We start from the raw sequence: 144,179 nt of genomic DNA, 5'->3' as shown, positions 1-144,179 counted from the left end.
AAACCAGGAGTGTCAAAATGTCATAACTAGGGTGGCCAATCCCGGGATCGGGATCAGCGGGATCCCGGGATTTGGCCCCTAAAATGCCGGGATTTCAATCCCGGGATTGGAGTTTCCAATCCCGGGATTTCGGGATTAGACTGCCGGGCAGCGTCTGAGCTAGTGCTCAGACGCTGCCCGGCTTCTCCCGTCCCGGGCAGTGTGGCTCTGCGCAGCGTGACGACGTCAGAGGTCACGCTGCGCAGGCCACATAACAGCAGCCGCATCCTGCGTGCACCGCGGCCGCGCTGACCTCCTGCCGCCTTCATGATACCGCCCACCCACCCAACCAGGCTGCCTGTTTGCCATCGCCTCTTCCCGGAACCCCATACCAGCGCCGGACGCCCGCCCAACAGCAGCCTAATCCTTGTGTGCACCGCGGCCGCGCTGACCTCCTGCCGCCTCCATGATACCGCCCACCAACCCAGGCTGCCTGCTTGCCTGGCATCGCCTCTTCTCGGAACCCCATACCAGCGCCAGACGCCCGCCCACCCACCCAGGCTGTATTTTACTGCCTAAACCCCCAGCTCCATCGCCCACCCGCCCGGCCGCACCGCAACTGTAAGTAAATATTAGGGCGGGCGGGGCGGGTTTTTGTATAAAGGAAGCCAATCCCGGGATCCCGGGAATCCCGGGATTGGGCATTTTTCAATCCCGAATTCCGGGATTGAAAAAATGACCCGGGATTGGCTTCCCTAGTCATAACTGTGTCAATTGCCAATTCCTATGTACAGGGGTGAAATTTACTAATCCTGTTGACGGCACTTCCTATAATATCCGACACCATCTGAACTGTGACAGCCGCTATGTCATTTATGTCATTCTTTGCTCATGCAATATGATATATGTGGGCAAAACCATACGTCTTCTGAAGGAATGCATTGCTGCACATCGATCATCAATTAAAAAAGCCTACACTACCATTAACTGTAACACTCCGCCGGTAGCTAAACACTTTGCTACTGTAAGGCATACCATACGAGACTTCCGGTTCATGTCTATTGATCAAGTCCCTCCTCTGAGACGAGGTGGAGACCGTAATAAGTTACTATTACAGCGTGAATGCCAATGGATTAATCGTCTCAAAAGTGTTACTCCAGTGGGACTTAATGAATACCAATCTTTACATTGCTTTATTTAATATCGTGGTATCCAGCAATTTTTAATTGTTAATTAGTGTTGTTACCCTTACATTACTGCCTAGAAATAATTCACGCGGACACCTTATCTAAAAATAAGACTCAGACAACCATGGCATAAGTTTAAAATGGTCAAGTTATTTATTTAGGTGGTATGACCCTTGTTAGTCTATCAAAGGGATGGCCAAGACAGCACTTGAGACCAGCACCAGTCAGAGGTGTATGCCAATGGCAGCGACAGCATCGCTCCAATCTAACAAACACACCCCTTACGTAAGGTACAGCCTGCACCGTGACGGCTCCCCGCCCCCTCTAAGGTAGGGCGCGGACACCTCAAGGAAGTGCCCACCGTCCCCGCTCAGTTCGGGACTCGCCCATCGTCCTGGCAAGGGGGGGTAATACCGCACGGTGACCACCTGACACCTCACCCGACTGCTGGTCGAGAGCGCCTTCTCGCCGATTTTTTAAACTAAAATTTAATTTACCGAATTGTTTGGACAGCCCGAAGGCAATGAGCACCAGAGAGAAGAAGGAAAAAGAAGGGATGGGAGGGTGGGGATCCGGATTCCAAGAGGAAGTTCCTACCCCAGAGCTGGACCCTATATACCCCGCTTAAGCTACCTCCCCTCTTGGTGCCGATTGGCCCAGCTGCACCACATGCTAACCTGCCTGTGAATCATAGACTGCTCTGTGCTGCATTGCGATCTGCATTTAACCCCCAAATCCCCGGGCTCTTAACTGCACTCTGGCCTATGCTGCCCTCGTTTTGCCTAAGGCGCCCAAGGGATTATGTTGGTTGCCTTGTGTTGTTACCCTTACATTACTGCCTAGAAATAATTCACGCGGACACCTTATCTAAAAATAAGACTCAGACAACCATGGCATAAGTTTAAAATGGTCAAGTTATTTATTTAGGTGGTATGACCCTTGTTAGTCTATCAAAGGGATGGCCAAGAAAGCACTTGAGACCAGCACCAGTCAGAGGTGTATGCCAATGGCAGCGACTGCATCGCTCCGATCTAACAAACACACCCCTTACGTAAGGTACAGCCTGCACCGTGACGGCTCCCCGCCCCCTCTAAGGTAGGGCGCGGACACCTCAAGGAAGTGCCCACCGTCCCCGCTCAGTTCGGGACTCGCCCACCATCCTGGCAAGGGGGGGTAATACCGCACGGTGACCACCTGACACCTCACCCGACTGCTGGTCGAGAGCGCCTTCTCGCCACTGCCGAGGTTCCCAAGACATAACACAAGGTCGCCCGGGACCAGGCCCGCCACCCCTCAAACTAGACCTACATGCCTGCCCTAATGCTGAGTTATACAAGAAAAGATGTCATCCAGGAAAACCTCCATGTCCGCGTCTGACAGGTGAACACCGTCGGACCTGAACAGATGGGCCGCCTCCCTGACTATTGTGGGGTGCCGTACTGCTCTACCCCCCATGGCGTGTACCCTGCGGGAAACAGCGTGGTTAACCTTCCGCCTTGCCCTATCCATGGCAACTGCATTCCTGCAGCCCCGCCACTGAAGACGGGGGACAATGTCGGACCACACTATCAGCACACCTGGCCAAAGGGCCGCAATGCGCTCTAGGTCCGCAGTTATGCTGCAAATGAGGGAGAGCCCCATATTTTTAACCAGGTCATTGCCCCCTAGGTGTATTATCAGTGTGTCGGGGCGCCCTGAGCTGCGGGCCTTGGTAACCAGGAGGTTATAAAGCCCACTCCACTGAAGTCCCCTAACCCCGAACCACTGGACTGAGTCGGCTCGTAGGAGGCCTGAAGCCTTGGTGGCCATGGGATGCCTGACCGCCCAAAAAATATAGGAGTGACCCACGACCCAAACTATCCCCCGAGGTGGTGAGGAAAGGGAAGGGGCTGAAAAAGAAGAAACCTAACGTTAACATCTATATAAATTATACTGTAACACAACCAGAATGCAAGATACAGCCCAAGTGAAGGTGAAAAACTTAAAAAACCTCCGGTGAACTTTGGTGACAGCCGAATTGAATTAGTTCTACCTCGAAGGAAAAAGTAAAAAATTTACTCCACACCGTCGATTCCAGAACGCTAGCCGTTCCAGAACCGATTGTAAACTTACGTTTTTGGGCTGGCGCAACAGGCGCATACTACAACTTATCTACCTTATCTATCTTATCTAATCTTACATATTTTTTATAAGCCGAGGACTTCCACCTCCTAACCCTCTGTATGGCAGAAGGTGGGAGCCCCGCCGCCGCTGCGCTTGTTGCAGCCCCTATGCGAAAAGAGTGTGTCCCGTAGTCTTGCGCCCGCAGGCCCAAGTCGGTTAAGCACCGCCGAAATACAGCCCCGAACTGAAATCGGGTGAGGGGCACGCCATCTGCGTGAACCGGCCTGCGGGACACATAGTCCCTGCTTAACGCTACGGGACAAATGGCTTGGTCCACACTGGCTCGCAGGGTGGCCCAACTGCCCCTCCCCAACTGGTCGGTTTTGGATCTTTGAATCCTACACATAACATGGTCCTCATGGAGAACCACATCCTCTGACCGCAGACCCGACTGGGCCTTTTTACTAGCAGCTACTAATTCTCCGATCCTGAATGCCCCAAAGAAAGCAAATGAAAAGGCAACCTTCAGCAGCGCCGCCTCGAAAGCGCTATCAGCCACTTTTTCCAGACAGGCCACTAACTCCCCCAGCATGCGCTCATCTATCGGCCGACGAGTGTCAGGAGGCACTGGCCGCTGCTTTGCCCAGCCCCTTAAAGCTTTTGCCAAAATAAATGACCCTGTGGGATCGCGCTCCCCTCTCAGACGGGCGTGGAAAGCGATACCTGCCAAAGCCGCCGCCATAGCCGACTTTGACCTGCCCCTTATGTAATGGTCCCAGACAAATGCGAGCAACCGGTCCTCGACTGACTTACCGCAAATGTCCGGTGCCGACTGAAACTCCTCCCAGTCCCTCCAGGCCGCCGTGTAAGCCCTGCGGGTGGAGGGCGCCAGTGACAGCAGTGCCAAACCCGTCATGCCGATTCTATGATCTGCCATACAAGATTTGGACACCTAAGCCCCATGGGTGACGCTTCAGGAGCCAGCTCCCGAAACTTTGCGAACTGAAACCTAGACAGTGCGTCAGCTATGGTGTTTTCTATGCCGGGGACATGCCTAGCTCGGAAATGAATGTTGTTCCTCAGGCAATGGAGCACGAGGTAACGTAGTAGCCTAAGTGCCTCCGGGGAAGACGCCCTCTGATTGTTGATGGCGTGAACCACCCCCAGGTTGTCGCACCAGAACACTATGTTCCGATTCGCCAATCGTGTGGCCCATAACAGTACCGATATTATAATGGGAAACAGCTCCAACAGTAAAAGATTGACCGTGAAACCCCTGTCAATCCATGACTGCGGCCACCGCGAAACACACCAATCACCTTGGAAATAAGCCCCGAATCCTGTGGAGCCGGCAGCGTCTGTGAAGAGCTGCAGCTCCTTGCTGGATTCTGGGTCTGTGGGCCATATCAGTTCTCTATTGAATTGCCCCAGAAATGCAGACCACACTTTCAGGTCGTCCCGCATTTCACGCGACAGCCTGACCGTGTGGTGTGGGTCCCGTACCCCCGCCGTGGCCCTCTCAAGCTTCCGGCAGAAGACCCTACCCATGGGAATGATGCGGCAGGCAAAATTAAAGGATCCCAGCAGGGACTGCAATAGTCGCAGCTGTATCCTCTTCCTTTGTAAGCACTCAGCTATTAACCCCTGGAGCTTTGTCACCTTATCTTCAGGGAGGCGGCAGCACCCCGCAGCCGAGTCTATTTCAATACCTAAGTAAGATAGGACCCTGGTGGGGCCTTCAGTCTTGTCTGCAGCTATGGGGACCCCCAACTCCGCCAGCAGGGAAACCGCCCGGGACAATATATTTTCGCAAGTGCTGTCGTCTCCTGGTCCCACAAAGAGAAAATCATCCAGGTAATGGGCTACGCCCGCACATCCAGTACTGCTCTGGATGCACCAGTGCAGAAACGTACTGAATTTCTCAAAGTAGGAGAAGGAGACAGAACAGCCCATCGGTAGGCACTTGTCAATGTAAGAGCCCCCATCTAACCTGAAACCCATGAACCTGAAGGAACTGGGATGCAAGGGGAGGAGCCTAAACGCGGACTCGATGTCCAGTTTGGCCATAAGGGCTCCCTGGCCAAAACCCCGGACTATGTCAAGCACCTCGTCAAATAGTTGGTATTGCACACTACAGAACTCGTCTGGGATGGCGTCATTTATTGACGCGCCGTGCGGGTGTGACAGGTGCTGTATCAACCTGTATTTTCCCGGGGTCTTCTTAGGGACCACCCCGAGGGGGGAAAAACACATGTCCGGTAGGGGGTCCCCCTGGAAGGGGCCCGCCATCCTGCCCAGGGCCACCTCAGCCTGAACCTTCTGGCGGACCACATCGGGGAAATCCCTGGCGGACTTGAGATTCCTGATGGAGGAAACTCTGACTCCGTCAGGGATAGGGAGGGGGAAACCGAAACTAAAACCATCTAATAAAAACTGTGCGTCTGCTCTGTTGGGGTATCCCCTTAAACTGCGGGCCAGGGCTTCTACCACAATTGGGGACGGGGCCTTACTTTCCGCCAGTGCCGGCGTCCCCCTGGTCACCGCCCTTGCCTGCTGACCTGCAAGATTTGGAAGGGTGCCCCCCCCCCCCCCGCAGTTACTGCATTCGTGACGGAAGCGGCACTTGGCGCCTCTGTCACATTTGCCCTCATTAAATGCAAAGCACTTCCCTTTGCCGCCGGCTCTGGAACCGGGTTTCGTCGCTGGAAATGGCTTCCTGCCTGAGCTATCTGAGCTATGCTGCCCCTTCCCGATGACCTCGAGCCATATCTCCACGTGCTTACAGCCCATGGGCATGACCCTGGACCCAGCATGGGCGAGGCGGAATTTCTCATCGTAATTCCGCCACGCCTGACCCTTATAGTCCATGAACGTCTCGTTCACCAGAAACAGGTAGCGCAAGACGTTCCCGTGTTCACCCGGCCGTGTGCTTAGGTAACATGAGGAGAATATCAGGAAACCTTTAAGCCAATTGTGGAAGCCTTTAAAGGCCGCCTCACTACCGCTCCCTGCCTTCTTGGCTGCCTCAAAATCCTTTTTCATGTCGACAGTTAGCGTGAAAAAGTCGACAAACTTTCCCCTCTTGATTTTGTCTTTTACCCCCTTACGCAAGCCCCGAGACACGGCGGTATTGGTGCAATGGACCATATCGCCTGCCGGGGGAACTATTTCCTGCTCCGCCTCCTTCCTAGCCCGCTTAGTGCCCCCCACCTTTTTCGCTACCGCGCGCGCAACCATTTTTGCAAACTTGCGCGGGCGCTTGGGGGACCCAGACTCATCACTGCTAGCCGACGAGTGGGAGGAGGAGGACGCACACTCAGAAGTATCATCATGCTCACCGTCTCCTAAAGCCTCGCCTTGAACCACGGGGTCTACCCGCGGCGTGGCCACCGGCCTTGCGGAAGTAGATGCTTCTGGCCTGGACGTGGAAGCCGTGGTCTCGATCCGCAGGGCAGCGGGTGCTGGACCCTTGGCTGGTGCTGGAGCCGCCACTGGTGTTGCTGGTCGAGATTCAGGAGCCCTCCTGGACCGCTCTGTGTCTTCCTCTTGAGACGACCCTCCGAACACGACACTCGCCCCACCGACTGAGGATACCTCGGGAGATAGAGGGGCAGCGTTAGGACCATATCCTGAACCCGTCACCCTCCCTGATCCCCCTGCTGTTGTACCAGAGCTCCCCGGGCCCCCAGTCACATAAACCTGGTTGACCTGTTGAGCCTGGGTGTACATGCTGGGGTGTGTATAGCCCACCCCTTGAAACGGCTGCTGTTGCCCACCCGGGACCTGGGTGTTTGGTGCACTCGCACCCTGCCATGCCCCACCGAAATACCCCCCGTGAAACCCCCCAGCAGGCCCAGCTGTTTGGGGGAAGTAAGGGAAAGGGGCCGGCTGGGTCCCCGCGTAGGGCCCATACTGTGTGTTAGGCATGGGATACCCCGAGTACCCCCCTGCATTTGGGGCTGAAAACACCCACTGCTGCTGCTGCTGCAAGGGGGGGTGCATATAGGCCTGCTGGCCCGCCCCGAACCCGGCGTGGCCAAAACCCTGTGGTCCCCCCTGCCCAGCCGGAGCCCCGGCGAAACCCTGAGGGGCCGTATGGAAGGGCTGCTGGCCCTGATGCCATTGCTGCTGCGGGGCCTGCCAATCCTGAAAGGGAGCGGCACCGCCATCTACCCGGCCGCCGACGGAAGCGCCCCCACGGCCACCGACCCAGCCTAAGGGGAGGAGCGGCCCCCTCACCGGGGCCATGATGTTTGCCAGGGAGGCCAGAGCCGCCTGACCTGCGCCGCGCTGACCCCCTGTGTTCACCTGCAGAGGGCTCCATGTGGGGCCCCCGGTTATGACCTGTAGCGGGCTACCCTGCCCCTGCGCCAATGGGGCACTGGTCCTGGGGGGCACCCCCCCATCCCCCCCACTGCGCGAAGCCCCGCTGGCACTCACCCCGCTGCCTGATGCGCGCGGGGTGACATTTACAGCATCCCCAGCCTGCCCTGGCGTGAGTACGCCAGTAGATGGCGCCAAAGTGCTGTCCCCAGCAGCGCTGCTCGCTGCTGGGTGCCCTGTGTGTGCGGAGGAAGCTGCCTGCTCCCCGCTCACAGCAGAGCCCTGCTGAGCCGGGGAGCCGCTTCTGGGTGTGGGGGAACCCTGTCCCCCTGTGACAGACATTGCAGGAGCCGGCGCGCGCACCCGCGATGACGCGGTCGCGGACGTCCTGCTACCTCCCCTCCCGCCGCCGCGCGCTGGCACTGTGAACGATTACGCTGTTTTTTTTCTCTCCATTTCAGCCCAGCTTGCATACACCCGGATGTTTTACGGGTTGCCATAACAACCTCCCGACTCACGCACTTCCGCCTGAGCACGGCGTCTGTTCAGTGCGATACTGTTGCCATGGTGATTGTGCGCCAGCAGCGTGTCTGTTCCTGATGACGTGGCTGGCGGGAGATCGGCGTGGACAGGTGAGTAGGTTCAGCATGCTAATTATTAAAGGTATATATGGGGTTGCCAGAGCACTGTGTATCCATGCCCATGATGAAGGTGCATGTCAGAGGCCGCCACCGTGCAGCCGCTTCCCCGTCCTCCGGGGTGCACGGCGGGTGGTCCTCTGACTATCGGGACGTTGCTCGGCAACGCCCCGAGCATCGGCAACGTCCCGAGCGTCGGTGACGTCACGCCCGGCGTCCGAGCCTCGGGGCGTTGCTTAGCTACCACGTCCCGCTGCCGCCCGGCGTCTGTCCTCTCCGCGTCATCACGGCGCGTCCCTTACAGTGTGCTGTGCACACACTCTCTCATAAATTGCCACTGCTCAGCCAGTATTACGCTGGTTATAGTATCGTGTAGGCACCCTGTGGTGTCTCTCCCGTTCCCCAGCTCAATACCGCAGTTTCTTCCCTGCATCCTATCCGTGGGCTCTCCAGACCTTAGACCCACATTGCTCTCCCTGCCTCTGGTCGGTGGATCCTGCAGCTCAGAGGACCTGTGCAGTTTTTCCTGACTTCCGGCTTTCTGCAGCTTCCTCGGGAGCATCCCTGCTATATGCCTTGCGCCCCGGAGTGGTATCGTTACTCACTCCTTATTATTATTTTCCTGCTGTACCGTGGTTTATTATTTTTGTTGTTGTTAGTTCTAGCTTACTTACTTTAGGGGTTATCAGGGCATCCCGTTCATTACCATCATCCGTCTCCCTGTCACCTGTCTCGGCCACCGGGGTCATCCAGTCAGTTCTCCCCTTGTCCACCTTGTTCCTCCAACGGTACGTTGTCGCCACCACCTAAGACGCTTTGGAGGGCACCGGAGTTGTACAGGCTTAACCCGTGCTTCAAACGTGGCTGCCGTGCGAGAAGATCTAGGGCCTCTGCACCTGCCGGTGGACGTACAGGGTGGCAACGGAGTTAGGGGCTGAGACAGTTTTCTCCCTACCGGTGCTGATCATCTCCACCTCCTGGTCAGGCACTTATCCTCGCTATTACCCAGTGGGCCTCCAGGGCTATCTCTCTTCACTACCCTATCGGTCCCGCTGTGGCCCATGTCGACCGGTGATGATTACCAGCTAGGACCCATTTACCTTCAAAGTTACCGGGTCTCCTAGCACGTCTGAGCCGTGTCGACACCTCCACCTTGGGTTCCCGGCACCTCGTGCCTAACAGTATAACCAGCCAATAGTTTGGTGGGCCCATTCACCACTGCAGTGAACGGTCCATATTCCCGTACTTGCCATTTTTGGGTTTCCCATACCGCTATTTTTTCATTTATTATTGCTTGGTCGTCATGGATCCCAATGCGGCCCAAGCTCTGGCCAATCAGGTTTCGCTCCTGACCAAACAGTTACAGGATTTATCGATTAAGGTAGAGACCAGATTCTCAGCTCAGCCACCAGGGGCTTCTCATCAGGAACCCAAGGTTAACTTCCCTGATAGGTTTTCAGGTCATAGGCCCCATTTCATAAATTTTAGAGAGAGTTGTAGGTTATTTTTTCAGTTAAAACCACACTCCTCAGGTTCCGAGCAACAGAGAGTGGGTCTTGTGATTTCCCTTCTCCAGGGTGACCCCCAGTCTTGGGCCTTTAGTCTGGCTCCAGACGACCCTGCTCTCCGCTCGGTAGATGCCTTTTTTCAGGCATTGGGAGTCCTTTACGACGATCCTGACAGATCAGCCTCCGCTGAGGCTTATCTTAGAGCCCTTAAACAGGGTCATCTTTCTGCCGAAGAGTACAGCGCCAAGTTTAGACGTTATGCCGCCGACTCTGGGTGGAATGATCCAGCCTTACGGAGTCAGTTTCGCCTAGGTCTGGCGGATAACGTTAAGGATGGTTTGGTACAGTATCCCTCTCCTTCCTCTTTGGATAAATTAATCCTTCTAGCCATACGTATCGATCGGAGAATTAGAGAGAGGCGGTTCGAAAAAGAGGCTCAAGCCTTACCCAGTTTTGAGCTCCCAGAGGAGGCTCCCCCAGACCTGGGTGAACCTATGCAGCTTGGGGCTACCAGGTTATTTTCTAGGCTGACTCCCAAGGAGAAGGTCCGACGACGTTCCCTGGGGCTATGTATGTACTGCGGATCTAAGGATCATATCCTAAACAAATGTCCGCTGTTACAGGGAAACGGCAGAGCCCAGAAGTAATGGGGAGTATCTTCTCGGGCCTTTCATTGTTTTCCCCATCTGATTCGTTGTTTATCCCTATTAGTTTCCGTTCCTGGGAGGGTAAGGCGTTAGTGGATTCTGGCGCCGCAGCCAATTTTTTGGATAGTAAAATTGTTATTGATATGGGATTACCGCTGCAACCGTTGACGTCCCAGCTCACCGTTTGCGGTTTAGACGGTAATACCCTGCTCGGTGGAGCAATCACTCATTTTGTTGAATTATCGGATTTCCGAGTTGGACTCTCCCATTCGGAGAGCATAAAGTTTTTTGTTCTTCAGTGTCCCATTACACCAATTGTGCTTGGCCTTCCCTGGCTTAAAAGACACAATCCGGTCTTTGATTGGCGGTCTGGGGAATTGATACGGTGGGGTAAGGAGTGCTTTGAGCATTGTATCAGTTTTCCAGCTCTTCTCACCACTTCCATTCCTGCTGGGTTACCTGCCCAGTATGCAGAATTCACAGATGTTTTTTCTAAAAAGGAGGCGGACTGTCTTCCTCCGCATCGCCCGTATGACTGCGCTATTAATTTGTTACCCGACTCTAAATTACCCAAGGGTAGATTGTACTCTTTGTCTTTGCCTGAAGAGAAGGCTATGCAGGAGTACGTGGAGGAGAGTCTAAAAAAAGGCTTCATCAGAGCCTCTAAATCTCCAGTTGGAGCAGGGGTTTTTTTTGTTAAAAAAAAAGATGGGACCTTACGTCCCTGCATTGATTTTCGTCAGTTAAATGATATTACGGTAAAAAATTCCTATCCGTTGCCGTTGATTTCTGTTCTTTTTGATCAATTGCGTGCAGCTGTGGTTTTTTCGAAAATTGATTTACGCGGAGCTTATAATCTCATCCGCATTAAGGCGGGAGATGAGTGGAAGACGGCGTTCAACACTCACTCAGGCCACTATGAGTATTTAGTCATGCCGTTCGGCCTTGCCAACGCACCCGCCGTGTTCCAGGACCTCATTAATGATGTCCTCAGGGACTTTTTAGGCATTTTTGTTGTGGTGTATCTTGACGACATCTTAATTTATTCTTCTTCTTTGGATCATCATCGTCAGCATGTCAGGGCTGTGCTTCAGCAGCTTAGGGAGAATAATCTGTTTGCCAAACTCGAGAAATGTGACTTCGAGGTAGATTCCATTTCTTTCCTTGGTTACATTATCTCTCCCAAGGGTTTCGCCATGGATCCTGCCAAGCTTAAGGCCATTCAGGAGTGGGTGCAACCTTCGAATTTGAAGGCGGTTCAAAGGTTTTTGGGCTTTGCGAACTACTACAGGAGGTTTATTTCGCACTTCTCGGATATTGTCGCCCCTATTGTTGCCCTCACCAGGAAGGGAGCCGATCCTGCATCTTGGCCTGGTTCTGCCATTGAGGCTTTTAAAGAGCTCAAACGGGCATTTTCTTCTGCTCTCATCCTTCAACACCCCGATCCCGAATTCCCTTTTATCCTCGAGGTAGACGCATCAGAGATTGGCGTAGGTGCGGTCCTTTCCCAAATGGACAAACTTGATGGCTTGCTGCATCCTTGTGCGTTCTACTCTAGGAAATTCTCTGAGGCCGAATCCAACTATGATGTTGGCAATAGGGAATTGCTGGCCATCAAATGTGCCTTAGAGGAGTGGAGGCATTGGTTGGAGGGGGCCAAATATCAGGTCACGATTTTTACAGATCATAAAAATTTGGCATATTTACGTTCAGCCAAGAGGTTGAATTCGAGGCAGGCTAGGTGGGCTCTGTTTTTTGCCAGGTTTAATTTTTTAATTACTTATCGACCTGGGGCAAAAAACGTTTTAGCGGACGCCTTGTCCAGGAGTTTCGCGGCCATGCAAGATCCAGTGTCTCGTCCCGATCCTATTATTCCACCTTCATGCATTCTGGCTGGACTCACTCAAGGACTACTGGATTCGGTGCTGTTGGCCCAATGTTCGGCTCCTGCCACCACTCCGGAGGGTAAATTATTTATTCCCCAGAAGCTCCGTGAAAGGGTCTTTTCAGAATTTCATTCATGTAAATCCGCCGGCCATCCGGGGGTTTCTAAGACACTTTCCTTAATGTCATGTGCTGTCTGGTGGCCAGAGATGAGAAGAGAGGTGGAGCAGTTAGTGTCCAGATGTAACACATGTGCTCAGAACAAATCTTCTCGCCTTTCCCCCATAGGGCAGCTAGTTCCGTTACCTGTGCCTGATAAACCGTGGACGCACATCTCCATGGATTTTGTTACGGACTTACCACCATCGTCTGGTCTTAATACCATATGGGTTGTGGTTGACAGATTTAGCAAAATGGCACATTTTGTACCCCTCAAGGGCTTACCCTCGGCTAAGACGTTAGCCTCCTTATTCATCACCCATATCTTTCGTGCTCATGGGCTGCCCTCCGACATTGTTTCGGACAGAGGTGTCCAGTTCGTTGCCAGTTTTTGGAAAACGGTGTGTGTAGCCCTGCAAGTTAAACTTAGTCCATCGACTGCTTTTCACCCACAGTCGAATGGTCAGACGGAACGGGTTAACCAATCCTTGGAACAATTCCTACGATGTTACGTTTCCAAAACCCAAAGGGACTGGGTTGAGAATTTGCCTTTTGCGGAGTTTTCTTATAATAATGCTTGGCATGCCGCCACCAGAAAGTCTCCGTTTTTCTGCAATTACGGTTTCCACCCTAGAGCGAATTCCTTCTTTCCCACGTATGCCAAAGTGGGTAATTCTAGGTGGGTGGCTTCTAAGAGAAAGATTTGGCGCATGGTTCGGGGAGCGCTCCTCTCTGCTGCCATGTCAGCCAAACACTTCTCTGACCGCCACAGGAGACCGTGCCTGTTCAAGGTTGGAGACTGGGTCTGGCTTTCTACCAAGAATATCAAGCTCCGGCAGTTCTCACGCAAATTGGGCCCACGTTTCATCGGTCCCTACAGGATTATCAAAAAGGTTAACCCGGTCGCATTTAAATTGGGGCTGCCCCGCTCTCTCAGGATTTATAACACCTTCCATTGCTCTCTCTTCAAACCTGCTCTCCAGCCAGTTATTCGCAGGCCAGTGCCCATCTTACGTCGTGGCCAAAAGGAGTATGTGGTTGATTCCATTCTGGATTCCAAGACTTCCAGAGGGAGGATCTTCTTTTTAGTGCATTGGAGGGGTTTTGGACCTGAAGAGAGGTCTTGGGTCGCTGATCAGGATCTCCATGCTCCTTCACTTAAAAGGAGGTTTTTTCAGTCTTTTCCTGACAAGCCCGGATTTAGAGGTCGGTTGACCTCTCCTCAAGGGGGGGTACTGTCAGAGGCCGCCACCGTGCAGCCGCTTCCCCGTCCTCCGGGGTGCACGGCGGGCGGTCCTCTGACTATCGGGACGTTGCTCGGCAACGCCCCGAGCGTCGGCAACGTCCCGAGCGTCGGTGACGTCACGCCCGGCGTCCGAGCCTCGGGGCGTTGCTTAGCTACCACGTCCCGCTGCCGCCCGGCGTCTGTCCTCTCCGCGTCATCACGGCGCGTCCCTTACAGTGTGCTGTGCGCACACTCTCTCATAAATTGCCACTGCTCAGCCAGTATTACGCTGGTTATAGTATCGTGTAGGCACCCTGTGGTGTCTCTCCCGTTCCCCAGCTCAATACCGCAGTTTCTTCCCTGCATCCTATCCGTGGGCTCTCCAGACCTTAGACCCACATTGCTCTCCCTGCCTCTGGTCGGTGGATCCTGCAGCTCAGAGGACCTGTGCAGTTTTTCCTGACTTCCGGCTTTCTGCAGCTTCCTCGGGAGCATCCCTGCTATATGCCTTGCGCCCCGGAGTGGTATCGTTACTCACTCCTTATTATTATTTTCCTGCTGTACCGTGGTTTATTATTTTTGTTGTTGTTAGTTCTAGCTTACTTACTTTAGGGGTTATCAGGGCATCCCGTTCATTACCATCATCCGTCTCCCTGTCACCTGTCTCGGCCACCGGGGTCATCCAGTCAGTTCTCCCCTTGTCCACCTTGTTCCTCCAACGGTACGTTGTCGCCACCACCTAAGACGCTTTGGAGGGCACCGGAGTTGTACAGGCTTAACCCGTGCTTCAAACGTGGCTGCCGTGCGAGAAGATCTAGGGCCTCTGCACCTGCCGGTGGACGTACAGGGTGGCAACGGAGTTAGGGGCTGAGACAGTTTTCTCCCTACCGGTGCTGATCATCTCCACCTCCTGGTCAGGCACTTATCCTCGCTATTACCCAGTGGGCCTCCAGGGCTATCTCTCTTCACTACCCTATCGGTCCCGCTGTGGCCCATGTCGACCGGTGATGATTACCAGCTAGGACCCATTTACCTTCAAAGTTACCGGGTCTCCTAGCACGTCTGAGCCGTGTCGACACCTCCACCTTGGGTTCCCGGCACCTCGTGCCTAACAGTGCATCTCTGAGCACCGAAACAGCTGTCAGCGGGACTGTATGCGGGACCTGATGGGTGGAATACTCTTACTTACCATGATGCTAAGTACACCCTCTCTTTTTTCATGACTTTTTGTGTCTGTTTTATGCACTTTATTATGCCATTAATATGCACTCCCCAACTGAATTTGTAAGTGTGCAGCCTAGTCTCAAGACCTCTCTCTCTCTCTCTCTCTATATATATATATATATATATATATATATATATATATATATATATACAGTATATAATTTGTACTGTTTGGTGCGCTTTGTTTTCGTGCATCTATAAGGTTGGTGGGCCCAATTAAAATTCCATCTTGCACCAACTTTAATTTCTGCCACTGTCATGTGACAATGTTTTATAGATGTGCTACAGTATAATCAGCTGTGTGTTTGTGCCACTGCTTTGTCACTTAGTAATCAGCCACCTCACTTCAGCTTTTGACCAATATTGGTTAAAACAATATTGTGAGCTAAGTAGTCAAAAGTTACTGGAACTGACTGGAAATTAGTTATGAATGTTAATAATAATTTTTTGTAAATTTTTGGCAAACCCAAAGACAGACAACAAATCCAAATCAGCCAAATCCAAATTCATCAAAAGTGATCTGTCTCGCACTAATCTTAGCAAGGAATAGCAGTTTTCACACAACTGATACTTTATCACTTCTATCTTTTTATTTCTTTGATGGCCTGGGGGTGTGTTGGCTGTTCTGGTTTGGGTGTGCCCTGCGTCTAAGACATGAACCCCAGCACTCAAGGGACCTGCCCGATAGAGATGACCTGGACGTTGTTGGGCAGATCCATATCTTTGGACAAATTTATTCTAACAACCTCTTACAGATATTTAATTGTATAATATGCTGCAATGTTACATAGTATGGATTGCAAACTGCACCTGCATCAGTTTTTTGTGTAGTACTTTCAGCATTTTAATTTCAAATGTTGACAAGGACTTAACAGAGAATTATGGACCAGGAAAAATCAGGCAAAGAACATTACATTTATAGTTGAAACTTAGAGAACATTTTGTCCAGGATAAGTATGAAAGCCAAGCTTTCTTTGAGAAAAAGTAGACTTACATCCAAATCAAAATGATATTTTCTATTAACACAGTTTCATAGATAATCGCTTTCACTTGCACCTGTTTTTGCTAATTATTTGGGAGTGGACTATTTTGTGTCTGATGATATGGAAGGCTTCTGGTTGCGCCAGCTGTGGTTATCTGAACTGATTGCAAGACAAATGTACAGCATGGCCTGTACGCTCTATGTGTGTTTCACAATGATTCTCAAAATGAAAGGATGCACTTGACACCTGCAGGGTATTTATTTGAAGAGATGCTCAAACACTTGATTCATCATTGTTGTACACCTGTTCTCTCTCTCTCCTAATCACACTAAACACAGATTGCTCAGGGTTGTGTCTTGTACAGTCTTGTAAGCAAGCATACCTTGGCAGAAGTCGCTCTCATTTACTCATTAAAGAAGTCTTGCTTCAATGACTTTCACATCACACCCACACATACCAAGTCAAGAAATGAACAATTCAGATACACAATGTATGCTAAATCCAGATCATTCCCAGTGCAATAGAGCATGAGTTTAGTCAGTAATTTAGCAATCTATTAAATGAGGGACTGCATGGTGAAACTTATCTTGCATCACTGTAAATGTTTCTGCCACTATATTTCATATATATATATGGAATGTAAGCAATTTTCCCATTAAGTCAGAGTTTTCTATCAGGAAGGCAGCTTATGCTTGCTATAATAGCATAGCCACTGTAATGCTGCCCATACACGTTGCTATGCGGGCTGTCCCGATGTGTGCTTTGAGGTGTGCGCTCCCGCGGCACCTCATCGCACAGTACGAAAAGTATGTGCTTGCACATACTTTTTGTACTTAGGTTTCACCACATTGCATCGCATTGCATGCACAACGTGTGCACAGGCAATGCACCGCAATATGATCCGTGCTAGTACAGCACGGAAAGCACGCCCTCATAGCAGCGTGTAAGGGCTGCTTAAGGGTCTCAAATGAAAACTTAAAGGGGGAAACTTACCAATACAATTCTATCCCAGGGTTGCCTACCTTCAGGGATAAAATGCTCTTTTCCTGGACTTCCCTGGTAATGTGTGAGTGCCATCACCTGTTGGGAGCTAGGTAATTGATAAGAAAGGTGTTTCACCACAGGTTACCAGGGAAGTCCAGGAACAGAGTCTTCATATGATGGGAAAAGACTGGTGCATACACCATAGTGAATGAACTAACTGCATGTACAGATGGAGTGCATTTCATCTTTGCAGGGGCTAGCAATTCCAATGCCAGCCCCCACCAGTTGCCAGCCACCACCAGGGGGCGCGTGCATGAGACGCTCGCACGTCCGTGGTGACAGCGCTCCCTGCTGCTGCCACCATCGATGGACCCCATCACTGCCCCAAACACCCCCCCCCCCCACACCCTCCCTAACCCTGCCTGGCTCCCTAAAGTGGAGACAGGCAGGGTCCGGCCGCCGAGAGCCTGGGACCCACGTGCGCATGAGACGCACACGTGTCCCAGTCTGATGGAGTCCCTCTCCACCGACTTTCGCCAGCGGGGACGTTCTGGCGAGAGCTGAGCAAGAATGAGAGGAGCTCCATTTGTATGTAACAGCCCTGCTCATAGCAAAGAGCAATGCATCCCTGGAATAGCTGTAGCTACACAGTACATTTCCTGTACAGGACAAAACAGCATGTTCTACTGTATGGGGCACATGCCTCAGTGGCTTGTTTTTTTTAAAGGAAATTTGTGGTATATCCTCCTAAAAACAGTATAAACAAGGAATACAATTTGTATTTTCTACATCTTCTACCATTTGGAATATAAAACAGACAACTAATATATAGCAGAAGTAAAACAAAAAAAATATATGCAGTATTACTAGTGAATTAGATTAGTCAGATTTGTGAACTATGATTTTCTTTGTAAATGGTGGTCATACTTGTCACTAAAGCCACAGGTATTCTTACATGTAACTACAGAAGTCCCAGCACCAATTTGTACTTAATTAAAATGATTACATCTGGGGTCTGAATGACACAACTATGGAGACAGTAGTCAGTGTTAAGCAAAAAAGAGTTTTGCTTGTAGAATTCACTGGAGTGAAACAATCTTTATGGGCATAGGCGAATCTAGGGGGTGGTCCAGGGGTGCCCATTAGCCCATTTTGTAGCTAAGGGATGGGGCTTTCCAATGAGCCCAGCCACGTGTATCTAGCCCCCTGGAAACCGGAGATACTGCCAGGCAAAGCTGGAACGTTTTCCCTATAGGATAACATGGGACCCGCTAATTCTGACCCCCACCTAGTTCAACGGCTGCCAGTTCCCCCTTCGGCATCACTGAAGCTCAAGGTTGATCTCAGTCGAACCCAAATCGCTGGGCCTTCAATCTGATACCAGGCTGGATCCATATGGGTTATGTAATTTCATGACTGTTTATATTCTTTGAGGGCAGATTTCTCTGGAACCAAACAGCCCAGTTTCACGGGACCAAAATCATTCGAAGCCAACTCAAAAGTTCTTCAATATGATACTGGTCTCATGTAAATGGGTCAGTTGGTTCCGAAGATATAGCTGGTTGGCTAAAGGGGGGTAGGGAGAGGGGAGTAGTTGTCTCTCCCCCTCACACCAGAAAATGCAGGGACTAGGCTGGTGTGTAAGGGGTCAGCCTGGGAATGTCCCTGCATGATCCTGGGACCATATTCCCGGGTAAATCCCTGCATTTTCTGTTGTGAAAGGGGTATTATTTCAAACAGCCGTGACCTGCAGTGCTCTGAATACAGCCGGGCAGCCCCCTGCTCTCTGCCCAGCTGTCAATGACTGTCACCCCTGCAGCTTCCGCTCAGCACTTATGTGGCAAATATGTAATGGGCATTACGGTTTGTTATATAGTATGTAATGGGCATCATGATGTGTGGCACAATGTGTAATGGGCATTATGGTGTGTGTGGCCTTATGTGTAATTGGCATTACGGCTTGTGGCTTTATGCCTAATGGGTATTACGGAGTTTGCTAAAATGTGTAATGGGCATTACTGTGTATGGTCTAAAGTGTAATACCACACCCCTTTTTGTGATGCCACGCCTCCTTTACACAAGACCATGCCCCCTTTTGTGGCGCGGCTGCGCCGCGCATAGGTCCCCTTGCTGTTATGTCTAGATCTGGGACCATCCATTATCATAACTCTAGATTCGCCTATGTTTATGGGAACTTTAGGGACCCTACAACAGACAGGAGTCATGGACTTAGGTTGCACAATTGCTCACCATCGGTTGGATGATAAAAGAAGTGTGTAAACACAGCAAAATGCTTTTCCATAAAAGCCTCTCAGGGGTGTTCTATAGCTACTGAGCAATACTATAGTCTTCCTGGTATCTTTACAAAAGCCACTGGATTATTCAGCTACTATTTGCTGTGGTCTGTTTTGTTGAGTCACACTGAGCTTGAAATAGACAATACTCTACGTACTGTATGCCGGGGTTTCTCTCTCTAATCTTTGGTTAGAAAGTTAATTAATCCTAATTAAGTACACATTTTTGTTAAATAAATTTGTTTCCACACCCTTCCATTTTATAACATATTACACAATAAATCCTGCTATTCCACTTACGTAAACTTTAAGGTGTGTGACCTGTTCAACTACTTAGCGTGCATCCTACTGTCAAGTTTCGGAATGTAATCCCACTGTTATCATTTTCAATTCATCATTTCCTTTGCGTCACTCCTGACCACAAGTCTTATGCATTCTTGGAGATCTATTCACAAATATGACCCGGCTCCAACATCTCCATAGTAATGACAGACAAGCTGACATGCCCTGCCTTGAACATAATTAATAGCACTAGAAGTATTGACAGGCAACTACTGTATGCATGGCTGTCATCAGAAATTGTGGGGCCCAGGACTGACAAAATAGGCAGATCCCCTTCCCCCTTCTGGAATACCCAACAAGGCGTGTGAGACTTCCGTAGTCTGCAGCACTGGATGCACTACACCAACGCTACACATTGTTTCAAGGAAAATGTAAACATTGTTAATGACAAAGACTCCAGCAATTGTGGATTCTATCGCCAGGAGCAGCTCCAATGAGAGTTGCTCTATCTGTACACTGATTATTATACACAGGTCACACTGGTGTCACAAATGACAGACTCACAGAAATCACACACCTTATACACACTAATCACTATATACATGTGACACATTTCATACACACTGATCACTAAACACACATCTCACCAATATTACTTTAATGACTTTAAATGTTCTCCTAGCGAACTTTCAAGGGACAATTAACCTGTCATCATTTATGTGAGAGAATCTATTTAGTGATAGGTCACTGTATGTGTCAATCACGTATGACCTGAGGCAGGTAGCGGTTGCCCAGGCTTCTGCTTCCACAATGACAGTGAGTCACCAGTCTCACAACATGTGTTGAGCAGTAGACAATTGTGCTCATATTGCCTCTGGTGATGTACAGTACAGTGTGCCTCATTCTTTTATTGCTACCCTAGTTTATTATTAAATTATGTTTTCATGTTTTCCATGCTCACTATCCACTGTTGAATATAAAAATAGATGCCCTGTAAATATTTTTGACAGAGATGTAGGGTATTGATGATGGGATGTTGCCCATAGCATCTTATTAAATATACCCATAGTGTTTTCTAGATAAACAACTTTTAATATACTGCAGTGATGTCACTATTAACAAAACCAACCACCACCCTACTAACAAAACATTATTACTGTGAGGAGAGCTGTAGAGACGTCCTCAACTTAACGTGGACACATTATAAATCTGTGAGGCTGATATCTGCAATAAGGGAATTAGGGCGGGATGCTCTAACATCCGCGCCCGCACTTTGCCGCACATCGCTGACATAATTATCGCATGTGCTCTTACATATGCGATAATTATGGCAAAGGACAGCTCTTGCATTAAGAGCTGTGCTTTGGGGTGAGCCAACGATGCGCAGTGGGTCCCGGCAACTCCCCTCTCCCTCCCTTACCCGGCACTAGTGCTGCTGCGGGCTCTCCTCCTAATCCCTGCACTTGGAAGAGGATTTTTAGTGCAGAAAGGAGGAGGTCACAGGTCCAGGCAGCACAGCACTGTGCTGCCCGGACAAAGGTGAGGGGGTCGGCAGGTGTCTGTTCGGGGCGGTGGGGGTCGCGGTAGAAGCCCATAGGCTTTTATGGGGTAGACCCCCGTCGTGGTAACCCGGCGGGGGGACTTTAGAGCATCCCACAATGCGGTAAAAACCCCAATGACAAGAGAATTCCCGCCCTTAGTAATAATTGTGTTACAAAAAGGTTTGGTGACAGGCGATGGCTTGATATTGCTTTGTGCTTTTCCCTTGCCTCCCACCTAGAAGCGAGTTCTGAAGCCTCAGATTCCCAGCAGCACTTATCACCGGCAGCTGTATGGCTTACACTTCTCTAAAGGTATACATACTGTACTGATGATCAATGTAGAGATGTCAGTAGTCAGAATACTAATGCTGGAATCTCAAAAGAAGGAATGCCAACAGGGGTCTGGTAAGTATACTTACCTTCCCCCACCTTCCCCTAATCCTCCCTTAATGCCATCTAACTCTGATCATCCCCACTAGTGCCTAACCCTAGTAAACCACTGCCTAAACCTAACCCTACTTCCCCACAGCCTATCCCTAGAGCCTAAACCTATGCTCCACTCCTCCCTAGCGTAATGCTAATCCACCCCGCCCATTTACGATTGGGATGCTGGAAGTGGGGACACCACTATCGATATTATCAGTGATGTAATGCGAATAAGGAGCAATAAGAGGTAATAGGATGTAAATAAGTAGTATACTTACCTTCCCCCACCTTCCCCTAATCCTCCCTTAATGCCATCTAACTCTGATCATCCCCACTAGTGCCTAACCCTAGTAAACCACTGCCTAAACCTAACCCTACTTCCCCACAGCCTATCCCTAGAGCCTAAACCTATGCTCCACTCCTCCCTAGCGTAATGCTAATCCACCCCGCCCATTTACGATTGGGATGCTGGAAGTGGGGACACCACTATCGATATTATCAGTGATGTAATGCGAATAAGGAGCAATAAGAGGTAATAGGATGTAAATAAGTAAGGAAAAATATGGTGTGATAGAATGTAAATAAGCAGCAATGCAGTAAAATACTACTAGGTTTTGCAGGAACATTTTCACTTATATCCTCACAATGGCCCTTATTCTGATTGACGCGTACTTTCCCGCATACTTTCGGATCGCGTATTTACGGCGTCTGCGCATGCGTGGAGAACGCCACGCGCATGTGCCACGCCTTGACTCCGTACCTGTTCGGCCAAATCCCGTACAAAACTGGTCACCGCAATCATTCGGGAAATATGGGCGTATTATGGGCGTCATGCGGAATGACACATGGGCGTAGTTTCAAAGTGGGCAAAACGGGGCGGAAACATGGGCGGACACGGGGGAGTACACTTATGTTGGGGGGCGTGCATTCGGATAGCACTCCGAATGCACGCGAACAAAAAGGGAAGAAATGTGCGGTGTCCAAAAGGCCACTATTGCTTTGCGGACACCACTCGTTCCTGCGGGAGGCGAACGGACCGCCTAATGACTACAAGCATTAACACCTGAACCCAATAAAATCGACTCCTTTACTCATTACTCACTAATAGGACGCTTGTCAGTGCTTTAATTGAAACCATTGCACTTCAATTGCTGTAAGGGTTAATGTGTGCAATGCATGTGTTAGGCATGCTTGTAAGGATATATTGGAATCTAATTGATTCCAATTCCAAATAAGCATTTTTTTATGAGGATAGGTAATTGAATAAGTGGGTCATGTGATGTATTGCAGAATTGACATAATAGTGGGTTGTTTGGCGTAAATACTCCGCTTACGGGCGGTAGCACCGCTTGGCTCCCGTTCGGATGCGGTATTCCCGAGCATACTCTGTAATACTCTGTAATACCGTGCAGAATCGGAGTGTTTCTCCCGCACACGCATGGTTTGTATGTCGTCCGTAAACACGCCCTGTTCTTAAAGAGTGAGTCCGTCCGAATGCGGAGGACACGTGGGCGTTTCTACGGACGATGGCCGCACGCGGCAGAACACCGTGGCGTGCGGACCGCTCCGTAAGAATGCGGGAATATCCGCACCGATCAGAATAAGGGCCAATATGCTACTCGGTTTCATCTGTTCAAAATGATGGTTGTTCAGGAACATAACGAACACAACTGGGGGAACCAAATGGCATGTTGTGATGAGATCCTTTAAAATGTTCCTGCAGCCACTGTTCTGCTGACAAGCTCACAACTCTTAAGCTGGCCAAACATCTACAGATTTAGGAGGTCATTCTGGTTGACTTGCAAAACTGCAAAAATTGCAACTTTTCAAGTCAACCAAATGCCCCCTCATGAATGCCTGCCCACCAACCACACGCATGAGAATGGATGTTTTGCATAAACATCCATTCACAGTTGCGTGCATTGACGAAACCATTCGATGGTCACCAACCATGATTTCTTGACTTAGATATGTGGCGCCTTGGTACGGGTGGGCAGCTGACATCCTGGCACCAGGGCATTTGCGACTTATGATTAGATTAATCATTTTAGACTACCATGTAATTTAATGCAGAAACGCATAAAACCACGTATGTGCATATTTATGTAATATATGTGAGCATCTTTGTGAGAAGTATATATGTATATACATATATTCTTAATGTAATTTTCAAAATGTCACTAATTGAAGACTATGGTATTTATGGATTTCTTGTTATTAACCCCTTCCCGACATTTGACGTACATTTACGTCATGGTCGGGAAGTACTTCCCGACACATGGCGTAAATGTACGTCATGGCTTGTAACTGTCACCGCGTCTATAGACGCGGTGACAGTTTCAACATGTCTGCTGTCCCTGCAATGCCGCCCCCCCGTCGGCGATCGCTGTGATTGGCTGTTCAGTGTGAACAGCCATTCACAGCGTTTTCTGTGTCACCGGCGAATAACGTTCGCCGGTGACACGCGATCGGAGGTGATTGGTGCTGTAAAGTACAGCACCAATCACCGCGGGGTGTAAGGGTGACACTGGTGTCACCCCACCTCACCCCGCCCGCCCCCAAAGGCCGTGATTGGTTCGTCGGACCGACGGACCAATCACAGCCAAGGAGGGGGATTTAAACTAACGGTGACTGCACTGCAGACGCCATTCCGGTCTGGAATTGCGTGCAGTGCGGTCACCGTGCCTAGCTGTCGCAGTATACTGACCTGAACCGAGCAAAATACTTACCTGATCACTGCTTCATCACTGCTTGTAGTGTGCTGGATGCTTCCTGGATCCTGTTACTACTTGTGACTTCCTGTGTTGTGAACTTGTGCTGCTGCAGTGTAATAGCGTTAGATAGAGAGAGATAGATAGAGAGAGATAGAGAGAGATAGTGTCAGAGAGTGCTATATTTTGTGCTGCTGCAGTGTGATATAGTTATAGATAGAGAGATAGAGAGAGATAGAGAGAGAGAGATAGAGAGATAGTGACAGATTGTGCTATATATTTTTTATATAACTGACTGCTGCCCCCCCTTTTGTGCTGATCAGTATAAATTAACTGATCAGCAACTTTTTGGGGGCGCAGGTTTTTTTTTATATATATATATATATATATATATACCTGCTGCAGTGTCATAGAGTGATAGATAGTGAGAGATAGAGAGATAGAGAGATAGAGAGAGATAGTGACAGAGAGTGATAGAGACTGCTATATTTTGTGTCTGCTGCCCCCCTTTTGTGCACCCCCAGCAACTTTTTGGGGGTGCAGGGGTTATTTTTCATATATATAACTGTCAGTGCTGCTGCTGCAGTGTCATAGAGTGATAGATAGTGAGAGATAGAGAGATAGAGAGAGATAGTGACAGAGAGTGATAGAGAGTGCTAAATTTTGTGTCTGCTGCCCCTGCCTTTTGTGCTGATCACTATATCTGAGGTGATCAGCAACTTTTTGGGGGTGCAGAGGTTTTTTTTTTTTATATATACCTGTCAGTTGCTGCCAGTTGCACTGTCAGTTGCACCAAAGGTTGTGCACCTGCTGCCCCTCACTGGTAATCAGTGTCGCATCACTGATCACCTTTTTTTTTTGTGGGTGCTGTGGGGTCTTTTTTTAATTTTTTTTTTACACACACTGTGATTTTGTGGGTGTCCTGTGGCCACTGTGCGCTGATCAGTGACGTACATCACTGATCAGCTTTTTTGGCACAGGGTTGATCTATTTTTTTTTTTTTTTATCAAATTCCTGTTGCCTTTGAGCGCTGTTCAGTGACGGACGTTACTGACCAACATCTGTGCTCAATTTTTGGCGCAGGACCTTTTTTTTTTTTTTAACCCCTTCAATTTTTTTTTTTTTTAACCCCTTCAATTTTTTTTTTTTTTTAACCCCTTCAATTTTTTTTTTTTGTATAAAGTATTTTTTTTTTCTGCACTACATACACACTACACACTACATACCCCCCGGGTTGAAATAAAGTTTGTACCCCCCCCTACACTATACACGTGTTGAAACATTTCACTACCAGTAACACAAAAATAAAAATGGCATCCCAAATGTCATCCCAAATGTCATCCCAGTCATCCAGAAGAATTTATTCAGCGGAGGAGGCATATGCCATGCTTGCCTCTGACTCTGACACAGCCAGTGATGCAAGCGGGGAATTTGAAGGATTCGTCTTAAGCTCCTCTTCCTCCTCTGGTGATGAGGGACCCCCTCAAAGACGCCCCCGTAGAGCAGCTGAGACCCCCCCCCCCCAATAATTGATCTCGTATGGACCCCACCACCAGACAATTTTGAGCCCCAGGTTCCTGAGTTTTTGGCCATGCCAGGAATCCAATTTGATTCCACAGGTCTCAGAGAAATTGACTTTTTCAAATTATTTTTCTCTGATGATTTTATAAATTTAATGGTGGACCAAACTAATTTATATGCCCAGCAGTTTATTGCTCAAAACCCCACGTCATCATTTGCTAGGTGGACCCCTGTAGATGCAGTAGAGATGATGACGTTTTGGGGTCTGGTGTTTCATATGGGCATAGTAAAAAAGCCAGAAATTAGGCAATATTGGAGTACAGATGTTCTGTACAGCACCCCATTTTACCGTATGGCCATGCCCCGGGCTCGATTTGAGACGATCCTTAAATTTTTGCATTACAACGATAATGCACAGTGCCCACCCAGAGATGATCCCACCTTTGACCGGCTATTCAAAGTCAGGCCGGTCATTGATCATTTCAGTGCCAAATTTGAAGAGATGTACATCCCAGATAAATTCATTTGCATAGACGAGTCCCTTATACATTTTAAAGGAAGGGTTAAATTCCGCCAGTACCTTCCCAGTAAGAGGGCAAGGTATGGCATAAAAATGTATAAGCTGTGTGAAAGCACCTCAGGGTACACTCACAGGTTTAGGGTATATGAAGGGAAGGATTCAAGAATTGAACCGCCAGAATGCCCCCCCTCCCTCGTAGGTGTTAGTGGAAAAATTGTCTGGGATTTAGTGCACCCCTTCCTGGATAAAGGTTATCACCTCTATGTGGATAACTTTTACACTAGCATCCCCCTGTTTAAGGCCCTTGGTTCAAGAGGTACAGCAGCTTGCGGTACTGTGCGCAAGAACCAAATAGGCCTCCCAAAAACGCACATTGCCCAAGTAATGAGAAGGGGTGAAAGCAGGGGAATATGCACCGAAAATATGTTGTTGGTCAAATATAAGGACAAGAGGGATGTCCTTATACTGACAACAATTCACGGAGACAGTACCACCTCCGTCCCTGTACGAGGTACCAGTACCCACACCTCAAAACCTAATTGTATCCTGGATTACAATAGGTACATGGGCGGAGTGGATCTTTCAGATCAGGTACTGAAGCCGTACAGTGCCCTGCGGAAAACAAAAATCTGGTACAAGAAGCTGGCCGTGTATATCATCCAGATGTCACTGTATAACGCTTACGTGCTATTCCGTTCTACCGGCCAGAGGGGGACATTTATGCACTTTCAAGAGGAAGTCATAAAGGGCCTAATATTTGGGAACCAGCAGGCAGAGGGCCCCAGTACTTCTAGTACTGGCCCCCGTATTGTACCAGGGCAGCATTTTCCTGATGAAATCCCCTCCACTGGAAAAAAGGGCAGGACACAAAAAAGGTGCAAAGTTTGCTATAAAAAGGGAATAAGAAAGCAAACTATTTTCCAGTGTGACACTTGCCCCGACAAACCCGGCCTATGTATAAAGGAGTGTTTTAAATTATACCATACATCTATGGATTATTAGGTTCATAATTTCACCGTGCTTCGGGGGTCTTGCTAATGCCACATAGCACCCACCATTCATTCCACCAGAATCTGAGCCGCAAAATCCAAAAATCACTCCTTCCCTTCTGAGTCCTGCCATGCACCCAACTGGTATTTTTTGGTCACATGTGAGGCATTGCCGTACTCGGGAGAAATTGGGGCACAGATTTTGGGGTGCTTTTTCTCCTTCATACCTTCTGAAAATAAAAAATTTTGAGCCAGAACTGCATTTTTGTGTAAAAAAAATGTAATTTTTTCATTTTCACTGCCCAGTTGTATCAAAATTGGTGAAACCCCTGGGGGTTTGAAATGTACACTATACCCCTAGATGAATTCCCTGAGGGGTGTAGTTTGCAAAATGGGGTCACTTGTGGGGTGGTTCCACTGTATTGGTGCTTTGGGGGTCTTGCTAATGCGACATAGCACCCACCAACATTCCACCAGAATTTGTGCTGCAAAATCCAAATATCACTCCTTCCCTTCTGAGTCCTGCCACTTTTTGGTCACACATGAGGCATTGCCGTACTCGGGAGAAATTGGGGCACAGATTTTGGGGTGCTTTTTCTCCTTCATACCTTCTGAAAATGAAAAATTTTGAGCCAGAACTGCATTTTTGTGTAAAAAAATGTAATTTTTCATTTTCACTGCCCAGTTGTATCAAAATTGGTGAAACCCCTGGGGGTATGAAATGTACACTATACCCCTAGATGAATTCCCTGAGGGGTGTAGTTTGCAAAATGGGGTCACTTGTGGGGTGGTTCCACTGTATTGGTGCTTTGGGGGTCTTGCTAATGCGACATAGCACCCACCAACATTCCACCAGAATTTGTGCTGCAAAATCCAAATATCACTCCTTCCCTTCTGAGTCCTGACACTTTTTGGTCACACATGAGGCATTGCCGTACTCGGGAGAAATTGGGGCACAGATTTTGGGGTGCTTTTTCTCCTTCATACCTTCTGAAAATGAAAAATTTTGAGCCAGAACTGCATTTTTGTGTAAAAAAATTTAATTTTTCATTTTCACTGCCCAGTTGTATCAAAATTGGTGAAACCCCTGGGGGTTTGAAATGTACACTATACCCCTAGATGAATTCCCTGAGGGGTGTAGTTTGCAAAATGGGGTCACTTGTGGGGGGGTTCCACTGTATTGGTGCTTTGGGGGTCTTGCTAATGCGACATAGCACCCACCAACATTCCACCACCAAAAATCACTCCTTCCCTTCTGAGTCCTGCCATGCACCCAACTGGTATTTTTTGGTCACATATGAGGCATTGCCATACTCGGGAGAAATTTTGAGCCAGAACTGCATTTTTGTGTAAAAAATGTAATTTTGCATTTGCACAGCCCAGTTGTATCAAAATTGGTGAAACCCCTGGGGGTTTGAAATGTACACTATACCCCTAGATGAATTCCCTGAGGGGTGTAGTTTGCAAAATGGGGTCACTTGTGGGGGGGTTCCACTGTATTGGTGCTTGGGGGGTCTTGCTAATGCGACATAGCACCCACCAAAATTCCACCAGAATCTGAGCTGCAAAATCCAAAAATCACTCCTTCCCTTCTGAGTCCTGCCATGCACCCAAATGGTATTTTTTGGTCACATGTGAGGCATTGCCGTACTCGGGAGAAATTGGGGCACAGATTTTGGGGTGCTTTTTCTCCTTCATACCTTCTGAAAATGAAAAATTTTGAGCCAGAACTGCATTTTTGTGTAAAAAAATGTAATTTTTCATTTTCACTGCCCAGTTGTATCAAAATTGGTGAAACCCCTGGGGGTTTGAAATGTACACTATACCCCTAGATGAATTCCCTGAGGGGTGTAGTTTGCAAATTGGGGTCACTTGTGGGGGGGTTCCACTGTATTGGTGCTTTGGGGGTCTTGCTAATGCGACATAGCACCCACCAACATTCCACCACCAAAAATCACTCCTTCCCTTCTGAGTCCTGCCATGCACCCAACTGGTATTTTTTGGTCACATATGAGGCATTGCCATACTCGGGAGAAATTGGGGCACAGATTTTGGGGTGCTTTTTCTCCTTCATACCTTATGAAAATGAAAAATTTTGAGCCAGAACTGCATTTTTGTGTAAAAAAATGTAATTTTTCATTTTCACTGCCCAGTTGTATAAAAATTGGTGAAACCCCTGGGGGTTTGAAATGTACACTATACCCCTAGATGAATTCCCTGAGGGGTGTAGTTTGCAAAATGGGGTCACTTGTGGGGGGTTCCACTGTATTGGTGCTTGGGGGGTCTTGCTAATGCAACATAGCACCCACCAACATTCCACCAGAATCTGAGCTGCAAAATCCAAAAATCACTCCTTCCTTTCTGAGTCCTGCCATGCACCCAAATGGTATTTTTTGGTCACATGTGAGGCATTGCCGTACTCGGGAGAAATTGGGGCACAGATTTTGGGGTGCTTTTTCTCCTTCATACCTTCTGAAAATGAAAAATTTTGAGCCAGAACTGCATTTTTGTGTACAAAATTTAATTTTTAATTTTCACTGCCCAGTTGTACCACAATTGGTGAAACCCCTGGGGGTTTGAAATGTACACTATACCCCTAGATGAATTCCCTGAGGGGTGTAGTTTGCAAAATGGGGTCACTTGTGGGGGGGTTCCTAAATTTTAGCATCTTATGGTGCCTAGAAACCTACATGGTGCCTAAAAAATAATCTCATAAAAAGGAGGCTCCAAAATCAAGTAGGTGCTCCTTCTATTATGAAGCCTGTGGTTTGGTCAACGTGCACACTAGGGCCACATATAGGATATTTATGAAAACAAAAGAATTGGGGGAATCAATTTTTAGTCACATTTCTCTAGTAAAATGTACTGTGTTCCTTAGAAAAATGTATTAAAATTGCAAATCTGCAAAAAAAATGAAATTTTGAAATTTCACCTACACTTTGTTTTAATTCCTGTGAAACACCTAAAGGGTTAACAAACTTCCAAAATGCTGTTTTGAATACTGTGAGGGGTTCAGTTTTTGAAATGGTATCATTTATGGGGGTGTCTCACATACAAGTCCCTCAAAGTCACATCAGAACTGAACTGGTCCCTAAAAAAATCAGTGTTTGAAATTTTCTTGAAAATTTGAGAATTTGCTATTCATATTGTAAGCCTCCTAGTGTCCAAAAAAATTAAAAGGAAGTTGAAATAATGATGGAAACATAAAGTAGACATATGGTCTATGTTAGTTATTAACTATTTTGAGTGGTATGATTATTTGTCTCACAAGCAGAAAATTTAACATTTTGCAAATTGCTAAATTTTCCATTTTTTTACGACATTTTGGTATTTTTCACAAAAAAACACAGACTGTATCGACCCAAATTTACCACTAATTTGAAGTACAATGTGTCACGAAAAAACAATCTCAAAATCACTGGGATAAGTAAAAGCAAAAAAAAGTTATCCCCACTTAAGTGATACATGTCAGATTTGAAAAAAAGGGCTCTGTCAGGAACGCAAAAACTGGCTCTGTCAGGAAGAGGTTAAACTAAATAAACAATGAAAATAATAACAGCTAAAATAAACTTTAAAATACTATATATAAGATCATAATAATATGCGCAGCTCTATGCGCGTTACTATTTTATGTATGTATAAACCGTTTGTATGTTTTCTATATATTTTCTATATATATGTGTATTTTTCTTATATATACACATATATATATATATATATATATATATTATATAATTTTTTTTTTTATTATTATTTATTTCTTATGCTTATCATATAAATTGAATCAGTAAATCCTACTCTATTTACCGCCCGATATATAGATTAATTAATTGATATTATTATTAGTATTCTCTCTCTCTCTATTCATCCCTTATTACTTCAAATTATTGTATTTAAACTCATTAAATATACATCTAACATAATATATGATAATTCTTATTTGTTCCCGTAAACTTTTGATTTATATATATTTTAATTGTATCTATTTGCTCTCGCCTTAGTGTATACCAGTAACTATATATAATAATTTTCGTCTGGTTCCTTTCTATATTGATCTATTAACTGTGTTTATTATTATATATTTTTATTTTTATTTTTATTTTTATTATTTTTCATCTCTGATATGTGTATATTTATCTGCTTAGTCCAGAGGACACGCTGTATGCTATAGTTGTATATTTGTATTGGTAATTATCTCCTATATGCAGCTGTTACAATTGAGTGAATAATTGACCACTTATCTAATTAAGGATGGACCTATAAATATGTAGCATTAGCAATGGCTTAATCACAGCTTGAAAAAGTCTCCAGTGGCTTGGGAGACGAAACGCGTTGCCCCACTTCCGCCCCACTTCCGCCAGTTCATTCAGCAGACTTGTGACGGATTTCCGCCCTCATCTCCAGTCCCAGGACCCTCTGCCGTGACGATACCCGGCTGGAGGCGTTTTTGCCGTATCCATTCAAACACGCAGCCCGGCGCACAGCCGTCTACAGGAACCGGTCTCTGGCGTGCATCTACCCGACAGACCACCCGCAAAGCAGCCCGCTGAGGTGCACTATTTCTCAAAACGCAGTGAGTGTATCTGTACCCGCTATCCAAGCGCAATTTGCAAATCCCTGCTGCGTGGGTTTACTACTAACTGTGCCTGCTACGCTTTACTAACCTACAATACCTGCCTGCTTGTTTTGCCTACTAAGCACCTGCATGAACTCCTGTGCGTGTCAACTTACATGCTAATTCAGGTCTATTTGGCTCTAAACCTTGGCTGCTATAAGTACTTTCATTGTATCTACCTCAGAACGGCAATCTATTGAAGGGACATTTCTACCCTTATTTCTATACCACCCCCACATCCCCGCTGGGACGCCAGCCTACGGTGGTTTATGAAATTCACAAAGTCTGCTATTTTATTCTCATTATACTGGCCTAATACCAAGAATTTTACTATGTATTAATATATGCAATTGTGTCTATTATACTCCAATTTTAGTTTATTACCCACCTCAATCTCAGTATATTATTTGTGGTCTATGTTAAATGTCAGTTATATTCCAGTTTTAGTTTAATTACCCACCTCAATCTTAGTATATTATTTGTGGTCCTATGTGTATGTGTTTAGTGTTTATTATACTCCAATTTTAGTTTATTACCCACCTCATCTTTACATTTAATTTTATGTCTATATAAAGAATTTTTACATCCAATTTCAGTGTGTCCTCCACTCATTTTGCTTGGTGTGCTTTTATATATATATTTTTATTTGCAATATTACTATCATCACAGTTCTGATTGACAGCGCAGTGTGTTCTCTCTTTACATACAATTGTTGTGTGAAGGAAAAACAGTTTTTTCTTCCATTTTTTGAAGTCTGGCAGACTTCTCACTTCTGCAGCAGCCAATCAGAACACACCCTATTTTTTTCTAAATTCACTTACTAAGAGTTGTTTTCTTATCAATTATATATCTCCATCAATTAGCGCCGGGGCACCTAGGAGATTGGGTTGCTCCCTGTCTCTTAGTTACACAAACTTCTACAATTTTCTGCTTTTGCCTCTCCCCCAGGCTGCTAGTCTTGTATTTTTATTTATATTAAAACCATACAGGTTTTCTCTGCACACCAAGCAAAATGAGCGAATTTAAGAGTTATTATGATCGTAAATCCAGGCGAGAGCAATATTTGTCTTCCTTCAACCAGACTAACATACAGGCGGACATTCCACCCAGTGCTAATCCCAATATGAATAAATTATTTTATAACTTAGAAGATCTTCTTAAGGAAGAAATGAGAAACTGGTGGGATGGTATATCCCTCCAGAAATATATTGATGCTAAAATCATACCCAGAGGTCTGAGAGTTTTTAAGCATCTATCTATAAATGATAAACCAGAATTACTGGTTAAATGGAATGAAGCACTGGATGGATGTTCGCTTGCTTTGATGAAATTGCTGGTACAGTATAGAGAAGAACAGGTCTCTAATACCATCACTAAAATTGATAAAATTAAAGATGAGCTTATATCATTTAAGGATAACCCAGCATTCAAAGAAAGGGATGAACAGATAAATATCAGAGTGGAAAAATTTGAGAGAGAGCTACTTCAAAATAAAAAAAGAAAATGGGAAAGGGATCAAACGAATTATCGTCTAAATAGAATTAGGACGTATCATAAACAAAATATTACAAATAGCTATACTAATAGAGATCAGGACAATCCCAACAACAAAGAAAATGAGGGCTACTATAGAGCACGAAAACCATCTTATAAGTCCTCTAAATATAACTCAGGATATTCTCACTATAGATCTAATACAGATTATAGACCTAATACAGATTACCAGACACATAATAAACGGAAAAGATCTAGAAATTTCTCGCAACGTAGAGAACAATCTAACTATCATGTATCTGGACAAGATTACCAAACTAGAGGGGGTCCTAAATCTCCACCTCCTTTGATTAATCCCCATCCAAACACGTCAACTACAAATGACCAGGTTTTTCAATCAAAAGCCTGGTACGATCACAATCCCTACCAAAGTCTATCGATCCAAACTCCAAAAAGACAAAGAGACAGAGAGGAAATAGAGGAGGAAGAAAGAGAACTCAGAAAAGCAAGGTTGAAATAGAAACAGCTGGTATATTTAATTTAACCAATCACGAACTTTCAGATGACCAAAAAAGATTACTATGTAAGGGCCTAAATTTTGCTCCCACGAAGGAACCAAATATTTTTGATCTATTCCTAGATCTTAATAAATTCCTCAGAATCCTGTGCAGAAAACGCTATTTTGCTATCAAAGAACTCAGTAAAAATAAAAATAAAGATCATATTGGAACCAACCCCACTCCAATTCTTCTAGATCATAGTGATAGAGATAGTTTACAAACCCTGGAATCCCTATGGAATGAAAATAATACAGTGGAAATCGAACTATTCGATATTAATGCCCACTCTGAAAATCGTATGAAACCCGTATTCAAAAAGAAATCATCTTTTTTCCCAATTGAACAAAAAAGTCCAGCCATAACACTATTCTACAATAAAACAATGGATGACTTTAAGAAAATATGCACTCAATCAAATAAAGGTAGAAATAAATTTCCATACTGTGATAATTTGACCAAAAAAGAACGCTTGGCCATCAAACAATTTAAAGATGATACTTCGATAGTTATCAGACAAGCGGATAAGGGAGGGGGGGTTGTTCTGTTGGATAGACAATATTATGTTTCAGAAGCTCTGAAACAACTAAATGATGAAAATTACTATTTAAAACTCTCCACAGACCCAACCACCTCCTTCCTTGCCGAATTTAAATGTATGCTGGATGAGGCAGTACTGAAGGATGTGATATCTAAGGATGAACACTCCTTTCTTTTCTCCCACCATCCTATCACCCCTATATTTTATCACCTACCTAAAATTCACAAATGTTTACACTCACCTCCCGGTCGTCCCATTATTTCTGGTGTTGGTTCCCTCACATCTAATTTGTCACATTTTGTTGATTTTTATTTACAAAAATTTGTCACAGCACTCCCCTCACATATTAGAGACACCACCGATATTCTTAATAAAACACTTGATCTTAATTGGTCTGAGGACTGGGCATTCTTGACTTTAGATGTCCAGGCCCTCTATACCAATATCCCCCATTCCAGAGGTCTTGAGGCCGTCAGTTATTTTCTAGACACAGATATCAGTCTCTCTGTAGACAAAAAACAATTCATTCTAAATTCCATCTTATACATATTAAAACATAATTACTTTACTTTTGAAGACAAATTTTATTTACAACAGCTTGGAACGGCCATGGGGACCAGATTTGCACCCAGTTTTGCTAACCTCTATATGGGCCGCCTAGAGGAACAACTTATTTGGGGCGGTCCATATAGAGAGAATCTGGTCCTCTATGGTCGTTTCATAGACGACCTCTTCATCATCTGGAATGAGGGACCCACTAAAGCTTTAGAATTTGTTAATTTTTTGAACACTAACATTTTCAATTTAGTTTTTACTCACACTTTCAGTTCTGTCTCAGTTAACTTCTTAGATATCACATTCTCAGTACTTCAGAACAAACTTATCTCTACCAACTACATGAAACCAGTAGGCACAGGAAATTATCTTCATTTTAATAGTGGCCATCACAAGCCATGGATCACAAATATCCCTAAAAACCAGATCCTTAGGTTGAGAAGAAATTGCGCAACTGATCATGAATTTGAGATCCAATCAGAGATTATGCTCAATCACTTCAGGAGTAGGGGTTATCCAGATGAATTGTTAGATAAAGCCCTTAATGAATCCAAACAAATTCCTAGAACTAACCTTCTGGTCACAAAAAACAAAAATAAAAAACTCCCTCAATCAGTACCCCTAGAACCAGTAAAAGAATCTCCACTATTCACTTCAAAATACAATCTCAGATCCAACACCATTAAAAAGGTTATACAAAAAAACTTCGAAATTTTGAAATATGATAAAGTACTATCTAAATGTTTAAAAGAACCCAGAATAGTTTTCAAAAGAAACCAAAATCTTAGAGACCTCGTAGCACCCAGCATGCTACGGCAAGAATCTATAAGCCTTACAATGACCAATCCCTCGTGGCTACCAGCTAAACCCAATGGGAATTACAAATGTGGCAAAACCATCTGCCTCACATGCAAATTTATGAAAAACAAAAATTATACGATCACCTCTACACAAAATACCAAAGAGTACCCCATCAAACAATTCATGAATTGTGATACAAACTACTGTATATACATGTTGCAATGCCCATGTAATCTTCAATATATTGGCAGAACAACCCGTAGCCTAAAGAATCGCTTCAGAGAACATAGAACCAATATTATGAAAAAATTCCAATTTCACAGCGTATCACGCCATTTTGCAGAAGTTCACGATGGCAACCCTTCAAATATCATATTCACAGGTATTGAACATATTGTATCTACTAAAAGGGGAGGTGATAGATTTAAACGCTTATGTTTGGCTGAATCCTCTTGGATTTTTAAAATGGATACCCTTAGCCCTTTAGGTCTCAATGAAGCTTTAGATTTCTCTTGTCTGGACTAACTCTTTCTACAGATAGTGACTGACAGACCATATTATAAGTTGGGGTCCACCACTATTCATTGGTCCTGCCTTTCACTCCCTCATTTTCTAATAACTATTCTTATTACTCATGAATACAACTTGGGGTCATCTATGCGTGAACTATAACCTTATAAACATCTAATAACCTAATAGGATACACTGCTCAATCTTTCCTCTCTCTTTCCTCTCTTCATCTTAATATAAGACCACTGTGACGATCAGAATGACGGGCGACTACCCTAATTTAGGGTTTGCAGTCCTCCCTCCTTCTGATTTTCACAGGGCATTTGCGACTTATGATTAGATTAATCATTTTAGACTACCATGTAATTTAATGGAAAAACGCATAAAACCATGTATATATTTGTATTGGTAATTATCTCCTATATGCAGCTGTTACTATTGAGTGAATAATTGACCACTTATCTAATTAAGGATGGACCTATAAATATGTAGCATTAGCAATGGCTTAATCACAGCTTGAAAAAGTCTCCAGTGGCTTGGGAGACGAAACGCGTTGCCCCACTTCCGCCCCACTTCCGCCAGTTCATTTAGCAGACTTGTGACGGATTTCCGCCCTCATCTCCAGTCCCAGGACCCTCTGCCGTGACGATACCCGGCTGGAGGCGTTTTTGCCGTATCCATTCAAACACGCAGCCCGGGGCACAGCCGTCTACAGGAACCGGTCTCTGGCGTGCATCTACCCGACAGACCACCCGCAAAGCAGCCCGCTGAGGTGCACTATTTCTCAAAACGCAGTGAGTGTATCTGTACCCGCTATCCAAGCGCAATTTGCAAATCCCTGCTGCGTGGGTTTACTACTAACTGTGCCTGCTACGCTTTACTAACCTACAATACCTGCCTGCTTGTTTTGCCTACTAAGCACCTGCATGAACTCCTGTGCGTGTCAACTTACACGCTAATTCAGGTCTATTTGGCTCTAAACCTTGGCTGCTATAAGTACTTTCATTGTATCTACCTCAGAACGGCAATCTATTGAAGGGACATTTCTACCCTTATTTCTATACCACCCCCACATCCCCGCTGGGACGCCAGCCTACGGTGGTTTATGAAATTCACAAAGTCTGCTATTTTATTCTCATTATACTGGCCTAATACCAAGAATTTTACTATGTATTAATATATGCAATTGTGTCTATTATACTCCAATTTTAGTTTATTACCCACCTCAATCTCAGTATATTATTTGTGGTCTATGTTAAATGTCAGTTATATTCCAGTTTTAGTTTAATTACCCACCTCAATCTTAGTATATTATTTGTGGTCCTATGTGTATGTGTTTAGTGTTTATTATACTCCAATTTTAGTTTATTACCCACCTCATCTTTACATTTAATTTTATGTCTATATAAAGAATTTTTACATCCAATTTCAGTGTGTCCTCCACTCATTTTGCTTGGTGTGCTTTTATATATATATTTTTATTTGCAATATTACTATCATCACAGTTCTGATTGACAGCGCAGTGTGTTCTCTCTTTACATCCTGGCACCCTCGTCACATGTGAATTACCATGGGAACACCCAGTTTTTTCATGGGGACGCCGACTCAAGTCTGCGGTCCCATGCCCCCTGCCTGCCCTGCTCCGGGCCAAAGGGCCGGCGACTATAAAAGTCACCACGTCTGCTCGCACAAATGTCCACATGCGCAGTCCATCACCATCACTCACCGTTCATAATGATGAGATTAGAATGAACTTCTTATTGTCAGCAGTGGTGTAGCTAGGTGCCATGGAGCCCGGAGCAGGGGCATATTTCGCGCCCCCCCCCCCCCCCGGTAATTAATTGGGGGCGTGGCTAACATGGGTTGGCATGTTACATTTGAAAAGAAAAAAACGTAAAAAAAATCTAAATGGATGAAAGGGTCCATTCTTTTTTATTATGCAGAAATACAATAAAACAGTGAGGTGCAGTAACAAGAAATACAATAACAACAGTGAGGTAGTAGTATAAATGGGCTCAAAACAAAGTGTGAACAGTTGTTTATAACATTTTTTATAAAAAGCTAAATCACAAAGAACCCCATAAAAGCAAAATCTCCAAATCTTTCCAAAATACAGTAATATAATAAGTTATGAAAATCTCTACGTGTGTTGGCCCGTTAACATTAAATGCACTTAATCTTTTAAATATTATTTTCAAAATAAATTACTTTTTAAATAACTAAACTCCGAGTCTCCAGTCCCTTAAAACAGTGGTCAACACATGGATATACATATTTATGTCAACTTAATCTTTCTTGCTTTGGCAGCCGCAAATGTATCGATTATTGAGTCAAAGTTTATTGTTTCAGCAGTCTCATGTTCAATTGAGAGGATGCTTAAGTTGGATAAGCGGTCTTGTGCAGTGGTTGTTCGGAGATAGTTCTTTATAATTTTTAACTTGCTAAAAGAACGCTCACATGTAGCTACTGTAACAGGTAAGGTGAGAAATATACGAATGGCAGTAGTGATATTGTTGAACGAATCCTGGAGTTTGTGTTGATATATATTTTGAAGGAGCTGGAGTGGAGTTAAAGAGTGGAGATTTGGAAAAACAACCTTTCCATAGCTCTGGAACGCTTCTAGTTCACTTAACAGCTCTTCAGAATCAACATCCTCTTTATACTTCTCACAAAACTGTTGTGCCTTCTGTTTTAGCTCTTCTTTTGTCAGTGAAGCAATTTTGGCTCCATGTAAAAAAGCAAATGTCTTGGACACAGACTGCATACCTGAAAATCTCCAATCCAACTGGCTTAAAATGGCATCCATGATTTCGAGAATTGACCTTCTTAGAGACTCCCTTTCAGTAGGCTCTGGATCATCCTGTTGTTCTGATGAGGATTCATCAAAATGTTTTTTTCTTTTGTAGAGTCTTTTCTTCGAAAATGTGGCTGGCAGACCAGTTTGGTCACAGATCTTCTCTGCTTCAACCAGCCATCCATCAATGCTAGTTTCGTCACGCATTGCCTGTATTGAAGCGGTCAGTCCATGCAAGTGTGATGAGCACTCATCCACCGAAATATCCTGTCTTTGAACCACCTTATTTATCCTATCTATAGCATTCAATATTTTGTTCCACACCACCATCAGAACAATAAATTTAATGGATTTAATTTGTTTGGAAAGACCTCTTGCCTCTGATGTTGCTTCTGGAGAAAATGAATTGCTGTTTCGGATTTCCTCACAAGCAGCAATGATGCCCTTAAACTCCTTGCAAAGTGCATGTACAGCTTGGGCACGACTCGACCACCTTGTATTGCTCTGAGCCTTAACAGTGATGGATACATGCTCTTTAAGCAGACTCCATCTAGGAGGCGAGGAAGAAAAAAACACAAATAGCCTCTGCACTGTACAAAAAAAATCTGACATCATAGGTGAAACAGCCGCTGCATGTGTTCCAACCAGGTTTAATGTGTGAGCTGAGCAAGGAACAAAGGTAGCTAGGTTATTTATGTTTCTGATTCTTGCTTGCACACCCCTGTAGGCTCCTGCCATGTTGCTGCCATTGTCGTATCCCTGACCACGACAGTTCATGATGTCCAGCCCATCTTTTTCAATTTTTTTAAAAATTTCTCCTGCAAGGTCTTCCCCAGTCTTCGCAGTGGTGGCTATGAAATCTATAAAGCTTTCAATAATTTCACAGGTGCCATCTTCAGTACAGTGAACATAACGAATTATTTGAGACAGTTGGTCAGTGTGAGATATATCCGGCGTACTGTCAAATAGCACTGCATAGTATTTTGCTGTTTTAATTTTCTTCAGATTTGTGTTCCTCACTTCACTTCCAAGTAAGTTGATGAACTCATTTTGTATCTCAGGAGACAGATAACTGACTTGGTTCTTCTGATGTTTCTCTAAGTGAAATTTTACAATTGGCACATGCTTGGATATCCGCTTCACATAACTAAGAAAGTTACCATCTTTTCTGTGGCCACGCAAAGCTAAATTATTCTCTGCCAAATACATTATGGCATCAAGGATGACTCTCAGAAACTCTCTCCATTTTTGTGCTTCACTTGCAATAGATTTCTGCAAGTCACAATCAATTCCAGATGCTTTTGTAATCCGGTACTCCAACTCCCTCCATTTACATATATTTATTTTGTGTGTTGGGGAACATTCATGTTCCTTTATGCCCCTGGAAACATGGCTCCAGTCTTTGTATCCTGTCATGGAATTGGCCATCGCTGAAACTGACTGCAGGCCAACCTTGCCAAACAAAAGGCACGGGAAACAAAATATAGCATTTGTTTTTCCATATACAAGCCATGCCCTTTCCGACATTTCACCGTTGGCTGACTGTTTGGTAAACCAAGTGCTGCAAAATCCTCTCCCGCTATGCTTACTCTCATTCATAGCCACTAGACTTTTGTTCTGTTGTGGACCAATCTGGACCAAGATGTCACGCAACTTATTTGTAATCGGATTAGGCCATGTTGTTGGATCTTTTATATCAATAGATGGACTAATTGCAGCTAGAATGACTGTAAAGTCTACATTTTCAGAGATCGCTACATCATCAGTAGGAGCAGCCTGTATGGGGGATGCGGAAGCCTGATCAGTGACTAAGTGACCTTCCATGACCAAAGTGTGTTCAGAGATGGAAGCTGGCATGGTAGGTAGGCACACTTCACTTGCCACAATGTGCTCATCAGAGACAGATGTTTCATTGGCAGGCAAACTGGCTGTACTGGCAACAGCATGCTGTGAGGGGGCACCGCTGCTTGAAGCCTGGGCCATCACATCCTCACTCACTATAATATTTTCTATACCTTCACTATCCTGGTTGTCAGGAGGGTTCGCTTTTCTAAACCATTCATTCATTGAGCCAGACATCACTTTGTCTTGCTCTTTTCGTATTTTTGTTTTTTTCCTGTAATAAGAACCCGATTTTTTCTTTCCGGACATCTTTAGAATATCTGACATGATAAAAATAATAGATTACATACTAAACTAAACTAAATCTTAGTATTTTTTGATAGTGTCAAAATGGGGTTCGACACAGCAAACAGAGACAGTGGAACTTGGCCTTACTTACAAGAAAATATGACAGGCTACATTGGCTTTTGAAATGTTTTGACAGACTATATCCTGATGAAATGGCCACTGGGCCATGAAAAGTTGATGAAGACTTCGTCTCGTGTAATGTATCAATGCATAATTAAAAATAAAACAGCAATTGTTTATTACTAAACGTGGCATGCCGTCTATTTTTTGCCACGTGCAAAATAAGTATTGCCTATCTATCTATCTATCTATCTATCTATCTATCTATCTATCTATCTATCTATCTAGAAACACTTTATATCCGGTTTTCAAACAACCTTGAGAATAACTTGCACAGGTGCCCCCATGAACTAGAACAGTCGCAAAGCTGTGTACTATATATATATATATATATATATATATATATATATATATATATATATATATGTATATGGGATGGGGAACCTCTGGGCCTCCAGCTGTTGTTGAACTACACATCCCAGCATGCCCTGCAACAGTTTTAGCATGGCCCAATAGCAAAGCTCTTGCAGGACATGCTGGGATGTGCAGTTCAACAACTGTATATATAAACAAGAGCCATGATGAACGTGGCAACACCTGTCAGTTTAAAATGTGTATATATATATATATATATATATAACTACGAAGCAAATGCGGCACTAGGAGTCTGTGTAAATAATTGTATTTAGCACAAAAAGTGGGTCTCATAGTCCGACGTTTCGGGGTGTACAAACCCCTTCTTCAAGGTGTAATAGAGAGTGGAATAGAGAAAACACCACCTCCATTCGTGCTGCCGTGGCGTTGTCCAGGGAGTGGAAGCCGTCACTGCATGATTGGAGGTGGTGTTTTCTCTATTCCACACTTTATGGGATATAAGGTAAGCACAGAACCAAGTATATTTGTTATCACACTTTGAAGAAGGGTTTGTACACCCCGAAGCATTTGCTTCGTAGTTATGCTTCCTTTTTATGAATGCACATGAGCAGTTGCTAAGTAGTGGAGTGATGGACCGTCTGGTAAATTATATACACACACACAGGAGGCCTAGGGCTTATGGCAGGGCCCATAGGAATAAGGCGGCACTCCACGGATTTAGTATAAGTCCAAAAGGGTTTCTATGTAAAATTCAATTTTCACCTGGGCCTCAGTTGACAGACAAGCACTTAGTGTGTTTATTGAATTTTACATAAAAAACCTTTTGGACTTATACTAAATCTGTGGAGTGCCCCTTATTCCTATGGGCCCTGCCATAAGCCCCAGGTCTCCTGTCTGTTGCATAGTTTGAAGGAAGGGACCTCAGTTCTATCCATTCGTCCGGAGTGCGTGCATATATATATATATATATATATATATATATATATATATATATATAGTGGAGGAATATGTGGCACTCTCAATCTTTACAAATGAATACACTATCCAAGTGCAGTAAAAATTACTACTGCACTTGTATAGTGTATTAATTTGAAAAGACAGAGAGTGCCACATCTTCCTCCACTATATACAATCACTTGTGAAGGCACCTGGCACAGCATCAACAATCGTTTAATTTGGAGTGCCGGACACTTGCAAACTATACACATACAGATAGAGATGAATCGTCACTCCCTGTGATATACAGTCAATAGCATCGGGTGCCTACCGCAATAACAGGTGGATACAGATAGGGCAGCAGCATGACTCCAGAGGTCACTTTTAATAGTACATTATTAGCCACAACGCATAAGACTTATGTGTTGTGGCTAATAATGTACTATTAAAAGTTCCATGAAAAGACCTCTGGAGTTACGCTGCTGCCCTATCTGTATCCGGGAAACGGTCATCTATCAGAAAACACTTAGGTCGACAGTCATTAGGTTGACCCCTGAAGGTCGACTGGCCCCAAGGTCGACCTTACAGGCCAGTCGACCTAATGACTGTAGACCTAAGTGTGGTCTGACAGATGTACGGATTCCCTGTATCCATACATATATGTTGTTACCCAGTTTATTTTTCACGGTCTACTATTGTAAAGTGCAACGGAATCTGCTGCGCTGTATAAGACGCTGTAACGGAATCTGCTGCGCTGTATAAGACACTGTAACGGAATCTGCTGCGCTGTATAAGACACTGTAACGGAATCTGCTGCGCTATATAAGACACTGTAACGGAATCTGCTGCGCTATATAAGATGCTGTAACGGAAACTGCTGCGCTATATAAGACGCTGTAACGGAATCTGCTGCGCTATATAAGACACTGTAACGGAATCTGCTGCGCTGTATAAGACGCTGTAACGGAATCTGCTGCGCTATATAAGACGCTGTAACGGAATCTGCTGCTCTATATAAGTCGCTGTAACGGAATCTGCTGCGCTATATAAGACGCTGTAACGGAATCTGCTGCGCTATATAAGACGCTGTAACGGAATCTGCTGCGCTATATAAGACGCTGTAACGGAATCTGCTGCGCTATATAAGTTGCTGTAACGGAATCTGCTGCGCTATATAAGACGCTGTAACGGAATCTGCTGCGCTGTATAAGACGCTGTAACGGAATCTGCTGCGCTGTATAAGACACTGTAACGGAATCTGCTGCGCTGTATAAGACACTGTAACGGAATCTGCTGCGCTGTATAAGACGCTGTAACGGAATCTGCTGCGCTGTATAGGACACTGTAACGGAATCTGCTGCGCTGTATAAGACACTGTAACGGAATCTGCTGCGCTGTATAAGACACTGTAACGGAATCTGCTGCGCTAAGACACTGTAAAGGAAGCTGCTGCACTGTAAATAAAGAAAAATTAATAAAGATAGCTAAATATATATACAGCAGAAATAAAGATATATACAGCACAGCAGGCCAGGGCAGCAGCAGAAGCCAGAGATTCACTAACCCCCCACCCCACAACCACCCACCCCACCCCACCACAACCACCCACCCCCCCCCCCCACCCCCCCGGGCTCCACATATCCAACAAAACAACAAGTTTACTGTGTTTATTTTAATAACGTTTAGCTGTAAAAAAAAAATCTATCCACCTTAAATAATTGAATATCGCACGTGCGGCAGCCAGCAACACACCTTCTCCTCCAGGCTACAGCCAGCGCTTGGGAAGGCTGGTGATGACGCGCTGCTGTAGCCAGGGAGGAGGGAGGGGGTAGGAGTCGCTGGGAGGAGTGTGTGTGACATTGTTGTCACACACACACTAGTGCTGATACGCTGGCTGCCTGCGCTGCCAGGAAGCCAGACCGAGCAGCAGCAGCAGCAATGCACAGGCAGCCGTGGTGGTGACTGTCAGCCCGCCGCCCGGCCTCACCGCCCGTGACGCTTGGCGGCGGGGACCGGGCGAGCAGCCTGGGCAGGAGGGGAGGCAGGCGCCGGGCAGGGCAGCCGCAGGCGCTGCCCGCCCCGGGCGTACGCGTACCCGCCACAGTGCCACACTACTAGTAGCAGCAGGGACCATTTGCGGAGGGGGGGCGGGCCGGCGGCGCCAGCCAACCAATCGGCGCCCGGAGCAGGAGCTCCGGTGGCTCCGCCCTCCCTACGCCTCTGATTGTCAGATCTGGCTGGTTGGAACAAAAACCTGGTAATGTATCAGAGCAAATGACAGTTGACCATTTGCTTCAAAATGCTGGAAAACTGCCAAAAACTGTTACTCAGATATTACCAGGTTTTTGTTTCAACCAGACAGCTCTAACAACCATCTGGACAATATCATATTAAAATCAGTTGAATCATTTTTCAATTATGTACTAAAATGTGGAATAGTCATTTTGTTCATCTTTAAAACCTTTTATTATTTTGAGCCACTCTACAATTAAATAGAAACATTATAGTGCCAATCGGCAGCTATTTAAAAAAAAATCACAAAACATTCATAGCTTATATAACAAGCAGACTCTGCCATCTAGTGGTGAATGATGAAATAGGAACAAAAAATATTTTTTGAATGACAGCATCACATGAAAAAATAACAACATGATATAGATTAAACATTAACCCTTTGAGTGTCAAGTGAATTTGTCAAAATAGGTGTGAAAATTGCCGAATCGAACATTTTTAGTCATCATAATGACCAGTAATGTTTACCTTATATAGGAAATATAATCTTTTTTACACAACATTTTTTTAATTTTCATTTATATAACAAATGTGAGTGATGCTGGCATTTTTAGCGGATATTTTGAACATCGCTGACAGAGATGTTGGCACTCAAGGGGTTATAAATAAACCATAAAATCAGTAATATGCAATGTGTTTCATGGTGCTTGAATGCTTCCTCAGGCAGTGAATACATTTTTAAAGGACAATACAGATATTTTAAGGTAAAATCAGATTGGTTTAAAATATGGGTTAATTCTTCAGAATGGCACCTGTACTTGCATGTTGCAGGCTATAACTGATAATCTGTTATTAATCAAATTGTATTGCCCTCTAATTAAATTTCACTTTTATTATAAATTTATTACAGCACAATTATAAAATGATTCCTTTGCATTGCCTCCATTATAAATAAGAACACATAAAGTGCCAAAATAAAATAAAAAATAAGCTGCACAATAAACTGGACACATAGAAACATAGGTAGAATCTTACTAAAATGGGAGTTCTATTTCACATAGGATGATGCTATGGGCAACCAATCAGATACTATTCTATTATCTTCTAGAAGGTGCTAAATAACTAAGAAGTAGATTCTGATTGGTTATCCATAGCAACATCCCATGTGAAATAGAACTCCCATCTTAGTAAATTTCCCCCATAGCATTTGATGGCATATAATAATGAGTAGATGGGCCAAGTGGTCAATATCTGCCGTCAAATTCTATGTTTCTATGTATGTCCATCTTATTGTGCAGCAGTGACTGGAGTCTGAACCCCTGGGAAATTGTCTTATTAGGGCAATCGGGCAAGTTGCTGGGAGAAGTGATACATCTATTGCAACTCTATGGTTACTTTTCTTGAATCTGGTCACAGGCTTCTCTCCACACTCAGCCTCTTAATTCTAATGACAAGTAACAGAACCTAATGCCCTTAATGTTCATGAATGACATAAAGTGTAATCTATTAAACAAAATCAGGAGTCGAATGTCTAGTTCAATGGGAGAAGCTGTATTGGGTAATTTTATAATGCTGTTTTTCTTCACTCCACTATATGCTTTTCTGGTCATTAGTTGTTGCTGTCTTCCGTGCTTGGCCACCATTCCAGAATATTCTCCTCTTGATCTCAGTGCCTTCCTTTTTGTTACTAATTTACCAACTTTCTAGCACCTGATGTGCGGGCACATACTGTAGTCAGGATCCTGACAAGCTAGATCCCAACCATGAGTAGAGGGGTTAGGGTTACTTTTAGGGTTAGGGTTAGGCAGTAGGAGGCTTGTTATGAAAGATTGCAGTGGGGACAGTTAAGGTAGGGCTGCAGGAGGGGTGGGTTAGGACTCGGGATAGGTGTAGAATACTCACCGGGATCATCAGCATTCTGACCACACCAGTTCCGAAATCGGAATTCTTACTGCCAATATACTACCTGCTATTTTATACCCAACTTCATATGAGGGCCTAGTAGGGCTAAAGATAGGCAATATTTTTGATAGAGATATCTAAGATTAGAGTTCTATAGAAGATGGATATTTAATAGATCTCCCATCTTATTAAATAATTCCCTAACTGTTGTTTGCTTATTTCCAAAGTTTAGTACCTAGACCCCATTAACTACTGTGGGGGTGGAGCTATGACTAGGTAAGCCGCAATTGGCTGGCCATTGACATTTTCCATTGGCTAACCCATGGCAATCATTATGGTTAAATGGTCATACTGGAATCCTTGCTGAATCTAGCTGAGACAGATGACTCTGTAAAGGTCTTCCATCCTAGCTAGATAATTGGTGCCAACAGAGCCGGCCCTAGCCTAAATGATGCCCTAGGCAAGATTTTGGCTGGTGCCCCCTTGAACAAGTTCCACCTCTGACCCTGCTCCCCTTTTCCAGCACCATCAACCCTCATCATAACAGTCATCATTTTGGTGCTCCTACCCGCAATATTTTAAATAGAAACAGTGCACACATTCGGTGAGCAGCCCAAACAGGTGTGTGTTCTTGCTGGAAAAGGGCATGGCCACACAATAGTACCCCCAATTCATATTATGCCACACAGTAGTGCAACTTTATTCACATTATATCATGCAATGGTGTCCCTTATATACATCACACAGTAGTACCATTTTACCTTATATACATTACTCCTCACATTATTCACATTATACCCTTAGGAAAAAATCCTGAGAAAATATTGTATTTTAAGCACCTCCATGGCCACACTGCAACCCAGCACAAAGCAGTGTGTGCTAGGCAGAGGAGAAGAGCTGCAGCTGCTGCTGTCAATTAAGGGGAGGAGGCCCCGGGCCCCCACTGGGCCCTTCCATCAGACTTTGGCCTGGGTAATTTGTACCCCCTACCCCTTTCTCTCGACACCCCTGATAATACCACACAATAATGCCCCTTACACATGACACACATTACTAATGTCCTTATAAACATAATGCCCCTTACACATTATGCCAACCTTTATTAATGCCCTTCATACACATAATGACACACATAATGCCCATTACACTTATGTTGCACATTATTAATGCCCTTATACACATGACACACATAATGCCTGTTACACATATGTCGCACATTATTAATGCATTTATATATGACACACATAATGCCCCTTACACATATGCCGAACACTATTGCACAACCAACCCACCCGCAGACAGCACTTGCACAGCTGCTAACACTGTGACCTCTGCCTCTGCTTGGATACAGATGTTTCCTCATACATCATGCCTCAATAGGCCATGCAGCTCCTGGACAGTTCTGCTAACGTTGGGTGCCTTATTTGCTGAAAATTCATTTTATTTGCATTGTTATGTGACCATGGCACACAATGAGCTTCCGATGATTAAAATGATATGCGGCATGACTATATTCTGTGCGACTGTGGCTGTACCTGCATACGGAATGCTATGTTTCAGTGATTTCCATGAATACACTATTTCATATGCACATACAGCCTCACTCACACACAGAATATAGGCATGCTGCATATCATTTTAATCAGCAGAAGCTGCTGGTGCCCCTAGGCATTCCAAATGCCATAGGCAGTTGCCTAGTTTGCCTATGCTTAGGGCCGGTTCTGGGTGCCAACCTCATCCTCAGGCTCCACAAATGGCGATTCTGACAATTTCCTCAGGTCAGCTGTGATACTTTCCTGGGTGGGAGATGTATCAAACCTTCTAAAGAGGACTTGTAACATAGTAACATAGTAATTAAGGCTGAAAAAAGACGTTAGTCCATAGAGTTCAACCTATCTAACTTGTAACTACTGACTTGAATAAGTCATATCTATAGGATTCCCTTAGTGGCCGAAAATGCATCCAGTTTTGATTTAAATTCATTAACAGTAGTTGCTGTAATCACCCCCACCAGCAATGAGTGCCAGAATTTTACTGCTCTAATGGTGAAGAATCATCTTCTTAATTCAGTACGGAATTTCTTTTCCTCGAGCCTCAGTACATGCCTGCGTGTCCTAAGTATAGGCCTGTTAGTGAACAAATCATTTCCCAGTTCTATATGATTTCCAATCCTGTATTTGAACATACTAATCATATCACCTCTCAACCTCCGTTTCTCCAGTGAAAACATATTCAGCCTGGTTAACCTATCTTTGTATTCTAGTGATTCAAGACCTTTTACTAGCTTAGTCGAATTCATTTATGTCCTTTTTAAGGTGCGGTGCCCAGAACTGAACACAATATTCCAAGTGTGGTTTCACCAATGCCTTGTAAAAAAGCACTATCACATTGGCATTCCAATCCATTCCCCGTTTAATGCATGCCAGTGTCCAGTTTGCTTTTGCTGCTGCTGCACTTGAGCAGTGTGCACTATTACCTAATTTTTCATCTATGATGACCTCCAAGTCCTTCTCTACAGCAGAATTTCCTATAATAACTCAATTAAGCCTATAAGTAGCTTGTTTATTTTTGTTACCATAATTATTTACTTCACATTTTTCAATGTTAAACCGCATTTTCCACCTTTCCGCCTACTTTTCTACTTTATTTAAGTCACTTTGTAGTGTTTCCACATCCTCTCCTGAGTTAATTTCCTTAATCAATTTTGTGTCGACAAAGTGGGTCCCAATATTGAACCTAGCGGGACTCCACTTTGGACCTTACCCCAGCTGGAAAGTATGCCATTTACCACCACTCTCTGTCCCCGATTGTGCAACCAGTTTTTAATACAATTACACATTTTTATCTCCTAACCCTAAATTACCTAGTTTCATTAATAACCTTTTATGAGGCACTGTGTCAAAAGCTTTAGCGAAATCAAGCAGCATTACATCAACAGATTTCCCTAAGTCCAGCCCTCTACTGACTTCCTCATAGAAGCTAATTAAATTAGTCTGACATGATCTATTTTTGACGAACCAATGCTGAGCCTTACTTATCACTTTCTCCTGTTCTAAGAAATTTTGGATACTATCTCTAATTATTCCTTCTAATATTTTTTTCCACAATGGATTTAAGGCTGATCGGCCTATAATTTTCAGGGTTAGTTTTGCTACCTTTCTTCCAGATTGGTACTACATTAGCTATGCGCCAGTCCGTTGGTACCATCCCTGAGTTTATTGATTCCTCAAACATCAGATATAAGGGTAGTGCTATTACAGAATTCAATTCTTTTAGTATCCTATGGTGTATTTCATCTGGGCCAGGGGATTTGTTACTATTTAGGTTCTGTAATCTATTTTTGACTATTTCCTCACTCAAACATACAGTTTAGGAGCCATCAATAGCCGAGCATTTAATCTCTGGAAGATCTGAAGATTCTTCCCTTGTAAATACCGAAGCAAAAAATTAATTGAATAATTCCACTTTCTCTTTTCCTTCTATTACTAGAGTACGTTCAATCTCTAATTTAGCCATCTTGATTGTATTTTTACATTTCTTATTTCATTCTTTATATGCAGCAAATGATTTGGGTGTTCCATCTTGTTTAAATGTTTTGAATGCCCTCCTTTTTTTAGCTATTTCAAATTTGACTTTGCGGTTAAGCCACATAGGTTTCCTTATGACATTTGCTTTTTTATTTACCCTAGGAATAAATTTATCAGTGCCCTCCAGCAGTATTTATTTTTTAAGTTTTCCACCTTTTAGTAGTATCCATACCTCTTAATAATTCCTTCCAGTTTATATACTTTAAGGACTCCTCAAACTTACCAAAGTTTGCTTTTATGAAATTTAAGGACCTAGTTGCTCCAATATAATTGTTTGCTAAAATCTAAATAAAATGTGATCATATTGTGATCACTGTTCCCCAATGACTCCCTTATGGTTATGTTAGTAACAATGTCCCCGTTGTTGCTTATCAAGAGAACCAGGATATTGTTATTTCTGGTTGGACTTTCAATAAATTGATACGAATAGTGGTCATTTGTAATAAAACATTTCCCTTAACGGTACTAGTTGACCTATCCTTCAATTTATTTCTGGTTAGTTAAAGTCACCCATAATAATAATGTCCCCGAAACTGGCCGCTTGTGGTAAACTTGCCCAATAAACCTATCCTCTAGCTGAGCCATCTTCTATTAACCCCTTGAGTGGTATGGGCGGAAATTTTCCGGTCTCAGCTGCGCTGCCGCAGCGGGCTGTCCTGGAAAATTTCCGGGCATACCACTAATATACAATAGGTACAATAACAACCTTGCAGTTCCCCCAGTCCCCCCCCCCCCCATCACCTTTGCTCCAGAGATTGGTACGCCGGAGCTCCCCTGACCCACCTGCCAGTCAGCCGTCACTCATTTTACAGTGATGTCGGCGGCAGGCTCAGGTATGGTCGGCGCGGCTCGGGGAGACTCGGGAGTGCTCAGGGACCGAGTCTTCCCAAGCTGCCGCAAACATCTCCCAGCCTGCCGCCGACGTCACTGCTGAAAGTGACAGGCAGCCAGCTAAGGCAGTGGGGACAGCGGTGGTAGTGAAGCTCCAGGGTACCAACGCTGTAGCAGAGGTGAGGGAGGGGGGCTTCCAACTTCTTGTGGTGGGTTTTGCTGGTGCAGGACAAACCTGCCCTGGTAGGTTTGTCCTGCCCCAGCAGAACCCACCACTCAAGGAGTTAAGTACTACATGTTATAGTATGGGCAACTACTCCACCTGCTCCATGACTGAGCTGGCCTCTCAACTTTATAACATATACTGTATGCCCCCATGGTACCAGTTACAGATATGTCCCCACCGTGCTGTCAGTTGCACATACTGTATGCCCTCTCAGTGATGCTCAGTGCTGAGCGCTGCTGCCCCTGAGTCCTGCCACTGCAGCTGCCTGTGTGTGAGAGGGAAGAGCGCAGTGCACTCCTCTCCTTCCCCTCACTCCTGCATCCTGCTTCTACTGGCAGCTGATTTAAAATAGCAAGCAACTGACGGCCGCCCTTGGGGGTCGGCGCCATGGGGAACGTGCCTCGAGCCGGCCCTGATATGTCTGTTATATGCTAGGAAACCATTGTGCGAGGTAGACATGCAATTAGATAATTACAGTATTGAAATTTGTAGCACTTTTGCATAGCTTAAATATTTATTCTCTTGTACAGTACATTATGTTCTATTTACAACATGTCACTCTGACGTGAGTTATTACCAGCAGATGAGCAAAGAGGCAGATGGCTTTCCATAGCATCCTGCTAGCAGGGTAATGCCACAGGGTAGCTGGGTAATGCCAAAGCCGTGGGGAGACTTTTTATACAAGTCCCCCAGCCAAAGCATTTACCCCATGACCGGTCAGCCTCGGCAGGGATCCTGGGAAAGTGGTGACCCCCCAATGAAGGAGTTCCCCATCCAGAATTTACCTGCTAAGACTGAAGCACAGGGTTGTCCCTGTTGGCCGTTGGGCAGTGGGCATCAGGCTGATAAAGATATAAAATAACTAGCAAAATGGAGGTTCTTCACATAATTTTTGGAAAAAATAATGGTTCCATTAACCCCTTAAGTGGTGGGTTTCCCTGGGGCAGGACAAACCTACCAGGGCAGTAGGGGCCACTAGGGGTAATCAGGAGAGCACGGATGTTCAGGCATTCATGTGTTCGGGCACCCAAACACAGGATCGCTCGAGCACTTCCGAGTGGCCCCGAACTTCACCGATCTGTGAGGGGGAGAATCGGTGGCAGGGACAGCGGTTGGGACTAGTGTAACTTGTGCAGTGAGAATTAGATTTGCGTGAGTTATTTTGTTTCTGTGCAGGGGAAATACTGACTAATTTATTTTTACACTGCAATATAGATCTCACTTTGAAGTAAAACCCCACCCAAATCTAATTCTCTCTGCACATCTGTTATATCTGCCCCCTTTGCCTTGCACATGAGTGAACTAGAATAAGGGCCCATGTCACATTGGTTCTAAGAGTTTTCTCTGAGAAAGATTGGTACAATGCTCTGGACAACGGCTCTCTGCTAAGCCTGTGGAGCTAAGGGCTATTTCTCTTCATTATGCTTTTCTAAGGTCAATTCTTAAACATGAGGTATCTCAAATCTGAATAGTTACTTGGGTTGAAGTTATACCTTCTTTAACATGTGATAGGATAACTTGATCACTTCAACTGTCTAGGAAATTAATACCTGCTATACAATACCAGGAAATTTTTAACATATACTGTATCACAAGGCATATTTTTCACACCATCGACAATTTTTAGTAGGGATGATCAGTGTTGCTGATCTTTATCACTGTCTCTTTGGTTTCCCTTTGATAAGAGGCTTTTGGCTTAAGGTCAGGAAATATGCAATAGAACATATAGTAAACTATGTTCCGTTTGGGGATTCTGGGGCATTGTTTGGAATGCTTCCGGAAGGTCAGAGGGTGGAAAGAGGCTGCAAAAAAATGCTTAGGATAATTAGCACTTTTGCTAGGAAGGCAATACTGCAGATATGGATCGACAGGGCACCCCCAATGTTGCAACTTTTCCAAGACAAACTGATCCATGTCTCCACTATGGATTGAGTGCAATGTCTTCTGGAGAGGGAGAGATGCGCAGCAACGTTTTTTGCGGTATGGGAACGTTATATCTCTACATTACCCTTATTACTAAGGCAAAAAAAAGAAATAACTCCATGCTTCACACCATATGGTATGGTATGCTCTTCAGGAAATTTCAGGTGATCCTCCTGTAAATGCTTAGGCCTAAATCATTGACATGTGTCATGATTATGAATGTATTCCTCATTTTGTTATCTATTATGTCAGTAAAATATCTGGTATACTGCCTATAATGGATTGTATCTGAAATTGTGACGAGTATATTCTAATTGCCTGTTAACAAGAAATGTACAAGATTGTATTGAATAGTGTTTCACTAAAAAAACTTTATTTAAAAAAAAACTTTTCTGAAACAAAAAAAAACTTTTTGCCTATATTAGTTATGAGTTTCTCCTATACACAGTGTTATTCATTTACATAAAAATCAGTGTCAGACTGGGAGGGTAAGGGCCCACTGGTTTGTGACATAAAAAGTTTTCACCAGGCCCCGCCCACCTTAAAAAGTTAGTGGGTCATAAATCACTGGAGCCTACAAGATAATTTCTCTCCAATGACCAGAACCCCCGAATCCAACCTTCGGTTCTCCACAGGGCTACTCTGAGCCCTGTGGAATTCTATCCATTCACTAAGGGGATTATTTAGTAAAGGTTGTTTTTCATTGATTTTAGTAAAAACACACATTTACTAATAGGAAAATATTTAGAATAAATGTGTTTTAGCTCCGGAAATCCAACATTGAATTTAATCAGTTTTCAACTATTAGAATTTAAAAAACAACAATAGAACACCCCAGAATAAAAATGTAACACAGGATGCAAAGCAATTATTAGCACGCATAGCAGCAGCAGCCAAGAAGGCGATCTTATCCCAATGGATACATGGCGACCCAGTATCTCTAGCCTTGATGACATCTAGACTCCAGTTCCTTTACCAGATGGATTGGGCAGAATGTATTTTAGAGGTGGAAACTAGATCTAGTAAATTTTTCGCTATATGGCTACCCTATATAAAAACATTACAAATAACCACTAAAGATCAAATACGCAAAATTGTAGAAAAAAACACATGGTATAACAAAGAACAACTTGCTAGAGCATGGGTCCTCAAACCGCGGCCCTCCAGATGTTGTGAAACTACAAATCCCAGCATGCCTTGCCACAGTTTTAACACTCCCTTGTAGCAAAACTGTGGCAAGGCATGCTGGGATTTGTAGTTTCACAACATCTGGTGGGCTGCAGTTTGAGGACCCATGTGCTAGAGGAACTACACCATTTTAGAATATACATATCATATCTTTAATAGAAGGGTCAATGAGGGGGGGGGAGAGGAGGGGAGGAAAAGGATGGACTTAGAAAGATTTACTGTATGCTGTTTTGTTGAATGCTTGCTATCTGAGCCTATAAATCAAGACATCTTTGTAATATGTAAAATAGACATAATACGGATATGTAATATATACTTCAAATTTTGCACACGATACTTAAATATTTGAAATTGAATATAACACAAGAATGGTATACAGGTCGAGTATCCCGTATCCGAATATCCGTTATCCGAATTATTCCGAAATACGGACATTCCAGAAAGTGAAAAAAAATATTTTTTTTGCTAAAAACTCACTGGGGACATTTGTAACAGCATCACTGGGGACATGATATGTAACTGGCACTATATATGTGCAAGACAATGATTGCTTGGCATTCAAATTCAGTGCTGAGATAGTACACACATTTTGTTTCATGTTTTGAAACCTTGTTTTTTGAACAAATAAAATATATTTGTGTGTATTTTATGTGGTAATAAAATATATTTGTGTGTATATTATGTGTTTATACAGCATAAATGCAAGATACTTCAAAATACATCATTGAAATATTAAAATATTCCGAAATACGGAATAATCCGTTATCCAAAATTCTCCTGGTCCCGAGCATTTTGGATACGGGATACTCAACCTGTATATGTTTCTACAATATGGAAAATGTAAACGTATATATGTAATATGTATTTTAATGTTATATACTAATAAAAAATAAATGAAGAGAAAAAAAAAAACAATAGAAATTCACCTTTACTAAGTAAACCCCTAAGACTCAGGGAAAATCATTTGATGGTGAGTCAGTAGTGAATTAATATGCAGCTCATCCTCCAATTTGCAATTCATTTGTAGACTTGCATGGGGCTGTATGCCTTGAGGAAGAGCTTTTCAGCTCGAAACACGTTGGAAGATACTGCAGCATTTATCCAGGACCAGGACACCTTCCCAGCCTCAATCACCTGGAGCCTAGCAGGGTGCATCCGGAGGCACTCTGCACTTTTACACCTGTGGCTCCACCGCCAGGCTTGGGTAAGGAACTAATCCCTGGAACTTTCTTTACTTGTCATTGCATTTTTTATGTACCATCATCAATTTTAACTCTGTGTATAACAGTCCACATTGGACCAATTATCTTTTTACTTTGTATATTATGTGTAATAAATTTATATTTGTGAACGAAGAAAGCGCCTGTGGTCCCTGCAACTTTTCTAGACTCTATTTCACAATTTGGGTGTGAGGGACACCTAGCAGGACACCGGGGCAGCTAAACTAAGTGGAGCGATCAATGGAGGATGACAACCAGACTACCAACCTTTGTTCTGTATGCTCCCTTGATGCGTATGCATCACAGAAGGAGCAATATGATCCAGGGCCATCTTAACAGCATTATGGGCCCCCGGGCAAAGCAGTGCAGTGGGGCCCCTAAATGTCAATTATGAAAACAATTAAGATAGAGATGGAACAGTATGACATATTAATAGCAACGTGCAATGCTTTAATACAACTGTATGACAATACAAGTGTAATGGAAAAATGCTGAATTTGATTAAATTCTATATAAAGTATGGCTGGAGTGCTGCATTTCTCTTATGTTTAATTATTTATGGGCTGCTGCCTGCCAGACAAAATGTCAATTACCACTGGCATAACTATAAATCACTAGCCAAAATAGTTTCTGCCCACTACCCCCGTAATGCCCCTTACACTATACGAGACACACTGTGATGCCCCTTACACTATATGCTAAACACCGTAACACCCCATACACTTTACGCAGCACACCGTCACTTACTGTATGTCACTTTAATTAAAGAAACTGCAAATGCTTGAAATTTGATGAGTGTCCTGTTTAAATAGCTGGACTACATATATATATATATATATATATATATATATATATATATATATGACTTGCGGTGGGGCACTCGTGGCAATTGTAGAGAAGCAAAAAGATTTGCCAGCTGGTTTTCAAGTAGCAACGTTTCAATTTATTGTTCAAATTGTCGTCAGGTTACAAAAGAATAAAGCATAAAACATACCTTTATAGCACATTGAAACCAGGGAAGTTTCTCTACAATTGCCACGAGTGCCCCACCGCAAGTCTTCTATATCCGTTTTGTGCTGGCACCGGCGTAGCTGCATTTTTGTCACAAGGAGTGCCAAACCCCTGCTCTCTCTCTCTCTCTATATATATATATATATATATACATATAGTACTGTATGTGTATATAGTATAAAGTGAGGGTACAGGGTTTGGCAAATCCTTAATCTGTGTATGGCTGGATGTGCAACCGGCCAGCCACCTGCTGGTGCTCCCGCAGTTTGGTCAGCAAACACCCGGAGTGCAGCGGGTGAGTGTGGGGGGAACAAGATGGGTGCAACAATCACATGAGTGAAGCAGTGCGATGGGTGGCAAATGCCACGGGACGAGTGGGGGCAGATGAGGAGTAGGTGCATGAAAGAAGCCAGGCACACTTCCTGTCCCTGTACTTCCCGCAGAACCCACTGGCACTGGCTCCCCCAAATCCACTGTGGGTCTGCGGTATCATAGCTTCGACACTGTCACTTACACTTAGTACAGTGGTGTCTTTGTTTTAGTGACAGTGGACGGGAGCAAGGGGAGACAGGACTCTGGGCAGGAGTCTCAGCCAGCGGACACTGTCCCTGCACACTGTGCACACAGGCACACTGCTCTGAGAGCAGAGCGAACCAGAGCGGAACTATGGAGAACACTGCAGGGATCCCTCCTTCCGCTGTTGATTGGTGCAGCCGCCACATGACGGTGTCCCCACCCATACTCCATGTCCCCACCCACAGTAATGCTCAGCGTGGTACTGGTGCGCTGAGTCTCTTTATGACAGGGGTGAGTAGCATGTGGGGTACAGGCTGTGAAGGGGGGGTTTGGGGGCAGTTCCTCAAGGGCCCCTAGCATTTTAGTGCCCTTGGGCAGCTGCCCTTCAAGCCCATACGTTAAGACGGCCCTGGTATGACCCACTAGGCTGGAACTACTCATAGCTATGGGTCTGCACTGCAGATTCAATGGCGATAGAAGAATGCATACCCGCCCACCCCATTATACCAGAACGGAGGGGGGCACATCTGTACATCCTCTTCAAGCAAATTAATAGGGTGGATTCTTAGAGCATTAATTTAGACACCACGATAGCCGATTTCAATAAGAGATGGAGAAAAAAATATATATTTTTTATTTTATTAATTATAATAATAATAATATTATGTGAGAGAGTACAGTACAGTATTTACGTTCCACTATAAAAAAAACTAACTACATATGTTGTTGCTTGTTTCAGTGTAGCATTATTTTTAAGGAATGTCTTCTCTAATATATTCTGTTATGCTGTAACATGCCACTATGTATCTTCTCAGCTTGTCGTAGTTCCATTAGCTGAAGCAGAGGAAGCGCCTTCAGTTTTTTCAGCAACACTGTAATAGAAAATTCTCATACGGGATTCCACATTCTCAAAACTTGGACGATCCTGCATCCTGTACAGAAACCATTATTAAAATTAGATGTATGCAGAGATACACATTATTGGTTCCTAAAGCTGGCCATACACTAGTGCAATTTGGCCACTTTTCACCGGATTCCGACTGATTGGGCCGAGAAACTGGGTGAAAAGTGGCCAAATCACATGTGTTCAACATCCGATCCGATCTGATGCGTGGTCCCATGTGCTTCGAATCAGAGTTGGATATTGGACCTGCTGCATGGAGGATATGTCATATCAAACAGCCTCTGGCAGCGGTGAATGGTATCACATGTAAAAGGACTGCATGCAATACATGCCCACCCCCATGCTCCCGCTGTGCCCGTCCTCCCTCCAAAGCTCCTCCAGCGGCATCCGCTCCAGCAGCTATGGCCACAAACCTCCAGTTGTATCCCCTTCTCCAGGTCCGGCCGCATCTGTCCCCACTCCAAGCTCCATCCATGCTTATAGTCAGGGCATAAAGTGGGCATAAAGTGGTCATGCAGAGGTGGGGGAACTAATTTCTCTAATTACACCTCCTGCCCTCCCCCCATTAGGCAGAGACAGGGCCAGTGGTATTTGGCAACCCCCGGCAAATGTGGAGGTTAAAATGTTCCACCTCACCATGAGAGGTGGTGGAACTCAGTTCCACCCCGTTCACCCTCACTTAAACCCCTGCTTATAGTACATTGTGCTGTTTTCAATACTTGATTGGAGTTCCTATCAAATGCACCTGTTTTCAAGCATCAATGTCTTTAAAACAAGCATTGCTAGTTGGTGTAAATTACTAGTAACAGTGTTTTTGTTTAATACATTTATTTACCATTTTTTCTATGTCTTTCTCATTTTTGGATGCTTCTGACACTTGGCCAAAAACATGCACTTGCCGATCCATACAGATCTGCTGGCATGGTGGCATATTCACTGGAGGAGGATGAGGACACCATCATCCTCATTCCCATGGGCCAACTAGACCCCAGCACACCAACTCTGCAGCAGCAACAGCCTTAGACCATGGCTGAAAACACAAGCATAATGGGGTTATTCAGGCCTGATCGCTTTTGTACAAGTTTGCAAGCCTAACGTGTATCGGATGACTGCAAATTTCTATGGATCATTCCCTGCATGCTCGAGGCCAAACAGCAAAAAAAAAATTAAGTGATGAATGTGCAGTATTTGCAATCCCCTTGCAATTGACTGACAGGAAGTCAACATTTGGGGGTGGACACCTGCCGTTTTATGGTAGTGACAGGGAGGGTCAGTGACAACAGCTAGGGCCTCGATCAACCTGTATCTGTCATACATTTGTGGAAGGGTCACGCACAGACTGCAAAAAATATTCTATGGTGAGTAAGTTGCGAACTGCAGATCAAGTTATTCACAGACTTGCAGGGGGTGGGATTTCACTCTGTCTGGGCGGAGGCTAATTGATTGCAGTCCTCTGCCAAATTTGCATAGCGGTGATCAGGTATGAATTAGTCCCCAATTGCGGAGGAACTAGAGCAGTCTCTCCACACCTTTAGACAACACAAGATGACCTTCATGGATCTAGTTGAACTATTGGTTAGGATGTGAAGATAGTTGTTAACAAAATAGTATATATAAAAGGGAAGCAGCACTCAAGTTAAAAAAAAATCTACAGTATTATAAGACAAGTGAATCAATAGATATATTAAATAAACAACATACTTAAAAAACATATACGTAGAAATAAATTAATGGATCACAGGACCAAAGTGCCACTACAGGCAGCGAAACGCGTTGGGGTGACCCAGGACCTCCTTTACTATGGACTTTTGCTGAACAATTACCTTCTAAATTAACTATCCTTTCTCCCCTGGAATTTTAGCGAAACCACCTATTCACCTGGATACTCAAGCCGTGCTTTCTAGCTAGGATCTGCCTGTTTGGATCATTTGGAAATTATTCCTGATTCCTACCTCGAGCAACATTTAGAGCAAATGAACTGTGGACTTGGACTCATAACATATGGGGACTTTGCCCATTGGTGAAGTGCAGGTTACATTCATCTCCCTAGTATTAACCCCGCCAGTTGTGGGTTTTGTGGTGTGCCCTGCCCTGTGAGAGCGCTCACTAAAAAAAACAACCGCTGGGGGTCCAGGGCTGGCAGCACTGCTGTGCTCTAGTTCAGCCGCTGCTCGGCCCTGCCCCAGGAAACCCAGCTGTGTGCGGCGTGACTTTAGCAAAGTCACGCCTCACACAGCCAGGAGGAAGGAGCCAGGGCCGGGCAGCCGCAGCCAGAGAGTGGCTGATGCTAAGCTCAGCACTCAGCACTGCTCATCGCTCAGCGCCGCTGCCTGGAGACAGTGGCAATGCCGGACATTTTCCGGGAATGCCAGTGTTCGCACTGGCGCAGAGCCTGGAAAAATTCCGGGATTACTAGTGAAGTGGTTAATATGCCTTTGGTCCTGTGATACATTAATTTACATATATGTTTTTAGTTTGTTGTTTATTAAATATATCGGTACTTGTTTCCTAGCACAGCGCCCAATCTTTTGATCGTAGTACATCTTATACAATCGCATCGCATCGCATGCAATTAAGTGGTATGCGAAGCGATGTGATATGATTTTTAATTGTACAAGCACCCTGATGTGTGCTTTCAATGTTAAATGGACCCCCATTGGCAACGCCACCCGCACTATCAACACCAACCCAAAGCGAGCACAGTGAACCTGCGAGGGGCGGCGGTACGCATCCTCCGACCTTCTCATACCCCCACTTTCCACGTCGGCGTGGAGTTGATTCTAGATAGTGTGGTGAGCGTAGCGTGGCGAGCGCAGCGTGGCGAGCGCAGCGAGCCCCACGTGGGGACACGGATTACTTTACATGTATTCCGCATCCGCTCGCCACACTTCGGACTCGTATTCCGCGTCCCCTCGTGGGGCTCGCTGCGATCGTCACGCTTCGGGCTTGGTAGCTCGCTGCGCTCGCCACACTATCTAAAATCAACTCCACGCCGACGTGTATAGTGGGGGTATGAAAAGGTTGGATGCTCTGCACAAATTACATCTACCCCACCTGCAGTGCTCATGGTTTTGTCCATCTAAGAAGGAATTTGCCAGAAGGAGTGAACCAGAATAACCCCCCATAGCTCTGGGGACAGCATAGCATCTCCAAGATGTAGCATGTAGAATAGCAGCTTATAATGGTGATAAATATAGTTTCTTACTTGAAAGTCCAGCAGTCTAACATGAGATCATACATTTCTTTAGGACAGTCTGTAGGACATGACAAACGCTCATTCCTCTGAATGAAACCCAGGATTTCGGTACTCTTGAGTTTCTGCAAAACAAATACAAAATGTATTTTATTTATTGAAATTAAGGGTCTACTTACCATGCTTGTAGGGGGTGTCATTTCTACAGGGACTGCACTAACTCCTTCCCAAATGCCAACCAATCAGACATTAGACTGAGGACCTTGCTCATTCTTTTCAACTCTCCCTGAATTTTAAGGAGACCCCCTGAATTAGCATCAATATTTCTGGCTCCCTGAAGAGTATAGCTTGGTTGCACCACATCTCCATTATATGTTATAGACTAATAAAAACAATAACTCAGAGATATAAACATTAAAATGGGATGAATAAATTCCCTTCATGGTTGTAAGACACAATGGGGCAGATATATTAAACCTGGTAAAGTGTTAAAGTGGAAAGTGATAAATCACCAGCAATCAGCTCCAGTCACATCACCCACCCCCATGCTCCGGCTGTGCCCATCCTCCCTCCAAGCTCCTCCAGCGGCAGCCGCTCCAGCAGCTACGGCCACAAACGCCCCCATCCTCCAGTCGCATCCCCTCCTCCAGGTCCTGCCGCATCTTTCCCCCCTCAAAGCTCCATCCACATGCCCCGCCCAGCTCTGGCCGCGTTAACCCTAACTCCGCCCCCTCCAGTAGCATTGGTGGACTGTATGCTGCCGACATCAACTGCGCTGGCAGCGCAGACTCGCAGTGAAAGGCTACTGCTACACAAGCTCTGGCCTCCCTGCTGTGCCGCATAAGCATTAATGCCAGGAGCGCTGCACTGCTGAACCAGTTTGCACTATAGGAAGAAGTGTGCAGATACCATGCAGCTCCATCCACCAAGTTGAGGTAGAATATATACATGCACATATATATATATATATATATATATATATATATATATATATATATATACACAAAATGGGAGTCCATGCATGCAGCTTTTGTGTTTGGATAAGATTATATAAAGGCTGCTATTTTAGTGGTGTCTTGGCGGCTAATTCAGACCTGCTTGCTAGGCTGCATATTTTCACTGCCTAGCGAGCAGGTAAAGGCCTCTCCGCCGGACGCATGACCCAAACCCCCCCCCGCTGAACGAATCCCCACACTAGCATGCGAGCAGATGTGTACTCTTACAAATACACTCGCATGCGGCCGCACGGGGAAAAAAATCATTTGATATTTACCAGCCCCTAAATTAAGTTCAGGTAAGGACCGATATACAGTATTGCTCACAAATATACATATAAAGGTAATATACAGTAATATATATATATATATATATATATATATATATAGACATTGTGGCGGCCGGCGGTCTAATGGGGACATTGAATTCATGAACCAAATCTCCACTATTTATTATCAGTTAGTTTAGTGTGTGCAGAGCCTCTACAATGTCTGTTTAAACAATGTGGTCACAAGCCATAGGGCACCCCAAAACTAGGAAAGGTGAGTGCCGATGTTTAGTGTATATATTATATATATATGTATGGGCCCCACTGCACTGCTTAGCCCAGGGGCCCATAATGCTGTTAAGATGGCCCTGCTGCTAGGATAAACTGATAAACTTGGTGTCATGTCATAATAGGTTGAGCCAGATGTGGTTAGACAGGACAGGAAGAGTGCACTGCTCTGGGGTTTGAGTTCTACACAATGGCTCTTATTCAGATCTGATTGCAGTACAAAATTGGTTTGGAAAATGGGCAAAACCATATGCACTGCAGGTGGGGCAGATGTAATATGTATAGAGAGAGTTAAATTTGGGTGGGGCGTGTTGAAACTGAAATCTAAATCACATTGTAAAAATAATGCAGCCAGTATTTACCCTGAACAGAAACAAAATAACTCTCACAAATCTAACTCTCTGCTCATGTTACATCTGCCCCACCTGCAGTGTACATGGTTTGCCCATTTTCCAAACATATTTGTACTGCGATCAGATCTGAATTTTGCAGTCTTCAGCAGAAGTTACAGAACCTTAAGACATTGGTTATGGCAGGGGCCTGACTTTGGTGAGAGGCTTTGAAAATTCAAGACATACAGAAGTAAAGATCCGTAAAAAACAAGATCTGGGGGGACATTAAAAATGTATCTAAATCTGAGCTTGTAGAGGTCAGATGCCTTAGTTAAATGTCATATACTTACTTTATAGGGCTTCTGTCCATAGGTGAATGCTTCCCACATGGTAATACCATAGCTCCACACATCACTCCGGGAAGAAAACTTTTTATATTGTATGCACTCTGGAGCGTACCACTTCAATGGCCATTTGCCACCTGTTCGAGCCTACAAAAAAGGTAATTCTAGTGAATAAATTTGTCAATGACTAAGAAAAGTAATGAAAGTGAATCCTGCATTGATCATTCAGATCCGTGCAGGCTTCTCTGTGTAAAAAAATAATAGAATAAATAATAAATCATTAAAAAAAACTGAGTGCCTCCCCTCACGAACATAACTAACCCTGAGCTCTTTGAGCCAGTCCTGGATTCCTGTATACAGGGTAAACTTTAAATGGGGTCTGCCATATCCAAGAATCCAGCATTGGGCTGGTTACAAAAATATGGCATTTAAAAAAATAATAGATTCCCCTATTTTTATAACCAGCATTAGTCTCCAACAGCCAGTGGTGTCATGCCACAGCCAGAGGAAACGTTTGATACAAGTTTCCCTGGCCAAAACATGACGACCGAGGCTGGTCAGCCCTGGTCGGGTTCCTGGGGAAGTGACCCCCCCCCAATAAAGGGATCCCCCTCCAGCATAGAGGGTGCACCGGACCACCCATTAGACCGCCGGCCGCCACAAATACACAATTTAAAGAAATGACAGCCGGGCAGCAAGAGCTGTGCGCTGTATAGGTACTGGCAAAGTTAAGCAGTGACAGTGCTCCAGCATCTATAGCTTCAATGCCCCTGCTGAACCGTGAGCCAATAGGAGCTTGCGGTCCGGCAGCCAATCAGGAACGGCCACCAATACTACCAATGCCACCCCTTCTCTCTAAACCATAGTTGTTAGCCATGATTGGCTACCCAGCAGCTCCCTCCAACACTTGCCGCAGAGCCGGGGGACCATTTACCCGGTTGTGGCCTACCTCATTAACGGAGCCGGGGCCTCGATTTATCCACCTCGCCGGCCGCTCAGCTCCGTGGCGCCTCCCGGCGCTGCATCTCTCCCGCGGCCTTGGAGGACCCCACCTCACTATGGGGGAGCCTGCAGCCCCCAGCACCCCCTGCCTGCTCTTACTCTCAACTCCTGCAGGGGTTAGCCCTCCCCATCGCTTCTATTCATGCATGTTATCCCCTGTATCAACAAGCATGTAATCCTCAGTGACAACGAGCATGAGATCCCCTTGGCATCAAAAATGAAGCCAGTGGCATCAAGCATGAAGCCCCTGGCATTGAGAATGAATCTCCTAGCAATGAGCATGTGGGTAAGTGGCACTTATATGGGATGGATAATTCAAAATAAATTAGGTACTTATTAAGTCAACTGTGCTCAAGTATGGTTAGCCTTAAAACTTTGACTATTTGCGGTAAATTTACTAAAGATTCTAAAAGTTAAAAGTGTTGATGTTGCAACCAATTGGATACTGTCTAGCATTTTCTAGGATGCAATAGAGAAATAATTGCTATTATCTGATTGTTGCTTTGGGCAACACCCCTACCTTTCTCTCTTACAAGTTTTAGTAAATGAATACCTTGTGTATTAAGGATCATGGTTGGCAGAACCATGGGTGGGAACCTCTACTGCTCTGTCATTGAGTTTACAGGCAGTCAGCGCCTTACAGACTTTGAACAATATTGATGAAAAATACAAAATGTTAAGGTGTCTATTTATACAATTGTCTGTAAATTACTATAAATGAACCTAATAGCAATGTACGGTAGTAATGTACAGTAGTCCATTTAAACAGTTTTTTATTTTTTTATTATTATTTAATCAAATAAAAAATAAAAACCAATCCCCATACTAAAACAAATATGGTGTCAGAGCAAAGACCAAACCATGGGGGTCCGCACACATATCTACTACAAAGAAAGGTGACTACAGTACTTAATAAGTCATTTCAAGTATTATTACCTTATAGTAACTATCATCTACTGCCAGAGCCTTAGAGAGACCAAAGTCACTGATCTTTGCATAATGTTGGTTCACCAGGAGAACATTACGAGCAGCCAAGTCACGATGCACAAAGTTATGTTCTTCAAGATACTTCATTCCCAAGGACACTTGGTGCATTAGCTCTACAATATTATTGATTGGGACTTCATCCCTAGAAACATTAATTTAAAATGAAAAAAGATTTTCAATATACAAATTAATACAAAGCAAGTTGTAAACAAAGCATAAAGCAAAATCCCATTGTACATTATGTGGCAGCATCCAGAAAAGTGAGACTTTTCTCTAATGTGTGTTCAGAAGTTATTGAGAATAGCAGGTAGAGGAACAATGATATATGAAATATCAGATGAGAGAAAACAAGAAGCAGATTTTAGCAGTCAGATACAGTAGAAATAGGCTGTAAATGTTTTAGCTAATGGTCAGAGTGGCAGACCCTGGGACCAGTGTTCCCTCTAAGCTGTGCGCATGTGCATGTGCGCGCGCACACAACTCAACGAGCATGCGCACAGTGTGTGTGTTTCACCCATTAACTACATTGTGTGCTGTGTTTTGAATGTTTAAATAAGTAATATCATTTGGAAGTAAAGTTAACACAAATGCTGAACATCATTTTCCAGTTATATAGAAGTGACGCACAAAAATTTAAATTTCCTTCCAAAGTTGCACAGCCAAAATCTTTTGCTGCACACAGACTTCATAAAATTAGAGGGAACATTGCCTGGGACCAGGGCTGAGGCATGTTTATAATGTATGCAGTGTGTGTGCACATGGACCCTTAAGCCCTGTTCCCTGGGTAACAGTACCACTCACAAATCCATAATTATAGCCCTGTTGTGTACTTATTAAGAATGTATTCAAGACTCTGAGATATGGACCAAAAGCAAAGTATACTTTTACTGTATAATACCTCCCAACATTTAAAAATGGAAGATTAGGACACACACATGCAATTGAAAGGGGGCGTGGTCTATGTCAAAGGGGGCATGACCTCACAGGGATACCGTGGCTGCAAGCTATGCCCCTGTTTTCCATTACTATGGGGGCATGGCCAGTGCTGTGTAAGTTGCTGCCCATGCCCCCAGGGTCTTTGCTTCACAGAGCCATGGCAGGCAGGGGGGACTCCCAACCAATCCCCCCCCACACACTCACCATGGGACACTGTCGGTCCTGGACTGTCCCATATAAAAGAAACTGTCCTGCAAAAATCCAGACAGTTAGGAGATATGCAGTATGGATTATCTTTTTCGTCAATGATCTCCGAAAATGAATTATATAATAAGCCTTAATGAATGGGAAAATGCATGTAGCATATAAAAAAAGGGACTATGTAAAAACCGGACTCCGGACCGCTGGACAGGACATCAAAATCTGCAGTCCAGAGCTTGTAGGGTCCGTTCCGGGGGTGTCCTGTCCGGGGATGTCTTGTCCGGGGGAGTCCCTGTGATAGCTATCACCAGGGACATGGGGGAGGGGAGGTTACAGCCTCCTGGTGTGGTCCAGACCGCCCAGTTTTTGTTACATGCCCGGAGCATACAGAGAGACTTTATTCTACCTCTCCTCCTCTACCTGGTTACAGGTATCACAGTCACCCCCCCCCCCCCCCCCCCCGGACCGGACACTACAAGCTCCAAAATGCAGAGTTTGACGTTCGGTTCGGCGTCCAGGGGTTTTGTCCTGGTCCGGTTTTTACCCATACCCAAAAAAAACCTAGTAATTAATTACACAATGATAAAGTGCTTAAAATCTCAGATGTACATTGACTTGATTTATTCATAAATAAAGTAACATTTAATTTTGTCCTTATGCGATAAGATAAGATTCCTCATTAATAATAATTAGCCCTGAAAATATAACCTGAAAATTGTGATAAGCAGAGTCGCAGGGACACAGCGATTATTGCTATGCAACTTTGGTCAAATTTATCCCAACCAATCCGCATGGGAAATGTGGACTGTGATAAATATGCACCTAACCCCTCTCCAGCAAACTGCATCTGACAAGCACAAAGTGCATCTTAGTTAAAGTGCAGAATGTGACCAAATGCGGCCAACTTGCAGCTCCCAAACTATGGCGTTTTCATCTGTTGCACATGCTGGATGATCCAGCGTGTTTCAACGATTGGTATTTTGAGATCGATTGCGCATGTACACTTGTCTATTTGTATAATGTATGGTCAGCATAAGCCTTACAAGGAACACCCCCACATTGGCAGCAGAGTGGAAAAGCACCTGGGTTACATCTTGCGTGTCTGGTTTGCTTTGTGTAATTGGTTAGAGGGACACTTCCAATGAGAAGGGTCATTCTGCTTTGTAGTATATCTTTGTAAGTTGGTGGGTAATAAAAGTTAAAAGGTTGTTGCTGAAAGTAGTTTATGTGTTTTGTAAAGCTGACAGAATCTATACTTATTTCTCACGTATAACCTTGAAAAAGGGGTGTCATATACCCCGAAACGTTGGAAGCTTTTTTGCTGAAAATATATTTTTTCAAAATATCCCCAGAGTGCCGCTGTTGTCTCTTCACTATCCTATATATATATATATATATATATATATATATATATATATTCCCTACAGAAAACTATTTAAAAACTGCATATACTATATTATAATATAAATTGAAAACAATAATGATGGAAAATACATTATTGCATAACTTATGGTAAAATGATCAGTTCTACCATAGTAAATCAGCTATCAATTTTTATGTCACGTGGAGGAGATTCCTTTTCATACCCACTTACTTCTTTGATGATAGGAACTTGTTGAGTGGTCCAGCTGATGCCATTTCCATGACCAGCATGAGGCATTCTGCTTGGCACACCCCTATCATTCGTACGATGTATGGATTGTCCAGCTGATGCATGATTTCTGCTTCCTTCATCATCTCATCCTTCACCTTAGTTTGATTTTCACTCTCCATTTTCAGTATCTTGATAGCCACATCGATTTGTCGCCTGAAAAGTAATGTATATTTTGGTAAAATCTGGAAAAATTCATCAATTGATTGATCTTTCCAATAGTTTTTATGAGCTCAAAAAAGCTATTGAAACATTATTTCTTATCCAATGCGTTTCTTCGTTAGACTTCTTCAACCCCTTGAAGAAGTCTAACAACGAAACACATTGGCCACTGCCTCTAAACCTCCTCCTGAAAAAGATAGGCTGCTTTTTTTGATCCTCTATTATATATATATATATATATATATATATATAGAAACTTGAATAAACAGCGGCACTCCGACAGGCTTTTCTTTGCAAGTAAAAGACTTTTTATTACGGACCGTAATAAAAAGTCTTTTACTTGCAAAGAAAAGCCTGTCGGAGTGCCGCTGTTTATTCAAGTTTCTGCATTTGAACCTGCGGGTTCTGAGGAAGGCACCGCAGCAATTACAAAGTTTATTTTGGAGTGCCGGACCCTGAACAAGTATCCTATATATATATATATATATATATATATATATATATAGAGAGAGAGAGAGAGAGAGAGAGAGAGAGAGAGAGAGAGAGAGAGAGGCTTTGTGATGCGGCACTCGTAGCTTAATAATTAGCAATAAATACTCCGTACAACGGAATAAGTGATCAACGTTTCAAATAACGTGTATTTGTCATCAGGATGATACACGTTATTTCAAATACACGTTATTTGAAACGTTGATCACTTATCCCGTTGTACGGAGTATTTATTGCTAATTATTAAGCTACGAGTGCCGCACCACAAAGCCTCTATCCATTCCCTTGTGAGGGCACCGGCTGCAGCTACTTCAAGGTTACACAGGAGTGCCAGACCCACAGAACCTCTATATATATATATATATATATATATATACATACAGGGTGACGGGCGGCACTCTCGGTCCTTCAATAGCGTGAGATGTCTGGAAAGAAAGTCTCACAGCCAAGTGTAGATACAACGTTTCGATATTTAATCGTCTTCAGGTACAACCTGACCCATGAACAAACAGTGTTATTTATACATACTGTGCTCACCTCGTGCTGGGAGGTCTGGAAAGGTGGTGACGTCATCAGTGGCAGACACAGCTGTCGACTGTGACGTACTCAATGTGAAAAAAAGCAAATCACCAAGCAAAAAAGGCCTTATCGTGCTACTAAACAATGTACATATATACAATCAAACATACATGGGCAACAACACATTGCTCGCACCCATTGTTAGGGTGGGTCTGTCCGCATAATGGCAAACATGGTAAACAAAATGAAAAGGCCAATGGACTGATTGAATAACAAGCGCATGCCTAGACATAATTGAAACATAAAGGTTAATTGATTAATGGAATAACAAGTACATGCTTAAACATAATGGAAGCATAATGGTACTAAAAACGAACACAATATCACAAGAGTGTATGCATATCTGAAGAAAAGAACATCGCGCGCCTAGAGGGAGAAGCCGTCTAGATGTAGGCGCAAACTGTGATCAAAAGGAGAGACTTGCAGAAAACAAACAACAATAATGAGAGGAACTTATAAAAAGCAATTGAGAGACAAGTACTCATTGAGCCCCCGTGGGGCTACGGTGTCAAGCCTATGTATCCAACAAGCTTCTAAGCGAAGCAATCTATTGGCTCTATCACCCCCACGCTTGTCATCCGGTATCATGTCAATCATTTTGTAACGAAGTGAAGTCAAGCTATGTTTGTGAAGTGCAAAGTGTGTGGCAACAGGTTGCTCCACTTTTTTGCCTTCAAGTGCTTTCTTGATGGCACTGCGGTGTTGTGCCATACGCTCTTTGAACTGGCAGACCGTTTTGCCAACAAAATAGGGGAGAAGATATGTCAATCGCACAGATTAGTAGGAATTAATTAATGTGTTATCGGACCCTCCTCATTTTTCATGTATAATAATTTTGTATAAACAGGTGAGGGTGTGCTACCACAGGCATTGGATTTACAGGTATGGAGCAGAAAGAAAGAATGCCTTTTGTTGGTGCACCAAGAAATTAAAGTGAGACTCTTAATACATAACCGTTTTGCCAATGTAATAGAGCCCGCACGGACAGCGTAAGAGGTAGACAACGAATTTGCTTGAACAATTGAGTACGTGCTTTATTTTATAAATTTTGCCTGAATGTGGATGGGCAAAGGTTCCTCCTGTTTCGAGGTATGAGCATGTTGCACAGCCAAGGCATCGATAGTTGCCTGGTTTTTTGGTCATGAAATGTGTATCAGCGGCAGATTTAGTCGCCACATCGGTGCGTACTAACATGTCACTGATGTTGCGACCTCGTCCTTTTGTTTGGCTTGCTCCAATAAACTGGGTTTGTAACCCTTACAAACCCAGTTTATTGGAGCAAGCCAAACAAAAGGCATTATCTTCCATTGATCCCAGTAGAGCCACTGCCAAGCCTGATAAAGCATCACAATCCCTCATTTGGGTTAACACTTTTACCACGGCCAGCAAGTCCCTAGTCAGCACGGGCAAAAGAACGTGGCCGGTTATACAATCAGACCGCAATCTCAGTAGCCTCGCCAATAAATCCTTACTACCCTGCTACCGACGAGGTCGCAACATCAGTGACATGTTAGTACGCACCGATGTGGCGACTAAATCTGCCGCTGATACACATTTCATGACCAAAAAACCAGGCAACTATCGATGCCTTGGCTGTGCAACATGCTCATACCTCGAAACAGGAGGAACCTTTGCCCATCCACATTCAGGCAAAATTTATAAAATAAAGCAATTGTTCAAGCAAATTCGTTGTCTACCTCTTACGCTGTCCGTGCGGGCTCTATTACATTGGCAAAACGGTCTGCCAGTTCAAAGAGCGTATGGCACAACACCGCAGTGCCATCAAGAAAGCACTTGAAGGCAAAAAAGTGGAGCAACCTGTTGCCACACACTTTGCACTTCACAAACATAGCTTGACTTCACTTTGTTACAAAATGATTGACATGATACCGGATGACAAGCATGGGGGTGATAGAGCCAATAGATTGCTTCGCTTAGAAGCTTGTTGGATACATAGGCTTGACACCGTAGCCCCACGGGGGCTCAATGAGTACTTGTCTCTCAATTGTTTTTTATAAGTTCCTCTCATTATTGTTGTTTGTTTTCTGCAAGTCTCTCCTTTTGATCACAGTTTGCGCCTACATCTAGACGGCTTCTCCCTCTAGGCGCGCGATGTTCTTTTCTTCAGATATGCATACACTCTTGTGATATTGTGTTCTTTTTTAGTACCATTATGCTTCCATTATGTTTAAGCATGTACTTGTTATTCCATTAATCAATTAACCTTTATGTTTCAATTATGTCTAGGCATGCGCTTGTTATTCAATCAGTCCATTGGCCTTTTCATTTTGTTTACCATGTTTGCCATTATGCGGACAGACCCACCCTAACAATGGGTGCGAGCAATGTGTTGTTGCCCATGTATGTTTGATTGTATATATGTACATTGTTTAGTAGCACGATAAGGCCTTTTTTGCTTGGTGATTTGCTTTTCTTCACATTGAGTACGTCACAGTCGACAGCTGTGTCTGCCACTGATGACGTCACCACCTTTCCAGACCTCCCAGCACGAGGTGAGCACAGTATGTATAAATAACACTGTTTGTTCATGGGTCAGGTTGTACCTGAAGACGATTAAATATCGAAACGTTGTATCTACACTTGGCTGTGAGACTTTCTTTCCAGACATCTCACGCTATTGAAGGACCGAGAGTGCCGCCCGTCACCCTGTATGTATCAATCCCCCTGGGGAAGGCACCCGGCAACATAACACCATACATTGGAGTACCTGAGTGCCGAGCAAACCGTCTACATATATATATATATATATATATATCTGTACAAACAAGCAAATGAGAAGGAGCGCTTGATAGTTCATTAAAAGAGTTATTTAATAGACATAAAACAGCAATCCAGGGTACATAACGTGAAGACTCGTACCAAGGTGAAAAACACTGTGGGTTGGTTTCCACACGACATATGTATAAATACCACGGCATATGCCAGCCCACAGTGTTTTTCACCTTGGTACGAGTCTTCATGTTATGTACCCTGGATTGATGTTTTATGTCTATTAAATAACTCTTTTAATGCACTATCAAGTGCTCCTTCTCATTTGCTTGTTTGTACAGATCTGTTACTCCTTGGATCCCGGAGTTATATTCACAGAGAAGGGAGCTGCGGCCATTACCAAAGGAATCTTGTGCTTTTAACCATTGTTGAATTGTACAAGAGGTTTCAATTGCTGGTCAAGCAGATTAAGTGACTATATAGCGTCTATACCTTCTGCTCAATATATATATATGGGATGCAGTTAAAATCCCGGCGGTCGGGATCCCGCCGAAATCCAGACACATTCTCCCTCCGTGGGTGTCCACGACACCCCTGGAGGGAGAATAAATTAGTGTGCCTAGCGTAGCGAGCGCAGCGAGCCCGCAAGGGAAGGCGATCCACTTCCCCCCCTTGTCGGGATTTCGGCTGTCGGGATTCCGGCGTCGGGATTCTGAATGCCGGGATCCCGACCGCCGGGATTCAGTACTGAATCCATATATATATATATATATATATATATATATATATAAATATATATATATATATAAAACCGGAAGGGCCGTCACTCTGGACTGAAGTGAGCTGGAGAACGTAGCTTGCCCCGGTGCCAGCTTACAGAGGGCAGCAGCAATGAACTGCCCACAGAATACAATGGAGGAATGAATGGGCACTCAGGGACTCACAAATGCTGGTGAAGGCAAAAGACCGTGTTTATTCCATAAGTGGTCTTACAAGCGTCGTCAACGTTTCGGGGGCCGAACCCCAGTTGTCAGGACAAGGTGCAGACAAAGTGAAGTACAGAATAAAGTGCAAGTGCATGGGTCTTTATAAGACATGTTAACAATAGGCGCTAACTTACCCCCTCCCTGTAGCCGTCCCCCACGATCATCAACGGGCCGGTTTCCGGAGTCCTGCGCACAGCAGTGACGTCACCACGTTCGGCGGCGTCCAGCTGACCGCGCGTCATCACGGCCGTCATCCCTCAGTGACATGGGAGGGCTGGAAAAGAGATCGCAGCTCACATTAGCATAACAACATGTAAAGTGCTAAAACGTCATAAAACAAAAAGTCATATCTAAAGAAGGCATCCATACATACTCAAACCTTCAGAGGATGCAAGTGAACGGAAAATGCAAAAAAACACACAAGTGAAAATAACAGTAATATGGCTGTATGGTGACATCTAGTGGCTAAGAATCAGAAGACATATATAATGAAAACAGACATTTAAAAATAATTTGCATATAAAAGGATAGCTATGTGCGGCCCCATATTGGAGCCGTACTGGGCAGAAGTCAATAGTGCATATGCTGGGTGAGGTGCAAACCCTGTGGCATGTGTGGCAGTCACATAACCAATGTGAAACTGCCACGTGACTTATTGCACAGCTGTCAGTGGCAGTTTCACATTGGTTATGTGACTGTCACACATGCCACAGGGTTTGCACCTCACCCAGCATATGCACTTTTGACTTCTGCCCAGTACGGCTCCAATATGGGGCCGCACATAGCTATCCTTTTATATGCAAATTCTTTTTAAATGTCTGTTTTCATTATATATGTCTTCTGATTCTTAGCCACTAGATGTCACCATACAGCCATATTACTGTTATTTTCACTTGTGTGTTTTTTTGCATTTTCCGTTCACTTGCATCCTCTGAAGGTTTGAGTATGTATGGATGCCTTCTTTAGATATGACTTTTTGTTTCATGACGTTTTAGCACTTTACATGTTGTTATGCTAATGTGAGCTGCGATCTCTTTTCCAGCCCTCCCATGTCACTGCGGGATGACGGCCGTGATGACGCGCGGTCAGCTGGACGCCGCCGAACGTGGTGACGTCACTGCTGTGCGCAGGATTCCGTAAACCGGCCCGTGGATGATCGTGGGGGACGGCTACAGGGAGGGGGTAAGTTAGCGCCTATTGTTAACATGTCTTATAAATACCCATGCACTTGCACTTTATTCTGTACTTCACTTTGTCTGCACCTTGTCCTGACGACGGGGGTCCGGCCCCCGAAACGTTGACGACGCTTGTAAGACCACTTATGGAATAAACACGGTCTTTTGCCTTCACCAGCATTTGTGAGTCCCTGAGTGCCCATTCATTCCTCCATTTTATATATATATATATATATTTAGATTTAGATATGTTAATTTATATGTTATTATTGAGCCCCTTTGCTCTTAAGATCCCCCTTTTCTATGTTTTTAAACTGCTTTTAATTGTCACCATTGTTAAAAATAAAATATTTTGTTTTACTATAAAAAAAGGTTTTAGTGGCTGTATATTAGTCGCTGAACCCCTACCCCCCCCCCCCCCCCCGCGCATGGCCTACGACGCTCCTTCTCATCTCACAGCTGACGTCTGGTTCCTGGTGACCCCTGCACGCCTCCCTGCAAGCCAGCATAGCGGTGTCTTTGGTGGATCCTTGTTCCAGCGCCTAAGTGTGAGCAGCTTAGCCTTTGGCTATATTTTAAACCTTGTGGTACCCAGTCCACAGTGCTTTTATTTATGGTACGAGTTTGCATTTGCCTGTGCCTGGATTTTACTATTGTCCATTAAAACGTTTTATAAATGATATTGCACCATGAAGGGCCTTCTCTCTGCCTTCTCCTAGATATATATATATTTAGATTTAGATATGTTAATTTGCTCTTAAGATCCCCCTTTTTTATGTTTTTAAACTGCTTTTAATTGTCACCATTGTTAAAAATAAAATATTTTGTTTTACTATAAAAAAGGTTTTAGTGGCTGTATATTAGTCGCTCAACCCCTACCCCCCCCCCCCCTCCTACTATACATTATTCAAGTCTTTTTACCAGGACTTATCACTTAGCTGATAGCTGAAGGGGAATGCTAGTAGATACATATATATATATATATATATATATATATATATAGGCCGTAATCCCCGGCACTCCGGATAGAAAGGGTACTTGCCTGGTGCCTTCCGGGCGGGCACACCGTAGAAGCAGGGGCCCGATAGGTATATCGATGGTGGCGGCGGCACTCAGGTCTTAGTAGAAATAACTACAGTAGGCTGTAAAGGGTTCAACGTTTTAGCGCTTGTCGCGCTTTTATCAAGAACAGCATATAACGATAAAAAGTGAACTCACCAAATATATATATGTCATTCCGGGATCTATAATTCTATATCGAATTGATGAGATCCCATGTCTGGCCTGGGCGAAGTGCCTAGCGACTGGTTGGTCGCTGGTGCCCTTCACCAGTGCTGCTTTTATAGACGACCGGTGCATGGCCATACGTTCAAGGAACTGTCTTTCCGTCTTGCCCACATATTGTAGTGAGCAAGGGCATGAGATGACGTAAATAACGTACCTGCTGGTACAGGTGAGGCAGTGTTTAATGTGGTACCTCTTGCCTGAAAAAGGGTGGTTAAACGTGGGTCCTGTGAGCATATAGCCACAGGTAACACAGTTGGGACACTTATAACACCCATTTTTAGGAGGTGGCAAGAAGGTATTTTGTTTGGGTGCGCCTAGGTCAGAAATGTCCGACCGGACAAGTCGATCTCTAAGGCTCTGGCCTTTTCTGTAGCAGGGCATTAGATGTGTATCTTGTAAGTGGAGACTGGGGTCTGTTTTTACCAGTGGCCAATATTTGCGAGTTGTATGTTTAATCATTGGTGACATGCATGAAAAGGTGTTCACAGGACCCACGTTTAACCACCCTTTTTCAGGCAAGAGGTCATGGCCATGCACCGGTCGTCTATAAAAGCAGCACTGGTGAAGTCGCTAGGCACTTCGCCCAGGCCAGACATGGGATCTCATCAATTCGATATAGAATTATAGATCAAGTGTTACCTACGACACGAGGAGGAGACAGAGGGAAGAAACTCCTCCAACTTGAGTCCTCTTGGATACACAAATTGGGAACAGTGACCCCAAGAGGGCTAAATGACTCCCTGGGGTTAACCTGTTTTCTTTAATGTATAGTTCCCGCGAACCTATGGTCCCTCTTAACATCAGATCCGGTAGAAATTGACCTCTTGAAGGAAGACATCTCTTCAGCAGAAGATTTCATGAGCTTACAAGCACCTTAATTAAAATCCATCTAACAGTGGAACATTTTTTAACACCTCTAAAAATAGCTGAGGTATAAATATACTGTTTTTAGAACAGGGACCCTACGGGGTAATAACTTGTCACAATATTTTTAACTAGCCTCCTCACCTCACTTAGTGCGAGGCCACACCTATTTATACCTTCATCATCCGTTAGTATGATTGATTACCACTCTGATTATTAATATGTTTTTCTGCACGTTTGCTCACATGTTGTTTTTCCGTGTACACTTGTTATAGCGTTTTCACACATAGCCTACAGAGTATATCTGCATATGTTTTATGCCCTCAATACCACTGTTTGTCATTATGACTGTTCACTTGACTTATATGTTTTTTACATATGTCTTACAGCTCACGTCTATGCACTGTTTATCTGTTGCTTAGCTACCGGGTACTGCCGAATGACATCACTTCCGGGCGACCCACGTCACTGGAGGGAAGCAGGAAGCTGATGGAGGCGGACACAGCACCAGCCCGGAGCTCCTATATATTTGGTGAGTTCACTTTTTATCGTTATATGCTGTTCTTGATAAAAGCGCGACAAGCGCTAAAACGTTGAACCCTTTACAGCCTACTGTAGTTATTTCTACTAAGACCTGAGTGCCGCCGCCACCATCGATATATATATATATATATATATATATATATATATATATACACACACACAAACTTAAACTTGTATAGTGTCTTAGTGGATGAAAGTCTCTTTGATTACCACCTAGCAACAACTATACATATTTTTCTAAAGGAAGGTTAGCACCAGAGCAAGTTGAGCATTTATTATCTACGAGTGCCGGACACAAGCTCCATACTATTTGTTTTACCGATTTTTTTAACAAGTGTTGGAGGATTTTTTATAACTCACCTGGAGTAACTGTAGAACATGGGCTCCAGGAGTTATATTTCCTTCTATATAAAAATAATGAGGTATCTGGCATTGCTCAGGTTTGGTACACCAACTTGACATAAGACAGATGTCCCGGCCACTCCATTAGGCATCATTTGCCATCCCTTTCTGAAGTTCTCATCTAAATCCACATGTGTAAGGCACCGAACATGCTCCCCATCCTGATCTGACTATATTTTTCATCTTAATACCCACGTCCTCTACCCCCTCTATGTTATGCCATTTCTTGCTTCCCTGACCCACTTTGTGTAGTGGCAAGACCAGTGTTCCCTCTAAGCTGTGAGCACGTGCGCGCGCACACAACTCAACGACCATGCGCACAGACATTACAACAGAGTGCACAAAGCAGCAGTGGTCCCTTTTTGCAGTTGTGGACTCAATTAATGTGTGTTTCACCCATTAACTACATTGTGTGCTGTGTTTTGAATGTTTAAATGTTTAATATCATTTTGAAGTAAAGATAACACAAAAGCTGAACGTCATTTTCCAGTTATATATAAGTGACGCACAAAAATTTAAATTTCCTTCAAAAGTTGCACAGCCAAAATCTTTTGCCGCACACAGCCTTCGTAAAATTAGAGGGAACATTGTGCAAGACCCCTTTTTGGCCTGCCAGAACCACCAAGGGGTCGAGATTGGGGGACTTTTTGGTCGTGAACCTAATCTGAGCCCATTCAAACCTCCTCACATTGGTTTCATCCAAACCGGTCCAACAGTGTTCGAATGCATACCGGACAAATAAACAGACAAATAGCAGATAACAAATATGTAACAGATAAACATATTACATGAAATATAGGTTAAGTATTGCCCCTTTATTGTTTAATGCATTATAACCCTACTATTTACAATTAAAAGAGCATATTTAGATAGGAAAAACTCCAATAGCAAGGGAATTTTGATAAAAGTATATTACTACTGTGCACTAACAGATGACAAATATGTAAAAGATAATGGCTCTCTGGCTTCCTGCTACCTTTATTTTCCTTGTCACATCATGTCACTGCCCCTGTCATGTGTATCCCTGTCCTCACAGACATATCCCTCATATTCTTATATAGTCTGTGCTGCTGGGGACCCTGTTCCTCCCACTATACAACTATCAGTCTGTGGCTACCTGCTGCAAAATTTAGAAGGTTTTACTTCAATTAGTTAGCACGTGCTTCTGTTTAGACTTACTTTTTCATCTTGTAGACCCCTTTCTTAACGTATGCAAAGTTTCCAGCACCCAACTCAACTTCATCAATCAAAAGAAGATCTCTTTTAAGAAAAACTTTACGTTCTTTCAATTCCTCAGGATCACTGTATGGACTGTCATATACAGTGGTGTCCATGGGTAAGATCCGTGACTTCTCCCCACCTGTTAGGTAATGTACAGTAAGAGAGGGCTCCACAAAATGAAACAAAAGAAGCAGATATCTCAGGTGGCAATTCTTGAAGTTTTAATTTTCCAAATGACAGAGATTAATTTTTCTTTATGCTACAGTCCAAACTTGTGCTACTTTCTCTATTAAAGGAACACTTACACTATGTGGCTTTTAAAGTGCACACAACTTACTTGGCTTTGCGATAATGTCACTCACACAGATGTGATCAACAAACCTCTCATTCAACAACTACTGTGAGTCGTGCTACATGTGATGGACAGCAGGTTCCTAGGGTGCCTCTTCTAGTTAAAAGGGGGGTATACTCGAGATTTTATAGCTCTGAGTAGAACGGGCGCCTAGTGAGGTGTTGTGTCAAGCTGCTCCAACTCAAGGGGGTGTCAGCCCCTTACAATAGGTATAGGAAAAAAAAGGAAAAGTAATGTGGAGTGCTCAGGTAGATCAATTGTATAGTACAATATAACAATTTATTAAAATTTAAATATACATAAACAAAATCAATGTAAAATATTAAAATCCTCAATTGGGACTTTTACATCAGCCCCTTGTGGATTACAAAAATTATCGCATTATCGTGAGGACATCTCCCATTTGAGAACCAGATCTTTCTCCAGCGATATCCAACTATCCGGCATGGTATGTGACTCCATTATTATTTGGCTCCAAACCCAGTGGAAACAGCAAACACAAAGTTGCTTATAGGAGTACCAATTAGCAGCAGAACTCCACCACCATCCTATAAATACCTCCTGTGTCTTTATTCTTTATTAATACACATGTATTGATTTTAATATTTTACATTGATTTTGTTTATGTATATTTAAATTTTAATAAATTGTTATATTGTACTATCCAATTGATCTACCTGAGCGCTTGACATTACTTTTCCTTTTTTTTGCCTCTTCTAGTTAGACTACACACTCTGCATAATGTTAGATAAATACAGTACATTAATACAGTATGAAGCATAATTCATGTTAGATGAATGACTTGGATACAGAAGTCTAGCCAGTGTGGAGAAGTCACTAATGGCATTGGCAAAAGGGAATTAACCAGGATTGTTGGACATGGAACTCACATCATTTATTAGTTCTCCCTAAATTAACTGTAGGATAAGGTATTAGTTGTGTTCATGGTATGTTCATAGTCTTTCTCTCTTAACTAGAACTTTTCTTGAATGAGGAGAATAACAGCTATATACTGTAATTATTGTAGATGATCTGTGGTGTCTACAGACCATTTCAAAATGTCTCAGCCTTAATGCAAATAATATTAAAGCTTAAATTTGGAAATCAGAATTAACACAATAATAACTCATTAAAACAGTAATATGTTTATTAAACACAGTACCATACTGCAACTCTGTTGCCCCATGCGGCCCTGGCCTATGTAGCATTTCCACAAATCCGGGTGTGACCTTAACTATGATAAGACGGAATTTATGTGTATTTTTACGACAGTACGAGAACAATCTGTTACACACCAGACAGGAAGTTGCTACAGTACATTACAGTGCAGCTGTTTTCTGGCTCTATACATTGTGATGCAAAACTGACTTATAGTCTAATGCAGGGGTGGGGAACCTTTTTTGTGCCAAGGACCGTTTGTATGGGGAAATAATCCTTCAGGGGCCATATGTAAAAATTTCGCTTACAAATTGTCCTGCTGCAGCCGTCCCACGCTCCGGCGGCTGCCGCTGACTAGGACTGACAGTCTCCAGCTGCTGTTGGTTAAGAGGAATCTCGCTAGAAGTACCGACCTCTCACGAGAATTCCCCTGTACTTGACTCCCGGCAAAGCTGCCAGGCAGGTGGGAGGGCTCAGACCAGCTACGGTCTGGGCATACGGCCCCCGGGCCTGAGGTTCCCCACCCCTGGTCTAATGCATACTGTAGTTTTCACTCCACAGATAACTATGCATGGTCTACTAGTTCTCTGCTTGTATTTATGTCTCATTTGCTACATTTAAAGGGTCTTGTCAGTCTATCATTAACTACAACAAACTTCACAGATACAGTACATTCACACAGATATCACAGTTCTCACCGAGGGAAGGTTCAGGGGTATATCCATCAAAATGATTTGAAGCTTGCCTCTGGGTAAACAGACAGGAGCATAAATAGCATAAATAATATTATTTTTTTTGTTTCAAGTTACTCACTGTCTTCTTATAACTGATGTATGAGGAAATTACAGATTCAGTGTACTCTTCAGTGGCAATCCTGAGAATTTTCCGGGCTGTGCCTCAGTGCCTAGTCTGGCAAGCCCGGAAAATTCTCGGGATTGCCACTGTTTACAGCCGGGCAGCGCTGCTGAGTTCACTCACTGAACTCAGGCAGCTTCAGTGCTTCCCGGCTCCCTCCCCTCTGCGGCGCCTCTGGCTCCCTCCTCCTCCCCCCTCCCCTCCGGGTTTTGTATGAAGTCCCCGGCGCCGGCTTATGACTAGCCGGGTGCCGGGGAAAGGGACGCAGTGCTGGGGGGGTGCAGGTTTGGGCAGCCGCTGAGTGACAGTTCAGCGGCGCTGCCCGGACCCAGGTAGGCGGTGGTGGGTTTTTTAAAGGGAGCGCTCCCCATAAAAAACTCGCCCAGTGGGGAGCGCTCCCAAAAAAAAAAACCACCACTGAAGGGGTTAAATACATTATGTAAGACTACCAATAAGATATGAGTACAGTATATGTACTGTAATAGAGATGAGCGAAGACCCTTGCATTTTAGTTTTGGTTCTAATTTATCATTGTATTTTGATTTCGCCAAAATCGCCCTCAAGTGTTTTAGTTCATATTCGGCTTTTGGGTTCAGATATTAAGGGGGAAATTTACCAAAATGGATTCGTAGAAAAAAGGTGTATTCGTAGGGAGAAATGCACCTTTTTTTTACGAATTTGTATTTTCGGGATTTTCTATCCCCAAAATACAACAATTCGTAGTCCTAGGGATGGAACATTCGTATTTATATTTACAAATACGAATGTCTACACCATCGATAGGATACGACAGAAATCACCATTCAAAAGAATGGTGGTTTTCTGATTTACTAAGCAGCCGTATAGAAAATACGGCTGCTTTTGTCCACGAGAATACGGCAGAAAAATAGAACACCATTTTCCTGTCGTATTCTCGTTTTAGCCTGCACGGATCAGTCAGATCCGTGCAGGCTGCGGTGTAAAAATTAATAAGATAAAATAAATAAATAAAAAAACGGCGTGGGGTCCCCCCCACAGCCGAAACCAGCACTAGGCTGACAGAGCCTGGAGCCGGTAATTAAAAATCAGGGAACCCGACAAATAGGGGTTCCCTGATTTTTAACAACCAGCCCCAGGCTCCTGCTGGGGTCCTCCGTATTTTAAGAACCAGCCCCAGGCAAAACCAGCCAGCAGGGTAATGCCACAGCCGGGGGGAGACTTTTTATGCAAGTCCCCCCGGCCAAACCATTCATCCCTACCGACCAGTCAGCCTGGCCAGGGGCCCTGGGGGAGTGGGGACCCCCCCAATAAAGGGGTCCCCCCCTCCAGGACTTACCTGACCAGGCTAAAGCCTGGTGCTGTCCCCGATGCCCCTGGGCGGTGGGCATCGGGCTGATTCAAGTGTAAAAAAAAAGATTAAACTATTGTTTTTTGCTGTAGCACTACAAGTGCCAGCAAGCCTCCCCAGCAAGCTAGGGATTTGGAGAACCACAAGTCCCAGCCTGCTGGGCATTAAAGGGCCCGCTGACACTTGTAGTTCCACAGTTAAAAAAATAGTACACAAAACACACTGACACAAATTTTAAATAAAAGTTTAATACACACATCACACACACACAGTGATACTTACCTATCTTGATCCCATCGGTAGGTCGCTGGCTCCGGTGTTGGCGGCTCCGGTGTCGGCGGCTCCGGGGTCGGCGTCCTGTCTGAAGAAAATCCATGGTGGACCTGTGGAAGGAAATCCTACTCACCAGGTCCTCCATGGATGGTCTTGTGTCTTCTGTCTTCTTTTCCAGGGCTTATTTCTTTATCTTCTTTCTTTTTTCTTCTTCTTTACGCTGCCGGGACTTTCAGAGCTTCAGAGATGTTTCCTCCTCGACGTCTGGACTAAGAATGAATTCTAGCCAATCAGGAGCCGCCTAGCGGCCAATCAGGAGCCAGTAAAGTCGGCTCCTGATTGGCTAGAATTCATTCTTAGTCCAGACGTCGAGGAGGAAACATCTCTGAAGCTCTGAAAGTCCCGGGAGCCGTAAAGAAGAAGAAAGAAGAAAGAAGATAAAGAAATAAGCCCTGGAAAAGAAGACAGAAGACACAAGACCATCCATGGAGGACCTGGTGAGTAGGATTTCCTTCCACAGGTCCACCATGGATTTTCTTCAGACAGGACGCCGACCCCGGAGCCGCCGACACCAGAGCCAGCGACCTACCGACGGGATCAAGATAGGTAAGTATCAGTGTGTGTGTGATGTGTGTATTAAACTTTTATTTAAAATTTGTGTCAGTGTGTTTTGTGTACTATTTTTTTAACTGTGGAACAACAAGTGCCAGCGGGCCCTTTAATGCCCAGCAGGCTGGGACTTGTGGTTCTCCAAGTCCCAGCTTGCTGGGGAGGCTTGCTGGCATTTGTAGTGCCACAGTAAAAAACAATAGTTTAATCTTTTTTTTACACTTGAATCAGCCCGATGCCCACCGCCCAGGGGCATCGGGGACAGCACCAGGCTCAGCCTGGTCAGGTAAGTCCTGGAGGGGGGGGACCCCTTTATTGGGGGGTCCCCACTCCCCCAGGGCCCCTGGCCAGGCTGACTGGTCAGAGGGCTGAATGCTTTGGCCGGGGGGACTTGTATAAAAAGTCTCCCCCCGGCTGTGGCATTACCCTGCTGGCTGGTTTTGCCTGGGGCTGGTTCTTAAAATACGGGGGACCCTACTCATTTTGTCCCACGTATTTTGGGAACCAGCCCCAGAGCAGGAGCCTGGGGCTGGTTGTTAAAAATCAGGGAACCCCTATTTGTCGGGTTACCTGATTTTTAATTACCGGCTCCAGGCTCTGTCAGCCTGGTGCTGGTTTCGGCTGTGGGGGGGACCCCACGCCGTTTTTTATAAATATTTATTTATTTTTCTATTTTTTTTTACACATTGCAGCCTGCACGGATCCGTGCAGACTGCTACAAATAATTTGTATTAGCGGCCGTATATATGTGCCACTAATACGAATTAATACGACATCGGAGGGTTACAAAGCAGTCGTATATGACTGCTTTGTAAATGACCCTCCGGAACACGACTTTGCATACGACTGAAACAGTCGTATGCAGTCGTAGGGAAAATACTAATACGAAAAACTAGGTTTTTCATATTAGTAAATTTCCCCCTAAATCCAAACTTCCATTTTTGGATTGCATAAATAAAATAAAAAAATTTTATTACTTTTTAGCAACGATTATCATTTTTTTAATTAAGTTTTAACTTCATTAAAAAATTGATAATCATTGCTAAAAATATATATATAAAAATGTAATCTATGCATCCAAAAAATGGAAATTTTGATTTAATATCTGAATTTGGAACCGTGGAAAGATTTGAACTGGTACTCGGTTCACATTGGATCTCCTCATGGATTCAGGTCTCCTTTTAAAGATGCCGTATGCGTGCAGACTGGTATCAAACAGGAATCGGAAAGGGGAGGCTGTCCCAGTTCGTTCTTGGAGTTTAGTTAGTGGATACACAACTATTCTCTTGGCGCGTTTCTCCGTCCTTCTGAGGAAACTGTCATTATTTCACGGATGGAGAAACGCGACGGCTATCTAAACTCAAGTAACAAGGACTATTCTACGGCGGCTCCCATCGCCGGCTCCCATCCGGGATCCTTTTTGTCTTCTCCTGCCGCACCGCAATGTCTTCTCCCGGCATTGGCTCCAATTCCTTTGGAGTAACGCGGTAGAAGCGGACACTAAACATCAAGACCACCTACAAAGCCGGTAATATGATCTAAAATCTTACTCTATGCAGCTTCTAATCATTATTGATAGCCGGTCAGGCTAGTTCCATTGAAGAACATTGACTGTTCGTATTTTCTAAAACAAATCCTAAGGAACATTCCTGGCAAAGTTGTTTGGAGCATTTAATTCAATGAATGACTATGATTATATACAGATATTAGTGGATACTATTGACCTATATTAAGCATTGTATTACTAATTGCAAGTTTTTAAACATTAATTTTGAATTATTTTTATGTGTATGTAATTGATTTTTATATATATATATATATATATATATATATATATATATATATATATATATATATATATGGTCTTTTACATTAAATAAATAAAATAAAAAAAAATAGATCAATAGAGTGCGCTCTCTATATACATTTTTTATATTCTTTGGTCCAGATTTGCTTCTGTTCTGGGAGCAGCATTACAGCTGTGTCTATTAATTATTACATTTATTTTTATTAAATCATCAGTTGCGCCTGATTATACTTTTTAAGTATTTTTCCTTAAGATATATATATATATACCGTGCTACGATATATATATATATATATATATATATACTGTCCACCTTTGCCAGCACTCCGCTTCCAGTAGATAATTGATCCCGGTGCACTGTCTGTATACATTAAATAACATCAGGGTTTGCTGAAGACGAGGTATCTACCTCGAAATCGCTTGGCTTTATAATACAGCCATGTTCTAATCATCCACCTGTGAAGTTTATTTCTTTATCCGAGTGCCTCTAAGTTTGGATGTTATATATATATATATATATATATATATATATATATATACCAAACAAAATCTCTGGAATTGCGCTATGTTAGAATTTTTGGTCGCCTATAACACTGGGTCTTCTACTAGCAAGACCACCACCATCAAACTAACCCCACAATAGTGTTATATGGCGCCCTTCAACTTTAAATTAGGGTTATTCCTGTCTTTCCTTTTACCAATTTATACACAATAAAAAGATTTTCATTATACATTAAAAATTTATTGATACAAGCATAAAAGATAATAATAAAACAAACTTTTTGCAGTTATTCTTGTCTTTGGAAATGATATTTCTTGATAATAGGTGATATCAAGTACCCTGGGTTCATAGCAACCAGAAATGTATTTTCAGTGCATTACTATTAGTACACAGATAAAGTTAATTGTTTGTTGCTTCCTACCAGTTCAGTGTTGTACTTTTTGAGCAAAGTTATACAAATCGAATTTTGTGTATTTAACAGACCAAAGAATAATTTGTACTATGGTATTCATTTAAAGCTGATCTAAAAAAAAAAAAAAACAAGAACATAAATCTGTAAGATCGTGCTGGAAAACGACATGTTATTTAACAGTGTACTCACATTTTTAGGAAGTGAAGGTGGTGCAGAACAAATACCTACAGAAATAAAAGTGTAATGAAAACATGAAAATATATCGCTACATTTTATCTGATCTTTTTAAACGTTTATGGCATTTAAACCCATAACTGTCATCAGATCAAAGTGAAATAATGAACTGAGAGTCCCTATATGAAAGATGCTTTAGACTCCATGTCAAACCTTCACTCATAGAGGAGGTGCAGAGGGAAGCAGGATGATGTGATCTTTGTGGCCCTGCCTCCATATCTCTGACTCACCAGCTGATGTGCTGCCATTGGGACATGCCTCTCTTAGAGCAGTTATAACTCCATCACATTTCAGTTTTAGATATTCCACTAGCTTTATAAAATACAAGAAAGAGAGATACAATAAAAACAATGTAGTCATTCAGTAATACAAGGTATATGCAGCCACAAGACCTCATTAAGAGCAGGAGCAAAGCAAACTGTAAAATTACAGCAGGACAGTCCCGCTATTTGGAGACTGTCCCACTGTCCATCCCATGGCTGGCAATGTCTTGCGGTTGGGAGGGTAACCAACAACAAACTATGTGGTTGGCACTAAGACCTGTAAAGGTATTTTTAGAAGATACCACATTGCAAAAGGTAACATTATTTTTTTGCATGCAGTGTAAACACTGGCTGCTTGTGCAAATGATTCTTAATGAGAAAGGAGCGCAATTGTCATAAAAATCCATACATTTATTAATTACTTAATTAATTAATTATAAAAAGATTTCTTAAATTTCTTGTGGTTCCGTTTTTAGAAAGTGTCTTTAACCGTGGGTTATTGTGCGCCTGATTTTGCCCCATCTGTGATTTGCATCGTGTTTCTAAATATATCACACGTTTGCAATATCACAGATTGGCTATTATATTGTGCTTGTGCAAATGAGCCTGCGAATGCTGAACACATTTATTGTCACACTATAATTTGAGTTTGGACACATCACTCTCCCATAGTTACCAACTTTGATGCCCGTTCCTCACCCCTTGGGCAGCCCAGTTGGCGCATGGGGTTGAGGCTTGTGTGGAGGGGAGTGATGTGGGGGTTGGCAGGGAAAATGAGAGACTTGAAGGGGGGCACATGATTTTCAGGAGCCTCCTAGCCAGTGACGTGCGGTGAGGTTAGTGTTAGGTGAGGCAAAAAAAATAAAAATAAAAAATAGGGTAGGCACATGTGTCAAATGCACACATACATAGTTAATATATTTGCTGTTCACTGTTATGTGAACAGACCACATATAAGCTAACCAATATATATATATATATACTGTATAATCAAAGCGAGTCCCAGTTCCCTGTACCTGTGTCGCTCATGAGCCGGGCCATCCATCGTAGACCGGGGATACAGCTGTCGCCCCCGGTCACTGTCCCCACTGAAGCCTGGGCACCATCGGCGTAGTGGAAAGCCAGGTCACCCGGCGGAGCCGCAGTGGGAGGAGAAAGGGAATCGAGCCATCCTGAAATGCAGGGGCTCCAGCAGCAGCAAGAGGAGGGAGGGAAGCTGGGCGCAGGACAGTGGGTGGAGCAGAGGATGAAGGTGAGCCTGGCCACTCTGATATGCGTATGCCGGGGCTCCAGCAGCGGCGGGAAGAGGAAGGGGAGCCAGGCCACCCAGCAGGTCCGCGGCAGCGGGAGGAGGAGGTGAGTCATATCTCCCTGAAATGCCGATGCCGGCGCTCCACTGATGGCGGGAGGAGGAACGGGAGCCAGGCGACAGCGCAGGAGACAGGAGACAGCGCAGCCACCACAGTTTAGCATGACAGCGGACATAGGCTGTCAGTGTGTGACAGCCTGATCCGCTGTCCTATCACATCTGCCTCAGTGACAGGGTCGTGCATCCCTGTCACTGAGACAGATGTGTAGATGCCGCTTTCCCATTGATTTTGAATGGGCTTTTCAGATGCTTTTCTCCCCGCGGCTTAGCCCCGCCCCCCGCTGCTGACATTTTTCAATTGTCAGCGGGAGGCACAGCTCCCATTGCCTCCTACACTCTCACATTGTCCTACGTTATAAATAATAAAAATAATTAATAAGATATTTATAGCGCAGTATATGTGTTAGAAATATTTTTTAATTTTTTTTAATCATTTATGACAGGGGAGGCACTGCCTCCCCTGCCTCCCCTGACTGCACGTCCCTGCTCCTAGCTATTCAGGAAGGTTAGCAGGGTTGCCACCTCACTCTTCATCAATTCCTGGAGATGCCTACTATAATATTAATGCGCCCCCCCCCCCCCCCCCCCCCGGGAAAGGGGGAGTGGCCTATTCAAAAGTGGGTGTGGTCTATTCAAAAGAGGGCGATGACTATTCAAAAGTGGGCGCGGTGTTTAATACAGACATGTATAAAAATGCCTATTGTTACATTTATTATATTCATGTATGTCATTATTAGTGGATCGCTTTTCCAGATAACACAAATGCCCCCACAGTGCCAGATAACACAAATGCCCCCACAGTGCCAGATAACACAAATGCCCCCACAGTGCCAGATAACACAAATGCCCCCACAGTGCCAGATAACACAAATGCCCCCACAGTGCCAGATAACACAAATGCCCCCACAGTGTCAGATAACACAAATGCCCCCACAGTGCCAGATAACACAAATGCCCCCACAGTGCAAGATAACACAAATGCCCCCACAGTGCCAGATAACCCAAATGCCCCCACAGTGCCAGATAACACAGGTGGCAGGGCAGAGGGTGGGCAGCGCTGGCAGGCCGGAGGGGCAGCGCTTGCAGGCAGGGGGGGTAGGGCAGGTAGCAGGCAGAGGGGGAGGGCAGGTGGCAAGCAGAGGGGGGTGAGCTGGCTGGCCGGGGCTGGGTAGCGCTTGGCAGGCCAGAGGGGTGGGCTGTGTGCAGGCAGCGCTGGCAGGCCGGACTGGTGGGGTGGGCAGCACTGGCATGCCGGAGGGGTGAGTGGGCAGCACAGGCATGCCGGGGGGAGGGCAGCTGGCAAGTTCACATTCAACTCACCCACTGGCACTTGAGATGCTACCTCAGCAGGAGGTAACAGGCGGCGCTGGTGAAGTTGCGGAATTGCAGGCTAATACTCGCGAGATGATGACATCATCATGTCGCGAGTGCGTCTGTCAGGCTGCGGAGGCAGTCCTGGCAGGTGCTGTATGTTGACCGGATGGATGGGGACGGGAGAGGAGGCAAATAGGGCAGGAGGCTTTTTCAGACAACCGGATTCCGGGAGAATCCCGGAATCTGGGAGACTGAAAAAGTGTCCTGGAGGGTAGCCACCAAAATCGGGAGATTCCCGGAAAAACGGGAGAGGTGGCAACCATAGAGGTTAGACAAGTATGGATTTTCCCAAGGTGCAGTTACTTCCTCTGTTTTGCTTCACTCATAACTCACAATAATAGCCTCTATGATATTTTGTATATATACGTCATACATGTAATTTGACTTACCTGCCACAAAGTATCAAACTTAGTTCCTTCAGGGATTGAATATTTGCCAGATTTATCATGGTCAATCTTATAATGGTAGACAAGCTTTCCATATACTACTGAGAGGGCAAAAGTGCCTGATTCTTTCCTCTCCCTAATACTGAAAGTAAAGATAATCAGATCAGCCATTAAAGCAATCTGTAAAGCTGTACAGGCACATTAAGGCTGAGCATTGCTAGCAGCTGTTTGCTATGCCAAAGTAAAAGCACAAATAGGAAATATGGCTTTGTTTCCTTACCATTTTCCTAATAGTACAACAATACAGGGGTGTGTAGGGTGCGGGCAGTCCTGGGCATCACACACTGAGAGATGACACCAAAATGCCAGCTTCTGCTCAGTGGCAGGAGTCTGGTGCTGCACTGTAACATTACATGCAGCACCCAGCTCGTGCCACAGCGTAGGAGACCGCACTGCAGAAAAGGCAGTCCCTGGAGGCAACACATCATCTCCTGAACCCCAGTAGAGACTAGAGAGGGCTACATTTTTTAAAATATTAGGGAGGATTAATGAATAATTTGTTATGGCAAAATAGAAGTTGCTACAAAGATAATGATGAGTGCAAGTGCAAGTTGCATCTCCAGGATCTTCTAATGGTCAGTCCCCGCAGGTCATCTTGTGTAGACGGCTGCTGGTTGGAGGGCAGCTCAGTCCTTTGTTTACATAAGGCTACAAACTGGTTTGACCAGATTCAGGGAGGGGTTTCTTGACATTCATGTTCTTACTACTTGTTACTATCAGTTTTATCTATATCTATAACTCCAAAACGAAACAAGCTATAACAATATAAATCAGTACTTAATTTATTCAATGTAATAAGAAATATAGCGATACTAAACATGACTATGCTAAGACATGCAGATAATGAATAGCAGACAGTGGCTGGTCAGGGCTAATGGGGAAATATGAGCTGCAATACAGATATATCCTGAAACCAGTAAGAATATTTAACATGCAACAGGCATTTACACATACCTCCCAACAGTCCCGAAAACCGTGGGAATGTCCCAGTTTTTGGGGACATCCCCGCGTCCCTCCCTCGGCCGGCAGTGTCCCGCGGTGAGGGGGGGTTGTTGGGAGTCCCCCTGTCAGCTGCTGAGTAGCGGGGAATAAACGCGGGCTGCTGAGTAGTGGGGAATAAACGCTATTCCCGCAGCCAAGGGGCTGGGGGCATGGCTAGAGCCTCACATAGCGTCAAACCAGGGGCGTGGCCACGAGGATAGACCACACACCCTAAATTAGGCCATGCCCCTGCATCATTCCTTCCCTCCTCCGTCTCCCGGAAAGTTGGGAGGTATGATTTACATATACAGTATATATATATATATATATATATATATATATATATATATATATATATAAGGGAAGAGATAGAGAAGGTGCGCTTCATGGTGCATTAAAAGATGTATGGTTTATTGGACAAGCAATATCCCAGGTAAAAGAGTCAAGAAACTAGTACCATTTAAAATCACACTGTGGACTGGTTACCACACGGCAATAGCATATAGCCAAGGCAAAACTGCTCACGATATCCTGGGACGAACAGTCGGAACGAACCACCAGAAAGTTTGAGCCAGAACCAGAAAGTTGGCACTCGTGAGTCTTCAAAAATGATGCAAAAAAGGTTTCTTTATTCCGACATGTTTCGGTCGGTGACCGTCGTCAGGGAACAACACAATACACTGAACAAGGCATATTTATACATACATTTAAGACACACCCTCACCAATCAGAAATCTGCAGGACCTTCCCACGTCACACACAGCACACCCAGAGGCGTAACTATTAATTCTGCGCCCCCCTGCCGAAAATGCAGGGGGGCGCCCACCCCCTGCATTTTCGTAAACACCACCCCCATCACCCCCCATGCGGCCGTTACCTGAGCCGCGGCCACGGTTGTTCTGCCAGTGGAGGGGAGACGGGGTGCTGTGGAGGGGAGCTGTGGTGCGCGGACGGGAGCCGGATCCATCTGCGCCTGGTCCTGGCTACTGCTCATAATGAAAAGTGACACTTGGAAAATGGCTGCCCCATACAACAGACGGAAAACTGTCTGTAGTATGGGGGCAGCCATTTTCCGAGTGTCACTGCTGCAGCAGTAGCCGGGAGAGCTGGGAACCAGCACAGGCGCTGGCAGCAGAACTGAATGCAAAGCAGTGAGTAATAATAGTCCTGCAGCCCCCCCGGCTCCCACACCATCTCAGCACCTCCCCGCCACCACGGGGGCTGCGGGACTATAGTTACGCCACTGAGCACACCTGTGGGTTGATGCCTGCCGGCACGTTCACAGGTGTCACTAGCGTTGACTAGGGGCGGCCCGTGCAATAAACACCACAAATATAAAAATTATTAAAAACAAGTTACTTCATAGGTTTAATCTTATATTATAACAATATCATATTGTAGAAAATATTCAACAATTAGTTAATTCATTCAAAGTGGACTGAAAATCAATTATCAAGTTATGGCACAAACTATTTACAACCATTGACTGTGCTGTACACATTGTTCAATCTGTTCATATTGCATATCATATAATATACCTTACAATAACCATTTAAAAAAAAGATTTGTATTAAATCAGCAGCAGGGTACGGGCTTTTCACAAGATTTTTTATAGGAAGCAGTGCAGACCCAGTTTTTCATTCAACTCCTTGGGTGCCAATGCATCCAGGGTCATGATCCACCTGCTCTCCATTCTCAATAGTAATTTGCCCCTATCACTGCCTCTCGTGAGGATAGGAACATGATCTATAAGCTTAGTACGGAGGCTGGCAACAGTATGGCCCATGTCCACCCAGTGGCATGCCACTGGTTGGTCACTGGTCCCCGTCGCCAACGCCGTATAGATGGCAAATCTATGATTTGCCATCCTCTCACGGAATGTGGTTTCCGTCTTGCCAACATATATATAGCTGCACGGGCAGTATAACAAATATACAACATATTTGCTTGTGCAATTAAGAACATGTTTTATAAAGTACTTCTTACCACTGTACGGGTGCATGAAGTGGCCACCCATCAATAGTGAACCACACGTGGTGCAACCCGTACAGCGGTAGCAACCATTTGTTTTTGTCAGGAAATTGCTAGGTGTCGGCAAACTAGTAAAATCAGAGACATCAATTTTTATCAACCTATCACGTAGGTTACTCCCCCGTGTGTAGGCTGGCATAAGGCGGCTATTATGAAGGGCTGGTAGATCCAGGTCGGTGTTAACTACTGGCCAAAGCGATTTTATATTTTGCCATCCGTACGGCATTGGCGACGGGGAGCAGTGACCAACCAGTGGCACGCCATTGGGTGGACATGGGCCATACTGTTGCCAGCCTCCGTACTAAGCTTATAGATCATGTTCCTGTCCTCAAGAGAGGCGGTGATAGGGGCAAATTACTATTGAGAATGGAGAGCAGGTGGATCATGACCCTGGATGCATTGGCACCCAAGGGGTTGAATGAAAAACTGGGTCTGCACTGCTTCCTATAAAAAATCTTGTGAAAAGCCCGTACTCTGCTGCTGATTTAATACAAATCTTTTTTTTAAATGGTTATTGTAAGGTATATTATATGATATGCAATATGAACAGATTGTACAATGTGTACAGCACAGTCGATGGTTGTAAATAGTTTGTGCCATAACTTGATAATTGATTTTCAGTCCACTTTGAATGAATTAACTAATTGTTGAATATTTTCTACAATATGATATTGTTATAATATAAGATTAAACCTATGAAGTAACTTGTTTTTAATAATTTTTATATTTGTGGTGTTTATTGCACGGGCCGCCCCTAGTCAACGCTAGTGACACCTGTGAACGTGCCGGCAGGCATCAACCCACAGGTGTTCTGTGTGTGACGTGGGAAGGTCCTGCAGATTTCTGATTGGTGAGGGTGTGTCTTAAATGTATGTATAAGTATGCCTTGTTCAGTGTATTGTGTTGTTCCCTGACGACGGTCACCGACCAAAACATGTCGGAATAAAGAAACCTTTTTTGCATCATTTATGAAGACTCACGAGTGCCAACTTTCTTCAAAGTACACACATATATATATATATATATATATATATATATACACACAGTATATGAGGTCATGGAGGAACCGTCACTCCAGGTATAAAGATCCAACGAAATTTTATTCAGGCAAGAGAAAAATGTACACACATGGCCCAACAGTCGTTTGAACTGCACACATCTGCTTACTGAGTGCTGAAACGCCGCCCCACTGAACACCCCTCCCCCGCCACAGATGATTTCTCCTGCCTTCAGAAATAAAAGTCAGACTCAACTGACTTTTATTTCCTTCGGTATCAGCTGGAGAGGGGGCGGGCGCTGACGTCCTGTGACACCAGCCACCTGCGTTCCCATCAGAACACCTGGGGTGAAATGTAATAGGATGAGAGTTTCAGAAAGTGAGAGATTTGGTAAGAAATCTCCAGGTTTTTTAAAGTGGCAATCATTGACACAGCAAAATCACACTGGTTTTGCTGTGTAAATGATTGCCACTTTAAAAAAACTGGAGATTTCTTACCAAATCTCTCACTTTCTGAATCTCTCATCCTATTACATTTCACCCCCAGTGTTTTCATGGGGACTCCCATAAAACGCTGGACATTCCCATGGTGTAGCCCTGTTTCCACCCCACGGCCCTCAATTCTGGCAACGATTGGCCCAGCTATTGTGCAACAAAGCTGTTCATGCAGAGGTCTGCACCTGCACAAATACATGCATGTTCAGACCCCCCACCATAGGAATGGGGCCTGATTCAGTTTGGCTCACCAGGCAGCGTACATTCACTGCTTTGCAAGCCCAGATACACCGCCCATCTGCCCCCTACCCAACGCCACCAAATACCCTCGGTACCATCGAGGGGATGTGTACATGAATACACAGGGGTGCCGAGAGAGGGGGGGAGCAGGTACAATTTACCCGGGCCCGGGCCTGTCAGGGGGCCCTGGTCTGGACACACAGGTTTTTTTTTTATTTGGTGGCAAGTACCCTCAACATGATCCATTCCATTAGGTACAAAATGAGGTTGCGCTCCAGCACAGTCTAAAATTCAAAGAGGGGCAGTCACATTAACTGCCAGTGAGTCCAGGACAGTGATGCTTGGGGTGGCAGTATATGTGACCCCCACTTTTGAATATTAGACTGTGCTGCTGGCTCACATCTGTAATTGCCACTGGCAGGGAAGTCCAGGAACAGAGCATTTTGTACCTAATGAAATGGGCCATGTTGGAGGGTATGTGTAAATCCTTTGCAAAGAGCATGTAACCCCTGGCAGAGCATGTTAACCCCTGGCAGAGCATGTAAATCAGGGCAGACAGGTTAATCCCTTGCACAGAATGTTAACCCCTGGCAGAGCATGTTAACCCCTGGTAGAGCATGTTAACTTCTTAATATGCAATGAGCATTACCGTGTGTGGTATAACGTGTAATGAGCATTATGGCATGTGGTATAATGTGTAATGGGTGTGTGACATGTGTAATAGGCATTACAGTGTAAATTTTTGTACGTGTATCCACCTTGGAAGCAGTGGCGTAACACCAGGTCCGCAGAGTGTGCGGGGATCTCCGTCCGTGGGGGCCCCAGGAAGTTGCTGTACCGGGGCCCAAGATTTCTCTTGGCGGCCCTGTGAATACATACCCACATGCAGCCATAGGGGAGAGAAATCATTCGATGGTCGCTGACCAACTCATGCTTTCTCTCCCCTTTGGTAATAAAAGTCAGTTAATACTGACTTTTATTGATGTCTCTGTTCAATAAAGAAGGGGCGGGCACTGACGTCATGTGATGTCAGCCGTCCGCCCCAAGTAGTCATCGCCACGTCTGCTTGGGAACACCCAAAAAATGCTGGTCATTCCCCTGCTGCCACCCTGCAGATTACAGCCTGGTGAGTGTGTAACTTGTCAAAGCCGTTTGCTGCCGGGGTTTGCACACGTGCAGGAATGTGCATGGGCAAACCCTGACCATCACGGGGTAGGTTTAAATTCGATCCTGAATTGTCCCATATTTTGTTGCAAAAGTTATTGTTGAATTTCTCATTAAGACACATAAAGGGTTATACTGTATTTATCAAATAGATTACATCTGGTCATTTTTTAGTACTCATTTTATATGTTTTGCATGTCACACTAAAACATATTATAAATACAACTGTAAAAAAAAATAACATATGCAAATAATTGTGAATATGAACGCTGTAATTCCTTACTTACAGGAATTTGCCATCTGGTTGTGCTCCAGAGTACAACTTACGCTCAGCCTCATCTCTGCTTATGTTGCCATGGTACCATGACATCTTTTCATGAGCAATGCTAGCAATGAGCTTTTCCACCTGTGGTGCTTGGCTTATAATTGCTTGTTCCAGTGCATCTCCCTATAGGGATAAGTATATAGAAATCAAACTGCAGATATTTAAGAAAATCCTATATAATAAAAGGAAGACTCTGCTCCTCCCCTCTAAGCGGGGATTCAAGTGTTTTTCATCCCCATGGCCCAATTGACAGTGCTGACATTACTGTAATATTGTTCTGTCATTTTGACGGGCTGGTAACGTTCCAAATATTTAAGTATAAGTTTTGCTTGTGCCAAACGTTCAGATGAATATTTATTGAATGCATGGTATTATCAAAGAGAAGACAAATCAACAATGGATAGACAAATGCAGTGTTTGATATAAATTTAAGCATGAACAGCAGGGGGGGGGGGGGGGGATTTAATAGGATGAGAGATTCAGAAAGTGACAGCTTTGGAAAGAAATCTCCAGTTTTTTAAAAGTGGCAATCACTGACACTGCAAAACCAGTTTGATTTTGAGTGTGAATGATTGCCAGATGAAGGGGTCTGGAACACCGGAACGTAGATTAAAAAAATTTCACCACGTGTAAAGCTGCTTCTTGGGTCCTTGAGTGCCGCCAGCCAAACCAGAGCATAGTGCAGTGCCGGACAGTACTAGGGTTACCACCTTTTTGTTGAGAGATTCCTGGACAGTGGCCCACCCCTTGACACACCCACTGCCCGCCCATGTCCCGGCCCCAGCTCCACCCTTTGACCCGCCTTATGTTGATTTTTTTTTCCCTTTGCCATTCTTGTTTTTGCATACCATAATGCCATTTACATGTTACATCATACACAGTAATGCCCATTACACGTTATGCCACACACCGTGATGCCCATTACATGTTACGCCATACACCGCAATGCCCATTACATGATATGCCAGGACTGAAAATGTTTTTTGTAAAGGAGGAACCATACAGACAGTGCGCTCCACAGTCGTGCGTCAAAAATTTTCAACATAATGCAGATTACACGTCACACTCCAATTACATTGTATACAAAATGCCATAGTATACCACATGCCATAATGCCCATTACATGTTATGCCAAACACCATGATGCCCATTAGACATTATGCTTATTACTTGTTATGCCAGGACTCAAATTTTTTCTAAGATAGGGACAACATGGACACCGTAATGCCAATTACACATCACACACCCATTACATAGTATACCACATGCCATAATGCCCATTACATGTTATGCCACACACCGTAATGCCCATTACACGTTAGGCCAGGACTCAACAAATTTTTTGTAATGGAGGGACAAACAGTGCGCACCGAAGTCGTGCGCCCAAAAAATTCACTGTAATGCCGATTACATGTCACACACCCAATATATAGTATACCACATGCCATAATGCCCATTACACTTTATGCCACACACCGTGATGCCCATTACATGTTACACCATACACCGCAATGGCCATTACACGTTATGCCACACACCGTGATGCCCATTACACATTATGCCTCACACCGTTATGTCCATTACTCGTTATGATGCCAGGACTCAAATTTTTTCTAAAGCAAGGACAACAAGGACAGTGCGCACCGAAGGCTCATGCTAAAAAAATTCAATGTAATGCCGATTACACGTCACACACCCATTACATAGTGTACCACATGCTGGGAGCAGTAATGAAGTAATGACCAGGACAGCACAGAACACATAGGAACAAAGCACAGAACACAGAAAGTTAAAGTGAATAAACAGTAGTAAAAATAAATGACTTTTGTCACTCACCACAGCACGGTGTGAAGGAAGAGTGTGTGTCTCAGACAGTGACTGGTGGAGGTTGAGGAGGCTGGGCTGGTGGAGACTTTGAGGGTGGGGGTGGTGTAGGCAGGCTGAGCGTGGTGGGGGAGGCCAAAGGTGGTGGAGGCTGAGGGTGAAGGAGGCTGAGGGTGACAGAGGCTGGACATGGAGGAGGGTGATGGTGGGGCGCTGACTAAGCTTGGCCATGGTGAGTGCGCAAAATAACCCACAGAAGGAGGAGCCCGGAGGAGCGCGGGAGCCTGGAGGAGGTGGAGTCAGTGACACACACACACTATCTGTGTGTGTCCAACCCGCCTCCCGAGCCCCGCCTCCCTCCTCCCAGTGATTCCTGCTGCGGTCCCCCTTTAATACATTTAGGTGATCCTTAATATTTGCGGTTAACCCCCGAAAATGGGTGTTTTCAGAGATTTAGCCGCATATATTACTTGATAAATGTGCCCCTTAAAGCTGGTAAGCAATGTAACAAAGCAATGATAAAGTCATCTCCTCAAGAACACTGTGTTCATTTCAGGATGCAGCCAAGTAAGTACAGAGGGTGCAGCTGCTATGAGGCCTGTTGGTTTGGGAGGGTCCTGAAGGCAATCCCACTGCAGCCTCTAACATTTTTTATTTTAAATAACTGCTAACAGGCTGGGGCCCGGCAGGTTACGTACTAGGAGGGAGGTGGGAGGCAGAGCAGCTTGTTGTAGAGAATCCAGAAATGTACTGTAGCTTGCTTCGCAGAGGGGAGAGGGCAACTCAGATCTATAAACTATGCAGAAATAGGCCCCCAGCCCAGCAGCATCCCCCTTTCCTGGATGCCTGAGATCTGTATATGCGTTTATGGTATATTAGATCTACAAGTCTAAAGGTGGCCATACACACGCAGATTTATCTTCAGATCTGGCTGGTTAGAACAAAAACATGGTTATGGATGAGAGCAAATGACAGTTGACCATTTGCTGGAAAACTGACAAACTGTCACTCATCCATAACCATGTTTTTGTTCCAACCAGCCAGATCTGAAGATAAATCTTACTAGTGTATGGGCACCTTTAGTCTACAGTCATATGGTCTGTAAAGCACTGCGGAATATGTGTGCGATATATAAGAAAATGTTAATAATAATAAAAATAAAATGGTCGACCACTAATGGTTGACAGTGAAAAGGTTGACACCGGCCAAAGGTCGACAGTGAAAAGGTCGACAGGGTCCAAAGGTCAACAGGGTCCTAAGGTTGACAGTGAAAGGGTCAACAGGGTCTAAAGGTCGACAGTGGAAAGGTTGACATGGTCAAAAGGTTGACATGGTCAAAAGGTTGACATTCTAAAGGTTGACATGTTTTTTTCATGTTTTTGGGTGTCTATGTCAAAATGCATATCGAACTTTTTCATGTTGACCTTTTGACCACCTCGACCTTTTGGCTGTCTACCTATTGATCCTGCCGACCGATTGATTGTCGAACTTTAGACCCTGTCCTTTGGACCCTGTCAACCTTTTGACCCTGTCAACCTTTTGACTGTCAACCAATAGTGGTAGACCTTATGACTGTCGACCTAGAGTCAATCTATTATGAGTCATAGAGGCATAGAGTACTGCAGGATACTGGCCCATTTCTCACCACTGCATGTATATGTGTGTATGTACAGGATGCAGTCAGCATCCCACAGCTCAGAATGCCAGTATTCAGTATACGGACGCTGGCATCCCAAATGCCTTCAGAAGGCCAGCACTGGAACATTGAATACATCAGGATGCTGGCGCCAGAATACCTACAGCCAGCATCCCAATCGGTGAAGATATGGGTAGTCTAGCATGTTGCCAGGGAAGAGGAGGGGGTTAGACATTCAGGGTTAACCTGCAGCTGGGTAAGTTTAGGCTGCGGGGATAGAGCTTAGGTTTAAGCACCTACAATGGGGGTAAGGTTTAGGCTGCGGGTGGGGAATTAGGTTTAGGCAGCAAGGTGCTGGGATTAGGGTCAGGCAGCGGAAGGGGTGAGGCTTAGAGTTAGGTTACTAGAAGGGCAGGTTAGGGTGGGGGGTGGCAGGAGGAAGGTATACTTACCTGTAATACCCCTTTCACAGCAGCCTAAATTCCCGGGATTTCAACCCTGCTATGGAGCATGGTTGTTCCCGGGTTCAATTCAGGGTCCTGGCCAGTGTGAAAGGGGTAGGGGTACTCACCCGGGTTGCCGGTCCTCGGTGCGTGCGGTCAGGCCAGAGATCCACACAGGTGGCGGGTGCAGATGACAGGACAGGCCGCAGATGAAGATGACGCAGCTCTACGACGCCCACACTGCAGCCGGAGAGCTGTGTCATCTGCGCCCGCCGCCTGTGTGGATCCCCGGCCTGCACAGAGGACTGGTAACCCAGGCGTGAGTACCTCCTTCCCGCCTCCGCCGCCATCCCACCTCCTGAGTTCTGTCCACCTCCTGTGCGCCTCCTTCCCACACCAGAAAATGCAGGGACATTTCTGGTGTGAAAGGGACCAACCCAGGAATGATCCCTGGGCCGTATTCCCGGGTGGGTCCCTGCATTTTCTGGTGTGAAAGGGGTATCAGGAATCCCTCATTTGGGATGCAGGTGTCAGTATTCTGACCGCCGGCATCCTGACCTCCCGTCATCCATGTATATCGATTATTTCTTACCATTTTAATAATCACGCTCCGTATTCAGTCACCCAATAGTGTACAGTAGTAACGTATTCTTCAAGTTTAACGTATCAGGATTCCCTTCCTATTGGAGTTTTTCCTATCTAAATATGTTCTTTTAATTGAAAGTAATAGTGTTATAATGCATTAAACAATAAAGGGGTCATAATATTTTACCTAGAATCAATGTAATATTTTTATCTCTTAAGTAATTGTCATCTGCTATTTGTCTGTTTATTTGTTTACACTGTTGGACCGATTTGGTCGAAACCAAAGCAAAGTGGCTTGATTGGGTCTACATTAGGTTCTTAGCAATTAACCCCCCCCCCCCCAAATCCCGACAGCATGTCCAGGGCCTTCCACTGGACTGATTTGGATGAGAACTTCAGATACGGATGGTACATGGTCTGGGATGCCTATGGGAGTAGATGAATTTCTATGGAAATGTCACAGACAGATGACAAATGGTCTGCAATACCTAACTAAGGGTCTTATTGTAGTTCACTCTTTCTGACAAAATCCTTCTTAGATGGACAAAACCATGTGCACTGCAGGTGGGGCAGATGTAACTTGTGCAGAGAGAATTAGATTTGGGGGGGGGGGTTACTTCAAAGTGAGATCTATATTGCAGTGTAAAAATAAAGCAGTCAGTATTTACCCTGCACAGAAACAAAATAACTCACCCAAATCTAATTCTTCACGTTACATCTGCCCCCTGCAGTGCACATGGTTTTGTCCATCTAAGAAGGATTTTGTCAGAAAGAGTTAACTAGAATAAGGCCTTAAGTGCTTGGATTACTGGTGTGACTTCTACCTGTAGCAGAAAAATTTACAAATTGCAAAAAATACCAAACATGTACAATATTCCAATAATAATAATAAACAAATTACAAACTTCCAAAAATATTTAAAAAAAATACAAAATGCTACAGATACATGTAAAAGGCATTGCGCACTAAAAAAAAAACATTGGGAAAAAAAGATTGCTGCTCAGAGAGTCTGGAAATTATGGGGAAAATGACACTAAACAGTCACCTCCTGGGTCTGTTGGAAGAGCTGTCAGCTTAAAACAAGAGGATAAATTCAAGTAATACTAAACTGGTATTGATTGGTAAGGATGTGATATTTAGAGGTGTGCACAGACTCCTGTGTCTTGGTTCTAATTCATCAAATTTTGGTTTATAATGGATAAAATCTATTATAAATAAAAATCAATAAAAACAGCTAAAATCATATAGTCTTTGCAATCCAAAACCCACAATAAGGGATTGGATTTACAATCAAAATTCCAAAACCGCAGGAAAGTTTGGGTTCAGATCAGATTTCCTTGTGGCATCCGGACTGGGTTTTGGTTTGGATCCACAAAATTGGATTCAGAATTTCTGGAGAGCCAAATTACACATCTCTAATTAAATGAAAAGTAATGAAAGACAGCAATAGATGTTATGTTTTGGTTATTCTACCTGACATATCCCATTGTGCTAAAGAGAATGTAATCTGTTGTTGATCACAATGGAGAACACATTTCATATTTGTAGTGCTTTTCAAGTGATTAAAATCAGTTAATTATTATTATTAATATTATTTTCAATAAAGGCTTTGAAGATTGCTCTACATGGGGGCATTTAATTGTTACAGATATACAGTTACTGATATCTTACACTAGAGTGTCAAAGGAAGTTAAATAAATGTATAAATCATTATCCGATGCTTGTTTTCTCTGCTTGTCCTAGTGTCCCCAATGTGAAACACATACAATTGCTCACTCACCTCTAGTTTCCAGGTCTGTTTGACATATTCTCTCATCATATTGTCTCGTATATTATCAAATATTCCAGGTTGACATTCCACTCCACTTGGCCGATTGCATGGTCGACGGAGAACACAGCACAAACCATCTGCATCTTTAGAGTAGTACTCACAGAGTTCAGCTGGTCCACAGTGAGGCTTTCCTCCTAATATTGCATAGGTGCCACTTAACTGTCGCTCCACAGGATAATGGTAGAATTTTAAGTTGAAGGCCATAGAGAGAACATAACCACCAAGAGTTCTCAGGCACTGCCTTAGCAAGAACATGCCATCAATCATCCCAGCCAGTTTGAGAAATTCTTCAGCATCAGCTCGGGAGATACTGCCATAATAGAAGGGTAGGTGTCCAGCAGCATCTGGCATTGTTAATACAATTATGTTTTAGAAAGGCTATAAAAGAAATAAAATGATTTATGTAAAATGTACATACTAAATGCACTACTCAACACGGGGCTAAGGTAAAATAAAAATTGCATTGTTAATAGTTAATAGGGGTTATTCAGGCCTGATCGCTGAGCTTCTTTTTTCTCAAATTGACAAAATCATGTGCACTGCAGGACGGGTAGATGTAACATGTGCAGAGAGAGTTACATTTGGTTGGGGTGAGTTCAAACTGAAATCTAGATCGCAGTGCAAAAATAAAACAGCCAGTATTTTCCCTGCACAGAAACAAAATAACTCCCCCAAATCTAACTCTCTCTGCATGTTACATGTGCCTCACCTGCAGTGCACACGATTTTGCCCATTTCAGAAAAAAATCATCTTTGAATAACCCTCAATGTCACTATGATAACGTTTAAAAAATATATCTATCAAAATAAAAACAAGATAATAAAAACAAGGAAATACATTAGAAAAAAAATTGATTTAAAGATTTTCTTTTTAGATTATTTTTTCATGTCCCCTCAACCTACTGAGAGCAGTAGCACTGTCTGTTGCCCCAGTTCACCTGTAAAGCAAACTGCATAAGGGGGATGGACCGGCCCATGAGGATACAGGGGAAGCCCTGGTAGGTCCCTCTGCCTGGGGGCATGTCACACTCTGTTATATTGTGTGAATACCTGGTACTCTGACATCACCTTGTCAGCTGATCTCAGCAGCCTATCACACACCTACAGCTGAGTGATACTCCCTGTGAGAATTCCCACTGGTGCCAGAAGCAAGGTGTTATTTCCCTGAGCTACATGCTGTTCCTTGTCTCCCATGTCAAGTGAAAGATTCTGTTATCTGGCCCAGAATTGCAGTTGCTGTAATTCCCTGCACTCCAGCTAAGTACTTGTCTGCAAGTAATCAATCCTGCAAATACCTGTTCACCAAGCTCATCCTGCAAACTCCAGTGTTACCTGCCTATACAGCTGACTGCAATCACCATCTGCACAGTACCTGGGGAGATCCACTCTCAGTTTGCTCATTCAGTCTCTGTTCACTGCTTGTTGGTTTCAAGCTCATACCTGAAGTCATCCAGTGCTGCATAGTATTATCAGTGTCCAGTGTCTCAGGTACTCACACCATTCCAGCATTATACCTGTGTGTATCCAGCCTTCTGATTTACTGTTACCGACCTGGCTATCCCTGTGACCTGCAACTGCTAAATCCTTATCTGCACTACACTCCCTGATATCTGGTACTGACCTGGCTATCCCTGTGACCTGCAACTGCTAAATCCTTGTCTGCACTACGCTCCCTGATATCTGGTACTGACCTGGCTATTCCTGTGACAAAGAACCTGCTCAATCCTTGTGTACCTCCAGCCATCTGTTATTTGCTACCGACCCGGCTATACCTGTGACCTGCACCTGCTAAACCCTTGTCTGACTACTGCTACTTCCAGTGTAACCAGCACCTGTACGAGAAGCCTGGGCAGAGGGCCGCGACCGACGTGCCAGGTGCCGCAAAAGCCCAAATCCCGCTTGGAGGGGTCACTGGCAGAAAACCCCTGGCACGGTTAGACTCCGCGCCTCTGCTCAGGTACAGTCAAATTCTCACACAGGTAGTGTCCTCCTCTGTGATCCGTGACAGGGCATACCTCCTGCTCTAGGGATAGGGTCCAGAATGTGCATTTCAATGATATATTATACATGTTACATTATACTGCACAGGATTATGGTGTATTTTCTACAGTGCATTACTTTTATTAATCTAGTACAGTATCATGCATGTGCTAGCAGTATTTACTTTATATATTTATCAATGGGCCTAGCCCAAGCACTCTGTAATGATTAGCCAAATCTCTGTGGTGACTGGCCCCACCCCTAACCATGGAGCCCTATGACATGTCAAAATATATATATGAAACACAAACAAAAGCTCTAATAGAGCACATATAGGCTGGACTCCACACATCACAAGGCACATGTAGGGTAAAAGAAAGCTCAAGGTATCAGGATGCCAGGATAACATCAGGCTCAGATAATTCTCTAGCTCAGGGCATACTGGGCTTGACAGAATATAACCAGCAATGGGTCATGGGCAGGATGGATAATATGGGTAGCAATTCCCAATCAGGATGGCCAGTTAACAATAAGCCTCCCGTACAGAATCACTGCAGCTGGGCAGCCAGACATGGTAATTATGTAGCAGCTGAGACTGCACACAAATGAAAACGTCAGGCTGCTAGATTGCAGTTACACTGACCAACCACAGGCAGCTGGTAATATTTAGTTTGCCCACTACCGCTTGTCCACATATATGTGTTTTAGTTGTCAGTGGGTATAATAACTATTTGTAACTCAATAATTAGGTTCTTTAATGTCCCGGTACAGCCGAGGAATGGTTTTTCGGGTAAAATAGAACCGAGATGCAATTTGGTACTGGGAAGCCAATCAGATCTACAAATGTCTGATACAGCATGTGAGGCAAAACTTACAAATCCAAAGCTGCCAAACAAATGTAAAGCTGAGCCGTGTCCACACAATGCTAGCACGGCCACCATCACGGTCTATACACTTGGTCCAGCAAACTAAGAAAAAGGCACAAAGATGAATGCAGCAGTCTGGTCAGCATGATGGGGTATAATTCACCTCATAATCAGTCTCAGGCATAATAAGGCCAATGGCTGTCGGTTACAGCCAGTCCCAGGATAATCTTAACAATTAAGGTGCCCACAGACACATCAATTATCGAATGCGTTTTGTACTTTTTAAGCACAAATTGCATCTTATGTACAATTATTGGATGGTGTTTATGGGCTTGTGCGATGCGATAAGCTCGATATTGTATGTCTAAAAAAGTACGTGCTGCACGTACTTTTTAGACTACATCTGAAATTTAACATTACAAACATGGGTTCATCACATGCATCCAAGTGCACATCTCATAGCAAGCTGGAAGAAAAATTGTATAGAACCATTGTACAGTCAAAAACGCATAGCACAGTACAATTGTAGCGTCTGTGGGCACCTTAAGTGTACATAATATAAAAAACACATTGTGATCAGGAAAACCTCTGATCTCACAAAAAAACACATCATTCATAAGAATAATGAGAGCCTTGAACAAAAAAAAATTGAAATTTGTATACAGTTCATCCCTACTGTCCATGTTAATTTCAACATTTTATGCAGAGGTTATAGGGATCTTGTTAAACTAAGAAAAATCTTGCAAAGGTTTATAGGAAATCATCAAGGTTGTTGTATTCATTTAACCATTTAGATGTCACCATTTCTGTTCTGTGGATCCGGCTATATTCTCTCCTTAACAGCATTAGGTCATGGTCTCCTGTTGAAATGATCATATATATTAAAGTGGTGATCTTGTCACCTCTTTTCAAGAAGTGTAATGTAGCTGATTTATCTGTAGTGCCTTTTTGAAATGCTAGTCTGTTGTCAGACCTGTGTTGAGTCATACTGTATGTTCATGGAAAGTCCTAATAGTTTTCACCACATAAGCTAGCATTTGTTGCTGCTTCTGCTCTTCCCGGTTGGTTGTCATGATCCATATTAATGAACACGCTTGAGTTGTACAAAAAAAACAACTTCCTTACTAGTATTATGTATTTTAATCACCACTCAATGCGAAGTCACAGTACTTAAATACACAGTGGGTATGGCCTACAGTCACAGTGCTGTATGCACAGTGGGGTATGGCATATATTCACTGTACCTGTATGAACAGTGGGGTAAGGCCAGTAGTTTTGGTGGCCTCGACTCCTAGTGTTCAGAGCGGCTTGGATTTCACAGAATCTGAGCCGCTCATCCCTAGTTCTAGCACAGCCTGTAAAAATGACAGCTAGGGGCAAATTAACTAAAAATTAGAAGAGGTGATGATGTCCATAGCAGCACATCAGAATCTGTCTATCATTTTGTAGGATACAATAAAGAAACAATAGACAGAATTTGATTGATTGCTATAGCCTAGGCAATATCACCTCTTTACATTTGTAGAAGCTTTAGTAAATTTACCCCCTAGAATCAGATTGGTTGGTACTATATACCTCTACACTATATCTCTCACTAAACTTTGATAAATCTTCCCTGCACTAAAATGCAAAGGGACCGATAGCTGTGGCCCAGGGAATGGGGAGGGGGTGGGGCCAATGCACAGAGGTGTGCCCAGCAACCCTACATAGGAAGTGTAAAAAAACAGTATTCTTTTAGTAACCACAAAGAATGCTATACACGGGGTGCCGACATAAGAACTGATAGGCATGATAGCTCAGCCTCCTTACTGCACATATCACACAGAGGTGCAGATTTATTAAGCCTTAAGAAGAGATAAGGGTGATAAAGAGAGATAAATGTCCAGTCAATCAGCTCCTAACTGCCATGTTACAGGCTGTGTTTGAAAAAAGTCAGTAAGGAGCTGATTGGCTGGATGTTTATCTCTCTTTATCACCCTTGCATTTATCTCTTGTTAAGGCTTAATACATCTGCCCCAGTGTATGTGAGAGAGAGAGAGAGAGAGAGAGAGAAGTAACTGCTTCTGCAGCTGCCTTACCCCAGCACAGCAACGTGTGTGCTGCGCTGGTGAGAGAGACAGCTGCAGCAGCAGGCAATCCTTTCTCTTATCACCCCAAGTGCCAACACTATCTCCACAAGGAGAAGGGGGCTATAGAGTACCCTCTCCCCTCACTCACTCAGCGCCACTTATGACATAAAACAGATGTAAAGCCTGAATAAGCTTATACTCCAAGAAGTGTGCGGAAAACATGGTACAGAAGGTAGAGGAATAACAATTGGTGAGGTACTCATGTGGACAGCAGCCTTATCCACCACAAAAATAGTAAAGCTGTCAGCTTTTATAATGTTTATACATTAGTATAAAGTTTATAAACAATCTATACATTATCTGTTTATTACTAAAGGTGACATAGATTTAATAACAAACAAACGTGGGCTGGCAGGCGTGCAGGAAGCCAGCACAGGAAATGCTTACCGTGTTGAGGAGAAAGAAAGTCATTTGGTTTTTACCTATAGATCAGTCTTTTAAGACATGAATCATACATGCTAATAACTCTGGCAAGCTGAAACCAAGCAACATTGAGTAAATACTGTATGTTCACAGATATATTTATATATATATATATATATATATATATATATATATATATATATATATATATATATATATAGATAGATAGATAGATATCAATTATATAATACTGTTCAGAAAGAGTTTCCATTACACATTTAATAGACAATGATATGTATATTATTCTTAAATATACAACTCATGTAATTTAAAATAAAGATATATGGCCAGCTTCAGAGGTGTCATAATAAAGATATATGGCCAGCCTCAGATATGCCATAAATGCTATTGCAGTTGCAAATTTGTGCTCAGTATATGTGCAAAAACAGGTCTGAGATCTCTACTGGAAATGACAAATGGCTCAGATACATTGCTTGTTTACGAAAATGCAACCAATTAACACAGGATATACAATAACCCCCCCCCCCCCTGCTAGTACCTATTCCTTACCTACCAACCCTGCCGCCTAAACCTACCCCTCCCTGCAGCCTAGCCCTAACCATAACTCTTTCACCCCAAAGCTTAACCGTAACCATTCCTCTCCACGGCCCAACACCAAATTACCCCCCTACCCCAGCATCCTAACACTAAGTACTTCACTAGTGCCTAACCCTAACAACACCACTCTCCATCCCCTCCAAGCTTATTGCTAAACTGTTCAACTTATTTACGATTGGGATTCTGACAGTCGGGATTCCAGGGTAGGCATCCTCTTTGATATTGGCATTCTGGCACCGCTCTTCTTACCAGTACTCGGGATTCCGGCATAGGTTTTAACTACCCGCATCCAAACCGCTCGGATGCTAACGTCCTCCCCCTGATAAATATCAATTGATAATCAACCTCTGTGTAACTTATTGCCACACTGACTGGCTGACAGAACCGAGACACCAGTAAGAGCCAGTTTAGTTCTGTACAGGATCACAGCTGCAGAAATGGTTACAAAATGCCCGCATTTTAATAACCACTGCACCCCCCACCCCCCGTTTCCACCCGCAAATTGTGTTTGACTGTCATGACTGTTTGCAAATATGTGTAGCCACCAGTAGCAGGGCCATCTTAATGTATGGTCTTACTGGGCAGTTGCCCTAGGGCCCAACAATTCTACGGGCCTTGGAGCAGGGGTTTGCTGGTGTCTCTGGAGATTTTCCTGAGGCTAGCAGAGATTGCTTCCCGGCTGCTTAGATTTTGAATTACACAAAATCAAAGATCTACCGGCCTAAACATTCTCTATCGGCCTGCAGCCAACAGATAATGGCTGTAAGCATTTTAATTGCTGGATGGCTGATAGCAGCAGTGGCGGATTCAGGGGGGGGGTGGGGGCACCCGGGCACGTGCCCCCCCTGTCATTTCATTTTGTAGCTGAGGACCAGGGCTTTCCAACGAGCCCAGCCCCGTGTCTCTAGCCCCCGGGAACCAGAGATATCGCGTGGCAAAGCTGTAACGTTTTTTCCCCATAGGATAATATGGGACCCGTCAATTCCGACCCCCACCCGGTTCCGATGGCTGCCAGTTCCCTCCCTGGCATCACAGAAGCTTGTGATTGATCTCATTCAATTCCAAATCGCTGGGCCTTTTATATGATACCAGGCTGGTTCATATCGGTCAATCGGTTCCAGAGATATTATGTGTAAACTAATATTTTTATTTTTGAAATGTAATTTCATGGCTGTTCATGTTCTTTGAGGGCAGATTACTCTGGAACCAAATGTTTCATGTTTCACTGGACCAAAATCATTCAAAGCCCACTCAAAAGTTCTTCAATATGATACTTGTCTCATGTAAATGGATCAGTTGGTTCCGAAGATATAGCCGGTTAAATAAGATAACTGGTTAAAGGGGGGAGGGGTGGTTTTCTCTCCCCCTCACACAAGAAAATGCAGGGACTAGGCTGGTGTAAAAGGGGCCAACCTGGGAATGCATTTTCTGGTGTGAAAGGGGTATTATTTCAAATAACCTGGACCTGCAGTGCTCTGAATACAGCCAGGCTCTGCCACTGTCTGTGGCTATCACTTCGGCTGTCCCCCATTTACCGCGAGCATGTATTCCCCTTGGCAATGAGCATGTAATCCCACATGGCAATGAGCATAGAACCTCTGGCAACGAGCATGGAACCCTTGGCAATGAGCATGTAGATAAGCAGCACTTATGTAGCATAATTTTTAATAGGCATTATGGTGTTTGACATAATACATAATGGATATAATGGCGTGTAACTTAACGTGTAATGGACATTATGGTGCAAATGTTTAATGCGCGCCTTTGGTGGACAATGTTCCTGTTTATAAAACGTATTGTGAATTTTGGCTTAATCTGTGTGGCATTATGTGAATTCTGGCTCAATCCGTGTGGCATTATGTGAATTTTGGCTCAATCCGTGTGGCATTATGTGAATTTTGTCACAATCCGTGTGGCATTATGTGAATTTTGGCTCAATACGTGTGGCATTATGTGAATTTTGTCTCAATACGTGTGGCATTATGTGAATTTTGGCTCAATCCGTGTGGCATTATGTTTATTTTGGCTCAATCCATTTGGCATTATGTGAATTTTGGCTCAATCCGTGTGTTATTATGTAAATTTTGGCTCAATCCGTGTGGCATTATGTGAATTTTGGCTCAATCCGTGTGGCTTGATGTGAATTTTGACACAATCCATGTGGCATTATTTGAATTTTGGCTCAATCCGCGTGGCATTATGTGAATTTTGGCTCATTCCATTTGGCATCATGTGTAAGGGGCAAGTATAATGGGGTCTAGTATTTTGTTGCATAATGTGTAAAAGTTGTATATGGTGTTGTACACTACACTCAAGGACATGCCCCCTGTTGAGTGGCCACACCACATTTTCCAGAGCGCGCCTTCGGCGCGCGCAAAACTACATCCTTCACTTTTGTCACCATGGTGGGCCTGCGTACTTTAAATGCCAGGGCCTATTTTTAATCCCATTCCCACCCTCTCTCTGCTGCCCTCTTAGCATGTACACTGGCACCACTAACACCGCCCCCCCCCCCCACCTAAACCCTCTTTTATCATGGTGCCCCCCCTGTCATTTTATCCTGGATCCGCCCCTGGATAGCAGGTGGAGAGACCTTGTGAAGTTATAATTCTTTTTAACTCAAGTAGGGGCCCCAGTGCATTGCTTTCCTGGGGCCCACAATGCCATTAAGACAGCCCTGACCAGTAGGCTCCTTGATACAGATCCCAGTGGCTCTGAATCAGGCACAGAATATGTTTAATTCTTTATTTTGGTCATTCATTTTCTGAGCATGCTCAATGCAAATGCTCATCAGCTACAAGAGTCAAACGGCATATGTGCACTTCTGCATTATTCATTTAAAAACAATGCTACATATTTTATTCTGTGATGAATTCCTCTGATGTAAATGTTAGAAGGAAGTACAGTTTCTTGACAACTTTACCACATTAAATGCTGTAACAGAAAAAACAGTATGATGTGTGTAACTATATAGAACAAGATACATGAGAACAAGTGTGTTTCAGCAGAAAAGCAAATATGGAAAATGAATGTGGGTGTTTGATGCATAATAATATAATTTTTTTGTTTGAGTAGCATTATCAGAAATATAGATATATAAGAAATATAAACTTTTCATGTTGAATAAAGCAAGTACATTTGTCATTCAAAATTATAACTATAGAGCACTTTCAGATTTTTTAATTTAACTAAAATTGTGGCAAATTTGCTGAGTGGCTGATTCTTGAGCTTCTGGAGCAGTGGCAGCCCTGGCAGTGACGGAGCCTGGCAGGGAATTGACAGCACGTGGAGCAGCATCACGGCAACAGGGAAACTGCTGGATCTGAAGCACTGGCTGAAGTGGTAAGCTGCATAGATCAAAGTGGGTGCAAGAGAGAGAGCTGCTGTGTCAGAGAAGATGGGACTGCAGCTGGGACAGTAAAGTGCCTGAGACCAGGGAGAGGGCAGGCTGTTAGTTCACCTGTCCTGGTAGCTTGACGACCAAAACACCCTTTTATCAGGGATGCCAGGGGCAGCCAGCATATTCCCCTCCTAGAGAATAGCCCACCGCCCAGCAAAGCTAGCCCCAAGTGGGATGGAGACAGAGCACCCTTCAAGCGGGCTCCTATGTGCCCACCTCCTTCTGGAAAATTATATTCATAAACAGTGACGCTGCATGCTTGGTGATCCCTAAAGGGAGACGGGAAAGTTACCTGTGACCAAAGTTAATAAACCGGACCATTGTGACCCTGTGGATTACAAATGGCCATTTAGGACCTCCACTTGGAGGAAGAGAATTTATCTCTAGAGGAGCTGTGGTCTGCCTATGCCCCATTGGGACAGTTGAATTACCCTCTCTAGGGATCTATTTGGATACACAAAGGAAGGGAAAATTTGGGTTAATGACTGACAGTGATATCACTCCAGGTACAACTAGTGCACTATAAAATATGTATTATTGCGCAATAATAAATCTTTTTATTCTTATACATGCAATGACATTTCTCTGGTTATCTTTGTATATGCAATAATAATTATCTGTGTTGTTTTGATTTATGTGAATATGATGCCCAAGGTTATATTCACTTGAGAGTACCTCCTTGACTTTAGGGCAGTTAACAGTAGAAAGAAGTGAATGGCATTGATTATTTGTTTAACCCGTGTTTGGAGAAAAGGGGACGTAGCGATCCCTGTGATCCTAGTTAGATAGCACGTGGTACATTATTCAACTGTCATTGTGTATTATTTAGTGATATTGAAAGTAATTGGTTGTTTAGCGTGGTGGAAATAAAGTGTTAACCCTTTTTGAGCAATACTTGGTTTCCCTCCTTCAAATCTTCCCAAGGAGAAGAAGCAGTACCATCCAAGCGGCAACACCGGTAAGAGAACACAACCAACCTACACCTGTGGTTATCACATTTGGCGTCTCACGAACAGGATATGTACATTAAAAGCGAAGAAAACCCAACCCAGCGTCATTAAAGATGTCTCAAGAAGAAGCTCAAGGAAACCCGCTATCCATACAGGGCACGGATCAAGGAGATACATCCGGAGGAAGCCGGTTTGCTCCCAACAGACATCGGTTCCGCAGACGGTCCTACCAGCCAGAAGTAGAGGATGCTGCAGAATCTGGTGGAGAAGGCATGAGTACGAACCAAGCGAGTGAAGGGGAGAGAGTAGAGGAAGCCTTCCCTCAGCAGAGACCCGTCCAGTGCAGAAGTCCACCGCCATTCTTCCACTGATGACATTTTTGTAGGGGGAACAAAGCAGCGAATCAGGAGCTTAACACTCTCCCCGAGGGGACAGAAGTTATACAGACCGACGGGGTTAACGAACACGAGCATCGGCTCAAACTGGCAGAGAAAGTAGTGGAAGAAAGGATGGAGACAGCCCACCACTGAAAAGGGACAAGTTATGGCCAGGACGCGAATGCCGCATCGTTCCGAGTGGGAGACCGAGTTTGGAAAATGGATGACCAAAGGAGTAACGAGTTAGATCCCTTCTGGGAATTTGTACCCTACGTGATTGTCCACCTGCCGGCTATAGACACTGGGGCAGAGGCGGAACTACCATTGGTGCAGCAGGTGCATTGCACCGGAACTCCGAGGACTAAAGGGCCCATTGCTGTCTAGACCAGCAGCTTGTACCCCTGTCAACCACTGGTGTGGGGCCTAAATTATTCTTTTGCACATGGGCCCACCACTCACAAGTTCGGCCACTGCACTGGGGTGTATGGGATATGAACATATGAAGATGACCACCAAGTTCTCAAGATGGTACACAGAAACCAACTCGAGCTTTGCCGGGGCAGAATGAGTCTGGAAGATGGGGTACAAGACCGTACAGAAGAAGACGCAATACCACAAGTCATCTACCATCTTCTGCAAGACCCAGCATACTTCCAACACCTTGTGGGAGTACTCCAACTGCATGGTATGAAGTTGCCGCAGAGAAGAGGAGAGGCCGAGGAACGTGGCCCATTCCTCCACGAAGAGGGTGTAGAACAGACGTCCAGCAGAACTGTCTAGAGGATCAGAGGTGTCAAACCCCTCCGATTCAGAGAATAATTGTATAAATAAAAGTAAAATGTAAAAGTTACAGTCAAAGATATGTGAGCTATAATATCTGTCAGAAATATTGTATTAAATTTTACTTATGTACATTTTGTATTGATATAAGAGAAGATGTGTAAAGTTGCATGAGGACAGGGAAGAATGTGATGTGCACATATATTAAAATGTTTAATTTAAAACAAATTCCCCCTCTAGCACGGAGGAATGGACTGCCCCAAGCTCTTACACTTTGGACGGTTGTCCATGTTCAATAAAGTTTGGCAGGTGGGAGGTCAGGAAGAGCCCAGGAAGGGAGGAGAGAAAAGTGGAGAGCTTCGAGAGGGCAGTAGAAGCCGCGGAGCGGCGTTGTGTGTGATTGCCGGTACCTGAAGCCAGGGAGAGCAGGAGTGAGTGACACCAGCAGCTTTGGCGCATCACTCAGGGATCGGACACGGCGCAACCCAGCCCCACAAGCACAGAGCAGCTGGGCCACACGTGGGAGACGCTGCACGCTGGGAAGTGAGAGCCGGGCATCTGGAGCAGCAGCGGCAGCCCTGGGAGTGATGGAGCCGGGCAGGGAACTGACAGCACGTGGAGCAGCATCACAGCAACAGCAGGTGGCTGGGACCGGAGGAGGGAAACTGCCGGATCTGAAGCACTGGTTTAAGTGGTAAGCTGCAGAGATCAAAGTGGGTGCAAGAGAGAGAGCTGCTGTGTCAGAGGAGACGGGACTGCAGCTGGGACAGTAAAGTGCCTGAGACCAGGGAGAGGGCAGGCTGTGAGTTCACCTGTCCTGGTAGCTTGACGACCAAAACCCCCTTTTATCAGGGATGCCAGGGGCAACCAGAATATTCCCCTCCTAGAGAATAGCCCACCGCCCAGCAAAGCTAGCCCCAAGTGGGATGGAGACAGAGCACCCTTCAAGTGGGCTCCTATGTGCCCACCTCCTTCTGGAAAATTATATTCATAGACAGTGACGCCGTATGCTTGGCAAACCCTAAAGGGAGGCGGGAAAGTAACCTGTGACCAAAGTTAATAAACCGGACCATTGTGACCCTGTGGATTACAAATGGCCATTTAGGACCTCCACTTGGAGTAAGAGAACTTATCTCTAGAGACGCTGTGGTCTGCCTACGCCCCATTGGGACAGTTGAATTACCACCTCTAGGGATCTATTTGGATACACAAAGGAAGGGACAATTTGGGTTAATGACTGACAGTGATATCACTCCAGGAACAACTAGTGCACTATAAAATATGTATTATTGCGCAATAATAATTCTGTTTATTCTTATGCATGCAAGACATTTCTCTGGTTATCTTTGTATATGCAATAATAATTATCCGTGTTGTTTTGATTTATGTGAATATGATGCCCAAGGTTATATTCACTTGAGAGTACCTCCTTGACAGTAGGGCAGTTAACAGTAGAAAGAAGTGAACGGCATTGATTATTTGTTTAACCCGTGTTTGGAGAAAAGGGGACGTAGCGATCCCTGTGATCCTAGTTAGATAGCACGTGGTACATTATTCAACTGTCATTGTGTATTATTTAGTGATATTGAAAGTAATTGGCTGTTTAGCGTGGTGGAAATAAAGTGTTAACCCTTTTTGAGCAATACTTGGTTTCCCGCCTTCAATTCTTCCCAAGGAGAAGAAGCAGTACCATCCAAGTGACAACACCGGTAAGAGAACACAACCAACCTACACCTGTGGTTATCACATTAGCAACATTGTCAGCTAAACTCTACAGACCCACAAATACAAAACTGTCCATTACATTCGGACAAAAAGCAACAATGACTGCAACACAAGTGCGTACAAAATAAAATGTATTCCTTATCCATAACTAATACTCTTAGCGTGTAAGCTCATTAGAGGGCAAGCGCATGTTTACCTTATGTTTCATGTCATTTTTACGCCTCAGTCTATTCAAAGATGTCCAAACAAAATGATGTTGCTGCAAGGACCCAGCTTCTGGCCTTAGCATGCCCAAAATACAGTGCAGACACCCCTCATTTCCGAATGCTACCTTTCACTGTCAACAAAAGCCAGCAACATGGCCACCTGTCATTGCAGGCCCTTATCTGCACATGCACACTGCGGATCCTGTGCATGCGCAGATCATTACATATCATAGATTTATTAAATCCCTGAATAAGGCCCTGTGTACGTGGATATACTGTATTATGTTACAGTGCAAGAGATGCAAACACATTTTTTTGTTGTTGAATACAGGTTCAATATTGTCTGCTTTGCATGTAGCCCACAAATCCTTGAGAGCAAGAACATGACTAAGTGATGCAGTAGATGCACTTCACTGGGGCACCTGAGAACTAAATGACCAGCCAGGAAACTGTATCCCCTGGGCCTGAGTCACTTTATCATTTCCCCAGGGTAGCCAATGGTATGACATTGCAAAGTTGTACCTGGGGGCAGAGTCAGGTATGTGGTCACAGGCAGCAGAAAGAAAGACTGGAGGAAATAATACTAGAGTACAAAATGCGATGTGCTTCCAGCATCCGTGTTGTGTGGCTGGCAGGAGAGGGCTGCAGGAGAGTTGCGGGCAGCATGTAATAGCTCTATGGGTAGGATGTATTAAAATACATCGCCCCCCCCCCCCCCCCCTCACCGATGTTGATCACATATGTACTAACATATGCGATCTACATCGCAGTGCGGTGACGGAGGCCCTGTGATACCCGTGATGTGGTGTGCGGGGGTCTCCATCACAGTCCTAGGCTCTCTCTAAGTGCCCCCTGAAGCCAGTAGGACCACGGGCTGTGTTTTTAGAGGGAGGAGGAGGTATGGCCTGGATTGTGGTCAGTGTCGGCGGCAAGGGCCGGCAGGTGGTGTTAAGAAGCCCATAGGCTTCTATAGGGTATCACCATCCAAGGTTGGCGATACCCTATGCGGCAAAAACGAGGCGGACGGTTCTTATTACATTTTAAAAACGGGGGTTTAATTGCATTTTTCCTTTAGTACATCCCGCTGTATATGTCTGGCAAGGCTGTCTCAGTGGATACAGGGGACACATACATTATCACTATGGTAAGGGTCTGACTGTGCGTCTTTCCCAGTCATTCATTGTCTCCATCACCCTCTGCCTGCCCCTCTCACCCTCTGCTTCACAGCTACCCACTGACTCCCCCTGTCATCCATTGCCTCCCCTTGTCAGTCAATTTTGAACTCAGGGTGAGTTTGTAACTCAAGGCTTATTTTTGTACCTAAAATTGCTGCTGGCAAGTTCCGCCACTTCTGGACAGCTTTATTTGTACATCGCAATTTAGATCTGACTTTAGTCACGCCTTCCCAAATTATCCACCATGTGACAGTCTATAGAGAACTCAAACCTCCCCACCCCCACCCAGGTGACAGCTACAGTATAACAGAACCACTCCCCTCTGTCCAGGTGTCTCCTTCCAGTCACAGACACTCATCCCCTTGTGCCACCTTGTGCCAGGTGATGGCCAAAAAAGATCACCCTTCCGCCAGTGACAGTTTGCCCTTCATGCTGGGTAGGCAGCTGTGTTTGAAGTTACTTGCAGTTTGCTGCTGATGCTGCGCCATGGAACAGCTCCTCCATGGTCCCATAGTCCCACCCTCCTGCATTTGGCTGCATTCACTTCCAGCATTAGCACAGCAGAGCTTGTAGACATGCAGACAGGCACAAAGAGAACTTTGGCTGTTCTGTATACAGCAGCCTGTCTGGTCTGCCTCCTCTCACAGTGGCAGTGCTGGCATGGAATTGTTATTATGCCACACACCATAATGCCCTTACACATTATGCTAAACTCATAATGCTCATTACATATAATGTCCCCAGTAATGTCACTTGCGCATAATTTCCCCCAGTAGTTCCCCTTAAACATTGCCCAGCTGGGAGGGATGCGGCAGCCATTGCAGCCCGAAGTCCTGACACCTGTCTTGGTAAACCCACTCCTGTGACCCCCCATAACTATAGTTACCCCTCTCCTATGACCTCCCATAACAATAATGAACCCCTCTCCTGTGATTCCCCATAACCATAGTGACTCCTCTCTTGTGATCCACCATAACCATAGTGGACCCCCCTCTCCCCCCCCTCCCTCTGCCAGCCTGACCAGGTACCTTTAGCAAGTTGTACTGCGGGGGTCTCCAGGGCCTTGGGAGCTGCCTCCTAGCCCTTCACCACGGTTTAACAGGCCACCTGGCATGGGGTATCATACAATGCCGCCCAAGAAGAAGAAGGTAAAGGGTAGCACCAAGAAGCAGGGAGTACTATCTGCTGCAGATTGGGGACCTAAAGGGCTGGGTGGAGACTCGTGGCAGGAGCAGAACAGCAGCCTGAAGACAGCGGAAACATGAGACGGGAGGAGCAGGGAAAGGTGCAGTCATATGCCCACCCACTGGCTCCGATTCCATACTAGCAGAAGAAGCTCCAGATTCCCCTGCATGCAGTAATCTGCAGGGACCGTCACCCTGCACCTGCTCCCAAGCGATGCTTCACCAGGGAGCCTGCCGGGTGGTTGGTGCTGGGGAGACACCCCCCAGTGGATGGCGCCGCGCAGCAGCACAGTGATCCCCAGCTCTTGCCTGGGGAGCCCACCGTCCTGCCCAGCCTCCTACCACCCGCCCCAGGTGTAGTACAAGACGGTGGCCAGCATGAGGGGCACCTACCCCTGTATCCGCACCTGAGTGGCAGGAAGGATCCTGGCACACGGGCCAGGGACATAACACCTGCAGCAGTCTCCCTTAGGGGTGCTATCAGGTGTGCTGCCATGTGTGCCATCTAATTCCAGAAGTGCTGCAATGTGTGCTGTATAATTCCAGGGGTTATACCATGTGTGCTGTATTAATCCAGGGGTGCTGTTAAGTTTGCCATAGCAGTCCAGGGGTACTCAGTCCAAGGGTGCTGATAAGTATGCTGTATCAGTCCAATGGTGTTTAGTGTGCTGTATCAGTCCAGGTTTGATGCTAAGTGTGTCAAGTGTGCCGTATCAGTCCAGTGTTTGTGCTGCCCACTTGTGTCACTTAATTTAGTCATCCAGCTACCTCGGCGCAACCTTTTGGCCTAAAAAAATTATTGTGAGGTGTGAGGTGTTCAGAATAGACTGGAAATAAGTGGAAATTAATGTTATTGGGTTTAATAATACGGGATGCGGTCAAGATCTCGGTGGTTGAAATACTGACGCTGGGATCCTGACTGCCATGATCTCGACATATTCTCCCTCTGTGGGTGGCCACGACACCCACAGAGGGAGAATAAATTAGTTTGATGAACGTAGCGAGGCACCCAGTCCACAGCATGGCCAGCGCAGTGAGCCCGCAAGGGGCGGCGTTGCGCTCGCTCCCCTGTCGGGATTGTGGTGGTCGGGATCTGGCATCGGTATTTCGACCACACCGGACACAATAATACTGTATGAACAGAAAAATAATAATTTGAGATTTTTGCTATTTTCATGATTTAAAAAAAAAAAATACAGAACCAAAACCAAAATCCGCAAAGGTGGTTTTGTCAAAACCAATCCATATCTAAAACATGAAGATTATATAGATCCAAAACAAATACAAAACCTGAAATTTGCACACTCCTAGTTTGCATCCAGTCTCAGATACAGAATCATTGACCAGGTCCCTATGCCCACAAGAGGTGGTGATAGAAACCGTCTGCTACTCAAGCATGAAGCGCAATGGATCCATCGTTTAGATGTGATCGCACCCAAGGGTCTTAATGAGTACATGTTTTTTCCATGTTTTAAACTAATTAGTATTTCATTGTTCCCGATGTCAGTCTTTCGCTATGTGTTTGCACATGATCCCTACTACTATTGGAACTATATCATGGTTTTGTTGCAATCTCTGACGTTTACTTTATTTCATTTGTAAACATTGCCTTCCTTTTTGTATCTATTTGCATCTATTTCCATTCTCCGCGTTTGTAATTATATGTATTTATGTATTTTTGGTTGTGGTCATTTTTCACTAGTAGTGCGCCAGTGATGTCATCCAGTGCTGCCGAGCATGGGGGCGTTCCTCGTCATTACCTGAATCCTTTCACTGTGGTGCTATATAAGAAGTGTGCACTGTATGTAATATTTATCCTGACGATAGCGCCGAAATAAAGAGCACTGAAATGTTGACTTAAGACACAGTATTGTCGACTATTCATTTCAACCACGAGTGCCGCACCCACAACTCTGTATCCTGCTTCTTGCTCAAGCTGTGAGGGCACAGTTGGCAGTTATCTCGTTCTCCTGGAGTGCCGGACCCCAACACTGATAGATAGATATATATATATATATATATATATATATATATATATATATATATAGATAGATAGATAGATAGATAGATGTCACAGTTCCCAATCACTAGGGAGACCAGCACCAGTCCAATGTAAAGGGTTAATACATGTTTATTGTCCCAATCGACATAACAGTTCAGCAATGATCATGTCAGAATAACAACCTTTCTCAAGAGGGGTGACCAGGTGCGGAGGCACCGAAACGGCCGTCGAGGAGACGCTGCCTGATTATGCTAAGTGTAGCCTCAATGAAGCCTGTTGAGTGTTTGTTATTCTGACATGATCATTGCTAAACTGTTATGTCGATTGGGACAATAAACATGTATTAACTCTTTACATTGGACTGGTGCTGGTCTCCCTAGTGATTGGGAACTGTGACTACATTTCACATGGAACTGACACGGTCACTTTTATATCAGTGAAGCTGGTGCGATATTTTGTACAATCTAGATTAGATTTTGGCGGGGTTGTACTTCAAAGTGAGATCTTGCAGTATAAAAATAAAGCAGCCAGTATTTTCCCTGCACAGAAACAAAAATAACTCACCCAAACCTAAATCTCCCTGCATATGATACATCTGCCCCCCCCCCCCCCCCCCCTGCAGTGCACATAGTTATGTCCATTTGAGAAGGAATTTGCCTTTGCGAGTGAACCAGAATAAGGGCCATTGGGTGAATATTCTGTATAATCTGTGTAAGATCCTTTTTAGTCTATATTGCATACATCTTGAACCTATTTCATTAGACCTGCTGGAGAGGGCTATAAAGATTTTTACAATCCACAGCAGAATAAGGTGCTAATTCAGCATGGATTGCTAAATAGAGAATTCGCAAATCAAGAGATTATTCAGTGATGCATGGGCGAGGGGAATTAGTGACAGAAAATGAGTATGGGTCACAAATGTAATCCCCACGCAGTTTGACTGATAGAAACAATCTGATCCTTTTCCTGATCCAGTGGAAACCTGACGTTTTCTGGGTGTGGTGAAAAAAACCGCATGTGGGCACCGATGTTTTGAGTAGCGTTTGATAATTACTTCCATCCTGTCTCAATCATAGATTAGTGGTAGCATCAGATCTACTCACATTTGTAGAGATGGCAAAAGCTCTTCAACGGTCCAGGAATTGGTTTTGGATTTGCGAGTGGATGTCGATCCATTCGCAATTCTCACGCAATTCAGCAAGGGGCATTTTCTATTTATTTCATTTGTATGCTATTACTTTTTTAATAAATTGTGCTATTGTAGCAATTCATGTATCTATTATTATTATATATATATAGTAAAAACAGCAGCGCCCTGTGATAAGTGCATGCAATTTCGGTTGCATGCCCTTCTCCCATTTTTCTGTCTAAATTTAGAGTGAGGCTTACAACCTCCAACAAGGGGCGGCAGCTGTGCTTAATTAACAGGTGTCCTTGTTATAATTCTTATAAATACACCATATTGAACCAGCGCTTCTAGTAACCTAGATTACATTTTCTATTTCTGTCTGGGCGATGGCTTTCTCCTAGCAGTAGAATTTAAAGTCTCACATTATCGATCATGTTTAGAAATAGTCCTTAAATTGATAACATTAGGGATAACTTACCTTCCTACTCATCGCCAGGGGGCGGGGGGCTGGGAGCATGTGTCCTAAGTACTAAAGCTTAACAAATATTCCTTTGTGCTATGCAGTATGCGTTGATATAATTTTTGGGGGAGCAAACTGCAATTATTAGTAAATATGTCTAAAGCTACCCAAACACGGTATGTTTTGTACCATGCGAGGTGATGAGCGCTACTTCGCATCGCACATCGAATACATACAAATAGTATGTGCTGCAGGTGCTTTTTGGACTAGATTCCAACACATCTAGTCCAAAATGCAGAGTGGTTTAGCCCAGCACATGCCATTTGATAGTGAATAATAGGTAATATGCGCTCAAGTTTATCATTAGCGTGGGTCCTATAGATATGGAGAGGTATGAGTAGAGTCTTAAAGGGGCTGCAGTCTATCAGGTGTGTCCTGGACACCCTGTGAGGTACTATAAGAAAGAAATGGATAGACTGTGCTCACCTGTGATGCGCTTATGATAAATGTACAAATGCAGTGTAGAGATGTATAAGCAAAAGAAGAGAGTAAGATGGGTAAAAATTAAATGAATTTATTTAATAAAAATGAAGTCGCAGTGGGAGAATATATGGAGTCCTGGTGATGCAGGAATAGGCCAGCGGGGTATCACTCCACTAGGCCTAATTCTTAGGTATAAGTATGACCTAGGTAGGTCTCTTTAACCATAGGTCCCTTAATAGGAACCTATGTACCTATGTGGGTGACCGCAGCGGTCTGTGTGGGCAAGGGGATGGGGGATTGCGGAGATACAATGTCCAAGTTCACAGTATTGCGGGGTGCAAATGTCCTGTGGTACTGTGTCAAAGTCTCATAATCACGGTGTTACTGCATCCTTATTCATTCTCATCCTGCAGTAACACCGTGATTACGAGACTTTGACACAGTACCACAGGACATTTGCACCCCGCAATACTGTGAACTTGGACATTGTATCTCCGCAATCCCCCATCCCCTTGCCCACACAGACCGCTGCGGTCACCCACATAGGTACATAGGTTCCTATTAAGGGACCTATGGTTAAAGAGACCTACCTAGGTCATACTTATACCTAAGAATTAGGCCTAGTGGAGTGATACCCCGCTGGCCTATTCCTGCATCACCAGGACTCCATACATTCTCCCACTGCGACTTCATTTTTATTAAATAAATTAATTTAATTTTTACCCACATACCATCTTACTCTCTTCTTTTGCTTATACATCTCTACACTGCATTTGTACATTTATCATAAGCGCATCACAGGTGAGTGCAGTCTATACATGCCATTTGAACTTGGTACGATGCAATCTAGTTTAAATGAACGGTGCCGATCGCACCAACAGACAGACAACATACTGTACATTAAAAAAAAGGTTTGAAGACTGAATTCTACTTCTACATTACAACCAAGACACTCTTTTGAGTACAATGTTTAAAGAACTCATCTGAATAAATAAGACAAATATTATTACAAATCCTCTAGAGTAGTGGTTCCCAAATTGTGTGCCATGGCACCTTGGGGTGCCATGGGGAACTTGCAGGGGAGCTCTGGATTGGTGTTTCATGTCCAATTAAACTATTTATCAGCAATCTAATAGGCTAATTGTGAACAAACAGAAGTGAACCCTGTTCATTACCAGATACTGTATATGACCCTAAGGATGAGATCTAAACAGAAGTTTACTTCAGAAGTATTTTTTTCTGAGAACCTTTTGCCTAGGGGTTCTGCAAAAAAGTTCTGATACTCTGGTGCACCGTGACTCAAAAGGTTTGGAAACCACTGCTCTAAAGGATGGCGTTTGTGTATGCTACACCACTAATGATCATTAAATAAGGACATTGGTCTGTTTATCCAATCTAGAAAGTCCCTTTGGCCTTGGCTTGAGAGGGTGTGACCATAAAAGGTCAGCCTTTCTCATGTGTTAGGTGGCTCACTTCCCATATTCTGTTACAAACTATTGATCTTTTAAGAATAATAGACAGTAAACATGTAAAATGTTACCTGAATCCCGTGATTAACTGTTCAGTCTGCAGGGTCGTGGCAGTCACAAGATGAACAGACTCTTGTCACAACTGATTTTAGATGTATGTGCCCTAATTTTAGACTTAAAAGAGGCAGGAAAGAAGGGGTAGAGAGGGAGGAGAGATGTGGGCCTCAGAGCACTGACGTCAGTATCTTGATCACTTAATAAGATAAAGAAACCCTGTCACCAGCACAATTCACTCTAAAAACCACTATAATGTCACATTTTCTGCACAAATTGAAGTGTGGCTGCCGGATATTTAAATTTTGACTACAAAACAGAACCTTTGCTATTCACACAAAAAATATTAGTCTATTTATTTCTTTAATTATATTTTTATATACCTGCAATTATAATATATCAACTATGACCACCAAAAAATCTTTAACTCTAGTTAAAGCAGACTACAAAAAATGGCTACTCTAGTATATTAGTAACTTTATATACTCTTGAATTAAAAATGTTTATTCATCGCAACATTTTTTTTTTAAATGACATTGGTGTTATGGATTTTGTAGTCCATGTTCTGTGTATCGCTGTTTCTGTGACCCCCTATGTTTGGTCTCTAATTGCATGCAGGGCCTTATTCTGGTTCACTCTTAGAGGCAAATTCCTTCTCAGATGGACAAAACCATGTGCACTGCAGGTAGCGCAGATATAACGTGCAGATATAGCCAGGTACAGCTCTATCAAAGGAAACTTTCCTTTGATAAAGCTATACCTGGCTACAGCGAAACCCGTCAGTACCCAGCACATTGACCACCCTCCTGCTACCCATCTTGTCACTTGGTTCCAGACCAGCTGCCACCCGGAGTTTACCATCAAATCCGCTACAACTGTATATGGAACTTTAAAAACAATTTTCCATTTGAAGGACTCTGCTGACATGCTTTCCCACAAGGATTATCTCTTCATTTGGACATCCATTGCGGTAATTATACCACATCTCTTCAAATTAAAGAGACAGTGTTGTTTCATCCGGATTCATATCAAAGTTCTATGGCAGCATAATAGGAATGGACCTCTTCTATAGGTAGCAATCAATTGAGGTGTCTGTGCTTTTATTTTATATTATATTTCATTTTTTATTGTCTGTGCATCATGATATTATTAAATGTGTAATTTTAAATGTATTATTGTCTAGCGCTACTACTTTCTCTATATAGTTTTTCGGTACTTGTGACTTATCTGGGCGCCCGATGTTGAAATTGTATGCCAGTACCCTAAGCATGCGATTTGATGCGATTTGACGCGATTTCCCTTGAAATTACCTTGAAGAGAAAATCGCGTTGCATTGTATGCTATTGTATTGCATGCGATGCGATTTGATGCGATTTTAATATGTACAGGCACCCAGATGCCTGTTTCATATGTGAAATGGCCCCCCAGACCCCATTTTTAATTGTATACCCACCCTGATGGCTAAATGACCCCCATTGTTAAAGCCACCCCACTATCAACGCCAACCCGAAGCGCGGCGAGCGCAGCGAGCCCGCGAGGGGCGGCGGTACGCGTCCTCCGACCTTTTCATACCCCCACTATCTACGTCGGCGTGGAGTTGATTTTATGGTACTCTTTACCTAGAACGGCACCCGCGATTGGCATCGCGGGCGTCGGGGGTAAAAAATCGCGGGCATCGCGTGTACATAAAAAACGGGTGCGACGCGATGCCCGCGATTTTCCCATAGGGATCAATGTTAAAACTGTGATTGGACGCGATTTTACTGTTAAATGCCTCAATGCCCGCGATTTGGCCATAGGAAACAATGTTAAATGGGCCACAGAGCCCTAATAGTGCCCTTGAACTGTGAAATGGCCCCCACAATTGTTAACGCCACCCCACGATCAACGTCAACCCGAAGCGTGGTGAGCGCAGCGAGCCCGCGAGGGGCGGCGGTACGCGTCCTCCAACCTTTTCATACCCCCACTATCCACGTCGGCGTGGAGTTGAGAATAGAATAGTGTGGCGAGCGCAGCGAGCCACCGAGCCCGAAGCGTGGCGAGTGCAGCGGATACCTTCACAGGTAAACGCGTCCCTTCGCGGGCTTCACAGGTGTCCGCGTCGCCATGGACACCTGGGAAGCCCGCGAGGGGACGTGTATAACTGTGAAGGTATCCGCGTCCGCTCGCCACGCTTCGGGCTCGGTGGCTCGCTGCGCTCGCCACACTATTCTATTCTCAACTCCACGCCGACGTGGATAGTGGGGGTATGAAAAGGTCGGAGGACGCGTACCGCTCGCCACGCTTCGGGTTGACGTTGATCGTGGGGTGGCGTTAACAATTGTGGGGGCCATTTCAGACTTCACGGTGACTATTTGGGCTCTGTGGCCCATTTAACATTGTTTCCTATGTAAAAATCGCGGGCATTGAGGCATTGAACACTAAAATCGCGTCCAATCTCACTTTTAACATTGATCCCTATGGGAAATCGCGGCCATCGCGGGCATCGCATCGCACCCGTTTTTTAGTGCATTCGATGGTCGCGATGGTCGCGATAGGCGCCGTTCTAGGTAAAGAGTACTGATTTTATATAGTGTGGCGAGCGCAGCGAGCCCCGTGAGGGGACGTGGATACCTTCACAGCTATACGCGTCCCCTCGCGGGCTTCACAGGTATCCGCGTCCGCTCGCCACGCTTCGGGCTCGGTGGCTCGCTGTGCTCGCCACACTATATAAAATCAACTCCACGCCGACGTGGATAGTGGGGGTATGAAAAGGTCGGAGGACGCGTACCGCTGCGCTCGCCACGCTTCGGGTTGGCGTTGATAGTGGGGTGGCGTTAACAATGGGGGGCATTTAGCCATCAGGGTGGGTATACAATTAAAAATGGGGTCTGGGGGGCCATTTCACATATGAAACAGGCATCTGGGTGCCTTCACATATTAAAATTGCGGCAAATCGCGGCAAATCGCATCGCATGCAATCTGATTGTATGCAATGCGATTTGACGCAATTTTTAGGTGCGATGAAGAAAATCGGGAGCCCAGATAAGTCACAAGTACCAGTTTTTCTTGCTTAAGGGACACTCAATCCCTTCCTTAGTAGCAGCTTCACAACACATCCCACCACAGCGCTAACTAGTGTTGTTTTTACAACCATTTCTGTCCCCGCTGGACTTACCAGACTAGGGATGGCAGTTAAGTAGTAAATTATGCAATGTGGGGCAGATGTATTAAGTCTTAACAAGAGATAAATGCAAGGGTGATAAAGAGAGATAAACATCCAGCCAATCACCTGCTAACTGCCATGTTACAAGCTGTGTTTGATTAAAGTCAGTAAGGAGCTGATTGGCTGGATGTTTATCTCTCTTTATCACCCTTGCATTTATCTCTTGTTAAGGCTTAATACATCTGCCCCTGTATCCCATAGGCTACTAAAGTTATCATTAATATGATTGGAAACAGGAAACAATGGAGGTCATTCTAATTTGATTGCTCCCCCGTGCGTTTGCACAGGCGAGAGTTGTTTAGCTTCTATGCATGTGCATAAACATTTATGCGCATATGTATACGCTTAGTGCGAGCAGGCACATTGAATTGCTTATTCGCTGTCCCATTCACACCTAGCAGTGCTGCCGGGAGGTGTGGGTCAATGGTGAGGGGCTGCACCCATGGGAAGGCCCAGCATTTCATGGGCGAGGACATGGGTGCGAGGGGCGCAGCTGCCCACCCTCTTCCCGTACAAGGTAGCTACAATTCTAAGACACCAGAGAGTGTCTTAGATTTGCGTGCACCTTAGAAATCATTCAAAGGTCGGTGACCATCAAATCATTTCCTCCGCACATGCAAGCTGCGAATGGATGTTTATGCTAAACATCCATCCACACACGTGCGGGGGAACTCAGCATGTGAGGAGGGGCCGTCGTTCTTGCAGCTTTGCGTGTGAACTAGAATGATCTTCAATATCTGCTGCCGAACCCATGTAATATTTCAGGGGATACTTACATTTTAAAGGTATTCCCATGAAAATGTCAGTTTTCAAGATATTTCCTGCAAAATGAGTTTAATAAATATGCCCCTAAAGCAGGGCTGGGCAACACCGGCCCTCCAGATGTTAATGAACTACACATCCCAGGATGCTTTGCATTAGTTTTGCTATGTGGCCATGCTGAAACTGATGCAAGGCATGCTGGGATGTGTAGTTCATAAACATCTGGAGGGCCGGTGTTGCCCAGCCCTGCCCTAAAGCATAACTATAATACATGAAGCACCAAGATCCATTCCCAGCTCACACTCTGGCTGATGCTGAGCATGGAGGGAAATAAGATGTTATTTATTTCCCTCCATGCTCAGCATCAGCCAGAGTGTGAGCTGGGAATGGATCTTGGTGCTTCATGTATTATAGTTATGCTTTAGGGGCATATTTAAAAAACTAATTTTGCAGGAAATATCTTGAACATTGACATTTTCACGGGAATACCTTTTCACAGGACAGTCCCGTTTTTCTGTGAGGGTCCTGTTGTCTGACCCAGCGGGTTGAAATGGGTCTAGGTCGACATGGGTCAGGGTCGACATGGGTCTAGATCGACATGGGTTAGGTCGTCAGGGTCATTATGTCGACCTAAGCATTAGGTCGACATGGGCAAGGTCGACAGTCAAAAGGGTTTCTCACTGTTTTTTGAGCCGACATGTGCTGACAGGTGTTATTTCATGTCCTACCATCCACTAGGGTGTGGTGGGAGAATACAATGCCCGAAGCATTGCAAGCACAGCGAGCAATGCGAAGGGATGCGGTGCACTTTAAAATGTGTCCATGTCGACATTCAGGTAAAAAACAGTGAAAAACCCCATGTTGATCTTTTCACTGCCGACCTAATGACCGTGTCGACCTAACCCCTGTCCATCTAGACCATGGGTCTTCAACCTATGGCCCTCCAGATGTTGTGAAACTACATGTTCCAACATGCATTGCCACATTTTTTCCTATAAGAGCATGCCCAAACTGTCAGGGCATGCTGGGAAATGTAGTTCCACAACATCTGGAGGGCCACAGGTTGAAGACCTGTGATCTAGAACCATATCGACCTAGACCCATGTTGACCTTGCTGTATGTTGACCTAGTGGTGTCGACCTAATGCTTGTCAGCCTAGTTGCTGTAGACAATATGATCCACACCCCTGCCACCTAGATTCCTGTAAGGGAACTTACTCATACACCCCTCTGGTAACCCCTGTGCATTTGTCCAGCTCCAGGTACTACCAGGTTTAGTGACATCAGGCGCCGCACCACACAATGCATGATGCTGCGTCCTACCACCTGCCCTTTTCTGTTCTGTCCCTGCGGTAGCAATGATCTATTTATCTAGAAGAGGCATGAAAGCAGAACACAGGCAGTGTGGACCGGATCCAGGATAGCTGCGCCGACGGTACCATGAAGGTGCGCTGGTAGAAGTAACAGTGCGGAAGTGCTGTCACTCAGTCTCATTTATGAACAGGAAGTTATTAATTATAAGGGGATTTTTGTAAGAACTTACCGTTCTAATCCCTTTCTCTGAATCCATCCTGCTGACAAAGCTCAATCATGGGGATGTAGGAGGGTCCAGGCACCTATGCTAAAGCTTTCAGAGGCAGGCTCCTCCCTTCTGCATCCCAGCATTCCTCAGTCCAACTTCCAGAGCACACTAGGAGATACATTAACGCAGTACAACGCCTGAACATATTAATATGCGTAATCAAGTAATTTAACCATCATAACATGATGGGATCGCTGTGTCACCAGGATGGATTCAGAGAAAGGGATTCTCATCACTGCTCGCCCAAATGAAGAGTCCTCCGACGCAAACTCATGGAACCTGTAGAATTTGGTGAAAGTGTGAACAGAGGACCAAGTGGCAGCCCTGCATACTTGCTCTGCTGTAGCCCCGTGTCGCACAGCCCAAGAGGCAGCAACCGACCTGGTGGTATGAGCAATAATTCTGGAGGGTACTGATCTACCTACTTTATTGTAGGCAAAGGCAATAACTGACCTTAACCATGGAGCAATGGTCTGCTTTGAAGCTGGTCCGCTAACTTTTGTGTACATCATACAAACAGGGCCGGCTCTACAACTAGGCAGCTGCCTTGTGCGCCAGCATCTAGGGGGGCTCCACCAAGTCTGCCTATCAAAAAATAAAGGATGCCTGTGAGGATTCTTGTTGTACTTAATTCAGGTGGTTGCTGTGGAACCTCTACAACCTCACCTCCATACTACCTCTTGAGACACACTTCCCTATTTTGCTGCCTTCTCATCCTGTACTCTGCTGTGGGTGGCAAAGGGGAGGGTGCTGGGGGCCTCCAGAGAAAGCAGGGGTCTTGCCCACCTACCTGAAGGGCTGGGAGGACCACTGCCATTCCAGAATGTTAGGCAAGTATGCATTAAGGGGTTGGAAAATGGATATTGGTGGCAGTATGGGGTAGGGGGTGGCGGCAGTAGGTTGAAGTTTTGCCTAGGGTGCTGAGAAGCCTTACACTAGCCCTGCATACAATACCAATAGCAAGTCAGTTTTATGAAACTCTTTCACTCTGTCCACATAAATGCGCAAAGCGCAAGCAACATCCAATTTCTTTAATCTGTCCCTGTTCCTGACCTCCTCAGAAGGACTCAACCGGAATCACAATTTCCTGGTTTAAATAACTTAGGAACTAGGCAAAAACTTAGGAACTGTTCTCAACATAGCCCTATCGTCATGGAACACCAAAAACGGAGACTTGCAAGACAAGACCCCTAACTCCGATACACACCTCTCATGCAGACGCGATCGCCAACAAAAAAGTTATTTTCCAAGAAAGAAACTTTAGGTCAGCCAAACTTAACAGTTCAAATGGTGGTTTCTGAAGAACAGATAACACCAAGGACAAATCCCAAGTAGCCACTGGTTGTCTATAAGGTGGCTTAAGATGGGTAACACCTTGGAGGAAGGTTTGCACCTCCAGTAACAAGGCCACTTTCTTCTGAAAGAAAATGGACAAGGCCGACATCTGCACCTTCAATGATTGAAGGCTTAATCCCGAAGAAAATCCATCTTGTAGAAAATCCAGAAGTCTGGAGACTTTAAATCTAGAAGTGTGAACTTTCTGTCTCTCACACCATCTAATGTATGTCTTCCAAACCCTATAATAATTAGCTGCAGAAACTGGTTTCCGTGCACTAATCATGGTTCGGATAACTGCGTCTGAGAAACCCTTCTTTTTCAAGATGGAGGTTTCAAGATCCAGGCCGTCAAATTGAGCTGAGCTAGGTCCTGATGAAGGAAGGGCCCTTGCCTGAGTAAGTCTGGCCGAAGTGGCAGACACCAAGACGCTGGCGATAAGCTCAGAATGTTGGAGTACCACGATCTCCTCGGCCAATCCAGAGCTATCAGGATGATGGATGCTCCTTGCGTCCTCACTCTCTTGAGGACCCGAGCTAGCATGGGAAATAGTGGGAAGACGTATGCCATGTGAAAATTCCAGGGCACTGTCATGGCATCCACCGCCCACGCCAATGGATCCCTGGTAACAGAACCTGTAAGTCCCCAAAGAGCCACAATTTCCTGGAACACTTCTGGGTGTAACGCCCATTCCCCCTATAGGAGATCAGCTCTGCTGAGAAAATCTACTTCCACATTCCAGGTTCCTGGAATGAACACAGCAGATAAGGCCTGTACTTTGGCCTCTGCCCACTCGAAGACCCGAGACACATCCAGCATCGCCATCCTGCTGTGAGTGCCCCCTTGGTGATTCAGGTAAGCCACAGCTGTGGCATTGTCTGACTGGATGCGAATGGGGGATCCCCTCAGAACTTCTTCCGTCTGCAGCAGAATCTTCCGGACAGCCCGCAGCTCCAGGACATTGATTGGTAAGGCTGACTCCACTCTGGACCATAGACCTTGTAACCTCAAATTCAGGGTTACTGCTCCCCAGCCCCAGAGACTGGCATCGGTGGTGACCACCAGCCAATCCCATAACCCATCTGTCCACCAGAGTAAGGAATTCCGAGTTTCCGGAGTTAAGAGAACTTTCTCCATTTTCATGGCCTTCGGGTTCCCCGACCAGCATGCAAGAATGTTCCATTGGAAAGGCCTTGAGTGAAATCTGGCGTACTGAAGGGTCTCGAAGGTCGCCACCATTTGTGCCAGCACCTTCAGACATTGCCATACTGATGGACTGGGTGACTGCAGAATGGTCAAAACTAACTGACAAATGTCTCTGGCCATCGATTCTGGAAGAAAAACATGATGAAGATGAATGACTCCCAAAAACTGAAGTCTCTGAGTGGGACACAGCTGGGACTTTAAAATCCACCCATGGCTCTGCAGAAACTGAATAGCAGCTGACAGATTTTCCTGCAGCTTCTCTGCTGACTCTACTTTGAACAAGAAGTCGTCCAAATACGCGATGATTGCAATTCCCCGGAGCCTGGGTGCTGCTGCCATGACCGCCATAATCGCTGTGAACTCCCAGTTAAGAGCCCGAAACTGCAGATGTAAATCGCCTATCGCGAAATGTAGCAAAGATGGATGTTCTTTGCATATAGGCACGTGGAAATAGGCGTCTTGAATATCTACCGAAGCTAGGAATTCTCCCAGCTGTTTGGCTGCTGGTGTTGGAAGAAACGTACTCTTTCCCCCCGTTGCCTGTTTAATGAGAGATTCCAATTCAGAGCCAAAAAGCAACTCTCCTTTAAAAGCCAATGCCTCAACAGACTTTTTGGATTCATTGTCGTCATCCCATGCCTTAAGCCATAAGGCCCTCCTGGCCATCACAGAAATGGCTGACACCTTAGAAGCCATTTTGACTCTCTCTTCTTCAGCCTCACATGTGTATTCCGCCACTGCCTTTAGCTTTACAGCCAAGGCAAATGCTTCAGAATCCGGCTGCAATAAAGCATTCAGGGAATTTGCCCACTCCATCATGGCCTTAGAGACCCAGGAAGAAGCAATAAAAGGTCTGAGAGTAAACCCAACACCTCAAACACTGCTTTCAAGCAATCCTCGAACTAGTGGGATCTTTTCCCACAATTTTACATGCTCTTCTGGCATGGGGTACATGCTTAAAAACCTCTTGGGCATAAGTAGTCTCTTATCAGGGGTTTTCCACACCTTGATAAAGCCAGGTTACTGGCAAAACGCATTGGTGGACCAGCGGGTAACCTACATCCAGTCCTACCTATCTTACCATTTCCATCTACACTTGGTTCCGGACCAGCCTCCTCATCCAGTTTATTCCCTGACCAGCGGCCACAATTTGGTTCCATGCACCAGGGCAAATTCATGCCCCAACCGGGACGGAGGTTCTGCACTAGCCAGGGAGTGCTATCCCATGAAAAGAAACCTACCGCGGGCCTTCTGGATATACCGCATACCAATTACATTGGCACCAACTGCTGGATAAAATTGAGCTGGCTTTAGCTTCTCTCACAATAAGGAGTCATTATAGGAACGGACCCATTGAACAGTGGACTTTCATAATATGCTACTGTAATTTACATCCAATTGGCACTATCACTTTTAATATATGTTTTGATATGTTTTGCATAGTGCAGTGTACCCTCTTGTTCTTTGTTTTCCACACCCCTTCCAGCAATTATTGCATGCCTTCATCAGAAGGAAAAGTGATTGCGTCCCTGCGATGTCTCTTGAACACTTCCTGTTGGGGAGCCTTATCCACTTCAGATAAATTAATTTCCTGTTTTAAAGCCAAAATGAAATCATCAACACCAGGGACAGAGGATTCAATCTCTTCCCTCTGAACCCAAGACATGTCTTCCACACACTCCTCGTCCAACTCAGAGTCTATATTAGGGATAGGTGGGGTGGAAAAAGGATGTCTGGGAGACACCTCAGATTCCTTAGTAAACTGCTCCATAAAAGCATTAATCTTATGCACACTGTGAGCAGTGTCCTGCATTGCCTGTATAAATGCAGGGTCCCCCTGAGAGGGAGGAATAGAGCCAACCAAAGGTTGTGAGGATGACAATGGCCTGGGAGATCTCACCAACTCATCTCTCTCTCTCTCTCTCTCTCTCTCTCTCTCTGTTTAAAGCCTGTACTAAGGCAGACACATACCTTCCCAGAGCAGCTGCCCACTGGGCACAGATTCGCATGTAGGGCAATTATTTCCATGGTCCATCTGTTCAGGAGTTAATTTTAACCCACAAAATTTGCTCCTTGCCCCAACACAGCAGCATTACACCTTTCTGTCATGATTTATTATCACAGTGCACTGTCAAGCGATTGTACTAAGGCAATATATATATATATATATATATATATATATACCAATGTACTTATCTGTCTGCCGCCTGACCCTCTGTTGTCATCGGGGATGGCATCGCCTCAGAAGAAACTTCTCACTCTGTCTGCAGTGAAAAATCACCTTCCAGCTCCACACAGTGTGGGATGAAAGGGCACCAGGGCAGAGTGAAGGAAGAGACCAAAGTCCCTGCTACAGCGGGGTGGGAGGCTCTTTGGTGCCTTTTTCCCCTGTGAGCCGCTCCTGTTGAATGTTTCTTCTATTTCTTGTGTCTCCCCTTCACTGGGGACCACATGGAATCGCCCAGCAGCGCTGAGCTCCTGTAACAGACTGCAATCTCCTCAGAGTTCAGCCTGTAAACCCATCCAAGATGACGGCCGCCATCGCGGGGTGCCCGTCACCCATGATCCTATGCAGGGAGCTGGCTCCGGAGTCCCCCAGGGTCCAGGAAACCTCACTAGTGAGGTGGTTTAAGAGCTGTGCTGAGAGACCAGACAGTGTCTCTCAGCAACACAGGGAGCTGACAGGACGCACTTCTGTCAGCCCCTGCTGCAGAAGTGCGAGGAAAGTGTGAAGAAACTTCCCCTGGAAGCCTCACACTGTGCCTGCACTAACTAAGATGTAATATTAATAAAAATAAAAAACACCCGGTACTTGTGTAGTTTCACGGCGCCAGTATGGCGCCTTGCGTCTGAGTCCCCTTGCGGGCTCGGTGGCTCGCTACAAAAGAAGAATTCCACCTTTGGCGCTGTACGACTAAAAGCTGCAGGAGACTATAATGGTGGTCACCGGACCACGCTATTTAAAATCAACTCCATGCCAATGTGGATAGTGGAGGTATGAACTATCCATGTTGGCATGGAGTTAAGTTACTTTTTTTTAACATAATTTGTGCCGAGCGTAGAACCCGGAAGTAGCACGGCGCCATGCTGGCGCCGTGAAACTACACAAGTACCAAACACCCTAGCTACTCTTTCGTTTGGCTGCAGGAGCAGCCCTTCAGCATAGTACCCACTCCGGTGGGCACCTAAAACGAACTGAGGAAAGCTGGGATGCAGAAGGGAGGAGCCTGCCTCTGAAATCTTTAGCATATGTGCCTCCTTTGGACCCTCCTACATCCCATGGTGGAGCTGTGTCACCAGGATGGATGAAAGAGAAAGAAAAGAAAAGTTGTTGAAACTTTGAAAGTTCAGCTCCCGAAACTCTGTCCATTTCCCCACAGCAGTGTAAAACAGGGACGAGGCCTTGTGGGGTTGCTGATGCCCTAGGCCATGCCCCTTGGTTGATAGGCCACTCCCCCAAAATTCGGGGGCGGGGGCACAGGAGGCCCTCCTTCCGTACAGACAAAGTTGGGAGGTATGCATTAAGTTGGGAGGTATGCTTTACAGGGATCATTTTCAACTCAGTGAGAAATAGGGAAATGTTTTAGCTCACTCTGCACTGAAGAATCTTAATACATCAGCACTATTATCTGAAACAAAAGAGTGCTGACCCCCCCCCCCCCAAAAAAAAATGACTTCACTGCCTTGCTACCATTATCCACAGCTATTCTTGTTGTTTGTCACTTGATCTCTTCAACCTTTAGACTGCAAAACCATTTGTATGATTGCCACTATTGCCTTCAGTTTCAGTATCATGTATGTATGGTGTACATAATCACATCCCCTGAATGTCAAGCACTTTATAATAATATCAGTTTCTGTAGATGTTCAGTGTTCAATAGCAGGTTTGACCACTAGAGGACGATGCTGTCTTCAAAATCAAAGACATTGCCACTTGGCAATGACAATGCATTTGCAGGAAAATAGTCAGCAAAAAAAAGACAAGAACTATTGTTTTTAGTATATACATATTATTTACATTAACAAATGCATTTCATTCTACATACAGACTAGATCTAATTGTAATAAGGCTAATGAACGCGTGCTGCAGGAGGGAATCAGTGTTGAGGAATTTCAGAACAATGTACATTGTATAAGTATGTTTTCACAGTACAGAAACATTTTCCATTGCAGAGCAGATGCCAGCAGTCTCTATATAAACAATTATAATTGTTATAATGAAAATAATTATACAGCGCTGTTTGTTGTAAAACCATTTGCCATTTTTCTGACACCTCTGTAAAACTGCATGCCATGAGAATCTACTGACTTTAGAGAGGTACCAAAGAGGGTTGTAACATTACTCAGTCCTTCCTACCTATTTTGCATCAACCATGCCCACTGCCCCTGTGGCAACTTAACCCCTCTCCTTCCAGACAGCCTTCACTAAGTTGCACAAAAATGTGCTTTGGAGCCCTCTGGCAACAAAGAGGTTACATTTTCATTACTGCCTCCTTCTAGTAATTATGCTTTAAAAACACAGAGGCACATATAAAAGAAGCTTGACTACTGTCTGGGAGCGCTCCTTTAAACACAGCCCCCTTTAATTATGTGAGGTCAATGCTTTTTTTATGCATGCAGCTGCCAAAAAAATCATCCACTACATAGATTGCTTAAAAAGAAAAATCCTTGCAAAGTACAAGTCCTTGAAACATCAGAATCGCAGTGCTGAAGGCAGGCACCCTTTCTCAATTCACAGAGAAGATCCAACAACTGGAAGCCAAGATCGTTCTTTGATAAGAAGCGGTATGTATACATTCCATCTAATACGTTCTGTATATAAGGTTTCCGTTTGTAGATGGCCACCACACTTTATTTCTAAAAATAACTAATTCTGGAGAAGATATAATGTGCCATGTAACCAGTTCTTTTACCTCAGTCACCTCAGTATAATGTTGAATAACATTATTCAGAACCTTTCTTTATGTAACTCCATTTACTGCATAATGTAAAAACTCCAAAAGTACTATTGTGTTATATCAGGTGTTGGGATTGTTCTCCTTTATAGTTTTGTAAGGCAATATGATCAGACCTGTACATTGCAAAAATGTTTAGTGTTTCCTCCTATACATCTGAAGAATATATGTTGTATAAGTGTTTTCCAGTAATAATCTTTGTTTGAGCTATACATTCTGTTTTCAAATACACAGCTTTTCTGGTGTCTTGTAGATCAGCTTTTTGTCGAAATAACTGTACAACTGTAACTTGAACATATATATCCATAACCCCCCTTCCCCTGTAATACTTGTACCTGTAACCTTGGATGTGATATATATACCATATATTTATGCTACTACAGTACAAAACAGAACTTGTATTGCACCATATTTACAGAAACGTTTTGCTGCCCTTCAGTCTATAATGTTTTTGAATGCTACACATCTCAGTACCACATCTATATGTATACATAACTGGTTCTACTGCTTCTTAAATTGTGTGAGCACTCCAGAGCTCCACATCACATTTTTACATGATTCTTGCCTTCTTGAGACATTCCAGATTTCCTTTGAAGTTTGAACTCTGTCCTTAATTAGACCTGAGGGATGGGGAGACCAGATAGAAAGAATGAGGTACTTGAAATGTGGGTCCTCCAAGATAATGAAGCTAGTTAGTGAATTAGGAACAAATGACCAATCCATTGTATTCTGTGGGCTGGGTAGCACATGATTTGTAATTGTGGACATGTAGAATGCACTCATCAACTAACATTAAGCTACTGATGATATTTAACTATGAAGTAAAGGTATCCTAAAGACTATGGAACCCCTAATAAATTGCATTTGTCACACTGAATAGGCCTCAACTGAGTCCTACTTGCATTCTTTACACAAGGAATTTGTTCCCCAGACATTTGTACTGTGTATATTGTGGGGTGCGTCAAATATAAAAAACAGCCGGGTTTCCTACTGGTCAGAATTTTCGGTACTTGTGTATTTTGGCGGCGCCCATCGCATCGCATACCATAAGGCATACGATGGTATGCGATGCGACGCGATATCGCGCGATACTGTACAATGTCATATAATTTTAAAATTGTATGACATTGTACATGGCATACAATGCCATACAATGCGATGCGACGTGATTAAACATTGTATAAGCACCCTAATGAATGCTTACAATGTGAAATGCACCCCCACGCCACCCCCCCCACTATAAACGTGAACCCGAAGCGTGGCGAGCGCAGCGAGCCCGCGAGGGGCGGCGGTACGCGTCTTCCGACCTTTTCATACCCCCACTATCCACGTCGGCGTGGAGTTGAGAATAGAAAGTGTGGCGAGCGCAGCGAGCCACCGAGCCCAAAGCGTGGCGAGCGGACGCGGATACCTGTGAAGCCCGCGAGGGGACTCCGATACCTGTGAAGGTATCCGCGTCCGCTCGCCACGCTTCGGGCTCGGTGGCTCGCTGCGCTCGCCACACTTTCTATTCTCAACTCCACGCCGACGTGGATAGTGGGGGTATGAAAAGGTCGGAGGACGCGTACCGCCGCCCATCGTGGGCTCGCTGCGCTCGCCACGCTTCGGGTTCACGTTTATAGTGGGGGGGGTGGTGCTTATACGATCTTTCATCGAATAGTGGGCAAAAATCGCGTCGCATCGCATGCCATGCGATGCATTCCATGCGATGCGACGCGATATAAACATTGCGCAATGCACAAGTACCGAATTTTCAATAAATACTTATACCAGGCATGATATATTAACACCCAAAAAGTGTGGATCTTTGCTTATATGCAGTGCATTTTTGCTCATAGCCAAGTCTACATAGCACGCTTTCACCTGAACATACATCTATATTACTTATTTGAGAGAAGCCTGTTACAACTTAGCTTCCACCTTTATCGTCATATTTATAAAATGCAGTCAAAATACCTGTGACTCTCAATTCTCAATACTCACATAACCCACAATCTGAGCATGCTCAGTGCAAATTCAAGCAAAATACAGTTTGATGTTTAAATGGGCATGCAGTCCACTCTGTGTATGGCCATTGGATTAAGCTAGTTACAGGCCCATAAAATCATCAGGAAGATTGGCCCAATAATTGTATAGGTGTGGTGCAAATACGTTAGTCAATAAAGGCTTGAAATTCTCCTATGTGGTTGGATTGGATAGTCATATTTTATGTGTAGATTAACATTTAAACTGCTCCACCTCCAAATCACATTGCAGAATGTACACCTGCCGAAGCTTTTTCTAGCTCCGCGTGTACAGGGATTACACTGATTTGATAAACACTCCAAGGATTTTATCTGTTGAGTGATCAGCATAGTGTGTACCTAGATTAAGTACAAGATTATATCAGATTGAACAGATGCATCCAGTGTCCTGAAGATGTGATTATTTTACAATAAAAGTAAAAAATCATCTACAGTATCAGCCAATATGCTAAGAGGTGTAAATCACTAAAGACTGCTTTCCAAGTTCTATTAGTCCTTTATTGTTGAAAAACATCTGCTGTACAGTATACTGGTTCTTGCAGCGAGATACCCTCTTATGTATATATAACACAAGCTAGGTACTCTAAGCTAAGCATCTATAAGTGGAGCTGAAACAGATATATACAAATAGCCTACCTTTTGTAGAGTAGTAGGTACTTGTTTCCTAGCACGGCGCCCTTAGCATTGTATACCATAAGACTAAATAAGGTATACGATGGTATGCGATGCGATGCGACATTGTACAATAAAAAATTGTATGGCATACAATGCGATGGTATACGATTTTTTTATTGTACAAGAACCCTGATGGGTCCTTACAATGTTAAATGCCCCCCCACTATGAATGCCAACCTGAAGTGTGGCAAGCGCATTGAGCCAGCGAGGGGCAGCTATACGCGTCCTACGACCTTTTCATACCCCTACTATCCATGTCGGCGTGGAGTTTATCTTAGATAGTGTGGCGAGCGCAGCGAGCGTGAGCGGACGCGGAACACATGTAAAGTAATACGCGTCCCCTCGTGGGGCTCACTGCGCTTGCCACACTATCTAAAATCAACACCACGCTGATGTGGATAGTGGGGGTATGAAAAGGTCAGAGGACGCGTACCGCCGAACCTCGTTGGCTCGCGGCGCTCGCCACGCTTTGGGTTCGCATTGATAGTGGGGGTGGCGTGGGGGTGCATTTAACATTGTAAGCACCCATGAGGGTGCTTATACAATTAAAAATCGCATCGCATCGCATGCATCGTATACGGCTATATGGCATGCGATGCATGCAATGGCATAAGATGCCATAAGATGGAAATCTTGGGCGCGCGTGCTAGGAAACAAGTACCGAGTAGTAAATTCATCCCAATTACCTGAAGGCAACTTGCAGTTTTTTATTGACCCCACTCCTTAAAATCAGAGACCTCTGTGAATATGCAAGGCTCCAGCACCACCCGCACCCCTTCCCCCCCCACCCCCGGAGCATTGGGTCTGGCCGAACTCCCCACCTGGAGCAGCGAGTGTACCCACACACCCCCCCACCCCCTGGAGCAGTGGGTATGCCCGCCCTCCCCCAGAGTGGCGGGTCTGCACGCACCCCCCTCCCTCACTGGAGCAGCGAGTATGCCTGCAACTCCCCGGATCAGCGGGTATGCTCGCACCCCCCCGCTGGATCAGTGGTGTTGGCAGAACCTCCTGCTTCAGGGGGAGGGTCTGCTTCAGGGGAAGGGTCAGTCCTACCGCTCCGGGTGGGGACGGGGATACCCACTGCTCCAGCGAGGGGGGGTGCGGGCATATTTGCTGCTCCAGCGGGAAGGGGGGGTGCGGGCAGACCCACTGCTCGCGGGGGGGTGCAGGCAGACCTGCACATGCGGAGGTGGGGGTAGGGGGGTCGGGCAGACTCGCTGGGGGGGGTGGTTGTGCGCAGACCCGCTGCTGTGTCCGGGCATACCCATTACTGTGGCGGGTGCGTTGCTCTGGGGGTGGGGGGGTGCGGGCAGACCCACTGATGCAACGGGTGGGGGGGCGTGCTCACAGACCCACTGCCCTGGGGGAGGGAAGACGGCGTGCAGCGGTGTTGGCAGACCTGCGGCTCCGGTGGTGAGGTGCAGGCAGTTACGCTGATCCGGGGGGGGGAGGTATGCATGCAGACCTGCTGTTTGCAGGGGGGGTTGTGCGGGCAGACTCGCTGCTCACACAGGGGGCGGGGAGGTGAGCAGGCATACCTGCACATGCGAGGGTGGGGGGCCCTGGGCAGACCCGCTCGTGGGGGTGGGCGGGAAAACCCACTCGTGTGGGGAGGTTGTGCGGGTAGACCCGCTTGGGGGTGTGTGCGTGTAGACCAGCTCGTGGGGGGCAGACCTGCTGCTCGCGGGGGGGGGGGGGGGGGGGTGCAGACTCGCTTCTCATGCGGGGGGGTGTGAGCAGGCAGACCTGCACACACGGGAGTGGGGGGGCGGGCAGATCCGCAAGCGGGGGAGGGTGTACGGACAGACCCGCTGCTTGCGCCGGGGGGGGTGGGTGGTGCGTGCAGACTCGCTGCTCGTGGGGGTGTGCGTGTGTGAGCAGGCAGACCTGGACACGCGCCGGTGGTGGGGGGCAATCAGATCTGTGTGTACGGGCAGACCCGCTTGAGGTGGCAGGGTGGTGGTAGGGGCATACCCGCTGGGGGGGCGGTGTGGTCAAACCTGCGAGCGAGCTGGGTGGGTTTGCGGGCAGACCCACGAGCGGGGGGTTGCGGGTAGACCCGCGAGTGTGAGTTGGGGGGCTCTGGGGGGTGCGGCCAGACCCGCGAGTGGGGGGGGGTGCGGCCAGACCCGCGAGTGGGGGGGGCTGCAGGCACACCCGGGAGCGGGGGGTTTGCAGGCAGACTCGACGCTCACCTGTTGGCTGCTGTGGAGTAATGGTGGATGGTGCTGTAGCCCTGGCTGTGGGCGGGGGGAGGTGTTTGCCAAGGGGTTGGGGATGTGTATAACGCTGGCCTATCCCTAGGGGGGGCGGGTTTGTGTATAACGCTGGGCAGGGGCCTAAGGCAGAAACTATATGTGTATAACACTGTCAATCACTCTTGTAACTCCACCCAGCATTATACACACGGGGATGAGTGACAGATCTGGCTAAATATATAAGAGATTGCATCAGAACTGTCATATTCAGTGCTTGTACTAGCACTACAGACCTAGGTGTCTGGCAAATACAATTGGATTTTGTTCAAATGTTCAAGCTTGCACCCATATTTACTGTTTGCTTGTAATCACCCTCCAGGAAAGGCAGGACCACCACAGCATTGCATAAATGCAAAATGTCTCATCTAACCTCCCAGTAGACTGTCATTAGACTGCCTAACTATAGTATGCCGGGGCACCAGGCTAGTCCCTCCAATTTGGGACTCTCAGATATGGCATTCATCTTCCATGCAGCTGGTACAATATACAATATGGGTAAATTCAAGCATGAGTATATTAGTTTTCTGTTTTATATGTACTGTCTGAATGTCAGTTTCATTCTGACATCAAACTTCAATTTCCAGTTTAACAGAGGTTATTTGGGTGGTTTAACATGAGACTATATTTTAAAAGAGCTATAGTGAATCTCATGCACAGGACCGTCATAGGGTGGTGCTTACAGTCGCTGCCCACAGTCTATTTGTTCTGTGGACAGAACCGGTCGCATTCACCCATAACCCGCAATCACCTTTGTCACTATGCACCAAAACAATCCCTCTGGTTACCTTGCCTGCCGAATCTGAGCTTCTACGACCCAGGTGCATGGGTACAGCGGGGTTGGCCTCATTCACAGCAGTGTACAATATACCAGCCTGCCACCACCGGCTCCCCACACTGTGCAGAGTTAGAGCTTCCTTTTTAGGCCATGCCATCAAACTCAGGGCTGCTCATTCATGCTGTGGCCAGCACCATTCCATAATTCTGAAGACCAGGACTATCCGCCTGCCAACTCAAAGCCTTTACAGCTCAGGGTACAGGGTAATAACTGTGGGACCAGACTGTCATATACTCTTGTGATAACAGCTCCAGGAAAGAACAGGGCAGTTTTTTCCTATTTAACCCATCAGTCGCCTGATACTTTCCTTGATGTGGGTGTGCGAGACGTAGTTTATTAATGAAGATGAAGAGATGAAGGAATGATGATGAATGTGGAAGAGGAGTAATGCTGGTGAGGAAGAATATGGAGGAGGAATGAGGAGGAGGATTGTGATGTAAAGTTTAAACAGGTACTACTGTGTGGTTAATGTGAAGAGCTAACACTACTGTGTTATATAATGGGTGAAATTTACTAAGATGGAAAAAACACTTCACAGGTCATGTTGCTGTGGGCAACCAATCAGAATCTACTTCTTATTTATTTAACACCCTCTAGAGTCTAGAAGATAGTAGACAGAATGTGATTGGTTGCCCATAGCAATATGACCTGTGAAGTGTATTTCACATCTTAGTAAATTTCACCCAATGTGTATTGGTACTAATCTGTGGCCACGAGTCTTCACCACAAAGTCACAAACCTATATTTTAGTGTGCACTCCCTGTTTTGCATGTGGTGGCGAAGGTGATGGGGGAATGGGGGGGCAACAATTCTCTTGCAGCCACCGGACACACATGTCTGATTATGGCACTGTTTACATTTATATATTAGAAACATTCTATAACTATGATTAGGAGCAAGTAACGAGTGTGGATGGGAGATACAGAAAAGAAGGGTTGAGCTGGACATTATTTTGAGATAAGCTTAAAGATTATACCAGATGTATGATGGTGCAATTTGGCGAATACAAAAAAAGAACCGCAGTACTGATTTCAGGCAGGGTAACAATTGTTTGCTTAAATATAGGATTTTATAGGAGACCAATCGGAGTGAAAATGTATAGCACAACAAAATAACCTAATCATAGTTGGTGGTGCACAATGGAGTAGATAAAGAACTTACTTATAAGAGGGGTGATCTAAAGAATGCTGAAAAGGTTGAACTCTTTCTTGGTGCACTCTTAAGGGAGAAATGTAATAAAAATGATTAGCTTTTAATAACTATTAGTACAAAACAGTAACAATAAAACTTATAAAAATTAGTAGCAAATATTAACTGCTAACTCTGAGGTATTATTGCTGAAAACACAACTACATAACATTCTCTAAACATTTGAATTAATGGAAATACATAACAAATATACAGTAAAAGTCTCAAGTGAAGAAATATCAACCGGCAAAACACGATTCAATTTATAGTCCCACAAGACATGGTTACAGCAGAACATCGGGACACACATCTGCCCCTGCAATGTGCAATCATATCCAGTGCACCTCCAGCATTTCACCTGACAGCAGTTAAGGGCAATTTATTTATCTTTCTGTCCATGACAGGAAATGACTCTTTTGTTGGCCCGTCCAATGCATTTGTATAACAGGCTAACAGCAGAAGTCAGAAGTCCTTTGCTGTATCTTATATAACACCTGTGAACACTGAAAGCAAATTAATGTGCAATATCTGAATATCAGGT

At 44.7% G+C, this 144,179-nt stretch overlaps 2 protein-coding genes across 4 annotated transcripts in view; one reads left to right on the top strand and one right to left on the bottom strand.

Moving 5' to 3' along the window:
• Window positions 1–57,865: 57,865 nt before the first annotated feature.
• ZAP70 (zeta chain of T cell receptor associated protein kinase 70) lies at window positions 57,866–133,983 on the bottom strand. Of its 3 annotated transcripts, none has more exons than XM_083179193.1 (13): window positions 133,888–133,983; window positions 102,215–102,643; window positions 95,909–96,069; window positions 89,657–89,795; window positions 86,492–86,573; window positions 86,217–86,251; window positions 80,941–80,989; window positions 78,691–78,871; window positions 68,238–68,450; window positions 65,456–65,648; window positions 63,524–63,664; window positions 61,302–61,414; window positions 57,866–58,124 (listed from the first exon to the last, which is right to left on the bottom strand). In XM_083179193.1, exons 2-13 carry the CDS (start codon window positions 102,614–102,616, stop codon window positions 58,004–58,006), a joined length of 1,830 nt encoding a protein of 609 aa, XP_083035319.1. In that variant the 5' UTR covers window positions 102,617–102,643; window positions 133,888–133,983; the 3' UTR covers window positions 57,866–58,003. The 3 variants fall into 3 exon arrangements, with proteins under 3 accessions (XP_083035319.1, XP_083035318.1, XP_083035320.1); XM_083179192.1 differs by lacking the exon at window positions 133,888–133,983 and adding an exon at window positions 123,632–123,696; XM_083179194.1 differs by lacking the exons at window positions 89,657–89,795; window positions 95,909–96,069; window positions 102,215–102,643; window positions 133,888–133,983 and adding an exon at window positions 89,214–89,313.
• Window positions 133,984–136,188: 2,205 nt separating this feature from the next.
• Window positions 136,189–144,179, top strand: part of ADAMTS10 (ADAM metallopeptidase with thrombospondin type 1 motif 10) — a 148,036-nt gene continuing 140,045 nt past the window's right edge. Inside the window, exon 1 of the mRNA XM_083179191.1 lies at window positions 136,189–136,488. The gene's annotated coding sequence lies outside the window, so the exon portion shown is untranslated. The remainder of the gene's footprint in view (window positions 136,489–144,179) is intronic.

The sequence above is a fragment of the Crinia signifera genome, chromosome 1 (genome assembly GCF_055691185.1).
Source record: "Crinia signifera chromosome 1, ASM5569118v1, whole genome shotgun sequence".
Taxonomy (NCBI): Eukaryota; Metazoa; Chordata; class Amphibia; order Anura; family Myobatrachidae; genus Crinia; species Crinia signifera.
The sequence above is the reverse complement of the archived record's forward strand: the minus strand, read 5'-3'. Positions and strand labels throughout refer to the sequence as shown.

Bases quoted from the DNA above. Each gene is read 5' to 3' on its own strand.
- ZAP70 (XM_083179193.1), bottom strand. From the start codon at position 102,616: ATGCCAGATGCTGCTGGACACCTACCCTTCTATTATGGCAGTATCTCC. The intron at 86,574-89,656 runs GTAAGTCAAATT...TATTTTATAAAG, and splicing joins AGTTTGATACTTTGTGGCAG to CTAGTGGAATATCTAAAACT. The intron at 58,125-61,301 runs GTAAGAAACTAT...GTTTCTGTACAG, and splicing joins TTAGACTGCTGGACTTTCAA to GATGCAGGATCGTCCAAGTT.